The sequence below is a fragment of the Hemiscyllium ocellatum genome, chromosome 6 (genome assembly GCF_020745735.1).
Source record: "Hemiscyllium ocellatum isolate sHemOce1 chromosome 6, sHemOce1.pat.X.cur, whole genome shotgun sequence".
Lineage (NCBI taxonomy): Eukaryota > Metazoa > Chordata > Chondrichthyes > Orectolobiformes > Hemiscylliidae > Hemiscyllium > Hemiscyllium ocellatum.
In genome coordinates, this window is record NC_083406.1 from 111703304 (window position 1) to 111847482 (window position 144179).

The window sequence follows — 144179 nt, forward strand, 5'->3', positions numbered from 1 at the left end:
CTGTACATTATTTCTAATGAAATAGTCATCTAGTGACCTCTCACTCTCACAACATGCTGCCCTCCACTCCCACTGCTCCAATCCCAACCTCACCATCAAGCCAGCAGATAAAGGGAGCACAGTGGTAGTCTGGTGCACTGACCTCTACACCGCTGAAGCCAGACACCAACTTGAGGACACCTCCTCCTACCGCCAACATCCCCAACAGTACCCTTTCACCGACACTCTCATTCGCTTGGCCGAACTGGTCCTCACCCTTAACAATTTCTCCTTTGAATCCTCCCACTTCCTCCAGACTAAAGGGGTAGCCATGGGCACATGTTTGGGCCCCAGCTATGCCTGTCTCTTTGTTAGCTACGTAGAACAGTCCATCTTCCGTAATCACACCGGCACCACTCCCCACCTCTTCCTCCGCTACATTGATGGCTGCATTGGTGCCACCTCGTGCTCCCGCGAGGAGGTTGAGCAATTCATCAACTTCACCAACACATTCCACACTGACCTTAAATTTACCTGGACCATCTCTGACACCTCCCTTCCCTTCCTGGACCTCTCTATCTCCATTAATGACGACCAACTTGACACTGACATTTTTTTTACAAACCCACCGACTCCCACAGCTACCTGGATTGCATATCTTCCCACCCTACCTCCTACAAAAATGCAATCCCATATTCCCAATTCCTCCGCCTCTGCTCCCAGGAAGACCAGTTCCACCACAGAACACACCAGATGGCCTCCTTCTTTAGAGACTGCAATTTCCCTTCCCACGTGATTAAAGGTGCCCTCCAATGCATCTCGTCCACATCCCGCACTTCCGCCCTCAGACCCCACCCCTCCAACTGTAACAAGGACAGAATGCATCTGGTGCTCACCTTCCACCCTACCAACCTTCACATAAACCAAATCATCTGACGACATTTCCGCCACCTCCAAACAGACCTCACCACCAGGGATATATTTCCCTCCCCACTCCTTTCCACCTTCCGCAAAGACCGTTCCCTCCATGACTACCTGGTCAGGTCCACGCCTCCCAACAACCCACCCTCCCGTCCTGGCACCTTCCCCTGCCACTGCAGGAACTGCAAAACCTGCACTCACACCTCCTCCCTCACCTCTATCCAAGGCCCAAAAGGAGCCTTCTACATCCATCAAAGTTTTACCTGCACATCCACCAATATCATTTCTTGTATCCGTTGCTCCCAGTGCGGTCTCCCCTACATTGGGGAGACTGGACTCCTCCAAGCAGAGTGCTTTAGGGACCATCTCTGGGGCACCGACACCAATCAACCACACCGCCCCGTGGCCCAACATTTCAACTCTCCCTCCCACTCTGCCGAGGAAATGGAGATCCTGGGCCTCCTTCACCGCCGCTCCCTCACCACCCGACGCCTGGAGGAAGAATGCCTCATCTTTCGCCTCGGAACACTTCAACCCCAGGGCATCAATGTGGACTTCAACAGTTTCCTTATTTCCCCTTCCCCCACCTCACCCCAGTTCCAAGCTTCCAGCTCAGCACTGTCCCCATGACTTGTCCTACCTGCCTATCTTCATTTCCACCTATCCACTCCACCCTCCTCTCTGACCTATCACCTTCATCCCACCCCCATTCATCCATTGTACTCTTTGCTACCTTTCCCCACCCTCCTCCCTGACCTATCACCTTCATCCCCACCCCCACTCACCTATTGTACTCTATGCTACTTTCTCCGGACCCCCACCCTCCCCTCATTTATCTCTCCACTCTTCAGGCACTCTGCCTCTATTCCTGATGAAGGGCTTTTGCTCGAAACATCGATTTTCCTGCTCCTCGGATGCTGCCTGAACTGCTGTGCTTTTCCAGCACCACAATGATCCAGAATCTAGTGACCTCTTGAATGCCTTAATTGAACCTGGCTCCACCATCATCCAAGCAATGAATTCTAGATCCAGCCCACTCACTGAGTGTAAAAGTTAGTTCGCCACTTGCATCACATTTACTTCTTTTGCACATCAGTTTGAATCTGTGCCGTCTCATTCTCGATCCGGTTATGAGTGGGACAGTCTCTCCCTGTCTATACTATCCAGACCTTTTGTGATTTTGAAAACTGCAATCAAAATTCATCCTTAGCCCTCCTCTTCTCCAAAGTCAGCAATCACATGACACCAGGTTATAGTCCAACAGGTTGTTTGAATTCACAAGCTTTTGGAGCAGCTGCTGGTTCGTCAGCTGAAGTGTCCACAAAAGTGAAACTGACTAACTTGTAATTACTCAGATTTCCTTAGAATCATTTTTTGAAAAAGGACAGAATGCTGATAATTCTCCAATCTTTTGGCACTAACCTTAAGTCGATATGAGACTGAAAGATGACAATCTATGCCTCTGTAATTTCCACTTCCACTGTCTTCAAACTCTTGGATGTGTCTCATCTGGTCTTTGTGTCCTGTCAACTCTAAGTATTATCAGCTTATCCAACATCGCTCCTTATCAAGTTTGAGCCATTATAGAGACTGAGATTTCTCCTCTGTCACCATGGCCTGAGTAGCATCTGATTCTTTGGTAAAGACAAATGCAAAATATTCATTTCATACTTCAGCCATGCGTTCCTGCCTAAATGATTTGGGCATTAATAATATTTAATCCTTTAACCATACTTAATATTTATCTGCATTATCGTAGAAGTCTTTGAGATTTCCTTTTATATTAGTTGCCACCTTTTACTTGCTTTGTTCTTTTGCTTCTCTGATTTGCATTTTATCAATTCCCTTCTGAACATTTTGTATTCCTTTTGGTTCTTGACTCTACTTTTTGACCTGACACTTGTCTTGAGCATACTTTTCCTTCTTTATCTTAATTACCATCTCCTTTATTATCCAGGGAGCTCTGGATTCATTTGTTCTACCGTTCACTGTGAGGGAATGGGCCTTGACTGCCCCCATATCATTTCCTGCTTGAAGCTAGTCCATTACTCAGTTATAGATTTTCCTGGATTGTCAGTGTGGAGTTTGTACACTCTCCCCGTGTATCCACGGGTTTGTTCCAGTTTGCTCCCACAGTCCAAAGACATGCAGGTTAGTTGGATTGGCAGTTCTAAATTGCCCATGGTGTCTAGGTTAGTCATGAGAAATGCAGGGTTACAGGGTTAGGACGGGTCTGGATGGGATGGTCAGAAAGTCAGTGTGGACTCAATGGGCCAAATGGCCTGCTTCCACTCTGTAAGGATTCTCTGACTTGATAGACTTAATTTCTGAGAACCAGCTCCACCAGTATATTCTTTTGTGTTGGACTGGGCACACTGCTGTAGGAAATTTTTCCGAATACAATTCAGGAACACTTGCCCCTCACTGCCCCTTGTACTTCTAATATCCCAGAATATGTTGGGTAATTAAAGTCTTCCCCCTATTTAATATTGCATTTCTCTCTGGAATTTCTCTGCAGATCTGTCCCTCTACATCCTTCGAATTGATTGAAGGTCTACAGACTGCAGCAAATAACGTAGTTCCACTGTTCTTGTCCTTTAGCTCTTCCTAAATGAATCCTGTCCCTGAACCCCCTGAGACATTCACTCTTCCTCACTACAATACCCTCGTTCAACAATATTGCCGTCCTGTCTCCTTTCTTTCATCTTCTTTCTCTTTCCTGCAGCCAGGAATATTTAACACCAGGGCTATTACTATTTTAGCCAGGCCTCTGTTATCACCATGCTATAATCTTACATGGCGACTTGTACTTGTAACTCAGCAATTTCATTTGTAGAACTCTGTACATTCACATACATTGTGATTTCTCATTTAAAACATTTTAATTTCTTCATTACTCCAACTCCAGCTATTAACTTACTATTCTTATTCTAAGCTTTTGTTTCTGTGTCTCCCTGAATTTTGTGTATCCTGGCGTCACTTTTAGTATTGTCTCCCAACTGTCACAGCCCTACACTACTAGCAAAACTGAAGGGACTCTGTCTTCGCTTGAAGACCAAAGAAAAGCAAATGCTGGAGATCTGAGGGTCAGTTCTGATGAAGAGTCACCGGACTTGAAACATTAACTCTGCTTTCTCCTCACGGATGCTGCTAGACCTCCTGAGTTTCGCCAGCAATTTCTGTTCGTTTCAATCCTAGTTCTGTCTGGCTTGTGCAGGTGCCACCCTTCACCAGTATTTCAATAATTTGAAGCTCTTCCTCCTGCACCATCTTTCCAGCGATGTACTCCCAGCCTTATCGTTTGATTTCTGTACTTGCTTTTGAGTAGTAAAGAGATTATTACTTTTGAGGTCTGGTTGGCTAATTATCTACCCAGTTCTTTAAATCCTGACTGTGGGACTGCATCCCCCTTTCAATCTTTATTAGTGGTTGCTACAAGGAACACAACCCTTAGCTGTTCAAGCTCCGTCAGAAAGATGTCCTGTAGCTGTTATTTGACATCTTTGACCTTGGCACCAAAGCTGGTAAGGCCACAGAGATGTCTGTCTGTTTTCTTAACTCAGTAATGCCCTGTCTTTAATACAATTCCACTCTTATTTCTTCCCTCCTACACAGTGGCGAATCAGTAGCATCACAGGCCTGGCATTCGCTGTATTCCTCTGAGGCACCATCACCATTATACATCAGAATCCAAAACAGAAAACCAATTCTCAAGCAGGATGTTGGGAACTCTGAAACAACCTCCCTCTTGGACTGTGTGGCAGCCACCCATTCCCTGTCTTTCTGCGTGACACCAACCCGCAGGTGTGACCACCTCTCTGATGTGACCACCAACCTGATGGATCACCACGGTGACCCCTGCCACCTCTCACATTCCAAAACTGCAGCCAACTCCTCCTGGAAATGTGTTCATCTGGGTCAGATTCCAATTCCCCATGTTCCATATGGTGGGCATTCTGCATGACATGGGCTGACTTTCATACCATTCATGATAAATAAAGAGTAGAGATTAATGAACTTACAGTTTTCCCATAATAGCACTCTTTGATTTTGTTTTTCCTTGGAATGTAGCTTTCTCATACAACTTTTCAATTCCTGGTTTCCTGGGGAATAACAGAGAGAGAGAGAGAGAGAGAGAAAGAGACAGAGAGAGAAAACAAGAGAATGAAGAATACACCTTCATCCCTCCCTACCTCACCTCTCTCCTTCACTGATCAATTCACAGTGATTCCACTCTGTCCCTACTGCACTCTATGTATTGCACTAGAACTCTCTTGCTAAAGCACAGCTTCAGATGAGTCTACTATCTAGCACTTACAGAACCAGTTTAAGGCAGTTACATAATTAGTTATGTAATTAGTTATGCCTTCTCTCGGGCAGAGGGACAAACCCTTGTACTTCATTTGCTTTTTGTTATGGCACTATTAACCAGTGTCACTGCTTTTAATTGTGGGCATTCTATACCTCGAGATCCCTCTGCTCCTTTCCCCCATTTAGTAAGTTCGGCTAAAAGTTTCCACTTTGGACACAATATGCATAAAAATACATTCAAAACATGACAAGACTTTAATGTTTTCTGTTCCAGTGAAACTGTTTTGTTATTTTCCAGTTTTAAAAACTTTCATGAACCAGCAGAACTGGGCAAAAAAAAACCCATCTCGCATTCAAAACGATTCCTCAATGCATTCCAGAGTGCAGTTGGTCAAAGCTGTCAGAAAAACATTCAACACAAAAATGAACATTTTGATCTTATGTCTGATCCGTTTTAGGAAACTGAAACTGCTGTAAAAAAAACCTACAAAACCACATCAAACATTTTGCCTTTCTGAGCTGCTCCCCTTTGCTGTTTTCTGCTTTGCTAACAGCTTTCACACCTGTCCCGAGGCTTTCCATGCACTGACAGTCCTTGTGAGGCCACACAAGAAGGTGGCCCTTAAGCCTCCAAGCAACCCACCAACCTGACCCTCTAGGTTTGATTTGATTTGATTTATTATTGTCACATGAACTGAGATACAGGGGAAAGCATTCTTTTGCATCCGAACCAGGCAACTCATACCTTCTGTAAGTACAATAGAACAGAATGCAAAATATAGTGTTAGCTACAGAGAAGACGCAGAGACAGATCAACTCTAATATATGAGAGGCTGCTTCATAAGTCTGATAACAGCCGGGAAGAAGCTGTTCTTGAATCTGGTGGTACATATTTTCAAGCTTTTGCATGTTCTGCCTGTTGGAAGAGGATGCAACTGGGGTAGAAGGGGTATTTGATTATGTTGGCTGTTCCCCCAAGGCAGTGGGAAGTATAAATGGAGTCAATGGATGGAAGGCTGGTTTTTATGATGCACAGGGCTGAGTTCTGACAGTTGTTCGGCAGAGCAGTTTTGATTGATGAATTTAGTTATTGTCACATGTATTGAAATACATTGAAATGCTTTTTGTACAAGCAGTACAGGCAGATCATAGTAAGCAAGGATGAACAGATCAAAAGATTTAGATGGATGCATACAGGTAACCTTTCATATGGAGTACAAGAGAGATGAATATTAGCAAAACCAGCATTATTTGAGGCTACAGAGTCCATTCGATAGTCTCATAACAGCCAGGAAGAAGCTGTTCTTGAATCTGCTGGTGTGTGTGTGTGTGTGTTCAAGCTTCTGTATCTTCTGCCTGATGGAAGAGATTGTAGGAGAGCATTAACAGAATGTGAAGAGTCTTTGATAATGTTAGCAGCCTTTGCGTGGCAGCAAGCCATCAAAATGGAGTCCATGGATGGGAGGTTGGCTCCTATGATGGCCTGGGTTGTGCATACCACCTTCCATAGTTTCCTACAACTTTGGGGAGAGCAGTTTCCATACCAGGCTATTATACTTTCACTTGTGCATCTGTAAAGATTGGTGAGGGTCCTCACGGACATGCCAAATTTCCTGAGCCACCTGAGGAAGAAGAGGCATTATTGTGTCTTCTTGACGGTCACAACTACCTGAGAAAACCAGGGCAGGTTGTCCGTTATCGTCACTCCGAGAAACTTGGCTCTCTCCACTCTTCCAACCTCAGTTCTGTCGATGTAGGTGGGGTTGTCTTCTCTTCCTTTCTTGCTAAAGTCAATGGTCAGTTCTTTAGTTTTGACAATGTTGAGAGAGAGATTGTTCTCATTGCAGCACGTCGCCAAGCTGTGAAGCATTTGGATAGGATGTTTCTGCGTGTATTAAAATGGTTAAGAGTCATTGGTACCATCTGTTCTCTGTTTTCCCACAGATTGACAATTGGATTTCTCAGTCATCCCAGAACCCATTGAACTAGAGCATAAGCAAGTCACCCTCTGTACTGACAGACTGCCAGAGTAGACTCATTCAGTCCCGCATTGAAGTTCAGGGTTTACTGAAAGGAGATTGCAGCCAAGTGTTTCAAATATTGGTCAAAAATTCATGGCTGGTGCCAAGTTGGAGCCAACCATAATAAAGCAAATGCTTCCGTTGTGGAAAACTGAAATGAGACAGAAATCATTCACCTTCCCCCACCCCTGGCCCCCTCCCCACCTCCGCCATCCACGTTCCAGTTTCTAATACAAAACAACATTTCAGTGCCCTCCTGAATAAGAGATCAAGGACTCTCATGAGTTAGTGGGGAATTTTAGACATCTTAAGGGACATTTCAAGGACATTCTTCAAATGTGTTTGTGTTTCTCTCGGGAGTCTCCCACACGGAGAGTCTGAGGTCAGGCATATAACCCATTTGTCCCACGAAGCAGTCAGAGGCAATGAAAACAGAAATTGCTGGAGGACTGAAGTTCTGAAGAAGGGTCACTGAACCCAAAGCTCTGCTTCCTCCCCACAGATGCTGCCCTGAACCTGCTGGGTTTCTCCAGCAATTTTATACGTCTGTATCAGATTCCCAGCATCAACAGTTCTTTGTTTTATGTTTAAATGATTTGGTTCCTCCATCCTGGGACAAGGTGGAACAAAGCATCTTCCAAGTGGGTGGCCAACATTTCTGCCTTGATGAATAGCAATGTTTTAAAAAAAAAGTGATGGTGACCTGGTTATTTATTTCAGAGTTCTTTGTGGAAGGTTTTATTTTATGCACTTGTGAGACATCTCGAGAGGGCTAGATTAGAGAAGAAGGGATGCACTGCTGAGGCTGCACAAGGAGAAAGTGAGGACTGCAGATGCTGGAGATCAGAGTCGAAAAGTGTGGTGCTGGAAAAGTGCAGCAGGTCAGGCAGCATCCAAAGAGCAGGAGAATCAACATTTCGGGCACAAGCCCTTCATCAGGAATGGGAGTGGGGGTGTGCTGAGAGGCAAATGGGGGGAGGGGTTGGGGGGGAAGGTATTTGGAAAGGTGATAGGTAGATGCAGGTGGGGGGATGGTGATAGTGATAGGTCAGACCAAGGGTGGAGCGGAAAAGTGGGAATGAAGATGGACAGGCTGTGGTCAGACAACATTTTGAATACCGTGAGCAGTTTTGAGCCCCATATCTAAGGAATGATGTGCTGGCATTGGAGGGGTCCAGAGGACATTCACAAGAATGATTCAGAAATGTCGGGCTTCTCATATGAGGAGCGGCTGAGGACTCTAGATCTGTACTTGATGGAGTTTGGAAGGATAAGGGAATATCTGATTGAAACTTACAGAATACTGAGAGGCTGGAATAGAGTAGATGTGGTGAAACTACTGTTTCCGCTAGTAGGAGAAATTAGGAAACAGGGATTTAGTTTCAGAGTGAAGACAAATCTAACAAAGGCAGCTGGAAGCATTTACATTCAATGAGTAAATCTGAAATTGAACGCTAGTCTGTCAGGGTGACTGGGGAAATCATCACTCGATGGTAAAAACCCACCTAGTCTTTTTTTTACCACCCTTATCAAGAAACAGAAAAATAGAAAATAGGACCCATTCAATCCTTCACGCCTACTCCATTATTCAATGTGATCATAGTTAAAAATCACACAACACCAAATTAGAGACCAACAGGTTTATTTGGAAGCACTAACTTTCAGAGCACTGCTCCTTCATCAGCTAGTGGGGCAGGATTATAACACACTGAATTTATAATAAAAGATCAAAGTGGATGTGATGTATTGAATGTAACATGATTGTGGCTGATGATCCAACCCTGTCCCGTTTTCTCTCCATCCCCTTGATCCCTTTAACCCTAAGAACTATATTTATCTCCTTAAAAACATTTAATAATTTGGCTTCAGCCACTTTCTGGAGCAGAGAATTCCACAGGCTCCCTGCTGTCTGAATCATAGAATCCCTACAGTGCAGGTAGAGGCCATTTGGTCCATCAATTCTGTACCGGCCCTCCGAAGAGCATCCCTCCCTATCCCCCTAATGCCACATTTACCGGATTTAACCCACATACCCATGTAGACACAGGGTAATTTAGCGTGGCCAAACCACCTAACCTACACACCTTTGGGCTGTTGGGGGGCAGAATCCTGAGCACACGAAGGAACCCCACACAGACACGGGGAGATCTCACACAGTCACCCCAGGGTGGAATCGAACCTGGGTCCATGCTGCTATGAGATAGCAGTGCTAAACACTGAGGTGAAGACATTTCTCCCCATGTCAGTCCTAAATGGCCTTAGACTGTAACCTCTGGTTCTGTACTCCCTTGTCATTGGAAAAAAACCTTTCAACATATAGCCTGCCTAGTCCTGTTCAAATGTTTGGGTTTCCATGAGATATTCCCTCCTCTGCCCTTCCCTCCTCATTCATCTGACCAATTCAGTCTCTCTTCGTACGTCAGTCCTGCCATGCCAAGGATCAGTCAGTCAACCTTCACTGCACTCTCTCCATTGCCACAGCAGCCTGGGCTGGCCTATTTGTGACTCCAGACCACCTCGCTGAGGTAGCATGCTGGGATTCAAGCCCGACTATCCCCAAAGTCATCGCAATCGTTAAAGAAATGTACTTGAAATTCCCCAACGACCTGTCTTTCAGACTCAGGATGATAGAAAGCAAGGACCCAGGTTTGTATCTCTTCACAAGAATGGCCATTTATTTCAAGTGAACGGAGCTGATGAAGTGTAATGCTGGAAAAGGCACAGCAGGTCAAGCAGTACCTGAGGAAAAGCTTTGTTTAAGTGCGGGTATGGTAAGCAAGGACGTACAGAACAAAAGAGTTAGACAGACACATTACATGGGGCATAGAAGAGAGATGAATGTTAGCAACACCAGCATTAATTGAGGCTTGAGAGTCCATTCAATGGTTTAATAATGCCTGGGAAGAGGGTGTTCCTGCACCTGCTGGTGCATGTGTTCAGGCTCCTGTATCTTCTGCCTGATGGAAGAGGGTCTTGAAAAAGGGTCCTGCCCTTTCTCCTTGGTTGCTGCCTTTTCAAGTGCCACGCCACATCAACTCTGATTTCTCCAGTATCTACAGTCCTCGTTGTCTCCTATCAACAATTAAATTGACTCTAGCCACAGGATTTGAAATTAATGATGAGGATTTGAAAATTAAAGCATTGCTGCAATTGGTCAGGCATGAATGTAAGCCACTGCTGGGTTGACAGTCAAACAGGAACTAGTGTGAATTAATGGCTTGGACTACAGAATACAATCTTCATAGGGGAAGATGACGGCCTAGTGGTATTACTACTGGACTGTTAGTCCAGGTTAAGTTCTGGGTATATAGATTCAAATCCCACCATGGGGCAGATGGTGGAATATTGAATACAATAAAAGTCTGGAATTAAGAGTCTAATGATAGCCATGAATCCATTGTCAGGGGACAATCCCATTTGGTTCACTAATACCCTTTAGGAATGAAAACTCTCATCCTTACCAGTTTTTGAGACAAAAAAAACCTGCAGATGCTAGAATCCAAAATAGCCAGGCAGAAGGCTGGAAGAACACAGCAAGCCAGGCAGCACCAGAAGGTGTAGTAGCTGACATTTTGGGTGCAATCCTGCTTCAGGACTGGGGGTGGGTGTTGGGGGGAGCTGCAGATAAAGGGAGTGGCAGGGGAAGGGCGGTGAAGTGGGGATAGGTGAAGACAAACCGAGGGTACGACCTGGTTTGTCAATGGGAGGAATGAATCCTTACCCTGGTCTAGCCTACATGCGACTCCAGACCCACAGCAATGTGGTTGACTCTTAACTGCCCTCTGGGCAATAAATGCTGGACTGGCCAGTGATGCCCACATACCCTGAATGAACCAACAAAAGGTCTGCAGCTAACTCTGCTTTAGCTGATTGAAGGTCACAGGATATTGAAAATACTGATGCTTGAAATGGAAAGTTTCTCAATCCCCAGTGAAGGAAATTGAACATGGTTTACTTGAAAATAAGATTGCTGGTGTGACATTTTAACGGATGGGTGTGTGCAGAGACTGAAATTGTAGATCCTAAGGTGTTAAGATTCAGGCTGATAAAATGATTTGCAGATTAAGAATGTCACCTCACAGCATCAGTCCCTGCCACACATTTCATCTCTTCATTACTTTGCTGCACTTGTTTTTTTTTAAAAAAAATGTCAGGACCACAGGAACCAACAGAGTTTCAGAGCTCTCCACTGTAAGTTCAATCGATGGTGGCATGATACAGTGAGCTTCTATTCATTATCCACATGTGTCAACCAATAAGCAGAAGACAATGGGTAGCACTTGGTCATATGGTCTTGGGACATTTCAGATTTGACCCATAGATTTGAGCAACCTGAACACAGCCAGGCTGAAACTTGACAGTAAATTACTCTTATCATCAGTGAGGACGGAAGCTGTGCAAGACAGCTCTTGGAAGCTTTTTCATTTTAGTCTGATCGCCAGCAACAAGAAATTAGATCAATATAGCACTTCAACTGCAGGATTATGTCACGGGCCATTTCACAGCAGTGTTCGTAAACTTTGGCAATAACACACTGTACAAAACATGGCCAAAATGCTTTGTCAAAAAGGCACAGAGATAAAAAAAACTGCAGATGGTGGAATTCAAGGAAGACAAGCAGGAAGCTGGAAGAACATATATGTTTTTCCAGTCTCCTGCTTGTCAAAGAGGCATGGCTTTTGTGCAGCATATTGAAGAAGGATGGAGAGAGAAAGAGAGACAGAAAAGTGCAAATTGAAGCCTCGGCATTTGAAAAAAGGAGCACAATGGTGGAGTGATCATTAACTGGGAATAACAAGTTGGCATAATTGGAGCTGAGCATCTCTGGGCTGAATCTTTCTAACTCCAAGGTGATTGACAGGACGGCACATTGGCTCAGTGGTAAGCACTATTGCCTCACAAAGCCAGGGACTCCGGTTTGATTCTAGCCTTGGGTGACTGTCTGTGTGGAGGTTGTATGTTCTTCCTGTATCTTTGTGGGTTCCTTCTGGGTAATCCAGTTTCCTCCCGCACTCCATGGGTGTGCAGGTTAGGTGGATTGTGAAAGTGGCCAGAGGTGTGTAGGTTGGGTGGATTGGCCACAGGAGATGCAGGGTCATGACGATTAAGGTGATTCTGGGTGGCATGCTCGTCAGCAGGCCAGTGTGGACTCGATGGGCCGAATGACCTGCCCCTACACTGCAGTGGTTCTATTCTATGTCTTTGAAGTGTTGGGGGTGTGGTGAGGCTGGGGGTACAGTTGGCAGAATGACAAGAGAATGGAATTCTGACATGTTCTCACTTGCTAACAATTTTTCTGGAGTCAAGTGATGGGATTGGAAACACAGCTTCAGTGGGCAGGTAGATAAACCTGCTTAGAATATAATTGACTGATATTTGGCAAGTAAAGGGTCTTATATCCTTGATCTAAGCATAGCCACTCCCTGTTGCAGAAATCTTCAGAATTCCAGATCACTGTGAATGATTAGAACCATAGAAACATTGAAAATAGGTGCAGGAGTAGGCCATTTGGCCCTTTGCTCCACCATTTGATATGATCGTGGCTGATCATGCAATCTCAATATCCCATTCCTGCCCTATCCCCTATCCCCTTGATCCCTTTAGCTGCAAGGACCACATCCAGCTCCCAGTGCCTCACAGTGCTAGGGACCTGGGTTCGATTCCAACCTCGGGTGACTGTTTTGAGGAGTTTGCATATTCACCCTCTGTCTGCGTGGGTTTCCTCTCACAGTCCAAAGATGTGCAGGTTAGATGGGTTGGCCATGGGAAATTGCTCATAGCGTCCAGGGATGTGCAGACTAGTTGGCTTAGCCATGGAAAATGCAGGGATAGTTTATGGGTTGGGTCTGGGTGGGATGCTCTTTGAAGGATTAATGTGGACTCAACGTAGGGATTCTATGAGTTCATCAATCTCTGATAACTCATAAGTGATTGATTAAAGTGGACCATGCTCTGATGAAATTATGTTTGTGGCAAGTCCTTTGATTTCATTTCACTCAATATTTCCCTGTGATTACATCCCAAAGGTCAGTGAGTGTGGGCAAGGAATAGTAATGGGACTCCTTATGTGTTCAATGCATTGGTTACCTTGGTGTAAAAACAGGTTCAGGAGTATGTCATTTAGTACTTCAGGCATCTTTTACCCTTCATTCTGACCATGCTTATCAATACCTCCAATATCTGTAAAAAAACTGCATCCCTTATCCATTTCTTTATTCTTCTGGACCAGGCCAGATCACCTCAAAATGTTTTAAGAAGGTAACCTAGACCATAACGTTTTCTTATTTTAAGGGCAGATGTGAAGTGGATATTCCAGGTGTGATGCAGCTAGTCAAACCACTCGGCTTTAAGCAAAATATAATTTATTTAAACACTACAGTTGAAACACGAGAAAAAGAAAACAGAATTTAGAAGCACTTAGCTCTCGGAAAACTTAACTCTTACTAACTAACTGTTCCAACCTCCCACAAACACACTCCTTGATAAAAAGATAAAGTCAAACACAGATTCTTATAGGCAGGATGGAATGACATTCAAAGAGATTTCAGAAGAAAGTCAGAGGAGTTCTTTACTGAAGTTTGCAACTCCCCTGGACTCGGACATCTTGTGACTGCTACAGCCAATACAAACTGGAAAAAAAGCCTGTACTGGGAGAACTGGCCACTCCCCTTCCATTATTGAACTAGAATCTTCAGCACCACTTCCTTTGCCACATTTCTTCAAAAAAACCAAGGACTAATAACCTTTTTAAAGTGACAGCATTGTGACAGCTGGAACACAGAAACAGGAATGGATTCAGGTTTGTGAGCCTACTCCTGTTCAATTAGATCACAGTCTGTATCCTAACTCAATCTAACCATCAAACTTTTATATTTCACCATAATATCACCAACATAAATCTACCACTCTTCTTTTCAAAGTTTTCAACAGGCCTAGACAAAAAAATAAGCCTTTTTTGGGGAAGGGAAACAGTTTCTGATTTTTTTAATCTTCTCTCTTCGTAATCACCTACTTCCTGATGTCTGTTTATCTTCACTCAAGGAAGTACAGGTACACAATCCTTTATTTGAAATGCTTAGCCGGTTTTCGGAATTTTTCAAATTTCAGAATAAGTGACAGTTTGATGGTGAAATTTTAAAAGTCTTACCAAACAGCAGACTCACTGTGAGTAAGGAACCTGAGACAGAATTGAGGCCTACCAATGCTGGGCCATGCCACCCTCCCCGCATCACACACACACACACACACACACACACACACACACAATGTCACAGCTGAGTGACACACATGAAGTGGCTGTGGAGTTGGGTTAACTGATTGCCAAACAACCTTGTTAATGAGATAAAAAAACTTCACGAAAAGCCTTCAGATTTTGGAGCTTTTCGGATTTTGGGATTTCAGAAAAACAAATTGCCCACCTGTACTTTGTCCCACTCTAATCTATTGTTATATCGTAACCAAATCTTAAGTGCCTCAAAAATATCAACACTCGAGCAGCAATAATCAAGGAAATGTCAACTTAGTCCAAAGAACTGGAATTCATCATTTAATTCATATCTTTCTGATGAATGTGCACTATTCCTGACTCCACAAAACCCACCAACTCCATTCAGACTGTGTTGCCCATAACTGAGCATAATCCTCCAAATCGTCATTGAGTCATAGAGGTTTATAGCATGGAAACAGGCCCTTTAGCCCAACTTGTCCATGCCACCCAGTTTCCACAACTGTACTAGTACCATTTGCCTGCAGTTGGTCTGTATCCCACCTATCCCATCCATGTACCTGTTCAAATGTTTTTTAAATTACAAAACTCAGCTCCACCACTACCTCAGGCAGCCTATTCCAAACACTTATCGTCCTTTGTGTTGAAAAAATTGCCCTCTGGACACTTTTGTATCTTTTCTCTCTCACCTTAAATCTACACTGTCTAGTTTTAGACTTCCCTACCATGGAAAAAGCTGTGGCTATCTATCTTATTTATGCCTCTCTTGATTTTATAGATCTCTATTAGGTCATCCCTCAGTCTCCTATGCTTCTGAGAAAAAAAGTCCCAGCCTCTCCTTATATCTCAAACCTTCCAATCCAGATAGCATCCTAATAATTTTTTCTGCACTCCTTCTAGTTTAATAATAGGGCAGCACAGTGGCACAGTGGTTAGCACTGCTGCCTCACAGCGCCAGAGACCCGGGTTCAATTCCCGCCTCAGGCAACTGTCTGTGTGGAGTTTGCACATGCTCCCTGTGTCTGCGTGGGTTTCCTCCGGGTGCTCTGGTTTCCTCCCACTGTTCAAAAATGTGCAGGTTAGGTGAATTGGCCGTGCCAAATTGCCCGTAGTGTTAGGCTAAGGGGTAAATGTACGGGAATAGATATGGGTGGGTTGCTCTTCGGAGGGTTGGTGTAGACTTGTTGGGCTGAAGGGCCTGTTTCCACACTGTAAGTAACCTAATCTAATATCCCTTCTGTATTATGGTGACCTGAACTGCATGTAGTAAATATTGTACATCTGGCCATACTTGGCTTCCAACTATCTGTGATCAAGTTGGAAGTTGATGTGCTTTGTCATGGCCATTGGTTTCTAGGTTATCAGCATTCTGGTTAATTTTTCCCTTGAGTCCAAAATGGATGCCTTTCCATTTCCCCGCATTAAGCTCCTCCACTGTTGTTCTTGTCTATCAATGGTCTTTAACCACTTTCCAGGACATAGCATTCTGCATGCAGCAGTGCTGCGAGCAAACTTGAACGTGCACATCTTTGGACTGTGGGAGGAAACTAGAGCACCTGCTGGAAATCAACACAGACACAGGGAGACTGTGCAAAGCCCATACAGACAGTCACCCGAGGCTAGAATCAAACCTAGGTCCTTAGTATTGTGAGGCAGCAGTGCTAACCACTGAGCCACCTGTTTCATGGGTGGAACTTAAAACCCTTCAAGCAGAGCAAGAGGAAGGAGATTGTGATGAACCCATATACATCACAACAACGAAGAACTGCAGATGTTGGAAATCTGAAACACAAAGTCTGAGAGCAACTCAGCAGGTCGAGGTGGGGTGGCGGGTGGGGTGGGGGGTGGGGGGAGAGAGGGGGGAGTCTGACCAAAGATTCTGACAAACGGATACTGGACTCAAACATGAACTCTGCTTCTCTCTTTACAGATGCTGCCAGACCTACTGCATTCCTCCAGCACTTTCTCTTTGTGTATATAATGGCAGTTAGGCTGCAGCTGGCATACTGGAAGCACATCTGGTTGCCACACTAAAGGAAGGATGTGATTACACAAACAGAGAGTCAGAGGTGATTCATCAATACGTTGGCTGGGCTCAAGTGATTCAGCCAAGAAGACAGACCAGATATATTGGGGTTCGTCCTTCAAGCAGAGAAGCCAGAGGGGTTGGGGGGCGGGGATTTGACTGAGGTGTACAAAGTTAAGAGGGGCATAGCCACGATGGATTGGAAGGAACTTTCCTCCTAAGTAGAAAGGTCAATACCAGGAAGCACAGTTTTAAGGTAAAGAACAGATGGTTTAGAGGAGGAATTAAGATTTTTATTTCACCCAGAGGGAAGTGAGTATCTGGAAATCACTGCCGAAAAGGGTGATAGAGGCAGGAGCCCTCAAAATATTTAAGAACTTTTAGATAAGCATTTGAAATGCCATAGCTTACAAGGCAATGAGCCAAGGGGTGGAAGGTGGGTTTAGAATAGTTGATAGCTTGATGACCAGGGTGGACATGATGGGCTAAAGGGCCCCTTCCCATGCTTTAAAACTCTGTAACTCTATCAATCTTTCCATTTCAAAACCAAAAATAATTCAGGTTTGATATATCAACCTGCCCTCTTAACTTCAATTGCAAATCCCCGCTATCTTTCTAATGAGTTTACTTCAGGAGCAATCTGTCCATCTCTGAAAGCAGAACCCAGAAATTATCTCTGTCAGGCAACTCTAATAACTAGAGTCCAATTGCTGACCTCCCACATTGTATGGAAGTTGTTTTCTCCTTACTTTGGTAATTCTTGCAAATTCTCCTGATGAGTGCAAGACAAAAGACTTCAACTAATCAAATGCATAAATGTAAAGTCACCATGGTTCTGCTCTCTCATTAGGGAGAGAGAGAGAGAGAGAGAGAGAGAGAGAGATGACTCTCAGACTCGATTTGGACTATTTCTTTTATCAAAAATCTATTCACAACTGCCTCAAACATATTCAAGGACATTGTTCACACCACCTATTCCGGAAGGAAGTTTCAAAGACTCAGGACCACCTCTGAGAAAAAAAAATTCCTCTAATTTCTTCCTCAAATGAGATGTTTCAGGCTGAGGGTGGGGTTGATGAGGCAACTGTATACGACAAGGGAAGTCAGGGACAGCATAAAAGTAAAAGAAGTATATAATATAGTGTGATTAGTGGGAAGCCAGAGGATTGGGAAGCCTTTAAAAACCAGCAGACAATATCCAAAAAAGCAATGAACATTCTGCCCCATCTGTTGTAGATTAGTGGTGCTGGAGGAGCACAGTAGTTCAGGCAGCATCCGAGGAGCAGTAAAATCGACATTGCGGGCAAAAGCCCTTCATCAGATATACAGGCCTGTATTCCTGATGAAGGTCTTTTGCCCGAAACGTCAACTTTACTGCTCCTCAGATGCTGCCTGAACTGCTGTGCTCTTCCAGCACCACTAATCGAGAATCTGGTTTCCAGCATCTGCAGTCATTGTTTTTACCCATCTGTTGTATCCTATGCAAACGCTTCCTCTGCTTTTTACTAAGCAAATATTTAAAAGACTGAACAGCTGGTTTAGTTCTTTTATCTGGTTTCACAAGCGGCCGCTAATTAAATTGACTAAATTGCAGTTACCTTACAGACTGGGAGGAGTCGGCCTCCCAGATATCAAGAACTATCAGTTAAGCTCATTGCTATCTTAAGTGAATGATTAGGTGGACATTCATTCACTTTGTTTGACACCGAAGCATCTCAGGTAAGATGTCCCCTTGTTAGCCTGCTGTTCTTAGACAAAATGAAAGCAGTTAAGGAATATTGCCATAGCCCAATAGTCATCAATACTGTAAAGGCATGGAGGGCAATGCATCAGGGTGAGGGCAATATTGTCAAAACATCATTTTTGACACCCATAGTTGGTATACTGGGCTTTCAGCAAGGGATGATGGACTCTGGATTTAAACTATGGGTAGCTAGGGACGTGTCTTGTCTGGGTGATTTATTTGAAGGGGACATGCTCATGTCCCATAACCAGTTGGCTCGGAAATATGAATTGCCCAGTTGGAACCTGTTTTGTTTCTTTCAAATTAGAAACTTCATACAAAAAGAGACCCCAGTTCTAACCGATCCTTATAGGTCTGACATGGAGAAGAAGGTGTTGAGTGCTGAGGATACATTATCTGATAGCAACACTTAGCATCTACTGGGAGAGGGTCCCTCAGGCGAGACAAAATGGCTTTGTAGGATATGAGAGAGGGAGGTGGATGTTGAGATCTCTTCTAAAGTATGGGCAGATAGTTAGAAAAATGCAAAAAGGATCTAGATTTGCAACACGATCAATGCCTTGCAATTGAAGATTCTCCACAGGGTCCATCTGGCCCCAGACCGCCTCACTAAGTTTACAGTGGAAGCATCTCCAATGTGTCCTAAATGTAAAGTGAGCATGGGCACACTTACTCATTGTCTTTGGTCCTACCATAGATTCGGGCATACTGGAGCGCCATGGTAGGCGAAATAGAGAAGGCCTTGGGGACAGAGGTGGAGATGGACCTGGTATCTCTTCTTTGGCTTTGTTAATTCTCTTTCATTAGATGCACACCCAAAAAAGGCTTTTCAGTATCCTCACTTTTTGTGCCAGAAAGAACATTCCATTAGGTTGGGTATCGGACAAACCCCCGAGGCTGGCATGTTGGTGTAAGCTTATCATGGAGCACATCCCCTTGGACTTTCTGATAAGTATGATCCACCATGAAACTGAGAATTTCTATAAGATGTGGCAGCCTTTTTCTGGACTACCTGGGTACCGATCTGTCCACCAAACCAGTAAGAGCCTTTATAGCCATGGCAATTAAAAGTAATGGGTTTGGTATCCAGAGAGGGGGAGCTATGAACGTATGACGTAAACTTATGCGCTCAATAATCAAGGGCGGTTACTTTGTTTTGCTGAGCTATGTTACGGTTGTTATCATTATTCTTATTGTTAAGATTTTCCTTAGTTATTAATTAGTATTTATTTATGCAATTAGCAGTTTTGTTTTTTAATGTTGGTTTGAATTGTTTGGTTTTGTATTTATTGTAATATTCAAAATAAAAATATTTTTTAAAAATGCCATCATGATTGACATAGATATGGTGGGCCAAAGGGCCTGTTCCTGTGCTGTTGTATGTTCTAAACGTATCCTTTTGCAACATACTCTACTTCTGTAACATAAAAAACAACTGTAATGCTTTTACAGATAATACTGAACAAAAACAATGACTGAGATGTGCAATCAAACTATTAACTATTCACTTCGACTAACACTTAGAAATGTTAACAGATGTTTAGCAAATACTCAGTTTGTTGGAAAACTCTCTCATTTACAAACTGAGGAAAGGTAACAATCTATTGGTGCACTGTGACTTTTCTTTATCGCCTGTAAAGGTATGAAGAGTCATGGACTACATGAGGGTTTTCCACTCATACACTAGTGAGCTCATATCCCTGGACTACAGGGTTAGAGCCATCAGTCACTGTTTGAGAGTCAGTGGGTGCAGGTCGGGAATAATGGGCAGTGACAGCAGCACAACAAGGGCGACAAGATTGATGCACTATAATAGCAGCCTTTGGTATGCATCAGCATCCTTTTCCAGTCTGGAAGAAAGATATAGGAACACAGGAAAATACCAATCAGCCCCTCAAGCCCATTCCACTGTTCAGTTAGGTCATGGCAGATCTGTGGCCGAACTCCATGTCACTGCCTTTGACCCATATTCCCCAAAACCTTTACTGAACAAAAAAATGTATCTATCTTAGATTTAAATTTCACGACTAATCTAGCATCAACTGCCATTTATGGAAAAGAGTTCCAAACATCTCCCACCCTACGTGTGTTGAAGTGCTTCTAAACATCTCTCTTGAACAGTCTGGCCCTTTTTTTTAGACAATGCTCCTATATAGGGAACTATTCACACCTCCAGATATAGCAGCATGTAAAGAAAATTGTAGGGCTCTAGATTTGCCTCATTTCATCCTCAGGAAACAATTCCCCAACTGTTTATTTTATCCTGGATGAGGCTCGAAGGTTTTCTTGCAAACCAGTCTTTGTTCACTTGATGTGGCCATTGCTCAGATTCCATTGGTCAGTTTAGATGGATGTTGGCACCACCTAGTGGTAGAAATCCTTTAGTACTGGAACACGATTCTGGATTTATCTTTCTTTCTGTATTGGAATTTGGCAATGTACATCCCTAATTGCACCCTTACAGCAGTTAAAAGTCAACCACATTGTTGTAGATCTGCAGTCACATGTAGGTCAGACCAGGTAGGGATATGAAATTACATTCCTTAAGGATATTTGTGAAGCAGATGGGGTTTTACAACAAATAATGGTAGTTTCGTTCTCACCATTCCAGAGGGTAGTTTTCAAATCCAGAACTATTAATATATTGTGTTTTAATTTAATTAATTCAAATTAAATTCCAGCAGGCTCTGTAGCAGGATTTGATTCTGTCTCCCTAGAAAATTGATCTGTGTGTTTCTATTACTATCTCACAGATATCACAGGCATGCTGCCATTATCAGCAGCCAGCTGGGTGAGCCACACCAGGAAAGGAGCCAAGCCTTGAGTACATCAGCTTAACGTCTCTTCACACTTAAACTTCGTTGGCCTGTCAACAAGGTGGCAATGAAGAGGAGCTGCAGCTATTTTGCAGCGAGTCCCGACTTGGAATGCACTGCCACGAAGCCATGATGTGGAGGAGCCAGTGTTGGACTGGGGTGGACAAAGTTAAAAATCACACAACACCAGGTTAGAGTCCTTCAGAGCTCTGAAAGCTAGCGCTTCCAAATAAACCTGTTGGACTACTGCCAGAATGGGCAGTGGAAGCAGATTTAGAAGCGATTTTCAAACAAGGAAAATTGGATAAGTACTTGAATGGGAAACACTTACAGAACTATGGCAAAAGGGAAGGTGGAAGTGAGACTGAATGGATAGCTCTATCTAAAAGTCAGCACATACATGATAAGCTGAAAGATTGTATCATTTTATAAGCCAACATTTTTCCTTACTATAACAATAATCAAACAATAGCAAATCTGAAGCTTATTCAGATCTATGTAGCCTGCTGATAGTTTCCTATTCAATCTGTACTGTGCCCTGTTCTGGTCACCCTGTCATGGAAAGGACATTATTAAGTTGGTGAGGGTTCAAAAAAATTCATTGGGAATAGAAGGTTTGAGTTTTAAGGAGAGGCTGGATAGGCTAGTACTTTTTTCAGTGGCGTGTAGGAGGTTACGGGGTCACATTATAGAGGTATAAAAAAAACATGGGAATTTAAATAAGATGTGTGGTGCCTTTCAAGACAATGGGGCATATTTTTAAGGCGAGAGGAGGAAGATTTTAAAAAGACATATGGGGCAACATTTTTACACAGGGTTGTTTCATGAGTGAAATGAACGTCCACAGGAAGAGGTGTTTGCAGATAGTGTACAACATTTAAAAGACACTTGGATGAGTACATGAATAAGAAATGTTTGGAGGGATGTAGGCCAAGTGTAGGCAGTGAGACAAATTTAGGATTATGAAGCAGCATCTGAGGAGCAGGAAAATTGATGTTTTGGGCAAAAGCCCTTCATCAGGCTTTTGTCTGAAACGTCAATTTTCCTGCTCCTTGGATGCTGCCTGACCTGCTATGCTTTTCCAGCACCACTCTAATCTAAACTCTGATCCCCAGTATCTGCAGTCCTCACTTTCACCTAGTTTGGGATTATGGTCAGTATAGACTGATTGGATTGAAGGGTTTGCTGAATGACTGTATGAGCTCCAGAACTAGTAGCACTTGAACCCAAGTTTTCTGGTTCAGAAGTAGGGATACTACTGCTTTGTCACATGCACCCTCACTATAGCATTTTCAGAACAACCACCAAACAAGTAATTAATTAGCTCAAATTAAAGTAGAATTTAGACTGATCTGATAATCCTCAATTCCACTTTTCTGTCCTTTCCTCCATAACCTTTGATTCCCTTACTGAGAACATGTAAGTACCTTATATCAAAGGGAATTTTTGATTCCCTTACTAAAAATTTTGCCTTCAATATACTTATTGATCTAATTCTAACTCTTGATCATCTTACTGAATAAAAATCTATTTTAGCCTTGGCTATACTAAATGACCCAGCCTCAACGGCCCTTTATAGTAAAAATATTCCACAGAGTAATTAAGGTGTGGGAGAAAAAAAATCCTTCTCATCTCTGCCTTAAGTGGGAGCCCCCTTGCACTGACATTATATTCTGGTCCTAGACACTCCCATAAAGGGAAATAATTCTCCTCATCTATCCTGTACCTACTGTGTTTCAATAAAGTCACCTTGCACTCTCCTAAACTCTAAAAAGTACAAGCCTAACAAATTCACCCTCTCCTCATAAGGCAATCCCTCCGTACCCAGGATCAATTCTAATGAACCTTCTCTGGACTGCCTCCATTGCCAGTACAGCATGTCCCTGTCATACAAATGAATTATTTGCAATCGTGATCCAAAATTGGGGTGTAATTTTAAATATCCAGAATATAAATATTTCCTGTACTTACATACAGTTACTTTATATTGTCCTGTATTGTGTTCTGACTGTGCACAATTGACTTGTGAATCTATTCAGGAATGAAACCTGTTCACAACCCAGAGATTATCGTTATAACTTTCCCTAGATAAGAGGTGCACAACTGTTCACAGTATTCCAGCTATGGTCTGACCTGTGCCTCACATAGTTTTAGCTGTATTTTTATATTCTATTCTCTTTGAAATAAAGGCCAACATTTCATTTGCCTTCCCTATTACCCTGTCACTGAACTTCGTCACTAGCTATATGTGATTCATGGATGAGGACTTCCAAATCCCTTTGTTCTGTAGCTTTCTGCAGTTTCTCCAATTATATATGATGTGGAGGTGCTGGTATTAGCCTGGTGAGGACAAAGTCTGAGGGTGGAGTAGGGCCTCCGAAAGCTAACGATTTTTAATAAATCTGTTAGACTAGAACCCAGTGATTTTTGTCTGTTTGAATATTTATACAATATTCAGCCCCTCTATTTTTCCTGCAAAGTGTATAGCCTAATACTTCCCCACATTACATTCCATCTGCCAAGTGGTTGCTCATTCACTTAATCTTTCAACATAACTCTGTAAATGCTTTCTGTCGTCCTTAATACTTGGCTTCCCATCTTTTTTGTGTCATCTGTAAATTTGGATATATTGCATTCACTTGCCTCATGCAAGTTATTAATATATAATTGTGACCCCAGCGCTGATCACTGTGGAAATCCACTGTTTACAAGTTGCCAGTGCAAAATATCTCAATATCCCTACATCCTTAAAAAAATCACAATTTTCCACTTTCTATTAGTTAGTCAAACCTTTATCCAAGCTAATGCATCATGTCCATAGGCTCCTATATTATGAAGTCACCTAATATGTGATATCTTATCGAGCTGAAGGCTCCATCTTGTGCACCAGCCCATTTAGCAGAGCATTCTGGACCAGCAGTAAAAAGCAGTATACCAATTTTCCCCCTCTCTGACATGTCCAGGGCAAAGTGGAACCATGCAGCACTGCTCCAGACTGAATCCCTCATCTGGGAGCACAACAGGATTTTAAAAATTGCTCAGGCACCTGCGATGCTGGTGAATTTCAGTGAGTGGGGAGTTGTTACTAGAGTAATGCATTTAAGTTGGATAGAAATCAGACAAGATACTCTCACCCCAGGGGGCAGTTAAGATGCTCGGTTTGGTAAGAATCACTGAGAAAAGTTGTCTTATACCAAAAATCACTCCACCAAACCCATCGCGAGTTGTACATTGTCAAAAGATCATAAAGTTCAAACCTAGAATTCTTAGGTATACATGCTGCCATCAGTGTTTAATATTAGATTAGATCACTTAGATGTGCGCGTTCTACTATGATGTACCTATTCTAAGATATACAAATTCTATCCTGGGATAATTTTTCCAGTTTAAAAACTCTTACAAGTGAGAATGTCATTCGAGAACCCAGTCAATAACGAGTAATGTCAAACAAATTCCTTGAATAATCTACAGTCTAATCTATTTCCTAAATGAAGCTTTAGTCTAATGATAAGTTCAGTTGAACAGGTTGAACTTGCCGGGGTAAAGATGTTTGTTCCTTCAAAAGGATCTCAACCTAATATTGCCTCAGATATGTTTTCAAATTGATTGTCAAAACAATAGTGTGAGCTACGATCACCACAGAAGGGAAAAGATTGTGAAACTGGATTTTATTATAAATTTAAGGTGATGCGGCATTGGGGGGTTGGGGAATAAAAGATTAAATAATCTCTTGGGGATATGACTCATCTGCTTGAAGACAATAGGTAAACATGCTAGCAATGCTCTCCAAAGCAAGAATTCTCTTCATCACTCTAGTTTGTCAGATAAATTTCAAGATATGTTAATCTACCATGGAATTTTTAAAAATTATTCATTCGCAGGATGAGGGTGTTGCTGTCTATGTCAGCAATTATTGCCCATCCCTAACTACCCATGGCCAGACAAGGTAAGGATGGCCATTTCCTTCCCTAAAGAATATTACTGAACCAGGTGGTTTTTTACAATGGATTCATGGTCATCATTTGACTCTTAATTCTAGTTTTTTTTAAAAATTGAATTCAAATTTCAGCATCTGCCATGGTAGGATTTGAACCAGTGTTAGCTAGGTCTCTGGATTAACAGTCCAATACCACTAGGCCATTGCATCCCCATAATCTGCATTATTTTGAGGAATGACCTCTGTAGGTTTATCACATTGGACAAATGCCATGTTTTTTATTTGGTCTTAAGGTGCAGGTAAGGATTGCATTTACTGTCCATCTCTTGAGGTGGTGTTAACCCTCTTCCTGTACTGGTTAAGACCTCCCTAGGGAAGAAGTTCCCAAGTTGCTGTCAGGGAGTAGTTCCAGGATTCTCATCTGGCGACAATAAAAAGACAACTTTTCAAAGATGTGAGGGGTTGTAGCTCGAAGAGGACACATTGACAGTCCCACAGTATTGGTATTTTTGGTTCTCTGCAAAGCAGATTCTGCAATAGAGTGAGATCCTAATAAAGTGACCTTCTTAATTTCTGCCAGTCATATTGTGACTTGCACAACATACAACTGCAGGGCATGTCAGTGATAGAGAGGGTCTAGAGTCACAGGAAGGTGTCTGCTTTATCCTGGAGGTTAAAATAAAACAAAGAACTGCAGATGCTGGCGATCTGAAACAAAGACAGCAAGTGCTAGAGAAACTCAGCAGGTGACATAAGTAAGCTGGAGCTATTCATTGGAATTTAGAAAAATGGGGAGGGAATCTTAAGGAAGCGTATAAAATTATGAAGGAAGCAGATAACATAGAAGCAGGGAGGCGAGTGAAACTAGAACTAGAGAGCATAGCGGAGTAGATTTAGGCCTGAGTTGAGGAGGAACTTCCCCTCCCAAAGGGTTGTGAATCTGTGGAATTCCCTGCCCAGTGAAGCAGTTGAGGCTACCTCATTGAATGTTTTTAAGGCAAAGACAAGAGTAAAGGAATTCCTGGTAAGGGTTACGGTGAGTGGGTGGGTAAGCGGAGCAGAGTCCATGAAAATATCAGCCATGTTCTTAGTGAATGGTGGAGCAGGCTGAAAGGGTCAGATGGCCTACCCTTCCTATCCCTGATGTTCGTATGCTTTCTCTGTGGGGAGAAAGCAGGGTTAACATTTTAAGTCCAGTGAGTTCTGATGAATGTTACTAGATTCGAAATGTTAACTCTGCTTTCTTCTTACAGAGGCTGCCAGACCTACTGAGTTTTGCCAGCAATTTCTGTTTGTATTATCCGAGAGGTTGTTGAGCTTTTTGAATATTCTAGAAGGTTCCTCCATTCCTGAATCAGACAGTGTAGAGCATTTGGGACACATTCCTTCCTTGTGCCTAATGGATGGAGGAATTCAGTAAGTGAGTGACTTGCTGTTGAATTCCCAGACTCTGACCTGCTCTTGTAGCTACACTCAAGATATGGTCCAGGTTAGCTCCTGGTCACTGGGTGACTCATCCTAAATTTAATACAGAGAAATGTGAGGAGAGGTGATATATATTAATTGGTAGAATGTCAAATGAGAATGCAGGAACATTGATCTGGAGATCCATTTACTCAAATCTTTGAAGGTGGTGGAACAAATTAGAGGTGGTTTTGCATTTATGCAGGGTCCGAGCCTTTAGAAAGAGACAATATACACAAGGAGGTTTTGGTAAACCTATACAAGTCACTGCTTAGACCTTGGCTAGAGAGGTCTAAGCAGCATGTTAATACTCAGTGTAGTATTGGGGTGGCAGGGTGGCACAGCAGTTAGCACTGCTGCCTCACAGCGCCAGAGACCTGGGTTCAATTCCCGATTCAGGCGACTGACTGTGTGGAGTTTGCACATTCTCCCCGTGTCTGCGTGGGTTTCCTCCGAGTACTCCGGTTGCCTCCCACAGTCCAAAGATGTGCCGGTCAGGTGAATTGGCCATGCTCAATTGCCCGTAGTGTTAGGTAAAAGGGGTAAATGCAGGGGTATAGGTGGGTTGTGCTTCGGTGGGTCAGTGTGGACTTGTTGGGCCGAAGGGCCTGTTTCCACACTGTAAGTAATCTAATTAATACTCCATCTGAGTATTAATCCTAACTCAGAGCCAAAGTTTTAGAAAGGGTGTCAGAGGGTTGCTAATCAAAATTCACACAATTGACAAAACCATCAGGGGAAAAAATGTTATGCAAAAGGTTGTCACGATCTGAAATGCACAACTGGAAAGGGTTTGGCAGCAATTTCACTGGAACCTTGCAAGACGAAATTAGATACATCCTTGAAAAGGAAAAAAAAAACATGTAGGACATTGATAGGAAAATGGAGTCATTCTTCAAAGCGCTGACATAGGTGTGTTCTTTCAGAGTGCAGACTGTACCCTAATCAGACCAGAGCACCAAAACACTAGCATCATGAATGCTGGCCTCCAGTCAAATCAATTCACTCTCTGTGCTATAAGTAACAGCTATCAAGAATTTTTACAAATACATTAAGGGCTAAAGGGTAACTCGGGACAGAATAGGGCCCCTCAAAGATCAGTAAGGCGGCCTTTGTGTGGAGCTGCAGAAAATGGGGGAGATACTACACAAATATTTTGCATCAGTATTTACTGTGGACAAGGATATGGAACATATAGACTGTAGGGAAATAGATGGTGACATCTTGCAAAATGTCCATATTACAGAGGAGGAAGTACTGGATGTCTTGAAACACATAAAAGTGGATAATTCCCCAGTACCTGATCAGGTGTACCCTAGAACTCTGTGGGAAGCTAGAGAAGTGATTGCTGAGCCTCCTGCTGAGGTATTTGTATCATCGATAGTCACAGGTGAGATGTTGGAAGACTGGAGGTTGGCAAACGTGGTGTCATTGTTTAAGAAGGGTGGTAAGGACAAGCCAGGGAACTATAGACCAGTGAGCCTGACGTCAGTGGTGGGCAAGTTGTTGGAGGGAATCCTAAGGGACAGGATGTATATGTATTTGGAAAGGCAAGGACTGATTCTGGATAGTCAACATGGCTTTGTGTGTGGGAAATCATGTCTCACAAACTTGGCTGAGTTTTTTGAAGAAGTAACAAAGAAGATTGATGAAGGCAGAGCAGTAGATGTGATCTATATGGACTTCAGTAAGGCATTCGACAAGGTTCCCCATGGGAGACTGATTAGCAAGGTTAGATCTCATGGAATACAGGGAAAACTAGCCATTTGGATACAGAACTGGCTCAAAGGTAGAAGACAGAGGGTGGTGGTGGAGGGTTGCTTTTCAGACTGGAGGCTTCTGACCAGTGGAGTGCCACAAGGATCGGTTGCTGGGTCCTCTACTTTTTGTCATTTACATAAATGATTTGGATGTGAGCATAAGAGGAACAGTTAGTGAGTTTGCAGATGACACCAAAATTGGAGGTGTAGTGGACAGTGAAGAGGGTTACCTCAGATTACAACAGAATCTTGACCAGATGGGCCAATGGGCTGAGAAGTGGCAGATGGAGTTTAATTCAGATAAATGTCAGGTGCTGCATTTTGGGAAAGCAAATCTTAGCAGGACTTATACACTTAATGGTAAGGTCCTAGGGAGTGTTGCTGAACAAAGAGACCTTGGAGTGCAGGTTCATAGCTCCTTGAAAGTGGAGTCGCAGGTAGATAGGATAGTGAAGAAGGCTTTTGCTATGCTTTCCTTTATTGGTCAGAGTATTGAGTACAGGAGTTGGGAGGTCATGTTGTGGCTGTACAGGGCATTGGTTAGGCCACTGTTGGAATATTGCATGCAATTTTGGTCTCCTTCCTATTGGAAAGATGTTGTGAAACTTGAAATGGTTCAGAGAAGATTTGCAAGAATGTTGCCAGGGTTGGAAGATTTGAGCTCCAGGGAGAGGCTGAACTGACTGGAGCGTCAGAGGCTGAGGGGTGACCTTATAGAGGTTTACAAAATTATGAGGGGCATTGATCAGGTAAATAGGCAAAGTCTTTTCCCTGGGGTCAGGGAGTCCAGAACTAGAGGGCATAGGTTTAGGATGAGAGGGGAAAGATATAAAAGAGACCTATGGGGCACCTTTTTCACACAGAGGGTGATACATGTATGGAATGAGCTGCCAGAGGAAGTGGTGGAGGCAGGTACAATTGCAACATTTAAGAGGCATTTGGATGGAGATATGAATAGGAAGGGTTTGGAGGGATATGGGCTGGGTGCTGGCAGGTGGGACTAGATTGGGTTGGGATATCTGGTCGGCATGGACAGGTTGGACTGAAGGATCTGTTTCCATGCTGTACATCTCTATGACTCTATAAATACTGCTGGATGTGATTCAGCGATTGAGCAGTACTTTCTGAATTATTCTGACAGCACTAACTGCTACACTAACAGCTGGTATAAAATCATCAGTTGAGCTCATGATGTGGCTCCTTTACGCTTGCTGGAAGTGGCATATGTTGGACCAGATTTTCTGATTGCGTATTGAAAGCAGCTGAAACACGCAAAAGATATAAAAAGATGTGAACTTATCTTTTCATAAGAATATAGGAACAGAAGTAGGCCATTCAGTCCCTTAAGCATGTACAACCATCCAGTGAAACCATTGCTGATCTGTGGTCTAACTCCAAAAGCCCACCTTTGGCCCTTATCCCTTGGTACCTTATCTATCTCAGACTTAAAAATAGCAAATGATCAAGAAGCAACTGCCATTTGTGGAGGATAGTTCCAAACATCTACCATACTTTATACATGGAAATGTTTCCTAACAATTCTCCTGAATGACCTAGTCCTAATTATGCTATGGCCTCAAGTTCTAGAATCCCCAACCAGTGGAAATAGTTTATCGAGTCAATCTTTTCCAGTTAATATTCTTGGATTTCAAAATTCAATTGTAATTCTTCTAAGTTCTGGAGAAAACAGTCTTAATTTCTATAACCTCGCCTGATAACTTAACCCCTGAAGTCCAGTTAACATTCTTGTAAACCTACATTGTATTCCCTCCAAGGCCAATATACCCTTCCTAAAATGTGGTGTCCAGATCTGCTCATAGTACTCCAAGTGAGGGCTAACCAGCATTTTGCATAGCTGCAGCATAGCTTCTGCAATCTTATACTCCAATTTCATTGGATGTCCGGCTTGGATTCCCTCCAGACTGGTCCCAGGAAGTGTTGTCATGGCTACAACTGACGCCTTTCTTTGTTGTGTCCAAACAGAGGGCCAGGCTCATAGATGGCATCACTGCTGGGGGGGAAACGCCCCTTGAGGGCAGCATTTCATTCCCAAAGAAATGTATTGAAGTATCTGCAGCAACTCATCTCAGGTTTAATTTGATTTATAATTGTTCCGTGTACCATGATACCGTGAAAGGCATTGTTTTGCGTGCTATCCAGACAAATCATACCTTGCATAAACATATCAGGGTAATAGAGCGGAATGCAGAATATTGTGTTGCAGCTACAGAGAAGGTGCAGGTAAAGATCAACTTTAACACATGAGACGTTTGTTCACAAGTCTGATAACTGCAAGGAAGGAGCTGTTCCTAAATCTGTTGGTACATGTTTTCAGACTTTTGTACATTCTGCCCAATGGAAGAGAGTGGAAGATAGGATAACCAGGTGGGAGTGGACTTTCATTATGCTGCTTTCCCGGGGTAGCAGGAAGTGTAAACACAGTCAATGGATGGAAGGCTGGACTGGCTGCCACAGCTAGGTCAATGGTACCATTTTCTTTTTAATTCAGAGGATTCCAGTTCAATTGTACATCTTGCATTTGTACTTGTTGCATGGATTAATTTTCACTTCATACCTTCCTTTGGTCAAAGCTTCCACTCAGTGCCCACAAATGCTATTTGATCAGTGGGGAATGGTCTCCACTTAAGAGCTGACTGGATAGGAAGAATTTGTGCAGTGCTTGCTTGACTTAGAGGTTCGCTCTGTGACCAGTAGAGGTGGTGCCTTCATGCTTGCACCATTTGTATTGGTTTTATTTGTGACCAACAAAGATCGAACTTTAGTTCCATACTCTGACCGACACTGCAGGAACCTTGGCTGACAATGCACCTTTTATGGAGTGGATGTCCCAACAGACTAGAAAGTGTTGTGGATGAAACAGGGCTGAGCATGTCATGGCAAAATGATTTGCACATACAGTGGAGGAGTGCAGGCAGAGCTCAGGGGACATATCTGCCTCTGACAATGGCACAGCCAATGGTTTCCTGATGGTAGATTTGTCTCTGATTCAGGAGAGTGCAGCACCTGATGATGAAATCATTGCAGTAGAAGGCCCACTTACACCAAAGGTAAGTGACAGGCTGTGGCGTTGTCAGCACAGGATCAGCTATCCCCTGTTTGTTCAGGATTATGTGGGGCTATTTTGCCGAATGCATCACATTTCAATGGCGAAGAGAAAGCTGGAGACCATTCGTCCCTGTTCCTTCAGCCAGCAGTCCACCCAGAACCTACAGCACTACAGAGTTACAGGCAGTTTTGGCAGTAGCACTTTGATTCCCAAACGCAGCCAAATCAGTTTGAGGTGCAGTTTCTGTGGTGGGTCCAGGCTAGGAGTGCTGCAGCTGATCAAGAATATCCCTTGGTAGTCTCTGACCAGGCGCAGCCCAGGGACATCGGACCCAAGCTTGCATTCAGGACTGGGGAGGTCCCTTCACAAGAAAGTGGATGGCAAACCCAGAGGATTGAGGAACCATAGCAATAATAAAATCCCACCTTAAGGTGCAGCTGCAACCCATCCCCTGCTCAGTCATCACCTATTTCCATGCCTTTGTCTTTATGTTGAAACCCACTTTTTACTACATATTTAATATTGCACTTTTCACATTCCATTGATAACTAAAAACTCAGCAATAACATAGCAACCACTGGGCTACTCAAGAAGTTTATGACTTTATGGGATTCAAAGAAGAATTTTACAATGGGGGAGGTGATGGCCCACTGCTGTTCTTGGTGGCCTGTTAATCCAGAGATGAAAATGCGTTGCTGGAAAAGCGCAGCATGTCAGGCAGCATCCAAGGAGCAGGGGAATCGACGTTTCGGGCATGAGCCCTTCTTCAGGAATGAGTAAAGTGTGTCCAGCAGGCTAAGATAAAAGGTAGGGAGGAGGGACTTGGGGGAGGGGCATTGGAAATGCGATAGGTGGAAGGAGGTCAAGGTGAGGGTGATAGGCTGGAGTGGGGGTTGGGGCGGAGAGGTCAGGAAGAAGATTGCAGGTTAGGAAGGCGGTGCTGAGTTCGAGGGATTTGACTGAGACAAGGTGGGGGAGGGGAAATGAGGAAACTGGAAAAGCCTCCTGTTAATCCAGAGACCCAGGTAATGCCTTAACGGGCTTGATTTCCACCATGACTGATGGTGGAGTTTGAATTCAATAAATATCTGGAATTAAGAGTCTAATGATGACCATGAAGACATTGTCAATCAGAAAAACCTATCTGTTCGCAAATGTCCTGGTCTGGCCGATATGTGACTCAAGACCCACAGCAATGTGGTTGATTCTTAACTGCCCTCAGGGTAATTGGGGATGTGCAATAAATGTTGACCAAGTCAGCAGCACCGTCATCCCGTGAATGAATAACAAAAAACGGGCTGTGAAGAACAGCAGCAAATCTAAGGATTGAGAGTGTTTTAGTAGACAGCAAAGGACCACCAGAAAGTTGATACAAAGGGCAAAATTAAAATGTGAGAGTAAACTAGCCAGGATTATAAAAACAGGTTGTAAGAGCTATTCAAAGGCTTGAAAAAGAAAGTAACTCTTGGTTCCTTAGAAGCAGAGACAGAAAAAATTATTCTGAGGAATGAGGAAATGGTGGAGACATTGAACAAAATATTTTATGCCTGTCTTCACAGTAGAAGACACAAATTGCTTACAAGAAATAAAGGGATCCTAGGGGTTAATGTGAATGTACAAGTTAAGGTATTTATAGCCAGTAGAGATGGGTACTAGAGAAATGCAAAACTGTAAAATCCAACAATCCCCTGATGACCTATATCCAAGGGATGTATGATGTGGGGGTGTTGGCGTTAGACTGGGGTGGATAAGGTCAGAAATCACGCAACACCAGGTTATAGTCCAATAGGTTTATTTAAAATCACAAGGTTTTGGAGCGCTGCTCCTTTATTAGGTGAAGTCTTCATGACTCCGAAAGTTTGTGATTTCAAATAAACCTGTTGGACTATTACCTGATGTTGTGTGACCTCTGACCAAGGGATCTAAAAGAGACATTTGCAAAGCTAATATGTGCACTGATTACTATTTTCCAAACTTACCTAGATTTTGGAATGGTACCTGCAAAATAGAAAGTACAGAACAGAAAGCTTGACATCATTCATAGTCATAGAGCTGTACTGCACAGAAACAGATCAAACTTGTCCCTGCTGACCAGATATCCTAAATTAATCTAGTCCCATTTTCCAGCACTTGGCCCATTATCCCACTAAACCCTTCCTATTCATGTACCATCCAGGTGCCTTTTAAATGCTGGGTAATTGTACCAGCATCCACCATCACCTCTGCGTAAACAAAATGCCACTTAGGTCCCTTTTATATCTTGCCCTCTCACCCTAAACCTGTGCCCTTTAGTTTTGGACTCCCCTACCCTGGGAAAAAGATTTTGGCTTTTCACCCTATCCATGCCTCTTATGATTTTATAAACACCTGCAGAGTGACCCCTCAGCCTCTGACACTCCGGGTAAAATAGCCCCAGACCTATTCAACCCCTCTCTATAGCTCAAACCCTCCAATTCTGGCAACATCCATGTAGATTATGTAAGTCTTAGTCTTACTCCAAGAACCAGAGATTTGGTTAGTAGACAAATTTCAGGCAAGTGTAAAAGTAATGGGATCATCACAGTTTGAAATTTCAAATTTCCCAACATTAACAGTCATTGGGAAAATGATGAAATCGATTATTAAGGATGTCTAATCTACTTAGAACAGTGTGGCATTCTATGGCTCTTGTTGGGGCAGTGGTATAGTTCCCACCCTCAAGCCAAGAGATATAGATTCCAATCCCACTTACTCCAGAATTGTGCAAGAACATCTCTGAACAGTCTTGATTAGAAATATCTAGAAAAGTGCAGCACAATTAGAAGATATTAACAGCATTTGACAAAAGCGAAATCATGTTCAACAATTTTATCAGCCTTTATTGAGGAGTGTTTAATTAAGGCAGGTAAATTGGATTGAGGAAACATCATACACCCGAATTTTCAAAAGGCCTTGATGAGACCTCATCTGGAATAGTGTGTAGAGTTTTACTTTCCATATTTAAAGAAGGATACATGTGTATTGAGCCATTAGAGTGCAAGTTCACTTGATTGATACCCAGGATGAGAGAGTTGAACTGTGATGTGACTATGAATAATTTGAGTCTATAATCTCTGGTGTTTAGAAGAATGAGAGCTCTCAATGAAACATTGAAGACTCTTAAGGGACTTGACAAGGCAGGCATTGAAGGATTGCTTTTGTTGGATAGCAAAACAAATACTTGGGAGCACATTTCCAACCTAGGGTGACAATCATTTACACATGAAAGGAGGATCGGTTTCTTCACTCAGAGTTGAGATGTGTTCTGAATTCTCTACTCCAGAGGGCGCTATATTGCTATTACATTGCCCAGAATTTCAAATTTGGACAACATATATTCACAGTAGCATTTGTGTTGCCTATTCGCGAGAAAGGAAAACTGTGGAGTAAGTGGAGCCCTGTTTTAATATTATTTAAAGGGTCAGGCACTCTTTTGAAGATAGGATAATCATTTAAGTTTTACTTTGTTGGAAAGTGTCTCAAAATACTCAGGAATTATTTTAGATTAGATTACTTACAGTGTGGAAACAGGCCCTTCGGCCCAACAAGTCCACACCGACCCGCCGAAGCGCAACCCACCCATACCCCTACATTTACCCCTTACCTAACACTACGGGCAATTTAGCATAGCCCATTCACCTGACCCGCACATCTTTGGACTGTGGGAGGAAACTAGAGCACCCGGAGGAAACCCACGCAGACACACGGAGAACGTGCAAACTCCACACAGTTAGTCGCCTGAGTCGGGAATTGAACCCGGGTCTCAGGCGCTGTGAGGCAGCAGTGCTAACCACTGTGCCACCGTGCCGCCACTTTTCTAGGTGGTTTGGTAATTTCTTGCGTTTGCCAGGGAGTGTTCCTGTATTCACAAAGAGGCCAGAGAATAGGTGACTTGTTACTGCAACAAGTAAGGGGGCAACAGCAGCAAAGCCTCAAGGATCTGTGTCACTTCAGGACAACGGACCATTGAGGATGGAGAGGGCATGTCAGGTAGTTCTGCCAGCATTTAACTCTCTTAAAGGTACAGTGCGCCCACATCTTCATAACACAAAGATAATGACAAAGGAAACGCTAACCTATTTAAACATCCTTGTGATTATCATCTGGGGTGCACTCAACAGTGTCCTGGCGATTGGATGTCAAGTCGTGGAGATTCCAAGGCAATTCCAAAAGATTGGAAACCTACATAGTAGATTCCTTTACTGTAGGCAATAGTGCCCTGCCCTTAGATGTTTCCAATGATATAAAGTAATTCAGGTTAATATACTTTGAGACTACAAATGTTTGATAAATTCAGCCTGAAGGAACTACAGAGGCACCCACTGCTCTGCCTCCCATTATCAGTATTGATATCATGTAGCCATGATGTGGAGGTGCCAGTGTTAGATAGAGGTGGACAAAGTTAAAAATCCTAAAACACGAGGTTATAGTCCAACAGGTTTATTTGGAGGTACAAGCTTTCAGAGCACTGCTCCTTCATCAGGTAACTAGTCAGGCAGGGTCATAGGACACAGAATTTGTAGTAAAACATCAAAGTGTCATATAACTGACGTGATGTATTGAATAAACCTAGATTGCTGTTAAGTCTTTAATCACTTAGAATGGGTTGCAGGTTTCGATTCATTAGTATATAAATCTCAGAACTTCTTTCAAGTCACATTCCCAAGATAACTTCAGATTTTGTAAAAAAAAAGGTGACAACACAGCTCAGACAATGCATTAAAGGTATGAGGTTAGAGTCTGTCTGTAGCCCAACCTTGAGTCAGACTGATTTTGTTTCCAAAGTCAGAATTGATGAAATGTCACACAGACTGACTGCCTACAGATTGTGCATTTTTTGAACAAAATAAAATTTATCTGCAAATACAAATCTGCAAATGCAACTTCACGCCACAGACTGAGATGTGTGTGTGTGTGTGTGTTTGTGTGTGTGTGTATGTGTGTGTGTGTGTGTGTGTGTGTGTGTATATACAGTGTAGTGGGGTTACCTGTAGTGTGACATGAACCTCAGGTCCCCATTGAGGCCATCCTCATGGGTACCGAACTTGGCTATCAGCCTCTACTCAGCGACTCTGTGTTGTCGTCTATCCCATTCTAAGTGATTAAAGACATAACAGCAATCTAGGTTTGTTCAGTACATCGCATCAGCTATTTGACACGTTGGTCTTTTACTGTAAATTCTGTGTCCTATGATCCTGCTGTACAAGTTACCTGATGAAGGAGCAGCGCTCCGAATGCTTCTACTTCCAAATAAACCTGTTGGACTATAACCTGGTGTTTTGGGATTTTGAACTTTGTCCACACCAATCCAACACTGGCACCTCCACATCATGGTATTTACAAATTATATTGTTACCTGCCTTTTCAATTAGTGATTATATAATAAAAGCCACTCTGGGATGGCACGGTGGCTCAGCGGTTAGCATCGCCACTTCACCGTGCTGGGTACCCAGGTTTGATTCCAACCTCAGGTGACTCTGTGGAGTTTACGCATTCTTCCTGTGTCTTTGTGAGTGCCCTCTGGATGCTCCTGGTTTCCTCCCACAGTCAAAAGATGTGTGGAGTTAGGCAGATGGGTCATGCTAAATTATCCATAATGTTCATGAGTGTGCAGGCTAGGTGGGTTAGCCATGGAAAATGTAGCTGGGTCTGGGTGGGATGTCCTTCAGAGTGTTGTTGTGGACTTGATGGGCCAAATGGCCTGCTTCCACCCTTTAGGGATTCTAAGACAACAGATGTGAAATTCTTAAGTGGTCCATGCAACATATTAACTGCTGTTAGGACAATGTGTGAATGAAACAGGAAACTTGATTTTCTGTCCATGCTATTTATAGCTCAGATGGCAGGACAATTCCCCTTTTTATCCCGATTTGAGATACACCAACTCTCTGAGGTCACTGCTCTTCACCACATCTGGCCTCCCCGGGGTTCACACTCATTTGGATTTACTCGAAATGTTCACTCTCACATTAGCTCCACTCCTGCAGCAGCTTTGTAAAGGTTTCAGCTCAGAGGCTAGGGGAAAAATGCCACACTCGAGGTGGAGACAAAACTCCCCGCAAACACAATGATGTTTCCGATCCTGACACACATTGTGCGAGCACCAGTGGAGAAAGCATCAGCCCATATTCAACTTTACAAAATCCCCTGACACGACACAATCAGGACTTTCATCTTTACCAGCTCCTACAATCCCCAGCAAACTCTACATCCTCCAATTCTAGTCTCTGGCAAGTGTCCAAGTTACATTTGCTTCACCAGTGGCTTTAACAGTCTGTGCTGCAAATTCATGAATTTCCTCGCTCAACCCCATTATCTATCTTCCCTTTCTCCTTTAAGACATATCCTAAAACCTACCTCTTTGACTAAGCTTATGCACTCCGATCTCAATAACCCTCCCTAAGGGACATTGTGGACCTAACTGATACATGTGGAACGCAACGGTTCAAGAAGGCAGCTCACTACCACCTTCTCAAGGGCAATGAGAGATGGGCAATAAATGCTGGCCCAGACAATACCTACACCCCACGTGTGAACAAAAGTAACCTGCCAATGCAGCAAGTGTTTGATAATGCTTCTATGAGGTGCTTCAGGATATTTTGGGGAAATTTGCTATGCAAATACAAGATGTTGTAGCAAAAAGGATTATGAATTGATACAGTACTGTAAAACTGCTGAAAGAGTATTCGACAAAATGAACTGTGTTTGACTGATATTCAAATTTATTTGTATTTATCAAACTGCGGTTTGCTTTGTGAACTGATAATTAAGCTGTTTTTCATTTATTTGAATTAAATCAATGAAAAATCAGGAAATAAAATGAATGGTACATGTGACTGGTTCGATTCCTAACTGCATTTTCAGTTCCAGTGCATCCAGATTGATATGATACAACATTGTTTGTTTTTTTGGTAGTCACAGCCCTGTGTTAAATGCTCTTTCAAGCTAATTTCTATCACACAATGTGGTATTGACACACAAAAACACCATAGGAAAGCTGGTATAGACAGCTCGGATATCACGCTGGTTCAGCAGCATCCTATCTGATATACAAAGTTAAAAATCACACAACACCAGGTTATAGTCCAACAGGTTTAATTGGAAGCTCACTAGCTTTCGGAGCGACACTCCTTCATCAGGTGGTAGTGTTACTCCAAAAGCTCGTGTGCTTCCAATTAAACCTGTTGGGCTATAACCTGGTGTTGTATGATTTTTAACCTTGTACACCCCATTCCAACACCGGCATCTCCAAATCATGATTATCTGATGTAGACATCAAGGGCCATTGCAGAGCAGTGTAATGATTTTCACAGGACTATATTGCTGTTCTACATGCATAGCAGAGATCAGTCGGCCAGAAGAGGCCAAGGCAAAATTTTAAGATCTTCCTCAATCAGAGCAAAAATATTGCAGATGCTGGAAAAGTTAAATTAAAAGAAAGCAAATGCTGGAAATGCTCAGTAGTGCACAGTCGAGGCAGTATGTAACATATCTGAAAATGTGTTGCTGGAAAAGCGCAGCAGGTCAGGCAGCATCCAAGGAACAGGAAATTCAACGTTTCGGGCATAAGCCCTTCATCAGAATCATCAGGGCTTATGCCCGAAACGTTGAATTTCCTGTTCCTTGGATGCTGCCTGACCTGCTGCGCTTTTCCAGCAACACATTTTCAGCTCTGATACTCCAGCATCTGCAGACCTCACTTTCTCTCAAGTATGTAACATATACAAGGTACGTAGCAACAGTTCACCAAGGTTCACCCTTCCAAACCTGTATCCTCTATCACCTACCACAGGGTACAGGAACACTACAACGTGCAACTTCCTAACCAAACCACACACTATCCTGACCTGGAAATGTATCATTGTTCCTTCAGTGTCACTGGGTCAAGTTCTTAGACATTTTGCATGAACTGCTGTGATTTAATCACCATTACTTTCACAAGGGCAATTAAGGTTGGGGAAAAATTGCTGTCCTTATGTGAAATACTCAGCTCCCAAGGAAGGATTTGAAAAATAAACATCATTAGGAATCTGTGGAGAGAAAAAACAATCCGTCAGCAGAACCTATGCTCTTAGTAAATCTTGAAAGTCTAGGAACAACAGGTATCTCCTTCCCTATTGCATCCTGTGGCAGGCTCCACAAGGAAACTTCAGGCTAAGTTCACAAATGGTCGACAATGCAAAGTGATCCACACCTCTCCCCAACATCCAGGAGTTTCCTCTAGCCAGCAACCACTGAGAAACACCATCCTGGCTTCTTGGATGCAGACTCCCATGGTTCAATTGCCAATTCTTCCCACCAAGTGTGCAGTCTATCCAGGCTGGCTATCAGATAGGCATGCAGGCCATTTTATTTAAGTGAAATGAAGCTTCCACATCTATGTCTTTGCTCATTTTGGCTTCCATGCTGGCTACACCGCACAGTCACTGTGCCCATCTCCAAGCCACCCGCCTCTCTGTGAGAATGAGGCTCAGGTCACGGCGGGCAAACCCGATTACAACACTGCCCTGACTAACTCACCACAGTCTGCAGATTTAAGCTGACATCTTGTTGTATCATTCCATAAACACTGCAGTGGAGAGGCAACACAATAACATCATGGTTTCAGTTTAGTCAGTCTGTCTATTGGATACAAGTGTGCCAAATGCATGTATACTCTTTGGTGTAAAGAGCAGCACCTCAAAGCTTCTCACTTTAGATCGGGTAATTTTTTTACCCACTGATGGATGTCAGAATTGGAAAGTTCAGCATCTCAACTCTTTTTAATGGACAGCATTAGCACTGTAATTCAGATGATGATTTAAGGGGTTTGGATTACCAACTACAAGACACTTGTAGTCAGGGATCAGTCCTTCTTTATCAACCTGCTCAGAAATGTTATGACACAGCCCTGGAGCAGATGGTAACACAAGGTCGGAAATCCAGATGCAGTGACACTGCCTGTGACCGTGCCCTCACCCACCCACTCCTCTCAGTGACACTCACTGCCTGTCACAGTGCCTTCACCCACCCACTCCTCTCAGTGACACTCACTGCCTGTCACAGTGCCCTCACCCACCCACTCCTCTCAGTGATACTCACTGCCTGTCACAATCTCTTCACCCACTCACTCCTCTCAGTGACACTCACTGCCTGTCACAGTGCCCTCACCCACCCACTCCTCTCAGTGACACTCACTGCCTGTCACAGTGCCCTCACCCACCCACTCCTCTCAGTGACACTCACTGCCTGTCACAATCTCTTCACCCACTCACTCCTCTCAGTGACACTCACTGCCTGTCACAGTCCCTTCACCCACCCACTCCTCTCAGTGACACTCACTGCCAGTTGCAATTCCCTCACATTTCCCGATCCCCTGATGGTCCATGCCATAAAAATATTCAATGACTCGAGCTCTTTAGCTCTCTGATGAAGACCCTTGAAGAGAGAAAGAAATCCTTTCCTCTCCATCTTAAATAAGAGACTCCTTTGTAAACTGTGGCTGTATAGTTCCTACAAGAGTAAGCCTCCTTTTAGCATCTGCTCTGTCAAGGTCGCCCAGGATCTTCCTTGCTTCAACAAGATCACCTCTCATTGCTCTAAACTCCAATGGCTTCGACTGCCTGACCAAACACTCCTTAAAACCCCACAACCCCACCTCAGGTTACAATTGAGTGAACAGGCTCAATCCATTCAATGCAGGGCTCTCTCCCTCTAAAGATAGCAGGAATTTCTATCTGATTGGTCTGGATTGCAGCGAAAGTTGGAAAACAGTCACTCTGGCTATTCCTTACTAACTTGGAGAGTTTTGAAAATAGGTCCTAGTGCTGGTTCCAAGTTGCTTTCTATTATATTTAATACCACTCTTGGATTCTCATGAAGATTGTCGGTTCTGCTATAAGGCGTGTTTTTTCAATGTTAATTGGCTATAACTCAATTGAAGAATTTAGATCATTATTTGTAGAACACGAACTTTCCTTACCTGTATTGGCTATAATGCGATTCTGGTCACCTTGGTTTAAATGGTGCTGCTACTACACAATTTTCTGATAACATGGGACCGCACGGGAAGGGAACCATTGCATTCTATCAGAACAGACTGCACTAAAAGACACAGCGGTAGGCTCCAAAGCAGTTTATTGACATCATTGACACATGGATACAATTAGCAAATGAGCAGAGTATTTATTATTAACATTACATTGGTCACCATGTGCTAATCTTCAAGTATTTGTTTTATTTGCAACGTAACACCATCGATAAGTACCACCATTGATAAGTAACCTGACACCTGACTATTTACCTTCCAATAGACACCAAAACCAATCCCTCTCTGTGAGCCTCCACTGACTTTTTCTCCTGCCCTACTTGAGCCATTTGCAGAGCAAGAGGTGAAAAGAACTTTTTTAATGGAGTTTCTGAAGGACATCACAAACAGCGAAGACCGTCTGGAATGTATCACCGCTGTTTTGTCAGCGATATTGCCACCAATTTGCGCACAGCACTGTCCCTCAGTCAGATGGATGGGGTACTGGGTGAGGAATAAAGCTCCTTCAGGGATTCCAAGACAAATGATCTACTCTTTACTCAAAGATGTGATCTTTAATGGGCACTTGTATCGGTGATAAATAATGGTCTAGCCATTGAAGTCAGCCCTTCCATGAGAAACAAAGATGGGACCTGATTTCAATGCATGATCTGAAGAACAATCACCTCTAAGAATGGCACACCCACTGCATACTGAAGTCAATCTAGATTAACAAAATCTGTGTCAGTCTAAATACATTTGCCATCATGCTATCACCTGTAATGATGCAGAGGTATAAATTGGAGATATATGTGGGAGAAGACTTCCTAATCCCCAGATACATCTCCCTATTAAATGTTTCTCACATTTTAACCCAGCCATTCAGAAGCAGGGATAAAGCCAAGTGTCATGTGTGATAAAATCCATCCTTTTAGTTGGTATCTATTTGTGTGTCTGAGCTGGCAGCCTGTCAAGATTGTTGCATTCAAGAAACAAGACATGTCCATTGACTATTCCATTTAACTTTGTATAAGAACAAGGGCTGGGCTTGTTATGAGGTTTTTAACAGGTCACGCATAAATTTTTAAAGGTCACTGAACAGTCAATTTTTGTGAGTTGGTTGCAAACAATTGAAACAAGAGGGTTACTACAATTGGGGTCCTACATTCAGGCTGCTGAGCATTCAGGCACACTGAAGAAGGGGAAGTGGCTCCAAACTGAAAAGATGATGCTACAACATTATCTGGGCATTGAAGGCCGAGGAACATCCCCGAGAGCCATTAGATCTGGCTTTGATTTGAGATTCAAACTCAGAAGATCCATGAGAAGCATCCATAGCAGTTGGGTACAGAAGAAATCAGGGGAGTTAAGCATTGGGCTAAAGGAAGCCCACAAGCAGTATTTGCTTGGTGCATCTGACTAATATTAGAGGTTAGAGAGACATGCAGCAGTGTCAGCATAGTAAAGCTAGCTGCCTGTGAAATTGTGAATTGTGCCCATGGGTAGACCAGCCTCAAGAGTTAAGTGAATAACAATATTGGGTAATGATTGAAGCACCAGGGCGAGAGCAACTATTGAGGCAGCCCATGGCCAGGCAGCAATTGAGGGAGTGCTGAGGCCACATTTTTGAGAGTGAAGTGCTGGAATCCCTTCTAAATGAGTCAACAATTGAATCAGATTGGTGTCACACCAGCTCCCTAATGTTTAGGGAGGTGTTGCTGAGAAATCTGTGGGACTTGTCTCAACCACATGTATTGTGTGACACAATCCGAGGTGTGTTCCACCAGGGTCTGTCTGTTAACCATACTTACCTCATGTTAATTCTGGAAGTTAGATTATAAATTCTGGAAATGTTGTAAATTGTTTTGCTATTCTATCTTTGCGTAGAAAAAAAGTTAGAATCTTTAGATGTTAATTGTTTAGTAAATGCAAGGGATTGCAAGCTCTTTGTACTTACAAACAAAAAATACAGCTCCCTGGGCAGACCATGACACTAACTGCTGCCAGTCTGCATCAGTGGTAGAGGCAGTAAATACTAGAAGTTGTGACGGGATATCTATCAAACTGGCTACTTTGTCCTGGATGGTGTCAAATTTCTTGAATATTGTTGGAGCTGCACTCATCCAGGTAAGTGGACAATATTTCATCACACTCCTGCCTTGAGCCTTGTAGTTGATGACCAGGGAGTCAAGGGGAAAGTTATTCATCACAGAATTCCCAAACTTTGACTTGTTCATGTAGCCACAGAATTTATACATTCTGGATCAGTGGTGCTGGAAGAGCATAGCAGTTCAGGCAGCATCCAACGAGCAGCGAAATCGACGTTTTGGGCAAAAGCTACTACAGAATTTATACAGCTGATCCAATTCAAGTTCTGGTTAATCCTAACATCCAGCATGTTGATAGTGGGGTATTCAGATACAGAGATTCCATTGAATGTCAAGGGGCAGTGGTCAGATTCTCTTCTGTTGGAAATGGTCATTGCTATGATTCTTGAGCAGCGCAAATATGATTTTAGGCTGAATTTTGTGTGGTCTTGCAGCATTTGAACATGGATTGCTTCAGTATTTAAGGAGTCACAAATGGTGCTCAGCATTGCGCAGTCATCGGAAATATTCCCACATATTAGGGAGCAAAGGTCATTGATGAAGATGGTTGGACCTTGCACACTACCTTATACAGTATGACCTGACCACTGTCTGACCCACTACCACACTTTGACGAACATTACAGTGATGCCAGTTTTTTCTCTCCTATAACCACATGCCCGCAAATTAAGATAAAGTTGCTGAAATAGTGGAGTGCAGTTCAAGCACATTAATGAAGACAACAGGACCAATTTATTCCCTCACCGCACTGGGGCTGCCCATTGTGATCAGTTATCTGCTGATTGTAGATGCCACCAATTCTTTGCACCACTTTGATAAGACAGCACAGGAACAGGCCATTTGGCCCGACAATACCATGCTAGTACTTCTGCTCCATTTGAGTCAACCTTCCTCATCTAAATCTTCTACTGTAACTATCCATCACTTTTCCTTTCCAATGTTAGCCAGCTTTTATCTTGTGGGTAGAGATTTTAGCCCATAAAGCATATTGTAAAATTAGCCATTAAATAAATAAATACATAGGAATGCGAGTTTGCAGGTGAAATAATGTCAATATTTTAGCTTTATTTTAGTGGAACATAAAGCTTTTGGAGTTGAAAAATGTGCAGCAGATCATGGATTTTCTCTCTTCAGCAGATCTATACAACCAGATGAGATGGGCCAAGACATATTTTTTTTCAGAACATAAGAAATAGAGCAAAAATTGGCCATTCAGCAACCCCACCCCCCCCTCCCACTCCCCGCCAAGCCTGCTCTGACATTCAAGTAGATTATGACTGATCTTTTACCTCAATGCCATTTTACTGCATTACCCCCATCCCCTGATATCTTTAACATCTCGGAGGCTATCGATCTCTTTCTTGAATGCACTTGATGTCTGAGCCTCCAAGACCCTCTGGAGGATTAGAGAATTTCTATTCTTCACCAGCCTTTGAATAAACTCCTCCTCCTTTCAGTGCTAACTGTCTAATCTCTCATTCCCAGAATGTGTCTCTTGATTCTAGGCTTTGCATCTGCTGTCAAGCCTTCAAATGATTTCCTGCACTTCAATGAAATCACCTCTCATTTTCTAAACTCTAGAGAATACAGGTCTAGTCTCCTCATTCCTACAACAAGAGATAATCCCAGCATGCAAAGATTAGTCTAGTGAACCTTTCCTGCTCTCTCTGTCTCTGTCTCTCTCTCTACATCTGCCAAATATATCCTTCCACTGGTAAGAAGAGCAAAGCTGGATGGATAACACTTCTTGATATTTGCCTGAGGAACATCTGCCTATGTTTCCACATCACAAGACACACATTCTGTCTGGTTCCATTTACATTTCATGATGCCGTGTATTCAAGCACTGCCCTTTTAGTGTAGCTCAACTGATAGTAGTCGCTCTCCCTCCGGCCTCCTGTCGACTGTCTGAGGGGCGCATATGCTTCTGGTCGAAGAAGAGTGAGTCTTTGCTGGCTCAACCTGAAGTCCTGAGGAGCATCCATTTACTGACTACCCTGAGCAGCTAGAGGTAGAGCGATGTTACTCGACGTCCTGTCACTATCGTCCACGGGAATGCAAGGCAGAATCTTCTGGACCTTCCTTCTAAACTCCTTCGAGGCAAAGTAGTACAACAAGGGATCGAAGCAGCCATTTAAGCTGTTCAGAGTCAGGGAGAACTTATACAGGATGTAGATGGGTCTCTTCAGGTGAGAGCGGACAAAATGCACGATCATAATTATCTGAGTGGGGAGGTAGCAGATGGCGAAAGCAAGCATCACCACGATTGTCAGATAGACTATCTGCTTCCTCGACTCCCTAATCTGAGCCACCGGTGCCTTCAGCAGGGTCCTTATAATCCTGGAATAGCACAACATCATGACAACAAAGGGAACAAGGAAAAATAGAAATATCTGTGCCGAGTAGTACAGGTAAAAATAATAAACAGCGGGAAACATATCGCGGGGAATAATATCGAAGCAGGTGATGATTTTCAGATCTGGCACATCATAGGTCAGCTCGTTGTACATCAAGGGCAAGTGGACCATGAGGACAAACAGCCAGCTCAATAAGCAGAGCAGGATGGCAGTTTTAACCGAGCGAAGGTGAGAGGTGTGCAAGGGGTGCACAATGCCGAGGTAACGCTCCACACTTATCCACATGACCGTCAGGATGGAGCAGTGCGAGTTGCCGTAGAAGAGAACAGTCACCAGCCGGCAGAGTGGGGCCCCGGCCTGCCAGTTGTTCCGGTTCCAATGGTAGATGATCTGAAAGGGCAATGTCAAGCTGTACAGGAGATCGGTGATGGCCAGATTGATGGAAAAGATCATGGTGGGAGTCTTGGGCCACATGCGGCAGCAGAGGAGCCAAAGGGCGATGGCGTTCAGGGGAGTGCTGATAAGAAAAATGCCCAGATAGATCATTGGCAAGGTGTAATGCATCACAGTGTTGTTGAGCATCTGTATTGTGGAGTCTTCTATTGTACTGTTCATTGTTCAGCAGGACCTCTGAAAGGTGAGGGGTAAGATCCTGAATCCTGTAACAGCAAATAGAGAGAGAAAAAATATTCATTTTTGGTGTAATATTTACAGGCGATGTTACAAGACTGAGTTATGAAGAAGTGTCACTCAGCCCGAATTATTAGCTATGATTTCTCTCCACAGATGCTGCCAGACCTGCTGAGCTTTTCCAGCAATTTCTGTTTTGGTAAAAGAAAGGTTCCTGTGGATGAGGGATTACAGTCACGTTTGGGATTACTGTCAAGATTACCAGGTTTGTTAAAGCAGTTGAAAATCATGAAGGGTTAAGGTGAAGGAAGCGAACAGACATTGTTGGCAGCGACTGAATGATCAATGAACAGAGGCCACAGATTTGGAGGAAAATTTGGCAACGGAATCAAAGGTTTATAATAAGAAAGTTTTCATTATGCAAAACGTGGTTAGCACCTGGAAAGCAAGCCTGTCAGACAGCAGAAGGTGGTGCTGTATTGGCAATGGAGAAAGTGAGGGCTGAAGATAAGAGCTGAAAATGTGTTGCTGGAAAAGCGCAGCAGGTCAGGCAGCATCCAAGGAGCAGGAGAATCGACGTTTCAGGCATAAGCCCTTCTTCTGCGCTTTTCCAGCAACACATTTTCAGCTCTGTATTGGCAATGTCAAGTAACCCAGAATCCTCGACTAAATGTTCTGGGGGTTTTACGGGTTTGAATCCCACCATGACAGACTAATGAAACTTGAATTAATTAGAAACAATCTTGAATTAAAAGGTGGCCTAACAGTAGCCATTGCTAATTATCATAAAAACTCATCTGTTATGCTAGTATCCTTTAAAGGAAAGAAGTATACTGTACTTTTCTATTCTGCTGTAAATTTGATTCTGGATCCGCAGCAATGTGGTTGACTCTTAACTGCCCTATAAAATGGCTCAGTTTAATATCAATCAGGGACAAGCAATTAATGCTGGCTTTACCAGTGACACCCAGATCCCAAGAGCAAATAGTAAAAATAGAAGTTAAAATGGAAGATTTTGGGAAGTTTTGATGGGTAAAGCCCTTGCAATTTTAACTGCTTTCCTCTCAGTTTCCATGAAGATAGGGGACGATGTGAATATTTAGAATAATTTCAGACCTTCCAGACAAAATAATGGCAGCAAATATATTCAAATTGCATTGTGATAGATAATGTGGTATTATTGAAAAGTTAAAATGCTGACTTTCAACAGGACAAACATTTTTCTGGGACTTTTGATCTTTTCAATGGCTCAACAGAATGAATTATTTTACCAATGGTTTGATAAATTAACAACATTATGAGTAAACCGCATTGAAAAAAATATGGTTGGAGCAAATTACTGCAGATGCTGGAATCTGTACAGAAAACAAAAAATGCTGGAAATTGCAGTGGTTCAGGCAGCTTCCACACAGAGAGAGAGCAAGCTAAGTCATCAGAGCTGACGTGAAATTTGGAAGGGGCAGAATTTATCCTATAGTCTGAGGATTGGAGAGCTGGGGAGAAAAGGACATTGATAATGCTGATTAAGTTATTGCAATATGAGAGTGGCAGAACAATAATGTGTCGAACTCCTAGACAGGAAAGAACAGCCAGTGGAATGGGGGGAGGCAGGAGAGGCCATGATGACAGTGAATACAATGAAAGAAAGGTATGAAATGGAAGTGAGTGCCCAATCTTAATATTGAGTCCAAAAGCTTGTAAAGCACCTAGCCTGAAGAATTGATAAAATCCCTACAGTATGGAAGTAGGGCATTTGGCCCATTGAGTCCACACCAACCCTCTGAAGAGCATCCCACCCATCACCTTGCATTTCCAAAGGCAAATCCACCTTAGCCTGCTATTTCTTGGGCACTATGGGGAATTTAATATGACCAATTCAATGAACTTAGGCATCTTTTGACAGTGGAAGGCACCAGAGCGCACCCACACAGACACGGGGAGATTGTACCAACATCACACAGATAATCACCTAAGAGCAGAACCGAATTCGGGTCCCTGGCACTGGAAAGCAACAGTGCTAGCCACTGAGCCACTGTACCACTCCTTGAGTCTCATCAAACATCTGTACAGGTTGATTCAGAATATCTATAACTGTAATTAACTTAGCACTTCTAATTAAAGCAAACCCCAAAACCTTACACAAATGTTATTAAAATTGTCTTAGTTACATTTCCTCATGAAATTTATAACATCTTTCAACACAAGAGCTTAACTATGTTGTTCCTCTAGTTTGCGTTGCGATTTGCTGGGTGTACTATCGTGCCAAAGTTCACACTCCACCTTTATTAACATTAGCTCTGCATAACAGTGCTGTTTTATCAATAAATTGCTGTATGAAAATACACAGGTTTGAAAAATTACATTAAACTATCAGTAATTATTTGTAACGGTGACGTTAGCAACAAGTGCAGCTCACCACTGGATATTGTTTCAAACATTTATACAAAAAAACTATGCTTGCTGACAAGAACAGAAATCTTCCTTTGATGCTACATCCAGCCATCAGGTACCAGTCGTCAGCTGAATACTATATGATCTTGTTGCTGGTGCATGTGAAGCAAGAATCTGACATGGACAGGTTTGAAAAGAATAGAATGTGACAGAGTAACTCAGTAGGTTGGCATCATGTGTGGGAAGAGGAAGAGAATTTGCCCCTTACGTCTTCCAAAGAAATGTTGTATTTGACTCAAAACATTGTTCCTGCAGTTCCCTCCATAGATGCTTCCAGGGTTGCTGACTTTTTCCAACACTTTCTGTTTTTGTTTCACCCAGACCAAATTGTTTTACAGTTCTCTCCAACAACTCTCTTTGATTTCCTTATTTTCACTACTCTTTGAGGATAGTGTTTCTTATAAATTTCCTGTTCAGTTTCTAAGTGACTATTTTAAATTAGTGGCCTCCAGCTATGCTCTTTCTCAAATGAAGCAAAATTCTACAGTTTTTGAGAGACTTCTCATCAGCTATTCCTATATTTCAAGAGAAAAAGAGACCAGTCTGTTAATCCTTTCCATGTAAAGTTAGGTGTTAAATTGAGGTATGATATTTACTTTAAATTTCTAATTGAGCAGTTACAACAACTGTAACCACAATTCTAACACTAGCTCTGCCCTGCGTGAGGAGATTAACACCTTGAAAGGTTGATTCATTTTTTGATAACAAAAGACATTAGTGGGCAGCATGGTGGGACAGAGGTTAGCACTGCTGTCTCACAGCGCCTGAGACCCGGGTTCATTTCCCGACTCAGGCGACTGACTGTGTGGAGTTTGCTCGTTCTCCCCTTGTCTGCGTGGGCCTCCTCCGGGTGCTCCGGTTTCCTCCCACAGTCCAAAGATGTGCGGGTCAGGTGAATTGGCCATGCTAAATTGCCAATTTAGTGTTAGGTTAGGGGTAAATGTAGGGGTATGGGTGGGTTGCGCTTCGGCGGGTCGGTGTGGACTTGTTGGGCCAAAGGGCCTGTTTCCACACTGTAAGTAATCTAATCTAAAAACAAGATTGCAGGCAGATGCTGAAAATATTGATGTGTAGTACAGTGTCAAGAGGTAGATCATTGCTTTTGCATTGATCTTTCAAACCATTAAAATTATCATTACCCACAGTGCATAGCAGTGTGGCCAAAAGTTATTCTCATCAATTTAATGCTTAGGCCATCCAGACTTAGCCACATGCTCAAATAAACATCTCTTGACTCATGTGCAAGCAACATTTTGAGGCTCCCATATGATCCTTCCACACAATGAGTCTTAGAAACCATGAAGGCATGTATTATGTGAGGAACTGAAAAGTAGGAAACTTACAGTAAACCTATATCAGACCACACTGAAAGTATTGCATGTAAATCTTGGCATCTATCACGAAATTGGATGAATAGGCCCTAGGGAGGGTGCAGAAAAGATTTATCACAATTACAGCAGAAATGCCTGACTTTACATATCAGGCAAGGATTAACAGACTGGTCTCTTTTTCTCTTGAAATATAGGGATGTCTGAAGAAAAGCTTCTAAAAAGTCTGTAGAATTTTGAAGGTGGACCTGATGAAGGGCTTATGCTCGAAACGTCGAATTCTCTACTCCTGAGATGCTGCCTGGCCTGCTGTGCTTTGACCAGCAACACATTTGCAGCTGTGATCTCCAGCATCTGCAGACCTCATTTTTTACCCGAGAATTTTGCTTCATCTGAGAAAGAGCACAGCTGGAGGCCACCAATTTAAAATAGTCACTTAGAAACTGAACAGGAAATTTACTCTACTCAGGAAATTTACTATACTCAAAGCATAGTGAAAATATGGAAATCAAAGAGAGATGTTGGAGCAAACTGTAAAAGCAAAATACTCTGGGTGAAACAAAAACAGAAAGTGTTGGAAAGCTTAACGTGTCTGGAAGCATCTATGGAGGGAACTGTAGGAATAATGTTTTGAGTCAAATACAACATTTCTTTGGAAGACTTAAGGGATAAATTCTCTTTCTCTTCCCATACATGCTGCCAGACCTGCTGCGTTACTCTGACACGTTCTATTCTCACTGGAGTGAATTGTATTGAAAGGGAAATTAGTTAAGTAATTGAGGGAGAAGGAAATAGATGGTTAGGTTAATAGACAAACGTGAAAAGGGCAGAAATATAGCAATAGAGTCATAGAGTCATACATTTTTAAGGTGAGAGGAGAAAGATTTAAAAAGGATGTGAAGGGCACCTCTTTTACGCAGAGTCATACAGCATGGAAACAGACCCTTCAGTCCAACCAGTCCATTTCGACCATGTTCCCAAAGTAAACTAGTCCCACCTGCTTGTGCTCGGCCCATTATTCCTCCAAACCTTCCCCTACTCATGGACTTATCCAAATTTCTTTGAAACATTGTAACAGTACCTGCACCCACCTCTTTCCCTGGCAATTCATCACACACCTCTGCATAAAAGAGGCGCCCCTCAGGTCCTTTTTAAATCTTTCTCCTCTCACCTTAAAAGTATGCCCCCTTGTTTTGAACTCCGACAACCTCAGAAAAAGACCTTGTCCTTCACTTTACCTATGCCCCTCATAATTTTATAACCCTCACTAAGTCACCCCTACATTTCCGTGAAAAAAAAATCCCAGTCTTTCCAGTCTACTTTTATATCTCAAACCCTCCATTCCCAGCAACATTCTGGTAAATCTTCTCTGAACCCTCTCCAGTTTAATAATATCCTTCCTATATCAGGGCACGCCCGAAACATCGAATTTCCTATTCCTTGGATGCTGCCTAACCTGCTGTGCTTTAACCAGCAACACATTTTCAACCAGAACTGAACACAGTTCTCCAGAAGGGGTCTCACCAACAGGCTGTGCAACCTCAAGATGATGTCCCATCTCCTGTACTCAAAGGTTTGAGCAATGAAGACAAGTGTGCTAATCGCTTGCTTAACCACTCTCTAGCTGTGATGCAAATTTAAAAGAATTATGTACCTGAACTCCTAGGTCTCTCTGTTCTGCAACACTACCAAAGTTTGCAAGTAAATTGTTTACCATTTGATTTCATCGAAATGAGCTTTGACGTTAGAGACATAGTTCTGTATTCTTCACACCTTCGAACATGTACAGTCATATTCGACAATTCATCAAACACGACAAAATTAATCTTACTGTGAAATTTGAACAAAAAGTTTCCACTTTCTGTGTTGTAAAAGTTCATTATATCATTTCAGAGTTTAGGTTCTAAAGTATAGGAAAGTAGACTTTCGTTTTCAGTTCTTTGAACATCAGCTTTGTTTGTAATTAGGTCTGAGAATCATCTTGAACAGTGAACTCAAACAGCATTTCCAAGATGTCACATGATTTCAGCTGGATGACTCGCAAGTAAGTGTGTCATAAAATGAGTGAGTATGAGAAATGAGAAATCAATGAGTGAGTGTGAGGATGGGAATGTCATTGGATAAATAAAAGTTGGGATTGAAAGCCAGTCTCAGGGTCATAAAAAACCATCTAGTGCAATAATCCCCTTTTGGCAAGGAAATCTGCCATTCTTATCTGGTCTGTCCTACGTGTGACTCCAAATGCACATGAATATGGTTGACTTTTATCCACCTTCTGAAATGACGTGGAGAGCCAATCAGTTCATGGGCAATTATGGATAAGCAACAAATACTGACTTTGCAGGGATGCCCACATCCCATGAAAGGAGAAAGAGAAAAAAAAAGGAGACTCAGGTAGAGCATAAATATCATCAGGGCTTTTTGGGCTGAATGGCCTATTGCTTTGCTATTGTATTAGATCAAATTCTCTACAGTGTGGAAACAAGCCCTGCGGCCCAACAAGTCCACACCGCCCCTCTGAAGAGAAACCCACCCAAACCCATTCCCTATATTTACCCCTGACTAACACTGTGGGCCATTTAGCATGGCCAATTCACCTGACCTGCATATCTTTGGATTGTGGGAGGAAACCGGAGCAAACCAGCACAGATACAGGGAGAACGTACAAACTCCACACAGACAGGCAGGAATCGAACCCAGGACCCTGGTGCTGTGAGGCAGCAGTATTAACCACTGAGCCACCATGCCGCCCACCATGTAATCCTTTGAAACCAGCACCAGCAAGAAAAATTAACTGACCAAGTATCTTGTTTGCGTTCATAGGAATGACATGCAGTGACTGTTTAAAATAATTTGGTTGTGAATCCAATCAGGATATCCTGGGTATGGGAAGCCACCTAGTTTACTGACATGGTCAGGCTGGCCTTGGACTGCACCCATAACTCAACCATCCAGGCTAATGGAATGGGGAGCATACATTCACATCCCACCGTGGCTACATTCAAATTTGATCAAAAAATCTGGAATTGATAGGTAATCTTTACTGTCTTTTTTTTTTGTAAAGTGTAGGCTTTGGTTTAAAAAACCCATGTGGTTCAACCATGCCCTTTGGGGAAGGAAATTTGCAGTCCTTACCTAGCCTGGCCGACAGATGACTCCAAACCCACAGCAGTGCCATTTATCCATAAATACCTTCCAAAATGGCTTAGCAGCTCTAACAAACTGCTCAGGGTCTGGGCGACATGGTGTCTCAGTTGTTAGCACTGCTGTCTCACAGCACCAGGGACCTGGGTTCAATTCCAACCTCGGGCCACTGTCTGTGTGGGGTTTGTATGTTCTCCCTGTGTCTCAGTGGGTTTCCTCTGGGTGTTCTAGTTTCCTTCCGCAATCCAAAGATGTGCAGATTGGGTGGATTGGCCAGGGTAAATTGCCCATAGTGTTCAGGGAAAGTCAGGAGTAAATGTAGGGAATACATCTGGGTGGGTTAGTCTTCGGAGGGTCGGTTTGGAGTTGTTGGCGAAAGGGTTGGTTCCCACACTGTAGGGATTCTATGATTCAATTTTATGCATCACACAGGCTGCAGTTCAAGGTGGGCTAAATGGTCTCTGCTATTGTAAATCTTCTATGATCCTATAGTCACTTGAGAGAGAGAGAGAGAGAGAGAGAGAGAGAGAGAGAGAGAGCTAACCTCTCATACCTGATCTTCAACACATTCTGTCAGCCTGTCTTGCTTTTCTGAAATGGAAAACTCTTTGAAGCATCTTTGAGTTTCACTTGTATCCCAAAACCTAGCAACCTGAGCTATAAAACTCACAAGAAATGAAACCAAGCCAGGTGCATGTATTAAGATGAGTAGGCATTAGACCACAATAAAGAAAATGTGAAGAATGTGCGTAGTGTGTCAAAGTTTGCAGATCATACGAAGATACATGGCAGAGCAAAGTGTGCAGGGGACTGTGAAACTTTGCAGAGGAGTACAGATCATTTAAATGTGGGGGCAGAGGTCTGGCAGATGGAATGCAATGTTAATAAATGTGAAGTCATCCATTTAGGTAGGAGTAACAGTAAAAAGGACTATTACTTGAATGTAAAATGTTGCAGCAAGAGGGACCTGGGTGTCCATGTGCATGATTCACAGAAGGTTGGTCTGCAGGTACAGTAGGTAATTAGGAAGGCTAATGGAATTTTGTCCTTCACTGCAAAAGGGATTGAGTTTAGAAGCAGGGAGGTCATGTTACAGCTGTATAGGATGCTGGTGAGGCATGGGGTACTGAGTGGGGTTTTGGTCTTCTTACTTGAGAAAGGATATACTGGCACTGGACGGGGTGCAGAGAAGGTTCACTCGGTTGATTCTGAAGTTGAGGGGATTGGCTAATGAGGAGAGACTGAGTAGACCGGGATTACATTCATTGGAATTTAGAAAAATGAGGGGGGATCTTATAGAAACATAAAATTATGAAGGGAATAGACAAGATAGAAGTAGCGAGGATGTTTCCACTGGCAGGTGAAATTAGGACAAGAGGACATAGCCTCAAAATTAGGGGGACCAGATTTAGGACCGAATTGAGAAGGAACCTCTTCATCCAGATTGTTGTGAATCTATGGAATTCCCTGCCCAGTGAAGTAGTGGATGCTACTTCAGTCAATGTTTTTAAAACTGAGATAGATATTTTTTGAATAATAAAGGAATTAAGGGTTATGGTGAGCAGGCTGGAAAGATGGAGCTGAGTCCACGAAAGGATCAGCCACGATCTTACTGAATGGCGGAGCAGGCTCGAGGGACCAGAGGGCCTACTCCTGCTCCTAGTTCTGATGTTCTTCTGTAACGCGTTGGTTTAGATTTTCCGATATGACTGCAGTTTATACCAAAATTATTCGAAAGACGTTTTGCATTGACTCACATATTGTTTGGACCCAGTTTTATGAGTTCAATTCAAGATCATCAAACAGCAGAAGTGCAAACATGGACATTGATTCAGAGCATACTCAAATCGGGATAGTGTGCCATTGAAAGCAAACCCAGTCATGACTGCAGGGTGTAAATTGCTGATCTTGAAGCATGAAAATTAATGACTTTTCGTTTCAGTCATGGGACTTAGGCATTAATAGCTGGGCCAGCATTTATCACCTGTCTCTAGTTGCCCTTGAGATGGTGGGGGTGAGCTGCTTTCGTGAATGGCTGCAATCTACCTGCTGTAGGTAAACCCACAATACCCTTAGGGAGGGAATTCCAGGTTTTCGACCCATTGATAGTGAAGGAATGATGATGTATTTCCAAGTCAGTGAGTGGCTTTGAGGGAATTTGCAGGGGGCGGTTTTCCCACATATCTGCTGCCCTTTCCCTTCGGGGTAGAAGTGGTTGTGGGTTTGAAAGGTACACCAATGCTCATTAGATTTCCTTGATTATTATTAAAATCTCAGAAATGAGGCAATTTCTCTTCAAAGGAATCTAATGGATGATGGCTCAACATATCCACAAGAACGAAGAGGCAAGTTTAAGATACCTGAGCATTACAGTGTCATAGAGAATTTTGATTGGATTTATCTTATAATGCAATAAACCATAAACATTCTACTATCATCATGGCTGAAAGGCATGAAGAGAAATTCCAAAGAAAATAAAGAAATGCAGATGCTAGAAATTGTAAAAAAAAATAGAAATTTCTGGAGAAGCTCAGCCAGTTTCATGGCACTGGTGGAGAGAAAATAGAGTTAAAATTTCAATTCCAGTGACCCTTCTACAGAACTGCTGTTCTGAACCAAAGCAGAAATTGCTGGAAGAGCTCAGTAGGTCTGGCAGCATCTGTGGAGAGAAATCAGAGTTAACTTGAAGGGGTCACCCCCCCACTCCCCGAAAGCTTATCTCTGATTTCTCTCCACAGACGTTGCCAGACCTGCTGAGTTTCTCCTGCACTTTCTGGTTTTGTTAATTCCAAGAGAAAATTGTTGTCTCCCTCATTTTCAGATTTAGGTTCTGTTTCTTTTGAAAGCCAACAACCTTCCTGGGCTCACAGAATGGCAGGTTCGATCATATGATCATATTTCCAGAAGCTTCTGCGTTAGATAGAGATTCCAACTTAAACTGATACAATTGGCTATGAGATGAGTCGAGAGTGCTTATGTCTGAAATGCCGATTCTCCTGCTCCTCGGATGCTGCCTGATCTGCTGTGCTTTGCCAGCACCACACTCTCGACTCTGACCTCCAGCATCTGCAGTCCTCACTTTCTCCTGAGATAAGCCGTCTGCCTCTAGTTGGATCAAGACAAAGGAAAACCTCAAAGTTCATCATGTAAAATGGATAGCAATGCTTCTACTTCTGCACTAAACAAGGGAAACTCTGAAGGGGCAGATAAAGCAACACAGTTAGCTCAATGACCTTTCAATCATCCCATGGAGAAGGGCTATCAGCAACTTAAATTTGTCACATGATACAAATCCAAACTGGTTGAATAACTTAAGTATGCAGTTCCAGGATCCTAGGTCAGGTGTTGTTTGACATGCCGATTCTCCTGCTGGACTCCAAGCTGGGATAGCAACTTGCCTCAAGTTGTCCATCACTATTTCATGTTGCTCAATGGAAAGGAGTATATAGTTCACCTGCAAGATGGGAAGCCACTGCTCCCAGCTCACTCTGAGAACTATTAATGGATACTAACCTTTGGGAAGTTGTAGCTCGCTTGAATTGGTATTAATACCTCTAGATTTACCAAAAAATTCAATTTATGATCCATCTCCTCACCAGCCCTATTTTCCTCGATATCCTGTGTACTTGTGTGTGTATATGGAGTAGCAAAACAACTCCCATGTGTTTTGATTATTTTATTAATAAACTGCATACTTGAGATCATCTGTTGTGATAAATCCAGCAAGGTTCATGGGGAATCACTAATCCATCTCCCTGCGGAGCTTGTTGAGTAGGACACTGATGCTTTGAGTTTGATTTATAGCTGTCACATGTACCGAGATACAGTGAAAAGTGTTGTTTTGAGTTCCCTCGGTAACAGGCAATGGCCAGCCCCCAGCCAGAACTCATCACCTGAGCCCTTTATGAAGCAGACTCATGCCTTGGCAGTCAGGTTAAGGCAATGGCTGAGGAATTGATTAGAATTAGCCACAGATTAATTCAAATCCTGAAGAGTAGTGCTACATTCCTAACAGAGTCACTTGTGGCATAGTGATAGCGTCCTTATGCCTGGGTTCGAGTCCCACCTGCTCCAGAGGTGTGGTTAACATCTCTGAATAGGTTAATTAGGAAGATAGAGGTTTTAAAATAAAACTAAACAGATTCAGGGGTGTGTTTCCCGAATTATCTGTCCTGGGCTGGGAGAGGCCTCTGTATGCTATGATATTCTGGGTGTTTAAGAATAAATGGTGTTTCTTTCCAGAAAGGCTTCGTGAATTATTACAGCTGTTTTAGTTCAGAATTCAAAAACTAAGGTGTGGGGAACACCTTTTCATCTCCCTCAGTGAGTGAAAGGAATATAAAGGAAAAAAAAACAGCAAGTCAAACAAAAGGCTTAAGAAGGGAAAAGCAATCATGATTTAAATTCACCCCCATTCTCCCCATATCTGCAATACTATTAATATTGACAAAACTATTCCCAGCTTAACGGCGACAAGAAGGTTTATTTAGTTATACATGAACATACATGAACATTATTTCTTTTCGTTCGTGGGATGTGAGTGTTGCTGGTAAAGGCAACACTTATTGACAATCCCTAATAACCCTTGAGAAGGGTGGTTGATCCTCGGCTTCTGGGATCCCAGGACTATATACATAAAACATTCAACAGATGGTGAGTCACCTGGTGCAGGTGTGGTCTCACCAAAGTCCTTGTATTCCAAATTCCCTTCCAGACATGAGATCATGTCTTCAACCTTGGCAACAGGTAAACAACACAACCATCAGAATTTTCCATCATAGTTATGCAGAGCTGTGCGTCAGTCCCCATTAATCAGATCATTGCTGCCATTTCCTCTCCAATCTTCCCGCTTGAATGACACGGTGCATCTGTGAGTTTGCTCTTCCAGCCTTGAAACCTTGTTGGATTTGGGCAGAGGCCAAGCCTCCTCAAACACTGGGGACCCCTTACCTGCCTGACTCTCCTCACAATCATGATCTGTACCTCACCAAAAGGATGTGACTTGTCTCCTAAATCCCAGCATTTCTGATAATTCTTTCACTCCCGTGTTCCCACAATGTCTACACCTCAAACTCCAGCTCAGCACATTTGCAGCCGACGTGCTTGTCAGTGATCACAGAACTCTCTTCAAACACCCAGATGCTGCAGTGGTGGCTCTGCTAACTTGACACATATTAAATTTATCAGACAACGACTTCGATCACCTCAACATGTAGTTTTAGTCTTTTGACTAATTGCTCGATTAATTTTTGAAATAACTAGACCTGTTTTTATAAATTGCTATATCACAAGTAGATATGGAAGGCAAAAATTCAGATTTCTTCAAGCCTTTGTATTCTTGTGAGTTCTGCTCTTTGAAAATACTGTCCATTTCTGATGACTGTTATTATAGCCACTCTATGCATTAACGGATACTGTTTACTTTTATTAACCTGTTGAAGCCAAGCCCAGGTTATAACTGCTGATTTAGCTTCCTGTTCAAAGTAATAAATATCTCTTCAGGAAATCACTTGCAGATTGAGCTGACAGCCTGTCAGTATTCAGCGATGAGTAATGCTTAATGGTCTGGATTTGAGCCAAAGAAGGTAAGCTATGGGCTGAGTCTTACTTATTATTTTGATTTGATTTACTACCTTCTCATGTACTGTGGTACAGTGAAAAATGTTGTCTTATTGTTTTACAGGCAATTCGTACAATACAAGGAGGATAGTAAAAGCTTTTTTAGGTATGTGAAAGGTAAAAAAATGGTTAAGACTAAAATTGGGTCCTTGAAGACAGAAACAGGGGAATATATTACGGGGAACAAAGAAATGGCAGAAGAATTGAATTGGTACTTCAGATCTGTGTTCACTGGGGAAGAGAGAAGCAATCTCCCTGAGGTAACAGTGGCTGAAGGACCTGAACTTAAGGGAATTTATATTTGCCAGGAGTTGGCGTTAGAGAGACTGTTAGGTCTGAAGATTGATAAGTCCCCAGGGCCTGATTGTCTACATCCCAGGGTACTGAAGGAGGTGGCTCGCAAAATCATGGATGCATTGGTGATTATTTTCCAGAGTTCAATAGATTCGGGATCAGTTTCTGAGGATTGGAGGGTGGCTAATGTTGTACCACTTTTTAAGAAAGGTGGGAGAGAGAAAGCAGGAAATTGTAGACCAGTTATTCTGACCTCAGTGGTGGGAAAGATGCTGGAGTCTATTATAAAGGATGAAATTACGACACATTTGGATAGTAGTAACAGGATAGGTCAGAGTAGGCATGGACTTATGAAGGGGAAATCATGCTTGACTAATCTTCTGGAATTCTTTGAGGATGTAACTCTGAAGATGGACGAGGGAGATCCAGTCGATGTAGTGTACCTGGACTTTCAGAAAGCTTTTGATAAAGTCCAACATAAGAGCAAAATTAGGGCGCATGGTATTTGGGGCAAAGTACTCACTTGGATTGAAAATTGTTTGGCTGACAGGAAGCAAAGAGTAGTGATAACGGCTCCATTTCAGAATGGCAGGCAGTGACCAATGAGGTACTGCAGGGATCAGTGCTGGGACCGCACTTTTTACAATATATATTAATGATATAGAAGATGGTATTAGTAATAAAATTAGTAAATTTGCTGATGATACTAAACCGGGTGGCAGGGTGAAATGTGAGGAGGATATTAGGAGATTACATAGTGACCTGGACAGGTAAGGTGAGTGGTCAGATGCATAGCAGATGCAGTTTAATGTGGATACATGTATGGTTATCCACTTTGGTGGCAAGAACAGGAAGGCAGATTACTACCTAAATGGAATCAATTTGGGTAAAGGGACAGTACAAAGAGATCTTGGTGTTCTTGTACACCAGTCAATGAAGGTAAGCATGCAGGTACAGCAGGTAGTGAAAAAGGCTAATAGCATGCTGACCTTCATAACAAGAGGGATTGAGTATAGAAGCAAAGAGGTTCTTCTGCAGCTGTACAGGGCCCTGGTGAGACCAAACCTGAAGTATTGTGTGCAGTTCTGGTCTCCAAATTTGAGGAAAGACATTCTGGCTATTGAGGTTCACGAGGTCAATTCCTGGAATGGAGGGATTACCTTACACTGAAAGACTGAAGCGACTGGGCTTGTATACCCTTGAGTTTAGAAGACTAAGAGGGGATATGATTGAGACATATAAGATTATTAAAGGATTGGACACTCTGGAGGCAGGAAACATGTTTCTGCTGATGGGTGAGTGCCGAACCAGAGGACACAGCTTAAAAATACGGGGTAGGCCATTTAGGACAGAGATGAGGAGAAACTTCTTCACCCAGAGAGTGGTGGTTGTGTGGAATGCTCTGTCCCAGAGGGCAATGGAGGCCCAGTCTCTGGATTCATTTAAGAAAGAGTTGGATAGAGCTCTCAAGGATAGTGGAATCAAGGGCTATGGAGATAAGACAGGAACAGGATACCGATTAAGGATGATCAGCCATGATCATATTGAATGGTGGTGCAGGCTCGAAGGGCAGAATGGTCTACTCCTGCACCTATTGTCTATTGTCTCTTGATAAAAGTATATAACATTATGAGAGGCATGGATAGTTGAAGTCTTTATCCTGGGGCAAAGATATCAATTACTGAGAGGCATAGATTAGATTAGATTCCCTACAGTGTGGAAATAAGCCCTTCGGCCCAACCAGTTCACACTGACCCTCCAAAAAGTAACCCACGCAGACCCATTTCTCTCTGATTAATGCCCCTAACACTATGGGCAATTTATCACGGACAAAGAAACCAGAGTACCCAGAGGAAACCCACGCAGAATGTACGAACTCCACACAGACAGTCGTCCAAGGAAGGAATCAAACCTGGGAGCCTGGTACTGTGAAGCAGCAGTGCTAACCACTGAGCTGCCCTGCCGCCCACTAAAGTGAGGTTTAAAGTGAGAGAGGGAAAGTTTAAAGATGTGTGAGGCACATTTTTACAGAGGGTGGGAGGTGCCTGGATTGTGCTGCCAGGGGAAGTGGTAGAAGCAAATAGGTTAGCAAAATGTGAGAGGCATTTAGACAGACATATGAACAGGCAGGGATGAGAGGAATACGGGCCAAGTGTACACAGATGGAATTTGTTTAGAATGGTATCATGGTTAGCACAGACATGGTAGGCTGAAGGGCCTATTCCTGTGCTGTATGGTTCTCTGTTTCAAGCAGCTTATCATCACCTTATCAAGGGCAATTAGCCAACGACACCTGTGTCTGATGAAAAAATACTTAAAACAAAATAAGTCAATGCTCATTAGATACTTACTTAATCCCATTCAACCAGCTGAATGCAGATTATTTGAAGTTTATGAAATCAGCATTTTTTTCCTCCAAATGTTAGCACTTTATTAACAACCACCACTACAGCTCCAAGCATCAGAAACATGAGCATCACTTTTTTATCTCTCCACCTTGGAGGCTTCCTGCCTCCATTCCTGATGAAGGGCTTTTGCCCGAACTGTTGATTTTCCTGCTCCTCGGATGCTGCCTGACCTGCTGTGCTTTTCCAGAACCACTCTGATCTAGACTCTGGTTTCCAGCATTTGCAGTCCTCACTTTTGCCTAACATGAGCATCACGTCATGTTTCAGAATAAGCAGCATTTTCCCAGGTTAACTCATTCTTTCCCAACCTTCCTAATACAAAACAGGTTTCAAAACTCCATCACTGCATTGCCTAATCAATGCTTTACATTTGTGTTCTATTTGTTTTAGCCTTGGTGTTTACCACAAATTGGCTTTTGATAGACCTAGGTTTGGACAGTTAGCTCAGTTGGCTGGATGGCTGATTTGTAATGCAGAGTAATATGAACAATGTATGTTAATTCCCTCACAAGCTGAGATTAGCATGAAGGATTCTCCATACAGTGAACATTTCTGTTCACCCCTCTATAGGAAGAATATTGCTAAATTGGAAAGGGTGCAGCAAAATGTTGCTGAGACTGGATGATATGAGCTGTAAAAAAGGCTGGGACGTTTTTCACTAGAGTGTAGGAGGTTGAGAGGTGACGTTATAGAGGTTGATTAAGTAATGAGGGGCATAGCTAATGTGAATAGCAAACGTCTTTTTGCTGGGTTAGAGAAGTTTAAAACTAGAGGGCACATTTTTAAGGTGAGGGGAGGAAGATTTAAAAGGGACCTGAGGAGCAACATTTTTGCACAGAGGGTGTTTCGTGTGTGGATTGAGCTGCCAGAGGGAATAGTAGATGCAGGTACAGTTACAGCATTTAAAAGATATTTGGATGGGTACATGAATAGGCAAGATTTAGAGGTGTATGGGTCAAACGAAGGCAAATGGGACTGGTATAGTTTGGGAAATGTGACCGACCATGGATGAGTTGGAATGAAAGGTCTGTTTCCGTGCCATATGATCTTATGATTTGCCCCTTACATGAAGTGCGTTGACCCTCAGGTTAAACCACCACACTCCCTCTTGAGAGAGCAGCTCGCGTCTAGTATGTCTACAGAAACACCTAGATTTCTCATAAATTATGTTTCCTACTCTTCAATAACTTGTAAAGCTCTGCTATTTATGGAATCTTGCTGGGCAGAAACTGGCAGCCACATTTTCTACATTACAAAAGTCACTGTAACTCAAAGGGGCGTAATTGATTGAACACCACATAGCACCTCTTCAAAGGGTGAAAGATAATTTCTCAGCAAATGTTAGTTTTTATTTACAAAACAAAATCCTTCACAAATGAATCACCAAGAATTGAGTCGAAATCGCCATACCACAGTCAGCAACTGCACCGACTTGGAGAGACTTGGAAAAATAAGCTTGCTCTCCTTCAAGCAGAGAATGTTTTCAGGAGACTTAATAAAGATGACCAGAATTATGAGTTGGTGGAATAAATGAGAAAGAACAATTTTCACAGGCAGGTTGAATAGTACCAGAGGACATAGATATAAGGTAATTGGCAAATGAACCAGAAAGAAGTTAGGGAGTTGATGGCGGAGTGGTATTAGCAATAGGGTATTAATCCGGAGACCCAGGTAATGTTCAGGTTTGAATTTGAGTTTAATAACGTTTCTAGAATTAAGGGTCTAATGATGTCTATGAAACTGTTGTCAGGGGAAAAACCCATCTAGTTCACGAATGGCCATCCTTACATAGTCTGGTGACTATGTAACTTCAGTCCCACTGCAATATGGTTGATTCTTAACTGCCTAGGAGAAAATGAGGACTGCAGATGCTGGAGATCAGAGTCGAGAGTGTGGTGCTGGAGAAGCACAGCAGGTGAGGCTGCATCTGAGGAGCAGGAAAATCGACACTACGGGCATAAGCCATTTTCTGTGTTTTTCCAGCACTGCACTCTCAACTCTGACTCTTAACTGCCCTCTGGGCAATTAGAGGTGGGCATTAAATCCTTGCCAGTGATGCTGACATCCTGTGAATGAACAACGTTATTCAGATATATTTTTAGCTTGGAATCCAGATTTTGCAAATGACCACTACAGGTCAGCCACTCTTGAATTGGAAACACTTGACAACAGGAAACCATGGCACAGTGCTAGCCTTGTGGCAAATTGAAAACCCGATTCATCTTTAAAATGTCTGCTCACCTTCTATAAGTGTGGCTCTGACCACAGAAAGGGACAAGCTAGAGGTACCATAGAATCTGAGAACAAAGCAAAGAACAACTTTGGTTATAGCCGAGCAGAGGCTTGGCTGAACTGATAACTGGTTTTCCAGGAATTGCTTTTATTTGAATGAAAAATCTGATCATCATAGTCAGAACTTTTTAAGTATCACAGCTTTAGAGAGATCCAAATTTCCTTGCACCCTTTACTTCCTCCAAGGATAAAAGATTTAATGATAAACAATCATTGTTGGGATGTCATATGGTGGCTGTATTGGACATTGGTGAGGCCAAGTCTGGAGAACTGTATACAGTTCTAGTCACCCTGTTGTACTATTAAACTGGAGAGGGTTCAGAAAAGATTGGCCAGGATGTTATCGGGATTGGAGGGTTTGAGTTATAAGGAGAGGCTGGATAGGCTGGGGCTTTTTTTACAGGATTGAGGGGTGACCTTCTAGAGATGAATAAAATCAGCAAAGTTCTTTTCCCTAAGGTGGGGGAAGCACAAAATCAGAGAGCATAATTTCAAGGTGAGAAAAGAAAGATTTAAAATGAACTCGAGGGACAATCTTTTCACACAGAGGGTTATATGTGGAATGAACTGTCAGGGGAAGTGGTAGCTGCAGATACAGTTACAACATTTCAAAGACATTCGGACAGGTATGTGGATAGGAAAGGTTTAGAGGGATTGGGCCAAACACAGGCAAATGGGACTAGATTAGGTTGGGAAATTTGATCTGTTTTCATGCTGTATGCAACATGTGGTGGTGACTATCCTTTTTGGTGCAGTCATAGTAACTGTGGCTGTACCTGACTGAAGTCTACTGGGTTACTGAAAATAAAACACACAACAGGCAGACAGAAAATATCAGAGGTTCACTCTAGCTGCTTTCTCCTGTCCTTCCTGGGTCTGAGAATGGCTCTGGGATCACAGCCTGCACTGTCCCATTATGTAGTTTGGTAAAACAGAGCCTGTTATCCTGAGATGAGAGCAGATTAACAAAAAAAAGAGTGACAAGTGCCTGCAACCAGGAATAAACTGTGAGTGTAGTGTAGACAGATTTAACCGTGGCTTACTGAAAAAAATTGGGTATTGATCCAAAAAAGAAAAATATAAATTGTAGGGTGATAGAAAAGAAGTTGGGGAAGTGGCATTAACTGAATTGTTTTTACAGAGAGCCATCATAGAGGCAATGGGCCAAATAGCCTCTATCTATACTGCAAGCATTCTGTGGTTCTGATGTTACACTACGGGTACCGGGACAAATAAAATCGATGGTTGGAGTAGGGAGAGCAGTTCATTCAGGAAGCTGAACATCACCACCAAAAGCTGTAAAACATTCCTCAAGCTAGACCATGGGACACATACTCGGGAAACACAAAAGAATTGCAGGAAAAAACATCAAGGTCCGTCACAGGAAAAGTACCTTGAAAAATCCCTGTCTATCCTCTAAAAACAAGCAATCTACACCATCATGTCATCTTGCCTGGACAGAATAAATTCCACACAGCATTTATGAGATAAGAAAATATTTTAATAGTCTTCCCACTTCATGCAAAAATTTGCACACCAGAGCTCAATTGTCTGATCTGCTCACACTGTAATTTCAATATCATTTACATTGAAGTATCTCTATCTCAGCAGTATCTCTATCTCCGGTTCTCTAAGTACATGGTCACGGTTCTGATGAACTGCTGCCAACATCCCAATATTGTGGTCAGTCTCATACCAAGCACAAAATAAGCTTGTTACTCAACAATCATTCAATCTTCCTCTCAAATCCGTACACTCAATATTTCTGCCCATGTCGTTTTCTCACAATCAGTTTAATTATAACTCGATGCCGCTCTGGACATTCACTTTTTGTCCATCATAATCTTCAAATTCTCTGTTCCACTCTCTTTTTTAAGAGGTTGTTCTCAGGACATGGGCAACAATGGAAAGACTTCATTCACTCACCAAATGCCATGTGGTGGTGGTCAGCTCTCTGAACTGTTCCCCCATCCCACATGCCTCCCTCTCTATTCACTTCTCCCCCATCCCCCCACCACTCTCCCCCTCCCCCCACCCTCCCTCAATCATGCTCCCACAGTAGAGCTGGTTGGGACACTCTTTAACATTTTGGGTTATGTCCTGACCTGGAGGGGGCCATTATTGTTCTTGTCCTTTTAAACTTTTAAAAATCCAGGCTCACTAATGTCACAGGGAAGTTTCTGGTCTCATCATTTTGGTCAATCTCTGGACTATGGACTCTGGTTCATCACCTTGACTTCTCTATCGGGAAATATTTAAAGAAAAAGGTCTGTGAGAAAAAGCTTATGAATTGAGAAACTAGCTGTAACAAATGCATATCTTTTTATTGCTTAACGAAAGAGGAATCTAAAGAAAGTGAACAGAATTTCATCTCTATATTTGGAACTAACAGAGTCATAGAGGTGTACAGCATGGAAACAGACCCTTCGGTCCAACCCGTACATGCTGACCAGATATCCCAACCCAATCTAGTCCCACCTGCCAGCACCCGGCCCATATCCCTCCAAATCCCTTCCTGTTCGTATACCCATCCAAATGCCTCTTAAATGTAGCAATTGTACTAGCCTCCAACACTTCCTCTGGCAGCTCATACGTTGTACTCTTTTTCATTCAGATCTCTCGTGAGCCTTTTATTTGATATCGACTTCTTTTTAGCAAGAAGAAATGATCAGATGTAATTATGTAATTTTCTATAACAGCAAGTAACAGGCAATGGTGCAGATTCATAGAGACGGGTCATGGCTAACCAACTTCCTCAACCTGCGTCTTTAAAGATGTGTCTTCCCTGCTCGACAATCAGGAAAGTCCTCAACTGAACATAAATCAACATTGTAAGTATGGCATCCTCTGCAAAAGACTGTTAGTTAGGTCTAAGCCATAGAGAATCAGGATAAATGCAGAGAATGGATTTGAAATGGGCAGAAGAACAGAAAGCAGCTGGTGGACATTGTCTGACTGATTTCGATACACGGGTGCGCCTGAACTGCCCAATCTTGCAATAAAGGAACCTCAGAATGTAACCTCAGAATAGAATTACCTATAGCACAGAAGTTGGCTGTCCGGTGTACCTTCTCAATGCCAGTGGTTCTTCTCCATAAAAACATCCTTCTCTGCTACTTCCTCTAGCCCTATCAGATCTGAAATGAATATCTAGCCTTGCTCACTTGTACTCCAGAATCTTTGTGCAGATGGCTACAGATCGACGTAACGAAAACAGACCAGGTATGATCTGTCAAACAATTTTATTTCACTGACAGTGAGTGTTTGTATAGACAATGATCAAAACAATATATACTGCAATCTCTCCTTAAGAAAAGATTATAAACCATGCACCCAGTCCATTTTTTTGGGTTTAGCTGTTCCTTCCATGAAGGTAATTTTATCGAATCATAGAATCACAGAATCCCTACAGTGTGGAAACAGGCCCTTCAGCCCAACAAGTCCACACCAAACCTCTGAAGAGTAACCCATCCAGATCTATTCCCCTACCCTATTACTTTACATTTACTCCTGACTAATGCATCTAACCTACATATCACTGAACACTATGGGCAATTTAGTATGGCCAATTCACCTCGCCTGTGCATCTTTGGATTGAATTTCAATTTGTGTAAACTTTCCTCAGACATTTTCACCTTTCAGACATCCATACCTTTGTGAATGCATTAATAGAGTCATGGTCATAGAGGTCTACAGCACAGGAAAAGGCCCCGGAGTCTACACTGGTCAAAACAAGCACCCAACCAGTCTAACCCCACTTTCCAGCGTTCTGCCATGGTCTTCTCTGCCTCAGTATTCCAGGTTCACGTCTAAATACTGCTTCATTGTTCTGAGAGTATCTGCGTCTACCAACCTTACAAGCAGTGAGTTCCAGATTTCTAGCACCCACTGAGCAAAAACACTTTTCCTCACATTCACCCCCATGCCTCTTAACCTTAAATCCATGCCCCCTGGTCTTTGAAACTTCTACCAAAGAGAAAGGTTCCTGCATGTCTGCATAAACAATGCCCCCCATAACTTTATACATCCCACAATCAAACCACATCAATTCCTTTTCTGGCTAATACCAAGATCAAGGTGCGGCAAGTCACGGGGGCGAAATGGCTCTAACAGGTGATTGGTCAATAACATTGCTGAAAATGTGTTGCTGGTTAAAGCACAGCAGGTTAGGCAGCATCCAAGGAATAGGATATTCGACGTTTCAGGCATAAGCCCTTCATCAGGAATGAGAGAGAGTAGCCAAGCAGGCTAAGATAAAAGGTAGGGAGAAGGGACTTGGGGGAGGGGCGATGGAGATGTGATAGGTGGAAGGAGGTCAAGGTGAGGGTGATAGGCCAGAGTGGGGTGGGGGCGGAGAGGTCAGGAAGAAGATTGCAGGTTAGGAGGACGGTGCTGAGTTGAGGGACCCGACTGAGACAAGGTGGGGGGAGGGGAAATGAGGAAACTGGAGAAATCTGAGTTCATTCCTTGTGGTTGGAGGGTTCCCAGGCGGAAGATGAGGCGCTCCTCCTCCAGCCGTCGTGTTGTTATGTTCTGCCGGTGGAGGAGTCCAAGGACCTGCATGTCCTCGGTGGAGTGGGAGGGAGAGTTAAAGTGTTGAGCTGAACACTTGCTCACTCAGCCCCGCTCACTGCTCACTCAGCTCACTCAGGTGGTTGGGTTGGTTGGTCCGGGCATCCCAGAGGTGTTCTCTGAAGTGTTCTGCAAGTAAGCGGCCCGTCTCCCCAATATAGAGGAGGCCACATCAGGTGCAGCGGATGCAATAAATGATGTGTGTGGAGGTACAGGTGAACTTGTGGCGGATATGGAAGGATCCCTTGGGGCCTTGGAGGGAAGTGAGGGAGGAGGTGTGGGCGCAAGTTTTACATTTCCTGTGGTTGCAGCGGAAGGTGCCGGGAGTGGAGGTTGGGTTGGTGGGGGGGACCCTCGTCAGGTCCACACCCCCCACCAACCGAACCTCCACTCCGAAGAGTAACCCACCCACACCCATTCCCCTACCCTATATTACTCCTTAAGAAATGCACCTAATACCGTGGGCAAATTAGCCTAAACAATCCACCTAACCTGCGTATCTTTGGGCTGTGGGAGGAAACCCACACAGACATGGGAAGAATGTGCAAACTCCACATAGTCTCCCAATGCAGGTTCGACCCCAGGTCCCTGGCACTGTGAGGTAGCAGTGCTAACCACTGAACCACAGTGCCACCCCTTGGCAGACACCTCCTATTATATGCACATAAAAAGAATTGTCCTCACCACAAAGGGTGTGCATATATAGGTGCCCAAGACACAGTAATAATGTGATAAACCCTGACTCACAATAATCTAAGAACCTGTGATGACAAAATTTGCCCTCCTTGGACTAGTTTGCAATACATGCAATCTACAGCAATCCAGAAACTGTTTCTGAAAGATGACTTCCATTGCTTCCCTTTTCCAAACCAAAATTGTGTAAATTCCATGAACATCACACAATCTCAAAGTCTTATCTCTGAAAGAAATAACCATAATTGGTGTAATGGTAGCTCAGTGGTTAGCGCCACAGCCTTACTGCACGAGCAACCTGGATTCAATTGCATCCTTGGCCAACTATCTGTGTGGAGTTTGCAAGTTCTCCCTGTGTCTGCATGGGTTTCCTCCGGGTGCTCTGGTTTCCTCCCACAGTCCAAAGATATGCAGATTGGGTGGATTGGCAATGCTAAATAGTGTCCAAGAATGGGCAGGCTAGGTGGATTAGCTATGGGAAATGCAAGGCTATAGGGATAGGATACGGATTTGGGTCTGGGTGGTATGCTCAATGGGCTGAATGGCCTAGTTCCACATGATAGGGATTCTATAATTTCTAATCTTTTACGAGGAGTTATGTCAGTTTGACAGAAGTTTTTAATGGATTTAATAAAATAAGGATAAAACGGTCATATTTGCCACTTTTAATAAAATAGGAAGAGCCCAAAGGTTACAGAATGAGTTGGACAAAGTTTGTGTGGATAAATTAGCATAATTCAATGCAAGGGAAAAACAGTGTTCTTGTGAAATAAAAGTAATTTTTATGGGATGTTGGAGTAGCCGGAGAAGAAGCTGAGAGAGTCCCAACATTCCCAGGACAGCTCCATTTTTCTGAGCAAGGCATTCGGCAATGTTAATGAAATGTTGAACTAAATAGTTAGATCAATCGAATATAAAGTGGAAGAAGGCCTGACCAAATTGTAGTGTGCTCTGGCCAAACAGCATGTTCAATTGTCAGTTCTGGTCACCAAGAAACAAGGCATGTTGGAGATAATGTCCAGAAGTTATATAATTCTAGGGGCATGCATTTAAGGTGAAACAGGCAAGTTCAAAGGAGATGAAAAAGACAATTTTTTTACACAAAGAGTGGTAGGAGTTTGTAACGCACTGCCAAGGATGGTGGTGGATAGAAATAAAAACAACTGCAGATGCTGGAATCCAAAGTAGACAGGCAGGCGGCTGGAAGAACACAGCAAGCCAGGTAGCATCAGGAGATGGAGAAGTCGATGTTTCGGGTGTAACCCTTCTTCAGGACTTAGGGTCAGCCTGGAAGGAGTTGCATGTAAAGAGGGAGGTGGGGGCAGGGTGGTGAAGTGGGGGTAGGTGAAGACAAGTAGAGGGTACAACCTGGTTGGTCAATGGGAAGAAAGGATACAGTTGGTGGCAGGGAGCAGTGACAGTCAGGGGGAGTGGGTGGGAAGGGAATCTGGGGATGGGAACGGAGGTTATTTGAAATTGGAGAGCTCTTGCTGGAGGCAGACATGATAGGGGTGTTTAAGGGGCTTTTAGACATGAATATGCAAGGAATGGAGGGATATAGACCAAGGACAGGCAGAACGGATTAGTTAATTTGATGTCATGTTCGGCACAATATCATGGGCCAAAAGGCCCATTCCTGTGCTGTACTATTTTATGTCCTATATTCTCAGTTTGACAAGACTCAACCCTAGTGTCACATGACAGACAAAAGACAAGAGAGATTTGAAGATTACAGCATGAATAGGGTAGCTTTGGAGAGATAATTGTTTGGACACAGGCAAGTTGCGATTAGCTCGAAAAACAAAATCCACATAGCACTTTGAAATAAATTGGAACAATAAACACAATAAAATCACAAAAAACACGTGCAAAACTAATATCAGAAATTCATTTTCACAACAAAGGGGGATCCAGGTTTGGCGGAAGCAAAGTTCCCAAACCCATTATAGAATCATATAGACATTTAACACAGCAGGTGAACTGTAGTGTGCTTCTGCATAAATAAATTAAGTTGAGCTGAATTGCCTTCTATATCTCTAAGCATTTTGTATTCTTGTTGGTCCCTGTGTTAAATGAAGCTAAGTAGTACATTCAATCATTCAAGTAATTCTGTATTTTTTTGTTAGCCAATGCAGCATTAACTAGATATCATAGAGTCATACAGTCATAGAGATGTACAGCACAGAAGCAGACCCTTTGGTCCAACTTGTCCATGCCAACCAGGTATCCTAAATTAATCTAGTCTCATTTGCCAGCATTTGGTCCATATACCACTAAATTCTTCCTATTCATATAACTACCTAAATGCCTTTTAAATGCTGCAATTAAATGCAGCCTCCACCATTTTCTCTGGCAGCTCATTCAATACACGCACCACCCTTGTGTGAAAAAGTTGCCCCTCAGGTCCCTTTTATATCTTTCCCCTCTCACCCTAAACTATGCCCTCTAGTTCTAGACTCCCCCACCACACCACACGTGCAAAACTAATATCAGAAATTCATTTTCACAACAAAGGGGGATCCAGGTTTGGCGGAAGCAAAGTTCCCAAACCCATTATAGAATCATATAGACATTTAACACAGCAGGTGAACTGTAGTGTGCTTCTGCATAAATAAATTAAGTTGAGCTGAATTGCCTTCTATATCTCTAAGCATTTTGTATTCTTGTTGGTCCCTGTGTTAAATGAAGCTAAGTAGTACATTCAATCATTCAAGTAATTCTGTATTTTTTTGTTAGCCAATGCAGCATTAACTAGATATCATAGAGTCATACAGTCATAGAGATGTACAGCACAGAAGCAGACCCTTTGGTCCAACTTGTCCATGCCAACCAGGTATCCTAAATTAATCTAGTCTCATTTGCCAGCATTTGGTCCATATACCACTAAATTCTTCCTATTCATATAACTACCTAAATGCCTTTTAAATGCTGCAATTAAATGCAGCCTCCACCATTTTCTCTGGCAGCTCATTCAATACACGCACCACCCTTGTGTGAAAAAGTTGCCCCTCAGGTCCCTTTTATATCTTTCCCCTCTCACCCTAAACTATGCCCTCTAGTTCTAGACTCCCCCACCGCAGGGAAAAGACCTTGTCTTTTCTGCCTCACCATAAGAACTTTACACCCCCAGTTATAACCCAATAGATTTGACATCCAAGCCCACTGAAGACACATTCGTATAACTCCTATCATTTTCTTTTCTTGAATTCCATTGTGAACTCTACGACCAAGACTGACAAAATTTTAACGAGAGCAGTTTCGGGAGACCAAATTGTAGGAAAGATGTGTGAGTCTTTGACGTGCAGTTGAGGTTAACCAGAATGTTTCCAACAATGGGGGATTTTAGTGAAAAGATTAGGTTGAAATAACTGGGTTTGTTCTTTCTGAAGGAAAACAGATTTAAGGGAGATTTGATAGAGTTGTATGAGATTATATTTGATAGGGGAATATAAGATTATATTTGATATAGATGTATAAAATTATATTTGACAGAAGTGTATAAGATTATAATTGATAGAGGTGTATAAGATTATATTTGACAGAGGTGTATAAGATTTAGACTAGATAGATGAAGAAATGCTGTTCCTATTGACTGATGGTACAAGGACTAAGAGACACAGATCTTAGGTTTTGGGCAAGGGATGTGGGGAAGAATGTTTTTAACAGAACATGTGCCAATGATTTGGAACTCACTGTCGATGACGTTAGTGGAAGGGAAGAAAACCAATGATTTTAAAATAAAATTGGATGGACACTTGAGGGAAATAAATCTACAGGTCTGCAAGATGAGAGCAGGGGAATAGAACTGCTCCACAAAGAGCCAGTATGGACTCTATGGACTCAGGTGGCCTCTTTCTGTGTTGTTTTGATTCTATAATTTTCTCTGGATTATCCATTCAGTTCCATTTCTCAGTGCTGAAACTTGGGTTTACAGACAGGTTTTCTTTTTCACTTGTTCCGATTACGCATTTTCGGCCAACACAAATGCTCAGTACTCTCTGACATCTTGCTGTTTGATGAAAAAAACCCTGCAAGTCTCACTTCTGCAATTGGGAAGAATAAGTCTGTACCATTATGTAAGGCACACTCTTGTGAAATCACTTTGATGTCAGTAGAACATATTTGGTTGATTGGCTGATTATTCGATTCAATTGCCAATTCCTACATTTTCCCCATATTCTTTGATTCTCTTTGTCCCTACATGCTACATCCAAATCCTTTTTGAATTCAAATAATGTTGTGCCCTTGACAGTGTGGTGCTGGAAAAGAATAGCAGGTAAGGCAGAATCCGAGGAACTGGAAAATCCGGCAGCATCCGACGAACAGGAGAATTGATGCTTTGGGTATAAACCCTTCATCAAGAATGAGGCTGGTGGGCCAGGGGGGTGCTGAGAAATATATGGGAAGTGGGTGGAGCTGGGTGGAAGGTAGCTGAGAATGCTATAGGTAGATGAAGGTGGGGGAGAAGGAGATAGGTCAGAGAGGAGGGTGGAGCAGATAGATGGGAAGAAAGATGGACAGGTCAAGAGAGTGCTGCTGAGTTGGAGGCTTGAGATTGGGATAAGGTGGGAGGAGGGGAATTGAGGAAACTGGTGAAATCCACATTGATCCCATGTGGTTGGAGGGTCCCAAGGTGGAAGATGGGATGTTCTGTCTCCAGGTGTTGGGTGGTTAGGAATTGGTGATGGACGACACCCAGGACCTGCATGTCCTTTGTGGAGTGGGAAGAGGAGTTAAAGTGTTCGACCATGGGTCAGTGGGGTTAGTTGGTGGGGTGTCCCATAGATGTTCTCTAAAACAATCCATAGCAGGTGCAACAAATACATAGATGACGTATGTGGAAGCACAGGCAAATCACTGTCAGATGTGGAAGGATTCTTTGGGGCCTTGGACGGAGGTGAAAATGGAGGTGTGGGTGTAGGTTTTGCAATTTTTGTGTTGGCAAGGGAAGGTGCTGGGAGTGGGGTGGGGGCTGTTGGAGGGTGGGGAGGGGGCATGGATCTGACAAGGGAGTCTTAGAGGGAAAGGTCTCTCTGAAATGCAGATAGGGGTGGGGAGGGAAATATATTCCTAGTCGTGAGGTCTGTTTAATAGGTGGGGAAAGTGGAGGAGGACGATGTGGTGTATTCGGAGGGTGGAAGGTGAGGAACAGGGGGGTTCTGTCCTTGTTGCGATTAGAATGATGGGGTTTGTGGGCAGTGGTGCACCTCAACCGCCTTACAGATGAGGCATTATACAGAGACCCTGCCTGTGCTCTCAGGGGGAAGTGAAAATTATCATGTCACTATTCAAAGAGCAACAGATGTTTCTGCTTTCCCAACTAATATTGGTTAGCAAGTTAACTGTTAAGTGTCTGTTGCTCCTCCTGTTTAACTTGGCTGCAATGTTTCCTACAGTGACAACAGATCAGAATCACTTAATTTACTGTCTCAGCCTGGACATTCAATGGCATTCCCATCTCTGAACACTCCATGATCAACATCCATGGGATTACCATTGACCAGTAAGTGAATTTAACTAGACATATATACATACAGCAACTACTAAAATAGGTCAGAGGCGAGGGATGGATGAACATCTCTCATTGCAATACTGCTGCCAGGACACTTACAGAGGGGGAGGGCAGGTTCCCATTTCCCGGACTGGACCACATTGCATCGCAGGGATGCTCACCCACTGTCTTGGGGCACACCCACTTTGCACCCACTTGGATGCTTACAGCATCTATGCCTTGCTTTATGTTTGCCCTCAGTCAGACCTAAAAGGTGAACAGTACTTCTGTCCTGACTTGCTGTTTAGCATAGATACACAGCCAGAAAGCTTGTCATGGTTGTCAGGAGTCAAGGGAGTGAATACGTTGCAGCACAGCACCATCCTGTTGCCAATCTCACACTTACAGCATGCAGCTGCATGACTGGGAACTGAGCAGACTTCATTCTTCAGTTGCTGCCTCTTGGCGCACACTGTATTAATCTCCTTTATCCCTCCCCAGTACTTTGATCACCTACAGGTAACAATATTCATAGAGAATTTCTATGAAATGCTTGGAGATTGCTTGGAATTAATCTTTAATATCAAGGAGTGAAAGTTAATCTTGGAAGTTGGCTGACCCTATTCACTGAAGATCACCTACTTCCAACTCTGTAACATCACCCATCTCTGCCCTTGCCTCAGTTAAACTGCTGCTGAAATGCCCGTCGATGCTTTTCTTAACTCAGAATTCACAGAATCACTGAATTATCACAGTACAAAATGAGGCCATTCAACCCATCATGCCTGCACCAACTCTATCATCTAGTCTAGCTCTATCACCTAATGCCAATTTCCAGTCTTTTCCCCATATCCCTGCACACTGTTATTTCTAAAATTACTCCTATATCTTCTCAAATGCCTCAGTTGAACCTGCCTCCACATTTCCAGACACTGTATTCCATACTCTAACTACTTACTGTGTGAAAAATGTTTTTTCTCATCTGACTTTTGCTTTGCTTGCACAGGTTTTAAATCTATGCCCTTTCATTCTCATTTCTTGAACAAGCTTCACCTTGAGTGCTATATCCACTTTGCTCACAATTTTGAAACCTTCAATTAGATCTCTTCTCAGACTTCCTCTCTCCAAGGAGAATACTCCTAACTTCTTCCATCTGTCCTCATAACTAAAGTTTTTCATACCTCAACCATTCACTTCTGCACTCTGTCCAATGCAATTGTATTCTTCCGATAACGTGGCACCCATGACTGTACACAATACTCCAGCTGAGGTCTAAGACGTGTCTGGTATAAGTTCAGTATCACCTCCTTTCTGTTCTTCTCTACACTCTTATTGATAAAGCAAAAGATACGATATGCTTTATTTATTGCTCTCTCAACCAGTCCTGCAATATTCAATGATCAATGGACATAGCTCCACATTTGATTACTCTAAGGCTCTCCTGCTCAACTTTTAATCTGAATCCCTCTGGAAATTTGAGCTCATCCAAATATCTGCTGTCCGAATCCGAACTCAAATTGAGTCCCACTCATTTGTCGCCTTTATGCTCGCTGACCTACAAAAATTCTCACTTGTGTTTACAAATCCATGGCCTCATCCCTTCCTCTTGCTGTAATCTTCTCTTACTCTCCAATGATCCAAGGTATCTGTCTCTCTCTCGTTCTGGCCTTTTTCACACCCCATGTTTTAATCACTTCATCACTGGCTTGAGCATTACAGATCCTTCCCTAAACCTCACAGCCTTCCTCTGCTCCTTTCGGATATTCCTTACCACCTATGGTTTTGACCAAACTTGAAGTCTCTCGCATTTCCTTCTGTACCTCAGAGCCAAATTTTGTTTTGATAACACTCCACGGAACATTTTACTACATTAAAAGTGCTCTATAACTGTGTGCGTTATGATGACTCAGTGGTTAGCACTGCTCCCTCATGGATCCAGGTTCAATTCCAGCCTCGGGCAACTGTCTGTGTGGAGTTTGCATGTTTTTCCTGTGTCTCTGTGGGTTTTCTTCCATAGTCACAGAGATGTTTGGTTAGGTGGATTGGCCATGGGAAATGCAGGGTTACAGGGATGAGATGGTCAGTGTAAGCTTGATGAATTGCCTGCTTCCATAGGGGTTCCATGGATAAACACCTCAGGCCTTCAGGGACCCAGAGTTTCAATGGTTCACAGCCATTTATCGGTGACATGGTGGCTCAGTGGTTAGCACTGCTGCCTTACAGTGTCAAGGACCTGGATTCGATTCCAAACTCAGGCAACTGTCTGTGTGGAGTTTGCACATTCTCCCTCTGTCTGCTTAGGTTTCCTCCTACAGTCCAAAGATGTGCAGGCTGGGTAAATTGGCCGTGCTAAATTGCCCATAGTGTTAGGTGCATTAGTCAGGGATAAATGTAGGGAAATGAGTTTGTTTGGGTTACTTTTCCGAGGCTCGGTGTAGATTTGTTCGGTCGAAGGGCCTGTTTCCACACTGTAGGGAATCTAATCTAAATGCAAAATATTGTTAATAGTGTGTTGGCTCTTATCTTCCCTCATTTGCCAAGTCAGCTGACACTCCATCAGTGAGCTTAACAGCAACCTAAATCCTTTGAGCACTATTCATGTAAGCAGACAAATTTTCTTCTAAAATAGATGAAAGAAAACAAAAGAATTATAAAGATGAAAAGGACGAGATTGGTTTTAGATTTCAGTTTGATAATGCAAGCGCTGATATGTGTTATCAATCATTTCCTACACTTCGTGGGGCCTCCTCCACCCTTTCCTTCATAAACACCGAGCCCCAGTGTAATCTTTGATAGTTTCAAATAAACACCATATCTATGCAACAACTATTTTATTAGCTGACCCAGTTTTATGTATAATGTTATAGTCGCCGAACCTCAAAGCTATTGTTTTTTGCTGGAATACTGAATATTCATTAGTTGAGTCCCACTCAAGACTGGAGCACAAAAATCCAAAGAACCTTGAATCCTTGAGATCTGAAATATAGACAGGAAGTGCTGGAGAAACTCAGCGGGTCTGGCAGCATCAAAAGACTGAGAAACAGGGTGAACACTTCGAGTCCAATATGACATTTCTTCCTTTCCACTCTAATTAAGAGATCTGTAAAATTGCAGCTGCATTATCAGACAAGATGTTTAATGCTGTCACCCTCTTATAATATGGGATACAGTGGTCTACTTCTACAAGTCTTTTGTGGCGGCATTAGTCTGATCTATGTGCAGAAGGATGTTCATAATAGGTCATCTTAATGGACAGGAGATAGGTTTACTAAATATTACATAATAGAAAAATAGAAGAGAGGAGCTGAAGTCGGCCATTCGACCCCTCGAGCCTACTCTGCAGTTCAGTATGACCATGGCTGATCATCACGTTCAATACCCTAATACCGCCCTCACCCACATATCTTCTTAGCCACAAGAGCCATACTTACCCCCTCCTTGACAACACAATGTTTTAGCCTCAACCACTTTCTGTGGTAGTGAATTTTGCAGGCTCACCTTTCTCAGGGTGAAAAAGTTTCTCCTAAAAACTTTGCCCTTATCCTTAAACTGTGACCTTGGTTCTGGAATCCTCCACAATCAGGAACATGCTTCCTACATCTAACCTATCTGGCCCTTATAGAATCTTATAGGTTTCTATGAGACTTCTCTCATCATCCTTCCTCAGATAAGAAACCAAAATTGCACAAAATATTCCAAGTATGGCATCAGCAATGCCCTGCATAAGCTTGTTAGTTCTAAGATACATGATGTTCTCTTGACAAACATCATGCTTACCCCAAGAGGCAGTTCACATTCCAGCTAATTAAACACACACACACACACACACACACACACACAACATTGGTAATAAGCTCAGGACAAGATGCATAGCCAGTTAAGACACATTGGTTGGAGCTCTTGTGGTGCAGTGGTATCTCCGTACTCAGGTTTAAGCCCCAACTATGCCAAGGGATGCAATATCTCAATTAGAAGACACTGAGGAAGAAGCATGATATACTGGTTAGCTCTCCCTAGGAACAATCCTTTACATCTTAATGGATGGAGCTCACCTTACAATGTCAGTTAACCTTTTCAGGTACTGTTTGCCTTTTACAATACAGTGCTTTTTATGTACATCTTGCGCTACAACCGTGATATTGGCTGTGCAGTACTTAGAAGCTTTTAATGGCTATGAATGCCATGATAAATTTTTAATGCAAGATAATGTTCAAGTACAGTTCGACTGGGATGAAAAGGAATTATAGAGTCAGATAGTACAGAAGGAAGCCATTGTACCTCATTGTTCCTGGAAAATAACTATTCAATTTGTCCCACTCCCTGGCTTTTTCACTGGGACATTGCAAATATTTCCTTTTCAAGTATTTAACTAATGTCTTTGTGAGAAGTACTGTGGAATTTGCTTCCACCATTTATTTTAGTGACAGACTTTCAGACCATAGTAACTCACCGCATGAGAAAAAAATCCATATCTTCCTTTTGGCTTTTTGTTGATTATTCTACATCTTTGTTTTGTTTACTGGCCCTCCACACAATCCAAACAGTTTATTTCCATTTACTCGTTGCAATTTAAATTTTCTATGAACTATCCCCACACAACCTTTCCCAGCTACAATCCTTGCTTCTCTAGTTTCTCCACATTGCAGTTACCTGACAATAATATTCGTGTTACATGAGAAATGACAAACACAAGAGCTCAATAATTTCAAGATAGTGCAAGACAGCAGCTCAAAACACCCACCTGACAGCAATTAGGGATAGGAATGAAATATGATGATCAGGGACTTGTAGCGAAAACGTCACAGGATAAGGGGTCAAATCTGACTGTGTGGTATGTTGATGAGACGCAGTCTACAATGTGACGTCACATGATCTTGCTCACTTTTCAACTTCCTGTCAAATGAAAACACAGTAAGATGCTTCTTAAGTAAAGGTAATGTTTTCCTTGCTTCAGCAGACTCTTAATATTTTTTGGCAGCTCAAAAGACCAAGAATATTATAAGCAATAAATTCTAGCTTTAATAGCAACACACCATGCTCCACTCACCAAGATTCCTTTAATAGCACCTACCAAACATACACCCTAAAATTCTGAAAATCCCTTCCAAACAGAATTGTGCATGTTTCACACCAAATTGACTGAAGGCAGCAAAATTCATCACCAACATTTCAATGGTATATGGGGATGGGAAATCAATGCTGGCTCATATCCCCAATCAAATAAAATAAAAGTGTTTAAAGAGTGTGTGGTTAGTCAATTCACAGTTGCCACTTTTAGCCGGTTCACTGTTTATGAGACTAAATGTGGGAATGTATCAGTTAGGATTATCCCAGATCTGACTTCTTCGGGCTGAAGATTCCTGCATTATTGATTCTGAGTAAGATGCCTTGTGTAAACACAGCTGTTTTGTTTATATCCTGAGACTGGGAAAGTCCAACCCAGCATGGGAACAATGCATTGCACGTGTTCTCAGTGCTTTTCTTTGTTTATAATTGTTAAACATTTGTTAATTGGAGGTATTCCACTACTTAATTTTAAAGAATTGCTTCTAGAGTTGCGAAGGGATTTTAAAAGATAGAGATAATGTCAATTGAATAAAAATCTTTTGTTTTTGAATATTAAAAATCCGATAGTTCTGCACCAGTGACAGCAGTACAAGACGTCAATCTAATTCCTTTAAATGATATAATGCAACATTAATGAATCTCCGTTGATAAAATATCTTGATCTGCTACTTCAGTGAAGACAGTGGGCAAGAGGTATTTCTATATTTTATGATCAACATACTCTGCTTCCACTCTGATCTTTCTCTACATTGTGAAAAATGTCCATATTACACAGAAGGAAGTGCTGGATGTCTTGAGACGCGTAATGGTGGATAAATCCCCGAGACCTGATCAGGTGTACACTAGAACTCTGTGGGAAGCTAAGGAAGTTATTGCTGGGCCTTTTGCTGAGATATTTGTATCATCGATAGCCACAGGTGAGGTGCCAGAAGACTGGAGGTTGGCTAATGTGGTGCCAATGTTTAAGAAGGGTGATAAGTACAAGCCAGGGAACTACAGACCAGTGAGCCTGATGTCAGTGATGGGCAAGCTGTTGGAGGGAATCTTGAGGACACGATGTACATGTATTTGGAAAGGCATGGACTGATTAGGGATAGTCAACATGGCTTTGTGCATGGGAAATCATGTCTCACAAAATTGATTGAGTTTTTTTGAAGAAGTAACAAGGATGATTGATGAGGGCAGAGTGGTAGATGTAATCTATATGGACTTCAGCAAGGCATTCGACAAGGTTCCCCGTGGAGACTGGTTAGCAAGGATAGCATGGAAAACAGGGAGAACTAGCCAATTGGATATGGAAATGGGTCAAAGGTCGAAGATAGAGGATGGTGGTGGAGGGTTGCTTTTCAGACTGGAGGCAAGTGACTAGTGGAGTGCCACAAGGATCGGTGCTGGGTCCTCTACTTTTTGTCATTTACATAAATGATTTGGATATGAGCATAAGAGGCATATTCGTAACTTTGTAGATGACACCAAAATTGGAGGTGTAGTGGACAGCAAAGAAGTTACCTCAGGTTACAACAGGATCTTGATCAAATGGGCCAATGGGCTGAGAAGTGGCAGATGGAGTTTAATTCAGATAAACGCGAGGTGCTGCATTTTGGGAAAGCAAATCTTAGCAGGACTTATACACTTAATGGTAAGGTCCTAGGGAGTACTGCTGAACAAAGAGACCTTGAATTGCAGGTTCATAGCTCCTTGAAAGCAGAGTCACAGGTAGATAGGATAGTGAAGAAGCATTTGGTATGCTTTCCTTTATTTGTCAGAACATTGAGTACAGGAGTTAGGAGATCATGTTGCAGCTGTGCAGGACATTGGTTAGGCCACTGTTGGAATATTGCATGCAATTCTGGTCTCCTTCCTATCGGAAAGGTGTTATGAAGCTTGAAAGAGTTCAGAAAAGATTTATAAGGACGTTGCCAGGGTTGGAAGATTTGAGCTATAGGGAGAGGCTGGACAGGCTGGGGCTGTTTTCCCTGGAGTGTCAGAGGCTGAGGGGTGACCTTATAGAGGTTTATATATAGACAGTCTTTTCCCTGGGGTGGTAGAGTCCAGAACTAGATGGCATAGGTTTAGGGTGAAAGGGGAAAGATATAAAAGAGACCTAAGGGGCAACTTTTTCACGCAGAGGGTGGTGCATGTATGGAATGAACTGCCAGAGGAAGTGGTAGAGGCTAGTACAATTGCAACATTTAAAAGGCATTTGGATGGGTATATGAATAGGAAGAGTTTGGAGAAATGTGGGCCGGGTGCTGGCAGGTGGGACTAAATTGGGTTGGAATATCTGGTCGGTATGGATGAGTTGGATCGACGGGTCTGTTTCCATGCTGTCCATCTCTATGACTCTGTGACTCTATGATTCCACTACACTGTTCCAACAAACTCAATGTAAGTCTGAGGAATTATGCCTCAGCATTCCCAAAAGCACCATCATATGCCTTTCTAGGCAATCACGCAAGATTCCATTCCACTTCCACTCCAGTTTGATGGGTTTTTGAGATGGTGGAAAAGCCTAAAAGTACAATCCTCAGAATCTGCAAGTTGTGTTTATTGGGCTAGGTATACAGGGGCAGGCTACATCCTCCTGATTGGAAGTCAGAAGTAAATAACTGCAGTTCATGACCATTGTCCTTCCTTTCTCTCAACTGTAGTTGTTGGTAATAATTTGGTTATTCCCATTTACTTCTTTTTCAGACACATCGTGGGCGGCACGGTGGCACAGTGGTTAGCACTGCTGCCTCACAGCGCCAGTAGACCCGGGTTCAATTCCCGACTCAGGCGACTGACTGTGTGGAGTTTGCACGTTCTCCCCGTGTCTGCGTGGGTTTCCTCCGGGTGCTCCGGTTTCCTCCCACAGTCACAAAGATGTGTGGGTCAGGTGAATTGGCCAAGCTAAATTGCCCGTAGTGTTAGGTAAGCGGTAAAATGTAGGGGTATGGGTGGGTTGCGCTTCGGCGGGTCGGTGTGGACTTGTTGGGCCGAAGGGCCTGTTTCCACACTGTAAGTCTAAGTCTAAGTCTAAGTCTAAATCTATCCATCTCTTTTCATTTCTTTCCACCTTTCACTATCATCCCATTTGTTGTATAATGTCTTCTGCCTTTGACACATAGACTTTCTCTGTTGTTCTTTCCCCTTCTTTCCCTGTCTTACTTCACTCCCAATTCCCTTACAAACCAGGCCTTAACATGGACCAAAAGCATGAGGTAAACTCCAGAAGTGAGGTAAGAGTAACTAGCTTTGACATCAAAACTGCTTTTGACCAAATGTGGCCTCAACGAAACTGAAGCTAACCAGAATAGGAGTAAAACTCTCAACAGATTGGAAATATATTTGGCACAAAGGAAGGTCTTTTTTTTTGTGCAAGGATATTGCTGCAGGAGTTCCACCAGGCAATGTCCTAAATTAGATTAGATTATTTACAGTGTGGAAACAGGCCCATCGGCCCAACTAGTCCACACCGACCCGCTGAAGCGCAACCCACCCATACCCCTACATATACCCCTTACCTAACACTACGGGCAATTTAGCATGGCCAATTCACCTGACCCACACATCTTTGGACTGTGGGAGGAAACCGGAGCACCCGGAGGAAACCCACACAGACACGGAGAGAACGTGCAAACTCCACACAGTCAGTCGCCTGAGGCGGGAATTGAATCCAGGTCCCTGGCGCTGTGAGTCAGCAGTGCTAACCACTGTGCCACTGTGCCGCCCATTAATCCGACGACCTCCAGCTTGAATGACCTATCTTCCATCATAAAGCTGTGGAATGTTTGCACAAATTTCAGTACCATTTGCAAATCCTCAGATATTAAAGTAGCTTGTGTTCATATACAGCTGGACAATACTCAGGCTTAGCCTGACAACTGATAATAGTTACAATCATGGTATATTATCGAATATTGATATTCAATTTCTATCTGAATTTTTAACATCTCAGAACTTTTTGGATGACAAATGGTTTTTATTAAGGACAAATATTTGCCTAAAATAGTTGATTTTTAACCTCTGACCACAGACTGTGGCAAATCCAGGAATTAGCAAAACTCATCCCACTAAGATAGCCGTGTAATAAAAAGACTGGGCCACCGACTGAATCAACTTCAAGAGAATTTGTATCTCTTGCTTAATTCGTAGTGGTCCAATAGATTTGGGTATCAAAGGGCTGTCTTTAACTGTTAAGTTGGTAACACAATGGAACATAAAACACAGAACATTACAGCATAGTACAGGTCTTTCAGCCCTCAATGTTGTGCTGACCTGTGAAACCAATCTGAAGCCATGTAAACTCACTTCAATCTAGCATTGAGGGTGGTGGTCAATAGAAGGCTAGCTACTTATTTAGTCTCTTATTTAAGAGGAAGAAAAATGTTTTCTCAGGGTTGCATCTTTGGAACTCTGCCAGAGAGTAATGGGGGCCAGGTCTTTGAATATTACTAAGGATATAATAGATTCTTGGTTTAAAAGAAAGTCAAATATTAGGAGTGGACTCGAATATGGATTTGAGGCCACAACAGCCAGAACATGTATAGAATTCACTGCCACAGAAGACTACGGAGGCCAGGTCATTGAGTGAGTTTAAGACTAAGATAGATAGGTTTTTAATATCAAGGGAATCATGGATTACTGGGAGAAGGTGGGAGAGTAGGGATGAGAAACTTATCAACCATGTTTGAATGGTGGAGCAGACTCAATGGGCTGAATGGCCTAACCTCTGCCTCCATCCTATGGTCTTATGACATGATTCTAATAAATGGCAAAGCAGACTAGACTGACTTTCACCCGTTCCTAATTCATTTGTTTCTATGTGTGCAAGATCACATGTGGTATTACCCTGAGTGCCACAACACACGCCTTGTGGTATTTGTCATTCAGCCAGCAAGCAGTTCAAAGTAAGAGTCATATCCAACAGGATGCTGCCATCACTTCCCATTTGCCAATGCTTCAGAACATAGAACATAGAACATAACAGCACAGTACAGGCCCTTCAGCCCTCAATATTGCGCTGACCAGTGAAACCAATCTGAAGCCTACCTAACCTACACTATTCCTTTATCATCCATACACCTATCCAATAACCATCTAAATGCCATTAAAGTTGGCAAGTTTACTACTGTTGCAGGCAGTCCGTTCCATGCCCCTACTACTCTTTGACTAAAGGACCTTCCTCTGGCATCTGTCCGACATCTATCACCTCTCAACTTAAAGCTATGTCCCCTCTTACTAGCCATCACCATCCAAGGAAAAAGGCTCTCACTGTCCACCTTTCTTCTGATCATCTTGAAAATCTCGTTTAAGTCGCCTCTCAACGTTCTTCACTCGAACAAAAGCAGCCTCAACTCCCTCAGCCTTTCCTCATAAGACCTTCCCTCCATACCTGGCACCATCCTGGTAAATCTCCCTTGCACACTTTCCAATGCTTCCACATCCTTCCTATAATGCAGCAACCAAAACTGTATACAAATAGCACATAGAACATGGAACAGATTGAAGGATATACAAATGGACATATATCATCAAGTGCTTTGAACACCCAAGTAGAGAACAGAAATAGATATCTGAAATGATATTAGCAAGGACCCTCCAAGCATCTCTCAAGCTGCCCGTCTCCATATTGAAGTGAGTGCATGGGGAGGAAGGAACTTAAGAACAAGAAAATCAACAGATTTTGTCACTGCGGCAGGATATGAGTCAACAATGAAATAACTGACCTCAGGTTGAAAGCAAACACCTGATGGACTGTTTGACAGATGAAAGGGTTGGCATGGGCACCCGTATAGGCCCCGGCTATGCCTATCTCTTCGTTGGCTACGTAGAACAGTCCATCTTCCATAGTTACACCAGCACCATTCCCCACCACTTCCTCCGCTACATTGATGACTGCATCGGCGCCACCTCGTGCTCCCGCGAGGAGATTGAGCAGTTCATCAACTTCACCAACGCATTCCACCCCGACCTTAAATTCACCTGGACCCCCAACTTTGACACCTCCCTCCCCTTCCTGGACCTCTCCATCTCCATTAATGATGACCGACTTGACAGTGAATTTTTTTACAAACCCACCGACTCCCACAGCTACCTGGATTACACCTCTTCCCACCCTACCTCCTGCAAAAATGCCATCCCATATTCCCAATTCCTCCGCCTCCGCCATATCTGCTCCCAGGAGGACTAGTTCCACCACAGAACACACCAGATGACCTCCTTCTTTAAAGACCGCAATTACCCTTCCCACGTGGTTAAAGATGCCCTCCAACGCATCTTGTCCACATCCCGCACCTCCGCCCTCAAACTCCACCCCTCCAACCGTAATAAAGACAGAACGCCCCTGGTGCTCACTTTCCATCCTACCAACCTTCGCATAAACCAAATCATTCGCCGACATTTTCGCCACCTCCAAACAGACACCACCACCAGGGATATATTTCCCTCTCCACCCCTTTCCCCCTTCCACGAACACTGTTCCCTCTGTGGCTACCTGGTCAGGTCCATGCCTCCCTACACCCCACCCTCCCATCCTGGTACCTTCCCATGCCATTGCAGAAATTGCAAAACCTGCGCCCACACCCCCCACTCACCTCCATCCAAGGCCCCAAAGGAGCCTTCCACATTCACCAAAGTTTCACCTGCACATCCACCAATGTCATTTATTGTATCTGTTGCTCCCGATGCGGTCTCCTCTACATTGAAGAGACTGGACACCTCCTAGCAGAACACTTCAGGGAACATCTCCGGGACACCCGCACAAATCAACGACACCGCCCCGTGGTCCAACATTTCAACTCCCCCTCCCACTCTGCCAAGGACATTAGATTAGATTACTTACAGTGTGGAAACAGGCCCTTCGGCCCAACAAGTCCACATCGACCCGCCAAAGTGCAACCCACCCAGACCCATTCCCTCACATTTACTCCTGCACCTAACACTACAGGCAATTTAGTATGGCCAATTCACCTAACCTGCACATTTTTGGACTGTGGGAGGAAACCGGAGCACCCGGAGGAAATCCACGCAGACACAGGGAGAATATGCAAACTCCACACAGTCAGTCACCTGAGGCAGGAATTGACCCCGGGTCTCTGGTGCTGTGAGGCAGCAGTGCTAACCACAGTGCCACCATGCCGACATGCAGGTCCTGGGCCTCCTTCACCACCACTCCCTCACCACCCAACGCCTGGAGGAAGAACACCTCATCTTCCGCCTCAGAACACTTCAACCCCAGGGCATTTCCCCTTCCCCCACCTCATCCCAGTTCCAAACTTTCAGCTCAGCTCAGCTCCATCCTCATGACCTGTCCTACCTACCAATCTTTCTTCCCTCCTATCCACTCCACCCTCCTCTCTGACCTATCACCTTCATCCCCACCCCCATCTACCTATTGCACTACTTGCTACCTTCTCCACAGCCCCACCCCCCTCCCATTTATCTCTCCACCCCTGAGGCTCCCTGCCTCTATTCCTGATGAAGGGTTTTGCCCAAAACGTTGATTTTCCTGCTCCTCAGATGCTGCCTGACCTGCTGTGCTTTTCCAGCACCACTCTAATCAAAGTATAGGGAGACTGTCAGCCTTCTGTCATTGGATGGTGCATTTGAAATAGCTAAACATCAGGCTAAGTCCAGGCAATCACCAATCTGTCTCACAGCAAGTCCAAACTTGAGCTTCCCTCAGAGTCCTAATTTCAGGAACTGAAGCTCATAAGAACATCCTCTCCATTCCCAGAAGGATAAAACAGTGAAACTGGTGAATGAGGCATACTGGTTCAACTCATCTTGTACACTTCAGGATGGACATCCCCAGTTTGACCAGTACATTCATTCCAAGTATTTCGCCTTTGGACTATCTCCCTCCCTCTTCGCAGAATGAAGAATACAGGAGGGCATGCCAGGGGCAGCACCAGGCATACCTAAAAATGGGGTTTCAACTTGGAGAGGCTACAAAACAGCACAAGCAGAAAGGGCCAAGTGATTCCATAACTAATGGATCAGATGTAAGCTCTGCAGTCCTATCGCATCCAGTCATGAATGGTAGCGGACAATTAGATAATTCACTGGAGGTGGAGGCTCCACAAATATCCCCAGCCTCAATAATGGAAGAGCCCAACACATCAACACAAAACATAAGACTTGAAGTGCCCAACACAACAGCACAAAAGATAAGGCTGAAACATTCTTAGCAATCTTCAACCAAATGTGCCAAATGGATGATCTACCTCGGCCTCCTTCAGAGGATCCAAGCCAGTTTTCAGCCAATTCAGTGAAATCAGTGGTAAAAGCCACCTTGGCTTTAATGAGCGAACACTTCTGCATGATGTTTGGCATCACCATGCTCTTCCCAAGAACACATGAAAGTACAGAGAGTCATGAAAACAGCCCAGTCCATCACGCAAGCCAGCCTCCCATCCATTGAGGAGAAAGTGAGGACTGCAGATGCTGGAGATCAGAGCTGAAAATGTGTTGCTGGAAAAGCACAGCAGGTCAGGCAGCATCCAAGGAACAGGAACTTCCTGAAGAAGGGCTTATGCCCGAAACGCCAAATTTCCTGTTCCTTGGATGCTGCCGAACCTGCTGCGCTTTTCCAGCAACACATTTTCAGCTTTGATGAGCGAACAGTTCTGCATGATGTTTGGCATCACCATGCCATGGGGATGAGGCTCAGGGGTATATGTGGCAAGATGAAGTCTTAATTCAAAGAGGTGTGTGGGAATGTGTGGAAGCTCATCCTGATGGGCTCAGCAGGGAGTGCAAAGAAAAGAACATGGGGATTAGTGAGGGGCCCTGACACCATGCTGAGCCTGCGACTCACCTGCATTACCTTCCATAATTATGCGAAAAAGGCCATGCCCACACAGACAGTGACCAAAGTAAGTGCTTTTTTTTATCTGCCTGAACACATGGACTCTACCTGTGGGTAATATGAAGCCCTCCAAGAGCCAACTGCATTAATCAGGCACTTACACAGTACAAGTGGAAGTTAACTAAAATCATAAGACCCTGCATATGAAATGCATGTAATGTCCAACTGCGTAGGAAAGAAATATTGACTGTAAGTAATCTTGACTATGCCCTTGGACATTGTGCTTGACGTTATCCATCTCTGTGCAGCAGAGATAATGATAAGAGACTTTAAATTATCACCTGTGGGCCACAATTCACAAAAACAATCCAAGATCTCAGTCTGCAAAAGAGGACTGAACTAACCTTGAACTGTATGAATCTGTATATGTATGCAATGATGTGGGTGATATGGGGAGGGTTGGGGGACAAAATATCAGTCATCATACAGCATTACAATATCTTACTGTCATAGTCATTGTGACGTTCAACACAGAAACACATCCTACTGTCCAACTCATCCATGTTCACCAGATAACCTAACCTAATCTAGTCCCATTTGCCAGCACCTGGCCCATATCCCTCTAAACCCTTCCTATTCATATTACCATCCAGATGCCTCTTAAATGTTGTAATTGTACTAGCCTCCACCACTTCCTCTGGCAGCTCATTCCATACATGCACCATCCTCTGCATGAAACACTTACCCCTTCAGTCCTTTTAAATTTTTCCCCTCTCACCCTAAACATGTGCCCTCTTGTTCTGGACTCACCCACCCCAGGAAAAAGATCTTGTCTATTCATCCTATCCATGCCCCTCATGATTTTGTAAACCTCTACAAGATCATCCCTCAGCCTCCGACGCTCCAGGGAAAACAGCCCCAATCATTCAGCCTTTCCCTATAGCTCAAACCCTCCAACACTGGCAACATCCTTGTAAATCTTTTCTGAACCCTTTCAAGTTTCCTGTAATACCAAGTGAATGCAACTGTGTTACACTGCAGTCAGACTTCACTGCATCAGATTGAGTTTTAGAATAGCTTGCTTTAAATAAATCAGATCTCAAGCACTGCATGAGTTAAAATAAATAGTACAACAAGCCACACAAGACATGCCTAACATTTAATTCCAGTGGATGTGAACTGGATATGTGTTGCTGGTCAAAGCACAGCAGGCCAGGCAGCATCTCAGGAATAGGGAATTCGACGTTTCGAGCATAAGCCCTTCATCAGGAATGAGCTCGAAACGTCGAATTCCCTATTCCTGAGATGCTGCCTGGCCTGCTGTGCTTTGACCAGCAACACATTTTCAGCTGTGATCTCCAGCATCTGCACACCTCATTTTTTACTCGATGTGAGCTGGATGTAGTGATCTCTCATTCTCTGCAAATCTGTCGCTGCGTGAAAAGCAAGCAGTTCCTATAATTTCCCAGAAGCAAGTGCCAGTTTTGGTTGATTTCCTTTTTGCTGTGCAGAATAAAAATGAAAAATTTAAAACTGTTTGAAGGCTTTCCAGCATGTGATGTGCCCACATTGAACAATAAGAAAATGCTAGGCTAACTGGGCCTCACAGCTCCGAGGGTTCGATTCTACCCTCGGGCGAATGTCTACGTAGAGTTTGCACATTTCCTCTATGCCTGCATGGATTTCCTCTGGATGCTGTGGTTCTCTCCCACAGTCCAAAGATATGCAGGTTATGTGAAGTAAGCATGTTAAATTGTCTAGGAATGTGTAGGCTACATGGGTTAATCCTGGGAAATGCCATATTATAGGGTAGGGGTCTGGGAATGGGTGGGATGCTGTTCGGAGGGTTGGTGTGGACTTGATGAGCCAAATGGCCCAATTCCACACTGTAGGGATCCTATGATCCAGTCCCGGAGGTAGGATTCTAAGATGCTAAAGACAGAACCTCTGTAACTTGGTTCTTAAATGACATTACATTTATGAATATACAGTTACATTTGCAATGAGGTACCGACTGGGCCACCTATGTATCCTGAGGGATGTTTCTGCTTGGTTCCTCTGGCATTATATTCATAGTTGCAGCACGGGCGTAGTGGGCGGCACGGTGGCACAGTGGTTAGCACTGCTGCCTCACAGCGCCTGAGACCCGGGTTCAATTCCCGACTCAGGCGACAGACTGTGTGGAGTTTGCACGTTCTCCCCGTGTCTGCGTGGGTTTCCTCCGGGTGCTCCGGTTTCCTCCCACAGTCCAAAGATGTGCGGGTCAGGTGAATTGGCCATCCTAAATTGCCCGTAGTGTTAGGTAAGGGGTAAATGTAGGGGTATGGGTGGGTTGCGCTTCGGCGGGTCGGTGTGGACTTGTTGGGCCGAAGGGCCTGTTTCCACACTGTAAGTAATCTAATCTAATCTAATCACTTGACCTTGTGCACAGCTGAGCTTTAAAAATGGTGCCAATGCCTGGTACCCCAGGATGATTTCTCCAGGGAGAGGGAGGGTAGTGTGAGGAGGGCAGTGTGACACATTAGTAATGAGGCAAGTTTCATAGAATAGCGCAAGAAATCTTACTGGGGCTGACAGAGATAATCCCTCCATGGAGCTCATCAGAGTAAATAAAATTCAGCCTTAAAAATGCAATGTCTATGAAAAAGGAAATGATTTATGTGTCAAAGGCTTTTAATAGCATCGCACGTTACTTAGCAATACGTTCTTTTTAATTGCACCCAGCACATTTGTGACTCCAATTTAGCAGCAAGTTTTGTTTTTTAAACATGCATTTGAATGGAACATCAAGAAGAAGATTGGGAATATTCCAGAATAAAATTCCATTCTCCTCCCAATTACCATTTGGTTATCTCGAGCTGCAGATCAAAAGAATACGCTGAAGTTACAGATGCACTGCCTTGACTGTTACTCAATCAACTGATTTAGCAATCAGTCAGTGGTTGCCAACATCACACAAATGGCTAAAATAGAACAGCAAGGCAGTTCCTCTAGTTCCTCAAGTGTCTAAGGAAATTCAGCACATTCGCAATTTTTATAGAAAGCATTCTGTCTGGTTTGCTATGGCAATTGCTCTGCTCAGGACCATAAGAGATGAAGAGAATTGTGAGCACAGCCCAGTCCATTACATAAGCCAACCTTTTTTGATTAGATTAGATTACTTACAGTGTGGAAACAGGCCCTTCGGCCCAACAAGTCCACACCGACCCGCCGAAGCGCAGCCCACCCATACCCCTACATTTACCCCTTACCTAACACGACGGGCAATTTAGCATGGCCAATTCACCTGACCCACACATCTTTGGACTGTGGGAGGAAACCGGAGCACCCGGAGGAAACCCACGCAGACACGGGGAGAACGTGCAAACTCCACACAGTCAGTCGCCTGAGTCGGGAATTGAACCCGGGTCTCAGGCGCTGTGAGGCAGCAGTGCTAACCACTGTGCCACCGTGCCGTTCCATCCATTGACTCCACCCACACCTCTTGCAGCCTTGGGAAAGCAGCCAAAATCATCAAAGACCCCTCCTACTCCCATTGTAATCTCTTCCAAACTCCTCCAACAGGCAGAAGATAAAAAGAAACTTAAACACACGTACCAACAGATTCAAGAAAAGCTTCTTTCTTGTGCTAACTGGATTTCTGAAGGGACCTTAAATTTATCTTGCTCGCTGCGCACTTTCTCTGCAGCTGTAACATTGTATTCCTCGCTCTGTTCTATTATTCTAATGCACTTTGTATGGTATGATCTGTCTGTACTGCACACAAAACAAAACTATTCACTGTACCTAGGTACACGTGACAATAATAAATCAAATCAAACCAATGGCCCATTTTATTGCTCTCCTCATTTCTATTTCCAGTTGACCTCCAAAATAAAAAAAAAGTAAAGTGCTAGCTTACCATTAACCTTATTCACAAACTCATATAATGACATGATTAACACCAAACATTCAATATATTCTTCAAGGACTAATTGAAATAAACTTGAAATACCCCAGTCTCAGCTGGTTGACATTTGATATGTTGCTCTGGATTAGGCTGCTGTGGTATTACTGTCTAGGTAACCAATTGATTGGCAATACAGACACTCAGTGGTTAGCACTGCTACCTCACTGGGCCAGGGACCTGGGCCAATTCCAGCCTCAGATAACTGCCTATGTGGAGTTTACACCTTCCCCATGTCTATGTTGGTTTCCTCTGGTTGGCTCCAGTTTCTTTGCACTGTCCAAAAATCTGCAGATTAAATGGATTGGCTATACCAAATTGCTCTGTAGTCTATGGGGAAGTGCAGTATAGGGAGATTTAGTCATGGGAAATCCAGGGTTATAGGGATAGAATAGGACATGGGTCTGGGTGGGATGGTCTATGGAGGGTGGGTGCGGACTCAATGGGTTGAATGGCTTCTTTCCACACTGTACAGATTCTAAATGATTCTTTTACCTACATGAGATAAACTTATGACATCATTTTTTAACTTGCCAAAAATATATGTGTTGACGTAAGATCGGCAAAATATCAAACTGATCACTTTAACTCCCTCTGACATAAACCACAAATTAAAGACTGAAATCCTATGTTGATGTAACTGAGTGGCATGTTAGGCTAATTCAGAGGATGTTTAACAGTCAACCACACTGACGTGGAGCTCAGTGGGCCAGACATTAGATTTCCTTCCTTAAAGAGCATTAGTCAACCAGTGGGGTTTTTAATACAATCCAAAAGGTTCCCAACCAATTTTAGCTGATAGAAGCTGTTTGGAACGGAGGAACATCAGACATAGAAATATGAATAAGCCATTTGATGCTTTGAGACAGCTCCGCCATTCACCAAGACTATGACTGATCTCTCTCAACCACAACTTCTGCAAAATCCCAATATTTGAATGTCCATTAGCTGCGTTCTATATTCAACAACTAAATATCCACACTCCTCTGAGGCAAAGATTTGCAAGGATTTGCAACACTTTGTTTGAAAAGATTCCTCCTCCAAAATCAAAGTCACTAACACACATACTCTGAAATTCACTTCTGTCTCATTTCTAGATTTTGTTTTAATCTGAATTCAAAATGGTGGGATTTCTTGTTACATCATTCAGTAAACTGGGCACATTCAAAAAGAGAGGAAGAATGACTGGACACAAGTAAGCTGTTGGACACTGAGATGGATGTAATAATGAGAGGGGGCCATATCAGAAACCAGTATATCCAAGGTGAGGAAAGGTTAAGATTATGCTGGAGATGGTACCTAAGAAGAGATCAAGAGATGTGGTCATTTGTTCTCGTGAGAGGGGACATCTGGTGAGGCAAGTGACAGAGATGGGGCCACCAGGAAGAAAGACAAATGGAAAGTGCTGAACAGATGGAAATGTTGCAGAGACAAGAAACTTAAATACAGTGGGATTAGATGAGGAATGGGTGACTGACGCGAGGAGATAGAGAAGACTGATCAGCCAGCAGTGTTCTGGCTCCTAGTAAAATTGGAGAAGCAAACAGAAGAAGTAGATGAAAAAAATTGGAGGAAGAAATTAAGAAGTTTACTAACCCAGGTACCTGAAATATTAGTCTTATAGTATGACTGCCACACTACCATGCCCTCTTGTAAGGAGGAGCAAGTGGTTACTGTCCCTGACTTACAGCTGTGATTATGAGAAAGTCTCTGGTCCAATGTCAACTCATAGATAATAATTAATGTCAGTGCAAATGGACTCAGGGATGGGTAGCAAAATGGACAGCAAGCTAACCTCCAGACAGAAACACAGCATAAGTATTAAAGGCAGCTACACACCCTCACAAACATTGTTAGCCTGTGCTGGGAGCATTAATGCTCACTGTTTGCACCAATAATTTTGGAATCAGAGGTGTAGATTCCAAACAGAACCCCCAATTGTAGGGTACAGTTAATCATAGAATCACTACAATGTGGAAACAGGTTATTCAGCCCATCAAATCCATACCAACCTTCTGAAGCACATTACACCAAGGGCTACCATCCCCCACCTTATCACTGTAACCTTGCATTTTCCATGGCTAAATCTCCCTATCATGCACTTCCCTGGACACTATGGGCAATTTAGCATGGCAAATCCACCTAGCATGCATATCTTTGAACTGTGGGAGGAAACTGGACTACTCTGAGGAAACCCACATTGACACAGGGAGAATGTGCAAACTCCACACAGACAGTCACCCAAGACTGGAATCAAACCTGGGTCCCTAGCAATGAGACAGCAGTGCTAACCACTGAGCCACTGTGGACTCCTAAGAAGAATGAGGAAAAATACAATAACCTTGCAGGATGGATATCTAATTGGCAAGTGAATTTCAACTTAGGTAAGTGAGTAAGTGGTGGAATGAATAGAGACATCACATACCATTTGAATAAAAGAGTATTAATTGGAGAGAAGAGCAGAAAGATCTCGAGGCAGTGTTACACAAATCTCAAAAAGTTGCAATGTACATTTAATTTAAAAAAAAACAAGCATTGTTCCTTTCCAGAGAGATTGGTATTGAAAAGCAGAAAGATACAATTAGCTTGTGTGGTACGATTGTTGGACAACAATTCAGTTCAGTCTCTTTCATTTCAAAAGGATACAGAGGTATTGGAGAAGATACAAAGTACAAGACCAGAATTAAGGTGGAAGCAGTGGTGTATTGGTCATGTCACTGGACAAGTGAGCCAGAACACAAGTGTAATGGTTTGAATCACACCATGACAGATGATGAGGTGCAGTAGGAGTGTTTTGGAATCAGAGGTACAACTTCCAAACAGCACCTCCCAGTCAAGGTCTGATCCTGGAGCTGAAAATGTGTTGCTGGAAAAGCGCAGCAGGTCAGGCAGCATCCAAGGAACAGGAGATTCAACGTTTCGGGCATAAGCCCTTCTTCAGGAATGAGGAAAGTGTGTCCAGCAGGCTAAGATAAAAGGTCGGGAGGAGGGACCTGGGGGAGGGGCGATGGAGATGCGATAGGTGGAAGGAGGTCAAGGTGAGGGTGATAGGCCAGAGTGGGGTGGGGGCGGAGAGGTCAGGAAGAAGATTGAAGGTTCTGATCCTGGAGACAAGGGTTCAAGTCCCTCATACTCCAGGTAGTGAATAATAACATCAGTAAACAGGCTTATGAGAAAATATCTCAAAAATTCAGCAATTGAAAACTAGACTAATTATGTCATGCAACCACTGTTGATTGTTGTAAAATCCCATCTGGCTCATTAATTTCCTTCATGAAAGGAAGTCTGGCATATATATGACTCCAAATCCATAGCAATGCGGTTAATTCTAAACTGTCCTTTGAGCAGTTAGAGATGGGCCATAAATGCTGGCTTTGACAGTGACACCCACATTCTATAAATGAATAAAAGAAATTGACATGTGACATATATTGATAATTGTATTCCAGATTTTTAATTCATTGAATTTAATTACCCTTGGATAGCATAGCTGGTTTTGAACTCACGTCTAAAGAGCATTAGTTCAATCTCTGAATTATCAGAAGCACAATCTTACTACTCTCAAAGCATGTTAATGTAAACAGTTTTAGGTGAATTTGAGGGAAAGCTGTTGAGTCCCTTTAAACTAATGGCTCCCTAGTTCAAATTCTTTAATGTGCAAAAAGTAAGTGTAATCTCAGCATAGCTCTGGATTCAAATAGAGTCATGGAGTGATAGAGATATACAGCATGGAAATAGACTCTTTGGTGCAACTTGTCCATGCCAACCAGATATCCCAACCTAATCTAGTCCCATTGGCCCATATCCCTCCAAACCCTTCCTATTCATATACCCATCCATTTGCCTTTTGAATGCTGTAATTGTACCAGCCACCACCACTTCTTCTGGCAGCTCATTCCATGCACGCATCACCCTCTGCATGAAAAGGTTGCCCTTTAGCTCCCTTTTAAATAGTTCTCCTCTCATCCTAAACCTATGCTCTCTAGTTCTGAATTGCCCCACCACAGGGAAAATACCTTGTCTATTTATGCTATCCATGTCCCTTATAAGACCTTCCCTCCATACCAGGAAATGTCTTGGTAAGTCTCCTCTGTACCCTTTCCAATGCTTCCACATGCTTCCTATAATGCGATGAAAAGAACTGTATGCAAAACTCCAAGTAGAGCCGCACCAGAGTTTTGTACAGCTGCAGCATGACCTCATAGTTCCAAAACTCAATCCCTCCAGCAATAAAAGTTAACACACTGTACGTCTTCTTAACAATCATATCAACCTGGGTGGCAACTTTCAGGGATCTATGTACATGGGCACTGAGATCTCTCTGCACACTACCAAGAATCTTACCATTAGTCCAATACTCTGCATTCCTGTTTCCCTCTCCAAAATGAATCACTTCACACATTTTCGCATTAAACTCTATTTGTCACCTCTCAGCCCAGCTTTGCACCTTATCTATGTCCATCTGTCACTTACAACATCCTTCCGCACTGTCCGCAACTCCACCAACATTAGTGCAATCCGCAAATTTGCCAACTCATCCTCTACACCCTCATCCAGATCATTTATAAAACTGACAAACAGCAGTGACCCCTAAAACAGATCCTTGCAATACACCACTTGTAACTAAACTCCAGAATGAACATTTCCCATCAACCACAACCCTCTGTCTTCTTTCAGCTAGCCAATTTCTGATCCAAACCATTAAATCACCCTCAATCCCACGCCTCCATATTTTCTGATCACCTACGGTGGGGAACCTTATCAAACATCTTACTGAAATCCATATACACCACATCAATCACTTTACCCTCATCCACCTGTTGGTCACCATCTCAAAGAACTCAATATGGTTTGTGAGGCATGACCTCTCCTTTACAAAACCATGTTGACTATCCGTAATCAAATTATTCCTTTCTAGATGATTTTAAATCCTATCTCTTATCATTCTTTCCAACACTTTACCCACAAGCGAAGTAAGGCTCACTGGTCTATAATTACCAGGGTTGTCTCTACTCCTCTTCTTGAACAATGGAACAATTGCTATCCTCCAGTCTTCTGGCGCTATTCCTGTAGACAATGACGACATAAAGATCAAAGCTAAAGATTCTGCAATCTCCTCCCTAGCTTCCCAGAGAATCTAGGATAAATCCCATCTGGCCCAGGGACTTATCTATTTTCACGCTTTCCAGAATTGTTAACACTCCTTCCTTACGAATCACTATCCCATCTAGTCTCATATCCTGTATCTTAGTATTCTCCTCAATGACATTATCCAGTGTAAATGCTGACAAAAAGTATTCATTTAGCACATCTTCTATCTCCTTGGTCTCCACGCACAAGTTCCCACTACTGTCCTTGACTGACCCTAATATTACAACAGTCATTATTTTATTCCTGACATACCTATAGAAAGCTTTAGGGTTTTCTTTGATCCTACCTGCCAAAGACTTCTCAAGTCCGCTCCTGGTTCTTCTTAGCTCTCTCTTTAGTTCCTTCCTGGCTAAGTTGTAACTCTCAAATGTCCTTACCGAGCCTTCATGTCTCATATTTATATAAGCTTCCTTCTTCTTCTTGACAAGAGATTCAACTTCTTTAGTATACCACAGCTCCCTCGCTCAACCACTTCCTCCCTGCCTGACAGATACATACTTATCAAGGATACACAGAAGTTGTTTCTTGAACAATCTCCACATTTCAATGTACTCATCCCCTACAGTTTTCGTCCCCATCCTATGCATACTAAATCTTATCTAATCACATTATAATTACTTCTCCCTATAGCTCAAATCCTCCAACCCTGGCAACATCCTTTTAAGTCTTTTCTGAACCCTTTCAACTTTCATAACATCCTTCTGAAAGGAAGGAGACCAGAATTGCATGCAATATTCCAAAAGTGGCCCAATCAATGTCCTGTACAGCCACAACATGCTGAAAATGGAAACTGAAAAGGGAACAAAGTGAATGTTCTAACCAAGGTATAAACCTCCCCCAAACCTCAACCCACTCCCCTCTCACTCACTGCCATTTCTAACAATCCCATAATTTCATAAATCTCAGTAGTTCCATTTACACTCACTGGAATGCACCAAGCAAACCACCATGCATGGGGAGGTCACACCACTGAAAAGCAGAGAATCAAACCTTGGCTTTAGCAACCCACCCATTATGAAGAGCGACAGTCCTGTTAACTCAGAGAGAAAGATTCACAAGAATACTCCATGGACAATAGCCTTTCTAGAACTGTTAAAACTACTGAGTGTTAAATAAACTGCAGCCCTCTGTCAAACACTGCCATTACAGAGAGAGTGATTTAGCTAGAGGCTCACCACACTTGCAGCAAAGGCAGAAGTTGTGAAGGAGAGCTGGAAATTGAACCCACAATGTTGGTAGCATAGACCTACCACTCAGCAAACTGAGTTAATCAACCACGTTGTCCACAGCAGTCACTCTCACACAGGCAATATTCACTCAGACACACACTTACACAACATTCACACGAGCAGACTATATTTACATAATTTACACTCAGACATACACAAACAATATTCATACTGACAAAGACCACATTCACAATTTTCACTCACACACACACACACACAATGTTCACACTGATAAAGAGCCTTTTAACATACACTATTCACTCAGACACACATTTCCACACAATATTCACACTGACAAAGATTATATTTACAATATTCATGCAGACACACACAATATTCACACTGACAAAGACTATGTTTACAGAATATTCACACAGACACACACAATATTCACACTGACAGGGACTATATACAATATTCACTCAGACACTCCATATTCATGCTGACGAAGGCTATATGTACACAATATTCACCCAGACACACATAATATTCACACCGACAAAGACTATATTTACTATATTCATGCAGACACACACACAATATTCACACCAACAAAGACTATATTTATACAATATTCACTCAGACACACAATATTCACACTGACAAAGACTACATTTACTATATTCATGCAGACACACACACAATATTCACACCAACAAAGACTATATTTATACAATATTCACTCAGACACACAATATTCACACTGACAAAGACTACATTTACAATATTCACTCAGAGACACAATATTCACACTGACAAAGACTATGTTTACAGAATATTCACCCAGACACACACAATATTCACACCGACAAAGACTATATTTACTATATTCATGCAGACACACACACAATATTCACACCGACAAAGACTATATTTATACAATATTCACTCAGACACACAATATTCACACTGACAAAGACTACATTTACACAATATTCATTCAGACACACATTTACACACAATATTCACGCTGACAGAGACTATACACAATATTCACTCAGACACTCCATATTCACGCTGATGAAGGCTATGTGCACACAATATTCACCCAGACACACAATATTCACACTGACAAAGATTATATCTACATAGTATTCACTCAGACACACACTGACAATGACGATATTCACAATGTTCACTCACACATCAAAAAAAATGTTCACAATGATACAGACGACGTCCGCAAACACAGGAGATTCACTCTGAGACAGACACTGACAGTATTCACTCACACACCCCACTCGCAGCAAGTTGTCCACACAGTGGTCAGATGGCATCAAGAGAGTTGCTGCCTTAAGAACGCGACGCGGAGCGACCCGAACGGGACTCACCCGGGCTGTAGGGGCTTTCAGATCCACTCTTGGTCCAAGTTCCTCGACTGAAGATGGATCGCAGCCTGCCTCCCAAGCGAGAGAATGGGGCTGAGAGGCTGGGGTGGAATTCGGGAACTAGCACAAGGGGGCAGATAGATGCCCCGGCTGTGGGAGCTCTCCCTAGTCAGCGTTCCTCAGCTGGTGAGGATCTGCGCGCTGTAACCTTGATCACAACGCCACGTGTTTTGAGTTTTGGTTTCTGCGGTACTGTGTGGGAAGCTAACGACTTGTCAGGCGAAGAGGCTTTTCAGACCGAAATGTGTAAAGTCTGTGGAACAATGAGCCATTGAGTTGAGAGGTCACAGATCCTGTCAGATAGAGCGCCCCTGCACTCTTCAATACTGTCACGCCGTAGTCTGAGTTTGAGAATACATCGCAGATGGGTTTACAGCAAAGTAAAACAAAAAGGCATTTGATTTTCTTCCTCTTCCGAAGGGCGCCCAGAGAGAAGCTGAGGCACGTTTGGAAGTAAAACGAAGTACTGCGGATGCTGGAACTCTAAAACAAAAGCAGAAATTGCTGCGGAATTTCTGGAGACAGAGCAAGCAGAGTTAATGTTTCAGGTCCAGTGACCTTTCTTCAGCACTTTGTTCCAATCCTCCCACAGAGTCGGACGTTTCTGAGAGACCTCCCCCCACCAAATGCAGCCTTCAGCCCAGCCCGGCCCAGGTCAAATCCTGGAGCATTGCAGAGGATTTGGCATCATTGTCTGAACTTTCATGAACCAGCTTGCACCTGTAAGAGGTGACTCACCGGCTCTGGATCCTCTCTGTCTATCTGCAACCTCTTCTGCTCCGGACTATGGTACAAACCCCTGTAGACTCGGGTAACTCCCTGCCCAGTAACACCTCCCTTGTAGCCAATCCACAGAGAAGAGAAAATCCGGCACCCTCTGACACTGTGGCACTCCTGTTGTATGGGGAAGGTTAGGTAAAAGCAATGACTGCAGATGATGGAAACCAGACTCTGGATTAGTGGTGCTGGAAAAGCACAGCAGTTCAGGCAGCATCCAAGGAGCATTAACATCGATGTTTCGGACAAAAGCCCTTCATCAGGAATGCCAACAGTGTAGGACCCTCCCTGAGGACACCACTGGCTGTTACGTAATTGGATTCTAAAATAAATCTCTGGGATCATTTCAGTTAATTCGTCATCGAGATGTACAGGACAAAAGTAGACCCTTCAGTTTTAACTCATTCGTGCCTACCAGATATCCCAAACTATTTCGGTCCCATTTGCCAGCATTTGGACTCCAGGGTGACCCCTGTAACCATGGAATCGTTTTCTGTGGTTTCAGTTACCCACGGTTTACCACAGCCAGAACATATTATAGGGAACATTCTGGAACCAGGGACCAGGAGGCTGCCGGGAAGGCAAATTTCCCATTTAAATGAATGGGTTCACACCTATCTGTGATTTGGGCTCCCGCTGTCAGTCTTGAAACATATCCCCCGCAGGTACGGGGAGGGGGGTGTCTACTGTATATTCCTCTAAACCCTTCCTACTCATATCCCCATCCAGATGCCTTTTAAACGCTGTAATTGTACCAGCCTCCACCACTTCCTCTGGCAGCTCATTCCATACACACACCACCCTCTATGTAAAAACGTTGCCCCTTAGGTCCCTTTTAAATCTTTCCCCTCTCACCTTAACCATAGGTTTGGATTCCCCTTCCCTGGGGAAAGACTTTGGCTATTCGCTGTATCCAAACCCCCGATGATTTTATAAACCTCTATAAGGTCACTGCTCAGCTCTGGCACTCAAGGGAAAATAGCCCTAGCCTATCCAATCTCTCCCTGTAGCTCAAACCCTTCATGGCAACATCATGGACAGGATGACTGCAGCCATAGGGTAAGATTTTCACTATAGGCTTTAAGAGCTCATTGTCTGGAGAACTGGAGCCACAATTTGCTCCAAATGAATATCTGGAGCAGAAATAGACCATTCAGCCCATCGAGCCTGTTCCACCATTCAACAAGATCAATTGATCCATTGATGGCTAGGGGGTGAGCTTTCAAAGCAGGCAAGCCAGTAGTGGAATGTCCAACACTGAGGTATAGCAGGTTGGCATTCCAGGGAAGTGGCAGAGAGGGATGTACTCCCTCCAGCTTTTTTTAATTTGTCAAAATCAAAAAGATGTTGACCAGGGTGAACAAAGGAAAAACTCCACCACACAGTGGCTTACAGCTGCAACTCAAACCAGGCAGGCTGAAAGGGCATCTAAGCCCACACTGGAGGACTGGTGCTCCAGGCTACCAGCAGAAAGTGGCACCCAAGATTGTTGGGGTGGAGCATGAAACCTCCAGAGGCCTGGGGACCAAATGGATAGTTTTGAATCAGCCTCAATGAGCCTTTGAGCAGCCTTAGTTACTACCTGCTGCTTCAACGCCTCGAGTCTACTCCAGCATTCAATACGATTACGACAAATCTCACCTCAGTTCTTTAACCAATTACTAATTAAACATCTGTCTATCTCCTCTTTAAATTAATTAAGTGTCACAGGCATTCTGGAAGTAGTGACTATCACAGATTCATGACCCTTTGAGATAAATAATTCCTCTTCATCTCAGTTTTAGGATAAGGGGTGTTTGGTGCACAAAGGGAAGTAAGAGTGAGGTGCTGGAAAAGCACAGCAGGTCAGGCAGCTTTTGCCAGAAACGTCAATTCTCCTACTCCTTGGATGCTGCCTGACCCGCTGTGCTTTTCCAGCACCACATTCTCAACTCTAATCTCCAGCATCTGCAGTCCTCACTTTTGCCTGCACAAAGGGAGGTGTCCACCCTACATCTGATTTGTCAATCCACGTAAGCATTGTTTATAACTCAGTTAGATCTCCTCTCCTCCTTCTAAACACTAGCAGAGTGTTGGCAAAAACCACTCAATCTCTCCTATTAAAGACAAGCCTTTCCTCTTTGGAATTAATCTCACAAACCTTCTCTGAACTGCCTGTAATGCACTTACATTCTTCCATGCATTAAGAGGACCAAACTGCACGCAGTAGTCCAGATGTGAATTTACGCTGCATTCCCCCACAACATATTCGAGCTATGACATCCGGAACTGTTCACTGTAATTCCAGACGTATTCTAACCAGGATTTTGGACAGCTAAAGTATGACTTCTAATCTTTTGTATTCTCATCCTCCAGATATAAAGGCAGCAACAACTTTCTGGATAGCACATTCCAAGCTCATGACCTCTACCATCTAGAAGGAGAAGGGCAACAGGTGTCTGGGAGCACCACCAACTCCCAACCACACACCATTCAGGTTTGGAATTTCATTGGTGTTCCTTTCAGTATTGCTGGACCAAATCCTGGAACTCCCTCCATAACAGCAGGTGAGTGTTCCTCTACGCTGAGGGCTGCAGCGATTCAAGAAACTGACTCACCAGCACCTTCTTGAGGGCAATTACTGATGGACAATATTTTAAAACGCTTTAAAAATCCATTAAAGTTCTTGATTACATTATGTACATGTTTGTTACATTTTAATGAGCTATGTGATGTGGCACATAGAGAGAGGGTGGCAAAGTGGCTCAGTGGTTAGCACCAGGAACCCCAGTTTGATTTCAGCCTTGGGCGACTGTCTGTATGGAGTTTGCACATTCCCCCTGTGTCTGCATGGGTTTGCTCCGGTTTCCTCCCACAGTTCAAAGATGTGCTGGTTAGATGAATTGGCCATGCTAAATTGTCCATAGTGCTCAGGGATGTGAAAGTTAGGCGCATTAGTCAGGGGTAAAGTAGAGCAATAGAGTAGGGAAATGGGTTGGGTGGGTTACTATTTGGAGATTGTTGGGCCGAATGGCCTGTTTCCAAACTGTAGGGATTCTATGATTCTGAATACTGTTTCTGAATGCACCCATTTAAACTATCAAAATTACATCAGTTAACCATTTAAAAATTGACAGGTGTGTTTTATAAAAACAAAATGCCTATACATTTCTTCTTTCAGCTCTGTAATTCAAATTGCACTTACCAAAGATGAAAAGCTGCGATGAGTAAATCGCCAGAAAATGCGACAATGTCTTACAAAATATTCTCAAATGTTTCTCATGAGTTTGTAAAGGAAAAGTCACTGCCTCTTTTTTTCTAATCAGTTTTAAATGTTAACTGAAACATAGTTATGCCCAGACCAGCACTAATCAATTAGCCATTTGCTATTTTACATCCCGACTATGTATGTGGACTCCTAAGCATCTCCAAACTTTCAGTGTTTCAGTTTCGCCCCATTTAGAAAGCACCTGTCTATCCCTTTTAAGTCCATTGTGGATGACTTCAAATTCATTCACTTTGAAATCCATTTGGCACAGATTTGTTCATTTACGGAATCCATTAATATTTATTTGTTATCTTCTGTTTCCATCAGCAGTGCTATAAAGTGCTTTGGAAAACCTTGAGGATGTCGACAGTGCAAGATCTGTCTTTATCAGAGTACTATAATTGAGGTGTTTAAACTGCTCTACAACTGGTTTGTCAATCTCATTTACCAATTTATATAATGATTTGCTGGTACAGTTTATTTGGCGGGGCAGTACTGAATAAGGGAACATAGACTTCATGTCCACATTAACCTGTTCAGGGCTAGGGTCAGCAGAAACAAAAACAGAAATTACTGGTGAAATTCAGCAGGTCTGGCAGCATCTGTGGGGAGAAAGTAATTTGTTTTAAGTCTGGTGACTTCTCATCAATTCACTCTGCTTTCTTTCCACAATGCTGCCAGACCTGCTGAGTTTCACTGAGAATTTCTGTTTTTATTTCAGATTTCCAGCAACCGCAGTTCTTTTTTTAATTGTCGAGTCAGGGAGGAAGTTTTTGCTCAGAGAGTAGTTGAAACCTGGAACTCACTCACCCACACAGCTGTAGATATTGGATGAATTGAACTATTTAAGACTGCGATTGGTGTTTGGGTGAAAGAATCAAGCAATAAGAGTCAAAGACAGAAAATGGAGGCTGTGTGCAATGACAACAACTGATGATCTGACTGAATGACAAACAAGCCCTGAAGAACTGTAACACTTCGTGAATAAGGGTGTACTATTAACACCTACTGTTCCTGATTTCTGTGTAATGTTGGAATATGACTGGACTAATACAGCTCATTCCACTGAAATACAGATCTAAGCCTTCAGTTTTCTCAGTGACTCAATAACTTGTGAGTTGCTAAAACAGTTGTGACAGTGCAGTATTCATTCTATCTTTTCATTGTGAAATCAGCTGAACTGATGAGTCTCAGCTCAGTGGTACCCCTTCACCCCTGAGTCAGAAGATTCTGGGTTCAGACTCAAAGGATGATTTCTTAATGAGGGGGCATCTCATAGGAACATGTAGAATCCTGATAGGACTGGACAGGCTGGATGTGGGAAGAACGTTCCCAGTGTTGGGGAAGTCCAGACCTAGGGGTCACAGTTTAAGAATAAGGGGTGAACCATTCAGAACTGCGCTGAAGAAGAATTTCTTCACTCAGAGGGTCATGAACCTCTGGAATTCTCTCCCACTGGAAGCTGTTGGGGTTGGTTCATTCGATATATTCAAGAGGGAGCTGGATGTGACCTTGTGGCTAAAGGGATCAAGGAATATGGAGAATGGGGGGGGGGAGTGGGATATTGAATTGTGTGATCATATTGAATGGTGGGGCAGGTTCAAAGGGCCAAATGGCTTATTCCTGCACCTCTTTTCTATGTTTCTACACTAATCTAGATTGACTGTTTGGATCATAACAGATTGAGTGCTCTACTGTCAGAGGTACAACCCTTTAAATGGGATGTTTAAGCTTTCTACTCTCAGGTAGGCTTATAAGTATCTAAAAGTTAAAAAAAAGAAACCATTAAAGAATGGCAAATTTATCTTGGTGTCTTCATAAACATTCATCCCTCAACCGACATCATGAACAACAGTGGATCTGCCATTTCATTTCATTGTTGCAAATGGGATCTTCTCATGTATAAATTGTCCCCTTAGGTTACAATGGCGACCGTAGTTCAAAGGTTTTCATCAGCTGGAGTGATTTACAAATGCAAGCTCTTTCTTCCTTTTACAAATAGTCTTTGTGTCCATCTGAGACAGGCTGAAGAGTGGAAGATGAGGAGTTCAAATCATGTCTCCTATTCATCGTAAAAACAATCATCCTTGCTACATGCTTCCATGTATGTACAGGGGTTGAAATCAGGACTGAGTGGAGATGTGTTGCCTATTTGAAAATACTCATCGCTTAAGCTGAGGAAGGCTCACTTCAGGGCAGGGAGGGAAGTGTACTTGAAGCACCTCAACATTAAATAAACAAGTATAAAAGTTGTAAAGAAAGGAAGAAATCAAAGGCAAATATCAAAGAAAGCTTACAGCCTAAGGAAGAAATAGCTTTTCAAAAATAAACTTCACTTAATGGAGATTTGTTACAATCTGGAATATGTTCCTTTTTAAGGCACTGTGAGCAGATTCAGTTGTAAATTTGTTTCAAAAGTTGAAAATTTGCAAGGATGTGGGGAAACAGCATTATTGTCCTGCGAGGTCTGGAGCTAGGGACTGGTGCAGACTAGAGGCTAGGCACCAGTGTAGTCTGAGTGGGAAAACCATTGCTCTGAGCTATTATTTCTGCAAAGCTGTGCATCTCATTTCCCTATTTTCTAAGATCTTACAACTAAAGGGGCTGTAGTTAGGTACCTTTGTACCGAAGATGGCACTGTCAGTGGCTAAATATAAACTTTTCACTGTATTCATTGAGTATATGTGAAAATAAAGTTAATCCATTCATTCATCCATACTCAGTAGCTTTCTCAGAAACAGTACAATGGACTCAATGGGTTTTATCTGTGTTGCATGATACTATGTTTCAGATGACTGTGGTGTTGTAGAAAGTTAAATTGGAAAATGATAATTGGTAAAATTACTCCAACGCCTTTTTACATTCTCCCTCTGAACAATCTGATATATCGCGAAGGTAGGTGTCATTGTGCCCACATTGATATCTAAACTACTAAATGGAGCCAACACCACATCACACCAATTTCTGAATAAAAACAACAGTAACTCACAAGTTGTTGCCTTGCACTTTTCTGCCTTTACAGACATGAGGTATGATCTTGCACCTTCACCACAATAGCTTCCCTGAAAGAACTGTTGAACACAACAAGCCACAATAACAATTAGATCATGAAGCGATGACAACACCTAATGGAGAATTAGAATTAAGCCTGTTTTGTTTGAAGTTGTTTGAAAATGAGAAAGGTCACTGCACAAATAAAGCTGTGTTTCCAAGATGACAGAGCATTGAAATTAACACATACTAAGCAAAACTTTCCCCACTTTAAATAGTGTCTGGGTATTTCTTGTCATAGGAGTGTAATAAACTGTCATGATTAATTGCTATCATGGTTGAATTTCCACAATCTTTGAACGGACACTAATACAAGTGAAATAATAGGAGAGTGCATCCATGGCTATGAAATGAGAAATAATTAACTTTTGTTTATATGGTACCTGTCATGAGCTCAAATTATCCAAAAGCTACTGAAGCACTGGTTAAGCTTTAGTCACTTGTTGGAATGCTTGAAGAAATAAATGACTATGGCTTATGACAGTATCATAAGTCTGTGACCTTACTTCAAAACAATTACCATGTCTGGGTGAGACTTCCAGTTGATGGCCTCCAGGGATCATCTTCCATTAGAATGCTGAGGCTCAGAGTGAAGCAGTTGGACATTCTCACTAGTGCTGGCATTGACAGAGATGGGCATTCACCAGATAAGGAAGGGAAGCTAATGGCAATTTTGTGTTCTTTGTTAGAAGTTTTGTGAGCACCACTGGTAGGCCAGCATTTATTGCCAAGCCCTGGTAAGTTACCCCCTTGAACTACTGCAGCCTTCAGTGTATGGTCACACATATCAGAAGGGAGTTCCAGGGTTTTGACCCAGCAGAAAGAGTGGGGATATAATTCCAAGCCAGAATTGTGTGTTTCTTGGAGATGAACTTGCAGGTAGTGGCATTCCCACGTGCCTTCTGCCTGTCCTTTTGCATGGTAGAGGTCATACATTTGGTAGCTGCTGTTGAAGCTGTGCATCTTGTGTAGGATTGATGCTCTCTTTAGGCTGTGCAGCTGCTCGGTGGATCTGTGCAATTGACATGCCAACGTATTTTTATTTACTCGTTTACAGGACTTGAGTGTCACTAGCTCAGCCAACATTTAATACCCATTCCTAATTGCCCAGAGGGCAGGTAAGGGTCAACTATCATTGTGGGTCCGGGTAAAGTCAGCATTCTCCTTCCCAAAGGGCATGGGATAGGTTTCTCCAAACAATTGCCTATGGTTTCATGGTCACTATTGGGCACTGAATTTCACATTTATTAGTGAGTTCAAATTCCACCATCCGCCAGGGGGAGGTTTGAACCCAGGTCCCCTATATATTAGCCGCCTCTATGAATTGACAGACTCATGATAATACCACTCAGTCATTTCCTTGGACCCCTGTTTCCAGAACCCACTGCTATGTAGAAATCTTGAAGATCTGTGCAGCAGCAGGAAAACTTACAAAGTGTACACTGACACCATGATGCAACAATGCTGAAGGCAGTGAGTGTTGAAGGTGCAGGATACGGTGCCAATCAAGTGGATTGTTTTGTCCTGGATGGTGTCAAGCTTCTTGAGTGTCTTTGGGGCTGCACTCTGTCAGGCAAGTGGACAATAATCTATCACACTCCTGGCGTGTGCCTTGTTGATTATGGACAGACTTTGGGCAGGTAGGAGGGGAGTTACTCACTGCAGAGTTGCCAGCTTTTGATCTGCTCTCATGGACACATTTATATGGCTTGGAGAAAGTGAGGACTGCAGATGCTGGAGATCAGAGTCAAAACGTGTGGCACTGGAAAAACACAGCAAGCCAGGCAGCAGCTGAGGAGGAGGAGAGTCGATGTTTCAGGCATAAACACTTCAATGGCTGATGCCCAAAACGTCACCCCTCCTGCTCCTTGAATGCTGCCTGACCTGCTGTGCTTTTTCAGCGCCACAGGTTTTGACATGACATTTATATGGTTGGTCCAGTTCAATTTTTGCTAATGGCAGCTAATTCCTCCGCCCCCACCCCAGAACCCCAGATGTCGATAATGGGGAATTTAGAGATGGTAATGCCATTGAATATTGGAGATTAGATGTAAACATGAGCCTAGTGCTAGTTAAGAAGCTGGAAGGAAATTAGACTCAGAAAAAAAAAAGTTCCTCTGACAGGAGGAAATCCTGAACTAGGGGACATTATCTTAAAGTTAAAGCTGACACAATAAGGAAGAGAATCAGTAAAGATTTTTCACAAAGGCAGTAGAGAAATTCTCCAAGAGGTTGCGGATGCTGGAACAGTTTCAGCGCATCCAGAACTGAGGTTGAAAGATGTTTCTTGAATAAAATATCAGGAAAACTGAGGTTATTATGGATGAATTAGGTTATGGATTGAATTGAATAATGGAGCAGGTTTGAAGAGCTGAATTGCCTTCTTGTTCTTCTGCGTTCCTCAAAATGAAATGTCTAAATTGAGTATGGGTTCACCAATTATCTCCATTTACCCTTACTGGATCCTGCCTGCCCCAATATATTCACTTTCCAAACCAGAGCCAAGAAAGCTATTCCAGAATGGATGGTACAAAACATTCTACTGAAAGGAACCATATTTCAAACAAGTGCTAATGAATGGATGGAAACCTTCTTCAGCTGGGTGTAAATGGAAATACAGTTTGAACCCTCTTAACCCAAATGTCATTAGATATGTCACCAAAGCTATCACCAACTTGACCTTTTTAATTATAAAAGAAATCTGGCTTTGGAAAGAAAAATGCAGTTCTTGTACAATTGAGCCACATCTTTCTGATTATGTGGTTCAAGCTTTTTGATAAAGGGAGCTTCACTTTATTGTGGCAGAGGCTACAACTAATCTTGATGATGACACTAAACTGAGTACTGGCCTATCTTTCCATCACCAGCTAGATTAAGATGAATCCAAGGTCGAAGGTCGTGTAGCAGAATGCTATTGCAGGTTTGCAGTCTGGCTGAGAACTCATCAGCCTCAAAGTTGCATTGTTTGTTATGGTATATAAAGTAATTGATCTGAAAGAACGCAATATTTTATTCAAGATATTCACACATCTGAGACATATAATGTTCAGATTACTGTTCAGAAAATCCCAAACAAGCACAGAGAATGCTAAGTCTGGCAGCATCTGTGGAGAGAGAAACAGAGTCAACCTTTCGAGTTTGATATAGCTCTTCTTCATTTTCTGCTTTGTTCCATCCCATATGTTGCTTTGAAAATACCCAACACCATCACTTCCTGAGTGAATTTTGAATGTTTCCTTGGATCGTTAACACAGGATCAGGGTTTGAGCATTCAGTTCTCTCTACCTTCAATTAGATCACGGCTGTGTTCCTCTCTATTTGACTGGGTTCCCTTGACATGGTTTCCTAACAAAACTATGTCAATCCCAATTTTGAAATTTCCAATGGACCCTAATTCTCAATGTGTTTTTAGAAGGGCAGGATATTTTAGACACATGAGTATCACTGAATGGCCTGTTCTAATTTCAAGATTGTGCCCTCTTTTGCATGAAAGGAATTTGGTTGCTCTGTCTGTCCTAGCAAAGGCTTTAAACACATAGCACTGCAATTAGATTACCCTGGTCATCTATTTTCAAGGGTATTCATGCTTAATCAATGTAACTTCCTTTAGAACTTATGTTAAATTTAGGAAGGGGGTGATATGAACTATCCCAAAGTATACGCAAATATTAAAGTAAAGTCACCTTCAATCTACCAGGCCATAGGGTTGCAGTCTCAGAAAAAGATGCCTTTTTGTTTTCTTATTCATTCACAGGATGTAGGCATCCCTGGGTGAGCCAATGTTCTTCCCCCATTGCTCAGGGAGCAATTAAGAATCAACCAGATCATGGGTTTTTTCCTGCAATAAACAAAGGTTTCATAGTCATCATTAACTCATTTTTTAAAAATTGAATTTAAATTCCACCAAATGCCACAATGGGATTCAAACCCAGGTCCTGAAAACATTGAGGGTCACCATGCCTCAGATGAGATTGAGAAGGAGAGTGTATAAATAAATATTAAATACAAACCTCAAAGCTCTTGTATTGCATTAAAATTAGGTCAAGTTCCTCAGGTGACCTACTTTAGCTTTTATTTTCTCCTTGCTGCATTGAAATTGCATCTTTTGTCATTGTAGCAGTTCTTTTTTAAGACCACAAGATGTAAGAGCAGATGTCGGTCATTTGGCCCATCAAATCTGTTCCATAGTTCAACGAAACATGGCTAATCGACAGTCCTCAACTCCACTTTCCTGCATTTTCCGTCTAACCCTTGATTCCCTTACTGATTTAAAATTGGTCTATCTCAGCATTGACTATTTTTGCCAACTGAACCTTGATGGTATTTGGGGTAAGGATTTAACAATTTATCCTTTGAGAGATGAAATTTGCCCCCTTCCCCCCCCCCCCCCCCCACCCATTAAATGCAGAGACTGCTGGGGAAACTCAGCAGTTCTGTCAGCATTTGTGAAGAGAAAAACAGAGTTAATGTTCTGAGTCCAGTTTGGTTCTTTTTCAGAATAGCTTTTTCTCATTTCTCGGAGAAATGGGGTCTCCATATTGTGCAATAATGCACCCAGTCGTAGATTGTCCCAAAGGGGAAACATTCACTCTACATCTATCCTGTCAAGCTGTTAAGGATCTTATATATTTCAATTAGGCCTCCTTCTATTCAACTAAACCCCAATGAATGCAGGCCGAACCAACTCAAACACTTCTCATCAGACAATCCCAGTATGTCTAGGATCATGCTAGTGAAATTTATTTGGCTTGTCACCAATGCCAGTGTATCTAGACAATTAATGTATTTAGCTGATGACAGAATGGTGGTGTAATGGTTGGCACTGCTACTTCATAGTGCCAAGGGCCAGGGTTCAATTCCAGTGTTGGATAACTGTCTGTGTTGATTCTGCATGTTATCCCTGTATTTGTGTGGGTTTCTGCTAGGTGCGCTGGCTTCCTCCTACAATCCAAAGATGTGCATGCTTAGTGCATTGGCTATGCTAAATTGCTCTGTAGCTATCCAGGCTCAGTGGATTAGCCATGAGAAATATGGGGTTACAGGACGGGATGCTCTTCAGAGGGTTGATGCTGACCTAATGGCCTCCGCCTGTACTGTAGGGATTCTAGACAAGATGACTAAATGCTTTCACAATATTCTGGGTGTGTTTTTGGCTAGCTTTTCAAAGGCTTCCCTTTTTTGACTTCTCCCTTTTGATGTCAAATTCTATTTGCCTTCCCTATTGCCCACTGAACTTAGATGCTCACTTTTTGTGATTCATGCATAAGTCCCTTTATTTTCCAAAAAGCATAACCTCCAAAGGGCATAACCTAATTTTACCACATTACATTCCATCTGCCAAGTCTTTGTCCTTGAATTTAGCCTGTCTATATCCCTCTGTAGACTCTTTGTGTCATCCGCATCACTTGCTTTCCCACCTATTTTCTGCCATCTAAAAACATGGCTAAAGTACATTCATTTTCCTCATCCAACTCGTTAATATATATTGTAAATAACTGTGGGCCCAGCACTGTTCCCTGTAGCACTCCACGAGGTTGCCATCTGAAAAGGTCTTCTGTATGCCGACTCAAGTAATTAGCCAATTGTCCATCCGTGCTAAAATGTCACACCATGAGCTCTCATTAAGTAGTCTTATATTCAGGATTAAAAGCTTTTTGTAAATTCAAATATATTACACATACTGGCTCCCCCTTGCCTATGCTTCCTGTTAGATCCTCAAGGAAGCAATTAAGAAGGTAAATGGTATATTGGCCTTCATTGTGAGAGGATTAAAAGTAGGGATAACTTACCAGATGCAGCCAGACCTGTTGAGCTTTTCCAGCAATGCGTTTTTATTAGGGATAACTCACTGCATTTACACAGAGCGTTCGGCAATCCATACTTAGAGTAGATTAGGTTACTTAGAGTACGGAAACAGGCCCTTCGGCCCAACAAGTCCACAACAACCCTCCGAAGAGCAACCCACCCAGACCCATTCCCCTATATTTACCCCTTCACCTAACACTATGGACAATTTAGCATGGCCAATTCACCTAACCTACACATCTTTAGACTGTGGGAGGAAACCGGGGGAAACCCACGCAGACGGGGGAGAACGTGCAAACTCCACACAGACAGTAGCCTGAGGTGGGAATTGAACCCGGGTCTCTGGCGCTGTGAGGCAGCAGTGCTAACGACTGTGCCACTGTGCCGCCCCAACCACTGTGCCACCGTGCCACCCCGTGCCATACTGTTTGCAACTTTGGTCACCCTACTTGGATGTATGTGCCATAGAGAGTGTGCAGCAGAGGTTCACCAGGCTGATACTTGGAACTGTCCAATTAGTTCAGCTGGGGTTGCATTCACCAGTGTTTAGAAGAATGAGAAGGGAACTGATTGGAACACATCCAATTCTAACAGGATTGGGGCAAACTAGTTGCAGGGAGGATTTAAAGGCATCAAGAGTTATGGAGAGAATGTGGGAACATAGCATTAAGATAGAGGATCAGCCATGGTCACTGAATGGTAGGCTCAAAGGGATGATTGACCTACTCCTGCTCCTCATGTCTATGTTCCTACCTAAAGAATCCTAATATATTTGTCAGAGATGTTAGCTCCCTTTCGTTCCGACACATTCTTGATCATAGTCTGTATTTCTAACTGCATTAAATCCTCTATAATCAACTCTAATATTTTCCCAACGACATATTAAACTAACTGGCCTATAATTACCTCTTATTTTGTCCTTTTTTTGAACAAGGGCATCACATTGACTGTTTTCTAATTTATGGAACGTTTCCAGGAACCAATAACACTATCACATCCATTATTTCTGTAGCCATTTCTTCTATTATACTACAGGTATTACCTATTAGAATCAGGATCATTTTCATTTTTAACCCTATTCGTTTCCCTATAGCACTTCCAGTGATATTTATTGCATTTTGTCCTCCCCACCTTTTGCTCCTTGATTTTGTATTTTTTTAGGAATGCTGTCAGTGTCTTCCACCATAAAGACTAATGGAGAATATATACTCAACTTCCCTGCCATTTGTTGGTTCCCAATTATTTCCTCCATCTCGTTCTCTAAATCGCCTATGTTCATTTTGATGCTTCTCTTCCTTTTTACATATTTGAACAGTCGCGCGTTTGTCACTTTTATTTTACCTGCTAGTTGACCCTCAACATTTATTTATTCCTTTTTTAAGTCATTTTTTTTGGTGCTTCCAAGCTTCCTGATCTTGTGGTTTCCCACCAATCTCCGCCACATTTCATGTCAGTTCTCCGGGCAAATCTGCCCTCATTCCTTAGCATTTGCATTTAAGTTTAGCAATGTTGGTGCCAGTCCAGATTTCCCCCTCAAACTGAACACTAAATTCTATTATGTTATGTCTGCTGTTTCTTGAGGAATCTTTAATTCTGCAATTATTCATTAAGCATGCCACATGACACATTACTACATCCAAACGAACTGATCCCTGGTTGAATCCACAATATGTTGTTCTAAGAAACTGCCCCAAATACACCATGAATTCTTCCCCATGGAATCTGACTTCGCCCAACCTATATAGAGATTAAAATCACCCATTATATATGTACAGCCTCTTTTGCATACTCACATCATCTCTGATTTATTTTGTGTCCGATTGCATAGATACTATTAGGGGTCTGTAGACTATTTCTACCAGTGTCCTCTCCTCCTGTTTATTTCTTACTATCATCCAGATGAAATGTACACCTTTTGATCCAAAATTAATTCTTTCATTGTACTATTTCATTTTGTACTAAAAAAGGCACCCCACACCTCACTCCTTCCTACCTGTCTTTTTGAAAAGTCATATATACTTGAATATTATGCTCCCAGCCTTGATCTCCCTGCTTCTATAATGACTATAAGATCATACCCCTTATTGTCTTTGTGCCAATAATGCATTTATTTTGATATGATTATTCTCCTCCAATTTTACCGTCACTGTAATGGCAGGAACTTATGGATCATCTCTGATTGCCCTCAGGCTGAGTACAATTGCGATCGACCACATTGCTATGAAGCTGGTGTCACATGTCGGCCAGACCAGAGAAGGATGGCAGATTCTTCTGCCAGGGACATCAGTGAACTAAATGGGTTTTTACAATAAACAATGAAAATTGTTGTAGACCCCATCACTGAGGCCAACTTTATTTTCAAGAGTTGTTCTTTGAATTCAAATTCCAACAGTTACTGTGGTGAAATAGAGCTACAGAATGTTGGTCATGAACCTCTGGATCACCATGTGAGTGATCACCATGTGAGCAATTCAATCATTAGCCCTCTCCCCATCTCCCGATCTCTTAATAAGTTACAAACTCACTGTGACTGCACTCCACCTCCTAACTAATTGTTGCCTCCAATTCTGCACAAGACCTGCCATATTGTATTCATTCACAATACGTGGTTATCCCTGGCTAGGTCAGCATTTATTGTCCATCCCTAGTTTCCCAAAGGGCAGTTGAGAGTCAACTGCATTGCTGTGGGTCTGGAGTCACATGTAAGCCAGACAAGTTCCCTTCCCTAAAGGACATTAATGAGTCAGATGGATTTTTCCTACAATTGGCAATGGGTTCATGGTCACCATTAGACTCTTAATTTTAGATTATTATGGAATGACGATCCCATCATCTCCTATAATAAGATTTGAATCCAGGTCCCCAGCGCATTACCTGGGTCTCCAGATTAATAACCTAGTAACAATAACACTAGGCCATCCCAGACCAGTCTTGGGCACGTAGCTGTCATAAAGGAAGATGTTAGCAATGGAGAAAGCATTAAAACAAATAATCAGATGGATAGAAAAAAGGCACCAAGGCGCAGACTGACGTGTTATCTTGTTCTTGATGTTTTTGAGCTCACATTATCTTCCAGTGTGCGGCCACAAGCATATCAATGCTTTCTTGCCCGTGTGGGTGCTATAGTGCAGTTGAGGTTAAGTGACTGGATTAAACAGACAGACATTGCGCCCCATTTTAAAAAGCTGTGATAAGTTGTGAAAGGCATGTCACATTTAATGCCATATTCATGCAGCAATATATTTCTCATCAATAAATGTTTGCTCAGACATAAAATCAGGACTTGATTCATGGAAACAATTACAGAGGATGGGAAAACAGTTTTTTTCCAGAAAAAAAGGAAAATAAATTACTTGCCGAATTTATTCTGCCTCAGTCTTCTCAGTTCCATCTCATTTTAAAAATTTGTTTATGAGATGTGAACATCTCTGGCTGGCCCAGTATTTATCTCCTATCCCTGGTTGTCCAGAGAACAGTTTAACGTCACATTGCAGTGAGTCTAGAGTCACATGTAGGACAGACCAGAATCACAGTTTTTTTCAAAAAATTCATTCGCGGGATGAGGGCATTGCAGCTAGACCAGTATTTATTGCTGAACCCTAATTGCCCAGAGGGCAGTTAAGAATCAGCCACATTGCTGTGGGTCTGGAGTTACATGTAGACCCGATGCAGGAGGGATGTGTGACATGTTCCTTCCCTAAAGGGCATTAATGAACCAGATGGATTTGAGAGAGTTGACAAGGCAAGGTCTCAAATTCACCTGAACTCACCATTGCTAGCAAGCTGCCACTAAAGCAAATGAAAATATAAATACAGATGATCCATGTAGCATCAGTGAACCAGTGATAGCTTCACAATCTTTACACAAACTACTTTAACATTTCAGATTTTCATTATTTAATTGAATTGAAATCCCTCCACTACTATGAATTTGAACTCCGGTTCTCAGTGCGATACTCTCAGCCTGTGAATTGCTAGTCCAGCATTATGACCACCTTGTATCATTAAGCCTTTTGTTTAAAATCAACCTGCTTAGACAGGTTATGACACACCAGGTAGGACTTGAGCCTGGAGTTGTATCTTTTGGTTCAGAGGTAGGGATACTTCCACTGCTCCACAAGAGTCCCTTGAAATAAGAGGGCAAGTCATCCTTTATTTACATTGTGCACAGTACATGGGCTCTGACTAGCCAGTTCAGAGCCAGTCCCTAGACTGGGGAGACTCTCTGAATCCCCTGTTTACATCTGTCAGCCAGGGTTCCCTGATTGGCCCAGGTTAACAGATCAATAAGATCTTATATTCAATGAAATCCAGCTGGCCTCCATTCCAATTAATACAGGGCAGCACGGTGGCTCAGTGGTTAGCACCACTGCCTCACAGCACCAGGTTCCCAGGTTCGATTGCAGCCTTGGGCGACTGTCTGTGTGGAGTTTGCACATTCTCCCCGTGTCTGTGTGAGTTTCCTCCAAGTGCTCTAGTTTCTTCCTACAGTCCAAAGATGTGCAGGCTAGGTGAATTGGCCATGCTAAATTGCCCATAATGTTAGGTGTATTAGTCAGAGAGAAATGGGTCTTGATGGGTTACTCTTCGGGGGGTCGGCGTGGACTTTATTGAAGTGTCCTCTCTTTAAGTAGTAATATTTCCAATCAGGTCTACTTTGGTGAACATTCAGTACTGGGCCCAATGTGTGTCAAAGAGCTCGTTGAGAACTAGGACAGATTGTAAGACATCACAGAATCACAGAATTGCTACCACGTAGAAGGAGGCATTCAGCCCATTGTGCCTCTATTAAGATGGATGGGGAGATCTTCATCTTTCAGGATTTCAATAATGAATACTCTTCCCCAGAGAGCAATGGCAGCCTGGATTGTTGATTGTGTTTAAAGGTGAGTTGGACAGATTATTGATTGACATGGAAGTCAGGGGTTATGGAGGTCAAAAGGGAAAGTGGAGTTGAGATCAGATTAACCATGATATTATTGAATAAGTCTAAATTCAAGAGTCTAAAAGACCTACAATACACCAAGTTCTTACATTCTTATCATCTTTTTGGTCCTCTTTAAAACTTTTCATTTTTTTCTACAAAGATAACTGCAGTTTTGCCACATGACTCAAGTTTTCTGCATCTCATTCTGGGTTAGTACATCAATCCAAATTGTCATATTTCACACTAATTCAAACCAATTTCTGAAGTTTCATGTATTTGCCTAATATACATTGATATCCAGTGGTTTTGTTGGATTAAACTCCTATCTAGTTTTGATAAATAAATAAAAATAGAACCCTCCGTGCAACTATACAGAATTGTCAATGATCTGCTTGTCCCCTTTGTGGTTCTGATATAACAAACCTTTTCTCCATATTGATTCCTTGAAACAAGCTTGCCACTGGTCTGGGAGAAAGTGAGGACTGCAGATGCTGGAGATCAGAGTCGAGAGTGTGGTGCTGGAAAAGCTCAGCAAGTCAGGCAGCATCCAAAGAGCAGGAGAATCGACGATTTGGGCATAAGCCCTTCCTGATGATTCTCCTGCACCTCAGATGCTGCCTGATCTGCTGTGTTTTTCCAGCACCACACTCTTGATTCTTGCCATGGTCTAGTTTGTTTTATGATTGATCCATTTCCCCCTTCCATTAACTGACTTTATTTACTTCCTGCAATGTACTCAGTAAAGTTATGGACCATTTCTCTTAACATTGTATAATTAATTTTGACGTGATTATGTGGCCAGTTAGGAAAAGATCACAAAGCAAAAACTAACACAATGTAGGAAAATCACAGAATCTCCTTCACCAATGACTTAATTTCCATTGTAAATTCTGAAAAGGGGATGTTCATTGACAATTCCATAATATTCAGCAGCATCCACGACTCCTCCTACACTGAAGCAGTCCATGTCCAAATGCAGCAAAACCTGGATAATATGCAGGTTTGGGCTGACAAGTGGAAAGTAATATTCATCAGGTTGACCTCTTCTCTGCTGTGTTTAAGTGTGCATCTAAAGATATATGGAGTCATAGATTCAGAACAGTAGAATCACAGAGTCATAGAGATGTACAGCACAGAAACAGACCCTTTAGTGCAACTTGTCCATGCAGACCAGATATCCTGAACTAACCTAATCCCATTTGCCAGCACTTGGTCCATATCCCTTTAAACCCTTCCTATTCATACACCCATCCAGATATGTTTTAAATGTTGTAATTGTACCAGCCTCCACCACTTTCTCTGGCAGCTCATTTCATACACACACCACCCTTTGCGTGAAAAAATTGCCCCTTAGCTCCCTTCTAAATTTTTCCCCTCTCACCATCAGCCTATGCCCTCTAGTTCTAGACTCCCCACCCCATGGAAAATACCTTGTTTATTTACCCTATCCATGCCTCTCATGGATTTTATAACCCTCTATGAGGTCACCATTCTGCCTTTGATGCTCCAGGGAAAACAGCCCCAGCCTATTCAACCTCTCCCTATAGTTCAAATCCTCCAACCCTGGCCACATTCTTTAACATGCTTAAAAGATACAGAATACTGACTGGCCTGGACACAGTGGATGTTGAGAAGATGTTTCCACTGGTCAAAGAGACTTGGACCTGAGGGCATAACCCTACAGCAAAATGAAGACTTTTTAGTATGAATATAAGGAGAAACTTCTTCAGCCAGAGAGTGGTGAATCAATGGAATTCATTGCCACAGAAGGCTGTGGAGGCCAGATAATTGAGTATATTTAAGACTGAGATAGATTGGTTCTTCAGTATCAAGGGGATCAAGGGTTACAGGGAGAAAGAGGAAGATTGGGGATTGAGAAACTTATCATTCATGATTGAATGGTGGAGCAGACACTAATTTCTGCTCTTATGTCTTTTGCTCTTAATCTTTTATGAGCCCCTTCAAGATTCACTACATCATTTGATAAGATGGAAACCAGAATGCACTCAATATTCCAAAAGTGGCCTAACTAATGTCCTGTATAGCTACAACAGGGCCTCCCAGCTCCTATACTCAATGCTTTGAGGAACATAGTAACTGAAGTAGGCCATTCAGCCCCTTGAGCCTATTCTGTCATTCAGTAAGATCTGTGGACTAACTCCATTTACCTGCCTTTAGCCCATATCTCTTAATACCTACACCACAAATATGCCTGACAATGATCATCTACAATAAGAAACAATCTAACCATCAATCCATGATATTCAGGAACATTGCCCCAAAATCCCCAACTATTCACAACTGGAGGTTACTATTGACTGAATGAAGGGTTTATGCCTGAAACGTGGATTCTCCTGCTCCTTGGATGCTGCCTGACTGGCTGTGCTTTTGCAGCACCACACTCTCCATATTGAACTGGATCAGTCAAATAAATAGTGGCTTCAACACAGGTCAGAAGCTAGGAATGTTGCAATTAGTGACTCACCTCCTCACTCACCAAAGCCTGTCCACCATCTGTAAGATACAAGGTAGGAATGTGTAGGAATACTCCCCACATGCCTTGATGAGTGTAACACTCAAGAAATCTGAGACCATCCAAAAGGCATCCTGCACATTGTCACCACATCCACAAACATTGACTCCTTTCACTACAGACGCTCACTAGCAGCAGTGTGCACCATCTGCAAATGCACTGCAGAAATTGTGTACAGTTCTGGTCGCCATATTTCGGAAAGGCTGTGGAAGCATTAGAAAAGGTGCAGAGGAGATTTACCAGGATGTTGCCTGGTCTGGAGGGAAGGTCTTATGAGGAAAGGCTGAGAGACTTGGGTCTGTTCGCATTGGAAGGAAGAAGGCTAAGAGGGGATTTGATAGGGACATACAAGATGATCAGAGGATTACATAGGGTAGACAGTGAAAGTCTTTTTGCTAGGATGATGACATCAGCTTGTACGAGGGGGCATAACTACAAATTGAGCGGTGATAGATTTTAGACAGGTGTCACAGGCAGGTTCTTTACGCAGAGAGTGGTAAGGGCGTGGAATGCTCTGCCTGCCAATGTAGTTAACTCAGCCACATTAGGGAGATTTAAACAATCCTTAGATACGCACATGGATCGTGATGGGATAATGTAGGGGGATGAGCTGAGAATAGTTCACAGGTCGGTGCAACATTGAGGGCCAAAGGGCCTATTCTGCACTGTATTGCTCTATGTTCTATGTTCTATGATGCCAGGGTCTGTAAGGATATGGTACTTGAATACAGGGATAGAATGGGGAGCTGAGGAGAACTGGGGTAAAGGACTGCGTAGATAGGTGCAGATAAATCTCTGAGAGAGAGAATGACAGTTAGGCAAAGGGATGGATGATGGTGTTTCAGGGAAAACAATAGCTGATAATAGGGACCCAATGGGAGTAGTTTGGATGTGCTTTAAGAAGCCAATGTCATGACAGCGCTTGGAGTATAGGTGTGGGTAAGGGACATAAGAGATGTTCAAGTCCTAAAAGTGTTGAACTCAATATTGAATCCTGAAAGCTTCTTCCTTTTGATTGCATATGAACATATCAGCTTCTGCAGTACGAAGCAGTCAACGCTTTGCCACTGGGTAAAAATCGCTGGCACATTACCACTCATGAGCAACATGGAGATTATAAACTGAAGTGATGTCAAGACCTTTACAGATTGGTTGATGTTTGCCATCCTCTTTGTCCTAAGTCAGCTTTTGGGAATCCTCTAAGCAAGCAGCACAGCAGATTCAACTGTGTTCATGCTCCCATAAAATCGATCTGGAAGCTAATGTCCATTTGGCACAAAACATTCATTGCCTACTCTTGACAGTCAAAGCTAGTTTTATTGTATACTTTTCATCTCAAACAACATTTATCTCCCAGAGGACACCTACAGAAGTCAATGAGTAAGCAATTGGAGCCAACACAAAGGATTTAATTATTTAAAACCTTGCAATTAGCCGTTCGAATCAAATTCATGGAGGATAATATGTTAATGTGCATTAGAAATTACAAATGATACTCATTAACATGGCCCCCTTTATGACCTCAGGATGTTTCAGGCATCTTTAGAGCCAAGAAAGCATTGTTAACGATTCTCAGTGAATTATAGGAAACCAAAGCTCCGAAAGAGGCCATTTTGTCCAATGAGTCAGAGATGGGCTCTGGGATAATGTAGCAAAATGGCAGCTCATATGTGCGCAGCAAGATTTCATGAACAGTACTCCCACACATAATAAGCTCGTCTGGTTTAGATATTGGCCTAAAGGTAAATATTGGCCCAGACACCTGGAGTATTCACCATACATTGGGAATAAATTGGGGCCTTGGTTTCATTTGAAAATATCTTCGAGTAGCAATCTGGAAATTCTCAAGGCAGGATCATTTGAAGAGTCAAGGAAACTTCCAGATCATTGAAGAGGCAGAAGACTTTGAGTCTGTGACACTTTCACTCACCCAAATGCAAACAAAGATCGGAATTTTTATGTTTTTAGTCAAAATCTATTGTTGAATGAGATTTGTGGTGGAGTGACTTGGAGTGATGTTTCTCATGAAATAATTGTTCTTTACCTCGCCAGTTATTACACTGGGCACTCATTCACTGCTGGATCCCCTGGCTTTCTCACTCTGCCGCTAAAATTAAAGCCCATCCCAGTTCAAAGACAAGAAGATCCAAGCAGGATCCTGCTGACACACAAATGCCAGGCAGTGACTTTCTTCCAGAAGAGACAATCTAACAACAGCCCTTTGACATTCAATGATGTTAACATCATTGAATCCCCCACTATCAACGTCCTGGGGATTACCATTGACCAGAAACACAGCTAGACTCACCACATAAACACGGTAGCCACAAAAGCAGGTCAGAGGCTAGGGATATTGAGGTGAATAACTCATCTCCTGAGTCCCCAAAGTCTGCCCACCATCTACAAGACTCAAGTTAGGAATGTGGTTTAATACTCTCCACTTGCCTGGATGGATGCAGCTCCATCAAAACTCAAGAAGCTGAGAGTCATAGAATCATAGAGATGTACAGCACAGAAAGAGAACCTTCGGCCCAACTCATCATGCTGACCAGATATCCTAAACTAATCTAGACCCATTTGCCAGCACTTAGCCCGTATCCCTCTAAACCCTTTCTATTCATATACCCATCTAGATGCCTTTTAAATGCTGTAATTGTACCAGCTCCCACCACTTCCTCTGGCTGTTCATTCCATAAACACACCACCCTCTACTTGAAAAAGTTGCTCCTTGGGTCCCTTTTATAATTTTTCCCCCTCATCCTGAACCTATGAAATTCTGGACTCCCCCACCCCAGGGAAAACACCTTGTCTATTTATCCTATCCATGCCCCTCATGATTTTATAAACCTCTATAAGGTCACCCTTCCGTTTCCGATGTTCCATCCAGGACAAAAAAGTCCATTTGATAGGCACCACACCCACAAACATCCCCTCCCTCCACTAGTGATGGTCAATAGTGTTTTGTTCGATCCTTAATATTCAAGGCCTGGCTCAGAAGAAAGGAAAGCTCACTCTATTTTTCATGGACGGTGTCCTGGAGGTGTCGGTAGCCTGGGTGGTAGAAAAGAGGGCAGTCTGTTCTTAAATAGCACGGACTATGAGGCCATGACACCAGACTCAGTTGGCCTGGACACCAATTGCATCCCAAGCTAGTGCTTATGGCCATAATTCAATGCCTCATCTAATAAAGGCAAATACCCAAAATGTCTTTTTAAACATTTTCTCCACCTCTCCTGTTGCCTTCAAGGATCGGTGGATGTGCACACCAAAGACCCTGTATACCTCTACCTTTCTTCAGATCTCAGATTATTGTGTACTCCTTTGCCTTATTTATCCTCCCAAAATGTACCACCTAACACTTTTTAGGATGGAATTCCATTTGCCATTATTCATATCCTCTGACCAGTTTGTCTATGTCAGCCTGTAATCTAAGGGTTTCCTTCCTGCTATTTATTGCAACACCAGCTTTTGTATCAACTGCAAATGTACTGATCATGCTTCCTACGTTCATGTCCAGAAACTAATGTGCACAACAAACAGCAAGGGATTGAGCACCAAACCCTGGGCACAGGCTTCCAGTTACAAAAACAACCTTGCACCATCACCTTCTGCTTCACATAGCTAATCAAATTGTATAGCGCATATTCCAAATGTCCCAGGATTCCATTGGCAGTTTCCTTTTTGACCAGTTTCTCATGTGAGACCTTGTCAAAAGCCTTACTGAAGCCCATGTTGACTGCATTCATGGCACTCCCCTCATCTACATACCTCCTCGAAAGGCTCAAACGAAATCTGTCATACATGAACCCCTCCCTGAAAAAGGAATACTAACTACCCTTGACTAATTCTTGCTTCTCCAAATGCAGATTAATATCATTAACGTTAGAGTCATTGGCCTATCATTCCCTGATTTCGCCCTTACCCCATCTTATCACATTAACTAGCCCTCTGGCACTTTTCCTGTATCCAGAGACAATTTGCAAATCTATAGTACACTCCAAACAATGGGATTGCCCATTTTGTTTTTGAGTTCTACCAAATAGCCTCAATTAAGAAACCTTTTAAAATATCATCCTTCGTTATTTTAGTAGTCAACTCCTTGATCAGTATTGTGACACCGCCTCCTCTTTTTCACACCTCCCGCTTTGCATGAAGATTCTATATTCTGGAATATTCAACTCCTAGTCCCTTAACCTTGATCAGTCAGGGAATCAAGGTTACGTGGAAAGGGCAGGAAAATGAATATGAGGAATGTTGGATCTGCTGTGATTCTATTGAAATGTGGAGCAGGCTAAAGGGACAAAATACCTCATTCTGTTCCTAGTTCTTACGGTTTAGTATAAAGCTTTGCCAATGCAACATTAGAACATTAGAAACTTAGCTGAATCCTGGTAATTCAGCTAAAAGCCCCACCAACTACACTGTCACCAGCTCCCTCCCCTCTCCCCCAGTTTCAAGGATGTTGGCCCATTGACGTTGAGGTATAATGAGCCAGATTTGTACTAGTTCCATTTTTGCCAGAAACAGTCTCAACGATCTAAGATACTAAAGCCCTCCATCCTGCTCCAACTCTTCAGATACACACATTTATCCACTCTATCCATCTGTTCCTACACTAACACATTGCACTGAGTTTCATCCAAACATTACATCTTCTGAGGCATTGCTTTTCAATTTGCTACCCAGCTCCCTAAGTTCATGTTGCAGGAACTCATCCCTCTTTCTGCTTATGCGGTTGGTCCCAATGTGAACCATGATTTCTGACTGTTCTCTCTCCCCCTTCGGAGTGCACCCGTTCAGTGACATCTTTGGCCCCAGCCGTAGAAAGACAATACACCAACCTGAAGTCATGTGTACATCTGCAGAAACGTTGGTCAGTACATCTCATTATTGAATGTCCTAATACTATCGTTCCTCCTCTCTTTCTGCTCCCTCCTTCTGCACCTGGGCTACAACTGCACTCCCCAGAGAAAGCATCACTCTCACCATTTTCCAACAAAGAGAAACTGCTCCTAAGTGACATGCACCCTGGTGCTATCTTGACTACCTGCCTGCCTCCCTTGCTTCCGACAGAAGGTCACCCATTCTTGCTCTCACTGCACTTCCTTCAGCTGCAGTGACTATATCGTAAAATATGTGGTTCTTATCACTGCCAGCCTTCCTTGACACTCAAACTCCAAACCCTAGTTCTCAAGCTGATTAAACGGTTGGCGCTTCCTGCAGATGTGGTCAGCTGGACTGTTGGGAGTATCTAAGGCTTCCCGCAAACAGCAGACTGAAGAAACATGCAGAACTGAGCTCCCTTAGCCTGCCTTTAGTGTTTAAAAAAAACCTCCAAGCAAAGTAGAAAGTTAACATGCAGGAGGTATGGTTAAAATCTTGTACTCTTTAAGTCCCTGATTGAATTGTACGTCACCACCAGCATAGCCTTCATATCAAAAACTCCTCATCCAATCCTGGATGAGTTACAGAGAGTGGTGAACTCAGCCCAGACAACCACAAAGGCCAACCTCCCATCTATAGCATCCAGGTCCACTGTCAAGCATTCTTAAACATCCATATCACCCTGGCAATGTTTTTCGACGACCTCTACCACTGGGAGAAGGTACAGAAGCCTAAACACACACACCAGCCAGTTTCGCAACAGTTTCTATCCTATTGATGTTAGAATACTGAATCGACTCACAAATTCTTAACATTCGCCTGTACCTGTGTTTTGTTTTTGCTGCTGTTTGCCTTTTATTTACTGTCTATGTTACTTAACTCTGTGATCTGCCTGCACTGCTCACAAGACAAAGCTTTTCATTATGCCTCGGTACACGTGACAATAAATTCAATTCAAAATTCAATTCAATTCAATGAGTCGAAATCTCCTCCAATTAAATATTGGAAAGATGGAAGTCCCTATATCTTCCTGGTAGCTAAGAACAGTACTTCACATGTAGATACTCGACTGTGGTGTATCATCTACCACTAATCACTACATAGATACAAGTCAAAGCTAAGACAAAGGAGAACTGGTGACAGAGAACATCCTTAAATCTTTCCTTGATACCACACATGGCAGAGAAGACAAATATTATGGGTGATTCAAGGAAACTATTACAGAAAGAATTGGGGTAAATGTAACAAATGCAAGGTTGATTGACCAAGCAGGCTTGGTGGGCCAGATGGCTGGCTTCCTTATGATAAATGCTGTACCAGTGACCTCCATATCCCATGGATGAATATAAAGAAATGAGAACTCCAATTTTCTCCTTTTAGACGCTGGTAGGTTTGCTGAATATTTCCATCACTTTCTGTTTTTTTTTATTTGTGTTAGTTTCCATATCTTGTCGATTTCCACGTACTCGCAGCTTATTGATTTCAGGAACTGTGAAAGCCCATAAGTTGGAGGTTCAAAGCAGAATTCAGGATTCAATCCTCTGCCAGGTAGCTTTGTACAAATGTAAATTGCGGGCCTTTTGGTTTCATAGGTCATTTCTGCATCTTTCCATAGAGCCCCTGTTAAAAGTGGCAATTGGTGGGATGTTTGTGATTTAACAATTTTAATTCCATTGCCCTGGTTGCAGCACCCATCCATTCACCCCTCCCCCAATACTTGTGTAGCAACTTTCAGACTTTTCTTGCAGGTTGAAATTTCCACTTCAGTTGCTGTTGACATGTAGGCAAGCATGCGATCAATCGATAAATAACAGATCTTAATCAAAATACTTCACATCTTGAATTATTTGTTGGAAGTGTTAGAAAAACAAAATATTGTAGATTCAGCAGAACTGCAACAAAGACAGCAAATAATCAGCAATTCAGCCGTATCCGTGGAGAGAAACAGGCAGTTTTGCAACTTGATAATTGTTAGAAATTTAGATAGAAACATATTAATTCAGAATAGGAGTAGGCCAATCAGCCCTCTGAGCCTGCTCCGCCATTCAATGTGCTCATGACTCATTATTCTACTCCGTACCTGTTCTTGCTTTCTCCCCACATTCATTGATCCTGTTTGTCCTAAGAACTATATTTAACTCCTTGAATACATTCAAAGTCTTTGCCTCAACCACTTTCTATCACAGAGAATTCCACAGGCTCACCCCACTCTGAGTCAAGATATTTCTCCTCATCTCATTCTTAATTAGCTGTTGTGGGAAGCAAGGGAAGAAATTGTGGGCCTCCTAGCAGAGATGTTTGTATTGTTTGTACAGCTATCAGAGGACTGGAGAGGGACTCATGTTGCGCCTTTATTTGAGGAAGGTTGCAAGGAGAAGTCTGGGAGCTATAGACCAGTAAGTCTGACATCAGTGGTGACATACCTGCGAAAACACTCGTGATTTTGCCCAGTCACAGTAAAGGAACCGTGATATATTTCCAAGTCAGGGTGAGTGGCTCGGAGTGGAACTTGTAGGTGATGATTTGCTACATATCTGCTGCTCTTGTCCTTCTAGATGGAAGTTTTTGTGAGTCTGGAAGATGCAATCTAAGAATCTTTGGGGAATTTCTGCAGTGAATCTTACAGATAATACATACTGCTGCTACTGAGCATCGGTGGTGGATGAAGTGGATGTGTTATCAATCATGAAGGGCTGCTTTATCCTGAATGGTGTCAAGCTTCTTAAGTGTTGTTGGATCTGCACTCATCCAGGCATGTGGACAGTATTCCATCACACACCTGACTTGCGCCTTGTACCTGGTGGACAGACTGTGGGGAGTCAGGAGGTGAATTAACCACTATAGTATTCCTTGCTTCTGACCTGCTGTCGTAACCACTGTGTTTTTCTGGTGAGTCAAGTTTAGTGTCTCATCTGAAAGATGACATCACCAAAAGCACAACGCTGGAATGTCAGCCTTGAATTTTGTGAACAAAGAATAAAGAGCAGTACAGTATAGGAACAGGCCTTTCAGCTCACCATGACTGTATTGACACACGATGCCTTTCTAAACTAAAACCTTTTTGCCTCCATGCAGTCTGCATCCCTCTATTCCTTGTCTATTCATATATCTGTCAAGAGGTGCAGTCTAGGAGTGGGACTTGAGCCCACAACCTTCCCATTCAAAGGGGAGTACATTGACTGACCATAACTGGTATGCAATGAAGTACAAGAGTCCATTCAGCCCTTTGATATGTGATGGCTCTTTCAATGAGCAACCCAATTAGTCTCACTCTCCCTTCCATCTCCCAGCACTCTGCAAGCTTTTCTGTTTCAAGTAAGCACTGAATTTTTTTTTGAAGATTGTCCTCAAAACTGTTTCCATCATCCTTTCAGGCACTAACTTCCAGACTACAACTCACTGCATAAAAAAACTTTTCCTCATTTCCATTTACTTCTTTTGCCAGTTACTTTAGATATGCTCAGATTACTGAGCATTCTGCAAGTGGAAACAAATCCGCCCTATTTACTCCACCAATACTGTTCATGATTTTGAACACTCAATCAAATATCCTTTTATCCCGCACAGGCAAGGTCACCATTTATTGTCCATCTTTAACTATCCTTGAGATGGTATTGATGAACTACAAAGTGACTTGCCAGGACCATTTCAGACGCAGGCTGTGGGACTGGAATTATTTATAGATCAGACCAGGTATGGATGACAGATTAGCCTACCCTGAACGTCTTTAATGAAACAGATGAACTTTAACAACAATCTTTTAGATTCACGTTCACCATTTCTGAGATTAGCTTTTTTTATTCCAGATTTATTAATTGTTTGACACTTGAATTTCACGAGAAGTGGTGGTGGAACTTTGGTCAGTTAGTTCAGTCAGTTGAGTGGGCAGCCAGTTTGTGAGGTGCTGTATCGCCTAAAAGTATGCATTCAATTCCTGCCCTAGCTGAGAATACTATGAAGGACTCTCCTTCTCAACTGCTCCCCTTTCCTGAGGCACGGTGACCCTCAGGTTAAACAACTATTAGTCATTTCTCTCTCTAATGAGAGAGAGAGTCCTTGGATCCAGGAGGACTATGAGTAAAAAGTGAGGTCTGCAGATGCTGGAGATCAGAGCTGATGAAGGGCTCTGGCCCGAAACGTCGAAATTCCTGTTCCTTGGATGCTGTCTAACCTGCTGTGCTTTAACCAGCAATGCATTTTCAGCTCCAGGAGGACTATGGTGAATTTGCCTTTTTTATACTGGGATTCAAACTCTTACCACCCAGCAAATTAATGCAGGACTCTTACTCGCTCTGTGACATTATCACTATGCTTGTGTCTCGCTAACCTTCTGTCCACTTCATGTTTCCAATGTGTTACTTTGCTTTTGAAAATTTTAACTTGCAGTTATCACCAAATAAACTGCCTTTGCCATATCAGAGTTGAAATGTGTGGCACTGGAAAAGCACTCTTTGCCCCTCTGCCCCCCGAGGGGCAGAAAGTTGACATTTTGGACATAAGCCCTTCATTAGGAATTCTACATGCCTATTGTGACACAGTCTTGACACAGCCTCCATCACAATAGGCATATGGAATTTGCTGTAAATTATGCTGAAATATTCTATTCTAAAACAACACCTCACCAGGAACCTTTTGTTTCATCAAAGCTTCCTTCTGTTTTTCCTCCTTCCTCTTCTTTTCCTTCCACTCACCAATGCAGACAGATTCTGCCATAATTCGTTGTTCTCAGTCTGCTGCCTCTGACTAAGTTTCCACCCATTTACTCATGGATCCAGACAGCTTTTTATAAATTGTGTTCAACCTCATTTTTAGCCACTGCTCAGGCATATGCATTCACAGGCATTGGTCCTTTATCGATACTGACAGCCCACAAGCTATCATTTCCTGCTTTTGACCGTGTGTGAAAAACAAAACTTTGCATTTCCTGTTTCGAAATGTGTTCTGATTGACTGGGGAATGATGATTCTCTGTTACTTTGGATGTTTCTGATGCATGTGCTTGGAACTTTCAAAAACTGATTGACAATGACAGACATTTTAACAAAACTCGGTGTAAAATTGTGACAGCTGCCTGGATGAGGAATCGCATACTTGACAATTGGTAGAGCGTTGTGGTGAAAGCTGTTTCTCATATTGCAAGAGGATGTGCACCCATAATCTCCGATGGTCAGTGTTGCAACCACTGTTCTGTTTGTCAAATTTAAATGTTGCCTTACAGAGCAATAATTTCAAATTCTTTTGCGTATAACATAAAACTCAGCAATTCTGTAATGATGAAAAGATTAGTAAAAGGCCTCAGTAAACGATAAATCCTTCAAATGGGCTCAAAAGGAAGTGAGTAGCCAAAGGAATATTGGCCCACTACAGAACAAGGCCAGGGGAATAATAATGGAAAATCAGCAAATTACAGAGCCAGTGAATAAATACTTTGCGTCAGTCTTCACAGTAGAAGATACTAATAACATTCCAAAATCACTAAATATTCAAGGGGCAAAAAGGGGAGAGGAAATATGTACAATAGGTACCACTTACGAAAAGGGAGAGGGAAATTAACATGTCTAAAGACTAACAAGTGCTCTGGACATGATGGGATTATAAGTATGGTAGGTGGCAGCTACAGAGATAGTGGATGCACTGGTAATAATCTTCGAAGAATCCCTAGATTCTGAAAAAGTCCTGGAGATTTGGAAATGTAATGTCATGGTCACTCAGTTGTTAGCACAGCTGCCTCACAGTGCCAGGGACCTGGATTCAATCTCTGGCACTGTGTCTGTCTGGAGCTTGCATGTTCTCCCTGCATCTGTGTGGGTTTCCTCTGAGTGCTCTGGTTACTCCCACATCCAAAGATGTGCAGGTCAGGTGAAGTTGCCATGACAAATTGTCCATAGTGTTAAGTGTGTTAGTCAGGGATAAATATAGGGTAAGGGAACGGGGTCTGGGTGGATGGCTCTTTGGACGGTCAGTATGGACTTGTTAGGCCAAAGGCCTGTTTCCACACTAAAGGGAATATAATCTAATCTTTCTTTTGAATGGGAAGGAGACAAAAAGATCAGGTAACTATTGGCCAGTCAGCTTAACAACTGTTATTGGAAAAACATTAGTGACCATTCTAAAGGATGTAATTGCAGAGCATTTAGAGAAACGTAATATGATCAAGCAGAATCAGCAGAGTGTCTTTTAGGGAAGGAAATTTACCGTCCCTAACTGGTCTGGTCTACATGTGACTTCAGACCCACAGCAAGGTAGTTGAATGTGGAAAATTAGGGCTAGGAAATAAATATTGGTGTAGCCAGCAATATTTATATTCTGTGAAAGATTTTTTTAAAAAGTAGAAGTGTAGATTTATGTCTGGGCTAAAGAAAACTCAATTTGTCCACTTTCATAGTCTACAAATTCTGCACTCATGTCCTTAAAGCATTTATGTCTTTCCAGCCAGGGGCAGGATTCAGAGAAAGTCTTTCAAACTATAATGGAATGAGCAATGAGCATGGGTATGGAAATTGGCAGGTTAGAAATTTCAATTCTACATTACGGCAGCCCAGTTCCCAATATTGTTGAAAGCCCCCTTAAATTTCACCCCACAACACCCCATCCCTGACTCATTCTTTCCGAGCTGTCACAATCCCCTATGGCACCCATGCCACCTACCATTCTCCTATGCTACCCAATGCTCCTCATATTCATTGATGACACATCATGTCACACTGTACCATTTTAGATTTCTCGTTGCCACCTCTATCAATTCATGTTCACCATGTTGCCTCAGATGCCCCCATACCACCCTTTGCCTTCTGACAGTCCCCATGCCAACTCATATTCCTCATGCTGTCCATCTGTCCCTTCATGTATCCACCATAGCCAACCAACGCATTGCACAATGTACAATTCACAGGAGCCATGTAATTACAATGGGAATTTGTTTATAATTATTTTAACTCACTCTCATTGATACAGAGCCAAGAATGCCTTAACTGAAAATATTAATTCTTTAATTGCTTATCAAGTTTTTAAACAAGCAATAAATCACGTCAAATACATATGTCACTATTGAAGTCTTGTCAAAGTTTTGAATAGTTCTTGGATCAAGAAGGTCATATGATTGGCTGAGGCATTTGAAATCTAGTCAAGCATTAATAATGTACTATCGCAAAATCTTCCAGTGATTAATTGCAGAAAGCTGATGTGTGGGAAGGTTGACTTTCCCTTTCAGGATAGATGCCTATGGTGAATTGTTGCATTAAAACATATCAGTGATATTTGAATGTGTTATAACATTTTGTACCTGTCTTCCCCAATATTTCTGAGTGGGCAGCAGGATTTCCACGTGTAAAAAGTGAGGTCTGCAGATGCTGGATCAGAGCTGAAAATGTGTTGCTGGTTAAAGCACAGCAGGTCAGGCAGCATCCAAGGAACAGGAAATTTGACGTTTCGGGCATTCCTGATGAAGGGCTTTTGCCCGAAACGTCGAATTTCCTGTTCCTTGGATGCTGCCTGACCTGCTGCGCTTTAACCAGCAACACATTTTCAGCAGGATTTTCACCACCTTCACCAAATCTCACATGGGCTTCCAAAACTTTGTGCTCCCAGATGAAAATGGTGTGCAAAAGAAAATCTGTTTAAAATGAGGGTGCCCATGCCGGGTGGAAGGGGGTGTACATTATGCATACTCCATACATCCAGCCCAGAAATGGGCCAGAGAAACCAGACGTGGGGTCAGGAATGCATGAATAATCATAATGACTGGGCCAATGTTTAATGCCATCACTATAGTGGCTTGATAGGACATAGAAATTTATAGCGCAGTAGAGGCCCTTGGCCCTCAACTCCAGATTTGCTTATTAATTACAAATCCACCAGTGTGTGGGATTTGAACCAACACCTCCAAAAGAAAGATTCTCATTCGACCAATGTAGCAACTCAGCCAACACACAGGGAAAGGTTAAAGACATGGATGAATTTGGAAAAATGTAAATACTTCCAGCTTCAAATGCTAACCCCATTAATTGGGTTACTTGGTTAAATGGTCTCAAAAACTGAGATAAAATGAGTAAACTGGGCACAGATGAGAAAATCAAATGTCAAACTTGCCCTGCTGTGTGTGACGGTTTCATATTGACCAGTGAAACTTAACAACAAAGTCATCAGGACACTGTGAGATTCCTCTTTACTGATGTAAACCCCAAGCTTTAGGCAGGAAAGTGGAACTGAGGGTTATTCAATCAGCTATAATCTTGTTGAATGGTAGATTACACTCATTGTGCTGAATGGCCTATTACTCCTCATAGGTCTTATAAAGACAGGCAGAGGTTTTGGCATTTGTCTCATTCTGAAGGAAGGTATTTTGTGAGACCCATAGAATACTGCAGTCGAAACCTTGCATGAATGGCATATTGTGTATATAGTAAGGCATCCCAAGATACTTCAACAGGTTGACTACTAGACTAGGGTCTAACGTAGAACCACAACATGAGACATTAACTGAAAAACATGATTAATGTAGAGGAAAGTGAGAAAGAGATATTTCGAGGATGGAATTTCAATACACAGACAGCTGCCAATAATGGAGAAATTAAAATTTCAATGATTAAGGTGACAAAACTAGAGGAACACAGAATTCTCAGAAGACTTTAAGGATGGCCATGCTAATAGTCCTCTTTGTGAACTGTTTTTGGATTTTGGAAAATTTATATGTGTGTTTCTTTTTTTGTCAGGTTTTGTTCTGATGCATGACAGGACCAGAATGAGATCACAGTGTTTGAGGGGACTTCTGTTTCCATTATAATTTCACACGTGAACATGCCCCATTCTGCCAACTCCTACTACCCCACCCACCCACTGTCTTCTGGACTGAAACCTGACAGTTTCTGAGCAGGCAAAAAGCAAATATGAGAGTGAACATTTCGAACAAAAGGAGAGCATCACGTGTGAAGAATTGAGGGAAATTCCCCTCATTGTAAAGTCACTATCCAAATATACAGACCCAGTAGTAAAAAATTAGTCAAAAGATTGTTCTTGCAGCCAAGGCTTTTAGAAACACAACAGTTGAAACTTCAGTGTCCGGGAAATATGATTTGATCGAACAAAAAATAATGAGTGATGTAGGTGAAAAGATTAGCTTGGTCAGACAGGATGTAACGTGGCAACCTTCCAAGGCTCTTTCAACAGCACTTTTCAAATCCCTGACTCCTACCATCTTGCAGACACAAATTCTTCTTCAAGCTAGATCAATCTTGTTTCAGTGATAGTATCTTCACTTCGGAGTCAGAGTTTTGAGAGTTCAAGTCTGGGATTTCAGCTCGTAATCAAGTTGACATCCTAATGCAGTATTAAGGCAGAATTGCGACTGGGCTCATTGTTCCAATAACAATGAAACCCCTGGTTTTAGGTGGGCATTGAAAGATGCAGAGAAAGCAGTGAGAGGATAAAGACTGAGTGCATTCATCCTATCCACGCCTGGGAAAAAGACTGAGTGCATTCACCTTATCCATGCCTGGGAAAAAGACTGAGTGCATTCACCCTATCCATACCTTATATACTTCTATAAGATCCCCCCCTCAATCTCCTATACTCTAAAGAAAAAAATTCTAGTTTGTTCAACCTCTCCCTATAACTCAGACCCTTCACTCCAGGCAACTTCCTTGTAAATATCTTCTGCACTCTTTCTAGTTTAATAACAATCTTCCTATAGCAAGGTGACCAAACTGGACACAATACTCTACGTGCAGCCTTGCCAACATCTTGTACATAACTTGCCAACTTCTATACTAGTGTGCCAAAAGCCTTCTTCATTGCTCTATCTACCTGTGACTCCACTTTCAGAGAACTGTGAACCTGAACTCCATGATTCCTCTGCTCAACTACACTCCTTAAGGCCCTACCATTCATGATGAAACCCCTAATTTGATTTGACTTTCCAAAATGCAAGACCTCGCACGTATCTATATTAAACTCCATTTGCCATTTCTCAGCCCACTTCCCCAGCTGATCAAGGTCCTGCTGCAATTTCTGACAACTTTCTTTACTGTTCACGATACTGCCTATTTTAGTGTCATCTGCAAACTTACGAATCATGCCCAGTACATTCATATCCAAAGCATTGATAGATAACAAACAGCAATGGGGTCAGCACCCACCTCTGAGGCATTCCACAAGTCACAAGCCTCCAAACTGACAGCCATCCTTCCATTATTACCCTCTGCATCCTACCATCAGGCCAATTTTGTATCCAATTTACCAACTCCCCCTGGATTCCATGTGATCTGACAGAAATGTGCCTTCATCTAGATACCAACCTGATTTCAGCAGAGATCGCACGATTGTTCTCAAGAGTGAGACCCAACACCTCACCAGGGACCCAGGTTCAATTCCAGCCTCAGGTGACTGTCTGTGTGGAGTTTGCACATTCTTCCTGTGTTTGCATGGTTTTCTCCTGGGTGCTCCAGTTTCCTCCCACAATCAAAAGACGTGCAGGTTAGGTGGATTGGCCATGCTAAATTGCTCCAAAGTGATCAGGGGTGTGTTAGTTAGCGGTGAATGTAGAATAAAGGGTAGGGGAATGGGTTTGGGTGAGATACTCTTCAGAGGGTTGGCATGGGCATGTTGGACCAAAGGCTCATTATTCCAATAACGATGAAACCCCTGGTTTTAAGTGGGCATTGAAAGGTGCAGAAGAAACAGAGGGGGAGAATTCTCCCTGATGTTCTCACTATTCCTTCACTCAGCATCACTCATTGTTCAGGCATTATCTCAATGGTCTTTGCGAGAGATTGTTGTGTACTCTTTGGCCACCATAATAATGCGTCAGCAACTTTTACTTTAATCGTATTTCATGGACTGAAAAGAACTTTCAATAGTCCTGGTGTCAAGTGAGATGCTGCTTAACTTCAAATTCTTTTCAATTTCAAGTAAAACAATATCAATATTTGATGTAGCACCTTTCTCTTGGTGAAAAATGCTAATGGGGTAGCATGAACAAACTGAACCCAGCATTGAGCTACATCAGAGATACTAAAGTACACCTGCCTGGGGTGGGTCTAAGTTACTCAGGGATGCACAAGCTCAAGGTTGAAGGAGCGCAGAGTTCTTGGAAGGTTGTAAAGCTCAATTGTTGCTGACTGTAGCTGCCAGGAGATCTGCTGGTGCGCTAAACCAAATTCATTGGTGTTGCGCCATCCAATCTCATCCATTTGTAGCTCTATGCAACTGCCCTATGATGTGCATCTTCTGACTAGGCCTAGGTAACCTCCTTTTTCTGCTGTGCCCTCCAGAAGCTCTGACCAAAATGCCCAAAATACTGACACTTTCTTTTCTGAATGTGACTTTTTAAAGGTATTTTTATTCTGATGAAATTTCAAGTGTCTTATTGCTGTCAGATTTAAACAAATGTCACAGCATCCACAGAACTGGATTTCGTAAATCTAAAGAGAGGAAAGGCCACAGTGGGGTTTAACCAGAAGGATGAGGTTGTTGAAATTAAGATTTTCATCTGGGGCAGTGGTTTGCTCACGGGAGGCAATTTCATTTAGGAAACTCAAATGTTGCACATGAGTAAGATGGCACAAGAGGATAGAGGCAGTAGTTTATCAAATAAGCTGGCATTTATAGAATTTTCAAATGAAAGAGTTACTATGGTATGATGGAGTAAAAGGCCTTGTAACTTAGAATGAATTTACTATTAGCTTTTAATATTGGTCCTTTTACCCTTTTTAATCATTTGGTGACTGTGGGTTAGTCACTTTCAGGATCAGTTGAAATAACTTTATAAAAAGCCCAGGCAGGAGAATGCTTGTGTTCAAGTGTGTGGCTGAGTGTATAAAGCAGACAGTATATCATTTTCAATTAATGAGTAATGGATTAAATCAGAACAAGTACCGAGTTTACTGAGTCAGTCAACGGAAACTACATTACCTCATAGACCACATTGGCTGGAACACACCGTTTGCTGTTTGTGACAACACAACGTTAGGAAAAGCACTTTTTAAAATGTTAATTGTTCTCTTTAATTTTACAGTGCAAGAAGAATATGACTAACATTAACCACTGTGTGGCTACAATATCAAAAGTCTTAAGGGTTGCAATCGAGAGACCTGCATTTCTCTTTGCATTTCAAACCTCACCATATGTTTACCACCATCCAAAACACCCACAACCCAAAGGAAAAGAAAACTCAAAACTTTTATTGCTGTGCCGGATTTCTGTGGGCTGTTTTGATCCACAGATTCGTAGAAAGGGGCCACGTAGTTCTGTATTGTTGATATTCCCATTTAAGCACCTTATGTATTTCCATTCTCCTGCCTACTCACCAATCTAATTATTATCTTTCAAAATTCCTACTGCTTTCTCACATGGGCCTCACCCTTTTGTGACTAAGATGCTTCTTACTTCCTTAGCTGAGTTCGACTCTGCCAAGTCACACAGTGTGATATTTGTTTGAAGTTGCTCTCTTAAATTACCTTGGAACATTTTGCTTAATTAAAGGATTTGTAAATGTAAGTTTTTAAAATAGTTTTCAACGCTTGCAGTCTGTTTTCCCGGGGCCCTCACCAACCTTATGTCTCTAAGGCACTCCTGTTCCAACACCTTTTCTCAACATCAGCTCCCAATGCTGTACATCCGCCAACAGCTGTTTGAAGTCTTCACTTCAAACTTCTCCAGCCAACCTTTACTTTCTTAAACCAAACCAAACCGCTGTCTGACACGTACATATCTTGGTAATTACTCGATTGAAATAAAAGATAACTGGTGTTAGCTTCAGCTGGGTGCTCACCCCGCAGTTATATAGAGAGGAAACAAGGCGGGAACAAGTTGCTAATTAGGAAAACCCAGTCACATGATGAAAACGGTTTGAATAAGGTGACATTTTTGAAGTTTTCAAAGCAAAGAGTCAGTATGGCATGGTGGAGCAAAGGGCCTTGTAACTTTCAATGATTTTGCCATTAGCCTCTAATAATGGTCCTTGTAGCCAACAGAACATGACCTAGATAATAATTTAATGACCATGGATCACAGTCACTTTCAGGAGCGGTCAAAATAGCTTTATGAACAAAAGGTGGATTTCAAAAAAATTACTGGAAGTATTCTAAAGGAAGAGTTCCCACACAAAAATAAAAAAAAGTTTAAAACTTGGAAATGAGTGTGCTGGTCACACTGGTAAATTTTAAATTTGATTTTTTTTATAAAGGGGCAATAAGGTGTCTCAGTGATTAACACTGCTGCCTTATAGCATCAGGGACCAGGGTTTGATTCCAGCCTCAGGTGACTGCCTGTGTGGAGTTTTCACATTCTCCCCGGTTTTTTCCTGCTGCTCCAGTTTCCTCCCACGTTCCAAAGATGTGTAGATTAGGTGGATTGGTCACGGGAGACACGAGATTACAGGGATAGTATAACGGGGTGGGGTGTGTTTGAAGGGTCACTGTCTACGCGATGGGCCGAATGGCCTGCTTCCACACTATAGGGATTCTGTGATTCTATGACAAATTGAACAGTATGTCCCATTTAACACTTTCGCTGGGTTTTGCTTCTAGGTAGGCCAAAGATCAACGTTTGTCCTTCAAGAAGCATCGTGACCACAGATAACATGGTCATCAGGTGGTTATTGTGGGGTGGAGCAAGGTCCAACATGACTGCCCACTTTACTATGTTACAACAGTGACTAGACCTCAGATTCCTCTCATTGGACCAAGAATAGGTAGCATGGATAGATAGCTGGGACCTCCATGTTGCGGCCATTTCAGAGACAGGGTCGAGAATGAATGTTACAAGTTCCAGGGTTTAGATCTTTCATTAAGAACAGGGAAAGTAGTAAAAGAAGGGGAGGTGTGGCCTTGTTAGTCCAGAACAGTATAACAGTGGCTGAAAGAACTTTTGAAAAGGACTCGTCTACTGAGGTAGTATGGGCTGGGGTTAGAAACAGGAGAGGAGAGGACACACTGCTGGGAGTTTTTTTTAGATTAGATTACTTACAGTGTGGAAACAGGCCCTTCGGCCCAACAAGTCCACACCGACCCGCCGAAGCGCAACCCACCCATACCCCTACATTTACCCCTTACTTAACACTGTGGGCAATTTAGCATGGCCAATTCACCTAACCTGCACATCTTTGGACTGTGGGAGGAAACCGGAGCACCCGGTGGAAACCCACGCAGACACGGGGAGAATGTGCAAACTCCACACAGTCTGTCGCCTGAGTCGGGAATTGAACCCGGGTCTCCGGCGCTGTGAGGCAGCAGTGCTAACCACTATGCCACCGTGCCGCTTTTTATAAGCCTCCATAGAGTTCCAGGGAGGTGGGGGAGAGGATCAGCAAAACAATTCTGGGTAGAACTGAAAGGAACAGGATAGTCATTATGGGGACTTTATTTTCTCCAACATTGACTGGAAATGCTATCACTCTGGTATGTCTGATGGATCAGTTTTTGTCCAATGTGTGCAGGACATGAAAGGTTGGCAAAAGGGGAGGCCACACTGGATCTGGTGCTTGGTAATGAACCAAGCCAGGTGTTTGATTTAATTGTAGGTTAGCACTTTGGAGAGAGTGACCATAATTCAGTTATGTATAGTTTAGCGATGGAAACGGATAGATACATGCCACAGGACAAGAGATATCGATGGGGGAAGAGCAGTTATAATGCGATTAGGCAAGACCTAGGATGCATAGAATAGGGTAGCAAAATGCAGGGGATGGGGACAGTCGAAATGTGGAGCTGGTTTAAGGAAAAGATATTGCGTGTCCTTGATAGGTATGTCCCTGTCAGGCAGAGAAGAAATGATAATGTAAGGGAACTGTGGTTTACGACTGACATTGCATCTCTTGTTAAGCAGAAGAAGGAGGCTAATGTGACAATGAGCTGAGATGGTTCAGATGAGGCAATGGAGAGTTACAGATTAGTTAGGAAGGATTTAAACAGAGAGTTAAGAAGAGCAAACAGAGGACATGAGCAATCTTTAGCAGGTAGAATAAAGGAGAACCTTAAAGCTTTCTATAGGTATATGAGGAATAAAAGGATGACTAGGGTAGGAGTATTATAGGGAAGAAGAATGAGATTAGACTAGAAAGGATCGAGGTTAGTAAGGAAAAGATGTTATCAATTCTAGAAGGAGTGAAAGTAGACAAGTCCCCCAGGCCAGATGGGATTTATCTGAGGATTCTTTGGGAAGCTAGGGAAGAGTTCCTGTAGTCTTTGGCTTTGATATTTGAGTCATCATTGTTTATAGGTTTAGTACCAGAGGACTGGAGGATTGCAAATGTTGTGCCCTTGTTCAAGAAGGGCAGTAGAGATGACCCAGGTAATTATAGACCAGTGAGCCTTACTTCTGTTGTAGGAAAGGTTTTGGAAAGTATTATAAGAGATGGAATTAATAATCATCTAGCAAACAACAATTTAATTGCAGATAGACAACATGGTTTCATCAAGGGCAGGTCATGTCTCACAAACCTCACTGATTTTTTTGAGAAGGTGACCAAGCATGTGGATGAGGGTAAGGCAGTTGATGTGGTGTACATGGACCTCAGTAAAGTCTTTGATAAGATTCCACATGAAGAAAATACAGAGGCATGGGTTTGAGGGTGATTTCTCAGCTTGGATTAGAAACTGGCTTTCTGTAAGAAGGCAGCGAGTGGTGATTGATGGAAAATATTCAGCCTGGAGTCCCGTTTCTAATGGTGTGCCATAAGGATCTGTTTTGGGACCACTACTGTTTGTCATTTTTATAAATGGCTTAGGCACAGGCATAGGTGAATTGGTTAGTAAGTTTGCAGACGACATTAAAGTCGGTGGGGTAGTGGACAGTTTGGAAGAATGTTGCAGGTTGCAGGGGGACTTGGATAAACTGAAGAATTGGGCTGATAAGTGGCAAATGGAGTTAAATGCAGCTAAATGTGAGTTGATTCACTTTGGGAAGAATAGCAGGAAGGCAGAGTATTGGGTCAATGGAAAGATTCTTGGTAGTGTGCAGAGGAATCTTGGTGTCCATTTACATAGATCCCTGAAGGTTTCCACCCAGGTTGATAGTGCTGTTAAGAAGGCAGATGATGTGTTAGGTTTTATTGGTAGAAGGGTTGAGTTCTAGAGCTGTAATGTCATGCTGGAACTGCACAAAACGCTGGTGCAGTCTCACTTGGAATATTGTGTATAGCTATGATCATCCCATTACAGGAAGGATGCGGAAGCATTGGAAAAGGTGCAGAGGGGATTTACCAGGATGTTGCCTGGCTTGGAGGGAAGGTCTCATGAGGAAAGTCTGAGAGACTTAGGTTTGTTCTCATTGGAAAGAAGAAGGCTAAGAGGGGATTTGATAGAGACACGCAAGATGATCAGAGGATTAGATAGGGTAGACAATGAAAGTCTTTTTCCTAGGATGATGATGTCAGCTTGTATGAGGGAGCATAGCTACAAACTGAGGTGTGATAGATTTAAGACAGATGTCAGAGGCAAGTTCTTTACTCAGAGAGTGGTAAGGGCATGGATTGCCCTGCCTGGCAAAGTAGTTAACTCAGCCATGTTAGGGCTGTAAATGTGTTGCTGGAAAAGCGCAGCAGGTCAGGCAGCATCCAAAGAGCAGGAGAATCGACGTTTCGGGCATGAGCCCTTCTTCAGGCTCACGCCCGAAACATCGATTCTCCTGCTCTTTGGTTGCTGCCTGACCTGCTGTGCTTTTCCAGCAACGCATTTTCAGCTGTGATCTCCAGCATCTGCAGTCCTCACTTTCAGCCACGTTCGGGACATTTAAACAGTCCTTGGATAAGCACATGGATGATGATAGGATAGTGTAGGGGAATGGGCTTAGATTAGTTCACAGTTTGGCACAACATCAAGGGCTGAAGGGCCTGTTCTGCGCTGTACTGTTCTATGTTCAATCTGTTCTCTAAGTGTGCATTGAAACAGAGACTGTGAGAAATGCTTCCAAAATAACCATTTTCAAATGCATGTTTCATTTATTAAAATATCGGTGAAGTCATTGAACTTGAGGGTTTTCCAGTGATTTTAGTAACTATGACAGTGGACTTTGCAATACTAGTTCTTTCTTGTCCTCAAACACACCCGCTGATTGAAAAAAAATCCTTAGATTCTCATAAGGTTAATAACAATATTAACAATTATTCAAGGAACATATTCATAACCCAAAGTCTAACTTAAAGGACACAATATTGAATTAAAATTATAAATTTAGCAGTACATAACTTGAGTACTGCTGAGAAAAGACATAATTTCTCACAGACTTCCATCTTGCACCCATCAGAACATTTACAAGAATACAAGTGTAAGTAGAAGCATATTATACTGTATGCGAAGAGAGTGCTGATTAGTTGGCAAGTGGACCCTGAGCTGGGAGCAGGCTAAGCAGAGGTGAGTCTTACCACAGACATTTTTGCTGGAATGCAGGGACCCTGCCCTCTGTGTATAATCAAACTCTGTTAACTCTGTTTCTCTTTTCACTTCTTACTTTCAGTTCCTCACACGGCCTCTCTGTTTCCGCAATTTTCTCCAGCCTCACAAGCCTCTGAGCTATTTGCACTCCATCAACACTTTTGAAAAATTCCTTAAATCCAATCCTCAATTTGATACCTTCGTCATTGGCTCAGTGTCAAAATGCTGACTCATGATGCACTGGGATATTATGTAATATTAAAGGTGGCAGAGGTGTTGTAAATGCTCCTAACCTGCTGAAATGTTTCGCACATTTCTGTCTCGACTTGACATTCCTAGCATCTGCAAACTTTTGTATTTGCCCGAACGGTAATATGCCCTATTAGTTTGTTTAGTGACACTGATAGGTTATTGTAAACACCAGTCCATTAGATTGGCGTCATCTGATAATTGATTGCACTCAGAAGGATTTCAGTACTTCAATAAAGTCCAAGGTTTCTAATTACATTATATTCCTATTGACGTTAGTAATACTGGATGTTGCTTATCTTGCATACTCTGCCATTTATAACTTTATCCAGAGGAAGTGTGCTGCAGACATTTTTTTAATCTGATGATGGGATGCAGACATCACTGGCTGGTCCAGTATTTATTGCTCATCCCTAGTTTCCCTTGAGAAGGTAATGGTGAGCTACCTTCTTGAACCACTACAATCCATGTTGAATGTTTCCAAGAAGGAGATATAATTGTTGGATCTGAAGGTATCAGACAGTTATTGGGTGAAAGTGGGAACAGTATACTGAGTTTGATGATCAGCCATGATGGGCTGAATGACCTACTTCCGCCCCTGGTTTCTATATTTCTGTAGGTAGATCTACAATGCTGTGTGGGAGGAAATTCCAGAATTTTGACCCAGCAACAGTGAAGGAGCAGCGATATATTTCCAAGGCAGGATAGTGAGGGGAACTGGCAGCTGGTGGAGTTCCTATGTATCTGCTGCACTTGTCCTTTTAGATGGAAGTGCTTATGCTTTAATTCTCATTGGCCAAGAGGTAGCATTTTCACACAGTGACAGAAAAGGTTAACATTGTGATTCCACAATGAGGTAGCTGTAGATTCCTTCAAAAGAAGGAAATAGAACAATAAGTTCTGGAATTATATACCACCTACCACGACTTTATGTGATTAATGTTCGGATAACTTTTTTAAATAATGCTGATTGAAGGATTAATATTGGAAGGAACACATGAAGAGGACTTTCCTGACTTTCTTCAAAACAGCATTAAGGCATCTTTCGCAGTGAAAGCACCCAGGGCCTTATTTTGTCTGAAAT

At 42.7% G+C, this 144179-nt stretch overlaps 1 protein-coding gene across 2 annotated transcripts; it reads right to left on the reverse strand.

Annotated features, from left to right (window-relative positions):
* Window positions 1-44698: 44698 nt before the first annotated feature.
* On the reverse strand, window positions 44699-107354 carry LOC132816873 (P2Y purinoceptor 8-like). Of its 2 annotated transcripts, none has more exons than XM_060826864.1 (3): window positions 107271-107354; window positions 79424-79575; window positions 44699-46419 (listed from the first exon to the last, which is right to left on the reverse strand). In XM_060826864.1, exon 3 carries the CDS (start codon window positions 46373-46375, stop codon window positions 45389-45391), a length of 987 nt encoding a protein of 328 aa, XP_060682847.1. In that variant the 5' UTR covers window positions 46376-46419; window positions 79424-79575; window positions 107271-107354; the 3' UTR covers window positions 44699-45388. The 2 variants fall into 2 exon arrangements, with proteins under 2 accessions (XP_060682847.1, XP_060682848.1); XM_060826865.1 differs by lacking the exon at window positions 107271-107354 and adding an exon at window positions 100201-100275.
* Window positions 107355-144179: the final 36825 nt, after the last annotated feature.

Bases quoted from the DNA above. Each gene is read 5' to 3' on its own strand.
- LOC132816873 (XM_060826864.1), bottom strand. From the start codon at position 46,375: ATGAACAGTACAATAGAAGACTCCACAATACAGATGCTCAACAACACT.